Below are 144,179 nucleotides of genomic sequence, written 5' to 3' on the forward strand. Positions count from 1 at the left end.
ATGTATGTATGTATTGTACTGTAAAATTAGAAGCAGTGGGGCTGTGGCTGTGGGAGAGGGAACGACGACGACTAGAGAAAAACCTTGTTTCGGTGCCCGATCGGCTGTACCTACCTCCATTTTCTGAACACTTAAGCAAAGTCTGCCCGACTCTTGGCCAATCCCCACGAGTGGGTAAGCGCCAAACTCATCAAGGACATCATCATCATTACCTCTTGCTGCTCTATCGTTCTAGTCGCGAACGCTTACTGCCCTAAGTGCTTCGCGACATTTGGTGGAAGGTGCTGGACCTTTTCCAAACCTGGAACTCCGAAGCCGGACGATCTCTGTCACATCTCTCGTGCATGAGGAGACTAGTCCTACCGATCCACACGAGGCACCGCCTCCGGTCGTCTGTCCTGATGCGCCACGCCACGGAATCCTCCCATATTCAATTGCACTGACGATCATGACGTAGAGGACTGACTGTCGTCGTACAACCGAGTGAGTGCCCACAACAAATGGACTGAAGCTGACAAGCTTGGTTACGTACCATTCTACCTTTCCGGGGTCGCCCATTTTTGGTTCCGAAACCATGATGCTGACTTTTCCACCTGGACAGCCTAAAGTTTGCGCCCTGCCGTGCGCAAACTTTAGGCTGAACAAGAGCTTCGCTCTCGCGCCCAACAAAAGGACGAAACGTTTACCGGCTACATTGAAGATGTAGTTGACATTTGCCGGTGTATCAACCCAGATATGACCGAAGATGACAAGGTCAAGAACATCTTGAAATGCATAGAAGATGACGCTTTCCAAATGCTCTTGGCAAAGAATCCTCAGACTGTCAACGACCTCATAACGCTTTGCCAGCGCTATGAGGAGCTACGCAAACTACGGCTTTCTATAATGCCGTACCACTTGCTCATCGACCGCCTCCTACGCCTGTTCCACTTACGTATGTTGCCGCTGTCGCAAATCCAAGGCCTCCGTTTGCAGCTATTCAATCAATACTTACCAGCGCCTTTCCCTCACCTCCGCAAGCAGCTGCAACGTATGCACCTACAAGCAGCTACTGGCTGCCACAACAGCCCGTGCGCCCACCTCGCCAATATTTCCATCAGTCTCCGCCCGCTGTTCTCAATCCATAGTGCACCCATGACAATCGACCTATCTGTTATTCGTGTGGTCTACCTGGGCATGTAGCACGGCTTTGCCGCCGGCGCGGATGGTATCCTTCGGATTCTCCGAGGGTACAAAGCAACGGGTTCGACTCTCCGTCCCGTTCCGCTACTGTCGCTCAGCCCTTCGAAGCCTCGCCTCCTGCTTCCCGAACCTTCAATACCCGTCGGTCTCTGTCTCCCCGTCGGCGTTCTCTGTCGCCGCTTATCCGTCGCCCTGAAGCTATCCGAGAGGAAAACTAAGGACCGCAGTTCCGGAGGCAAGAACTGCAATCTCAACGAACTCCTCAAGACCTCATTTATTTCCTGCGAACGTCCTTGAAGTTTACGCAGAAGACATTGCCGTTCATGCGCTTGTAGGCACGGGAGCAGCAATGTCAGTGATTTCGGACCAGCTTCGTCTTAACCTTAGAAAAGTCGCGACGCCATATTCTGCCATTTCATTACGTACAGCAAGCGCTGCACTGATTGAACCTGAATAGGGAAGTTTACCGTGGGTGTTGTTATAAGCGGCACTTTATACCATGTTGAGTTCGTTGTTCTGCCTCGCTGCTCCCATGCCATTATTTTAGGATGGGACTTTCTGTCCTCTCATCATGCCGTTATAAATTGTGCTCGTGCTGAACTCGCGCTGTCGCCATTCGGCAACAACATTTTTGAAGATACCGATGACGCTTCCGGTCGTGTGTTCGTCACCGCCGACACCGAGATTCCTCCATACTGTGCCGCACTTGTACCCGTTTCCTGCGTTGGTTTTTCCGACTCCGCAGTTGTTTTCACGCCGTCTAAGCTTATTGCTCGCCGTCATCCCTTCTTGCTTCCTTTTGCCCTTCTTGTCATTCGACAAGGTTCCATTTCGACCCAAGCGCTCCAACTGAAATACACACGGATGCCAGTGGCGTCGGCCTTGGTGCCGTTCTCGCTCAGAGAAAGGCTGGCTTCGATGAGTACGTCGTCGCCTTCGCCAGTCGTGCACTCATTAAACATGAATTGAACTATTCTGTAACAGAAAAAGAATGCGTGGCTATAATTTGGGCCATAACCAAGTTCCGTCCGTATCTCTATGGCCGCCCATTTGACGTGATAATTAAATGATCACCATTCGCTGCGCTGGCTGTCGTCCTCAAAAGAACCATTGGGTCGTCTTGCTCGATGGGCCCTTCGACATTCGAGTGCTGTACCGTTCTAGCCGAAAACACTCGGATGCGGATGCTTTGTCTCGTTCCCCACTAACAGGCGAGGTTAGCTCCCCGAAGACCTCATTGTCCGAGTCTTCCCTTGCTGCCACGGACATTCTTCTGGAGCAGAAGAAAGACCCATGGATTGTGTCCATGCTGAGTTTCTTGTCAACCCCATCGATACCCACTACCAATCGCGCATTACATCGCCAAGCACATCACTTCTCCATTCGCGACGGGCTCTTGTACCATCGTAACTATACCTCTCGGACGGCCGCAAATGGTTTCAAATGGCCGCAAATGGTAGCCTCGGCATCTGCGTTCGGATATTTGTGCAGCGTACGACGACCCCCAGTGAGCGCATACAGGTGTACTGAAGACATACGTACGTCTATGCCTTCGTTACTACTGGCGGGGGATGTCATCCGCAGACAAATGGCATGACCGAACGCTTTAATCGCACTCTTGGTGACATGCCGGCCATGTACGTTGCATCCGACCAAAGCAAATGGGACCATGATCTACCATTTCTGACCTACGCTTACAATACCGCCACGGCCCAAGTACCAAGGCCCATACCGCAGGATCAACCAAACGTCTCCAGTCAACTATATCGTGCAACCACTCGAGCTACCTTTGAATCATCGCCACCGAGGACGCGAAATTGTTCATGCCCAGCATCTCAAGCCGTGCTATGATCCGCCTGTGTTGTCCTACCCGCAGGTCGCCCGGACGGCTTCCTTTTCCGCGGAGGAGATAACTGTACTGTAAAATAAGGAGCAGTGGGGCTGCGGCTATGGAAGAGAGAACGACGACGAGAGAAAAACTTTGTTTCGGTGCTCGATCGGCTGTGCTAACTTTACGAGCAGGTAGCTTCACGCTCAGGTGGCTCATGAAACAGTACGCTGTGCCAAGAATTTTAGTCGTACAAGGCTGGTGACCATCGTGTGCATTGTCTCGGGGGAAATGCATGCAGAACTACAACAATACCTTGTAACTGAGCAAACGAGCACAGGTGCAAGATGAAATCGAATGTGGAGTAAATAATGAAAGAGCCTGCGAGGAGGAAAGGAAAAACGGCCTGTGCACGTGCCGATCGTGCAAGATGAAATCGAATGTGGAGTAAATAATGAAAGAGCCTGCGAGGAGGAAAGGAAAAACGGCCTGTGCACGTGCCGAGTTCCCGCCGGCAGCCATGGCATACGAGACGGTCATTTGAGGAATCGCCCAGCGTTTGTGCACAGGTGCGAGTACAAGCGAGTGCGAGAGAGAAAATCTGGGGGCTTTTGCTCCTTAAACACCTGGCTGCATGGGTACTACAGCAGAGGACTTTCTTTGCTCGTTTTGTATGCGTTTGTTCCTAGGCTAGCTGGCATGTGCGTTTGCGTTGATGGCACCGTCCACCAATTTTCTTGTAGGATGTTGCTGGCATAGTGGAATGGTGTGAACAATTGTTGTCATTTGGTCCGTGGTGTCCGGCGGAGGCAAGTATGATAACCTGTTCCCCTGTGACACTGGTATTTTCTGCCCTCGTCAATTTTTTACAAGCGTCGACCGCTTTGAGAGCGCTCAGTTGCGCTTTATTAGCAGTTGTTTAAACTTCAAGCTGCTACTAACCCGTAGCGTGGCGTCTGTTTTTAACGTTTCTGGTGTCCTCTTCCTACCAGCTAGCCCATGAACTTGAGATCAGACAATTATTCAAAGGATTTAGCGGGTTCTGAAGGTGTTGGTCAACGTCATAGTAAGCGATGAGAAGAAATTCTTCAGGCGGATCCTTCATGTCGGCACGCCTTTTGTAGCTGTTCAATAGAATAGCTATAGGAGGCGGGGCATCTCCCAGGAAGTACACAGCTAGCTAGTATACGCCTACCTTCCAGCTTGATCTAGCCAAGACCACAGCTAGTGGCCGTCTTTTGTAAGCTGTACTGTAAACCTAGACCTCGACAGGCCAGCTGGTAGCTCAACTAATGCTCCCTCCACTTACGGTTAGCACCTTGGGAAGCACTACTGTAGCAGTGGCGTAAACATCCAACATCCAGGCTTGTTTCAGCTTCGCAGCTTCGCAGGTATACTTACTATGTTTACTCTTCCTTGCATGGCGGGCTCTGCCATGCCGTTGCTGCGCGGATAGTACAGGTTTGAGCTTGTATACGAGGGTGATTCCGAGCAGCGCAGAGAAAGGTTGGAAGCAAGCACGGTTGAACGGTGGGCAATTATCGATGCGCAGCTTTGCAGTAATTCCACGAGTCGCGTATACGATGCATGCACGCGTTGTTTACTGAGAGGCCACCGGGGTAGAAAATGTCAAGCGCGACGATTTGCCATAGCAGATTTGGTATCTCGTGGCTCAGCATTGGCAGTCTAGTGTTTCGGTGCTTGTGCTTTTCGCAAGCTGGACATGCACTTGGCTAGAGCTGAGATGTCTGCGTTCATGCCTGGCCAGAATATTACCTCTCTGGCTCACATCTTCATTTTTGCTTCTCCCTCATGTGCGGCTTGTAGTAAGCGGAGACCTTTCGGCCGCTTGGCTGGAGGGATGACGATTTTGTTGCTCCTGAATAGCAGGCCTTCCTCGGCTTGCAGCTCGTCGCGCTACTGCTAATAAGGACGCAGGGCGTGCGCCACTTGGTTCTTTGTTTCGGGCCATGCTGTGGTGGAGTATCTGCGCAGTTCAGCCATTGCAGCGTCTCTGTTGGTTTCGTGCAGAATACTCTCGGTCTGACACAGGAAGAGAAGAAATAACGTTTGCTTGAAATTCTCATGCCTCGTCGCTTAGTTCAGTAGCACTTGGAAATCGAGAAAGCGCGCCCGATAAACAGAGCTCCTTTCCTGGTTCGTACGCTACTCTGATAGGGAATCTTTCAAAACAAGCCTCATGCTCTGCAATCGTATTGGACATTCACATAGTGTTTTTTTTTTTTAAATATCAATTCGAGCGGTCTGTGATCCGACTCGACGATAACCTCGCAATGCCCAAAGATGTAATATTGAAATTTCGCGCTACCATGAGCAATTGCCAGGGTTTCTTTTCTGAACACTATTCTGAAGTTTCTTTTTCTATCTGCACGTATCGCTGCTGTGCTTCTGTTAGCGAACGCGGTGAGTAGGCTACCGGGTGCGCGTCCTGCAGAAGAACGGCTCTTGCTCGTGACAATGCGCATGGTTACCGAAGGCCTTCGTGGTACGTTATGCGTGGTTCGAAACGACCTTTGGCAAAACGACGGGCGACGCTGGACGCCGACGCCGGATTTTCTGCGACACGGGGCCCTTGACGCCATCGCGTTAAAAAAATGCTGTGTGGGTACTGTGGTTCTAACTGTAGCTAAAAAGTCGCGCTGGGTGTTAGTACCGGCGGTTGCATCACGAATGTGTGGATTAAAGTAGGTGCAGATATCGGGACTGGGACCTAGGTCGCTCCAGGTGATTACGGGACCCGGCTGTTCGTTCGGCCGCCGGAATGTGGCGAATAAGAGGAAGTTCTGTGCTTTTTTGCACATTATTTCCTCTCGCTATCCCCCGGGTATCCTAAGCTGGTGGATACCTGTTGCTTTTGGCGCCCATGGCGCTAAGCGGAGGAAGCGCCAGCAGACCGTGTTTGTGCCCGCAACCGAAGGCACAAACACAACCTTTGGTGGCTGTCGAAGATCGCAGGGAGGCCGTTCACGTACGTATACCAATGTCCTTATACGACTTTGGTACAACTACTACTTTGGTACAATGAAACGACTTTGGTACAAAATACGATGTGGAAGTAATTTTGCATCAGCAGAAAAAATATGATCAAATTCTTTATTAGCAGAATAAGAGCTGCCGGGAATCGGAATCGCTAATGCGCGGAGGTGTCGGAAACCAGAAAAAAGACACCGGACCATCTGAACACGCGACACACGTGATCGAGTAACGGCTACTCTATACGTACGCAATAGCGACACGAAAGCAAGACGCGCGGGTAGTGGGGTTGCACAGATGTGAGCGAAATTAGTTTTGCATATATGATTACTACAGCGCAAAACACGAATACGAAGGGGAGACACGAAAGACAGGACCATGTGCCGACTATCTACTGTCATTTATTTATTGGTACGTGCGTTTTAGGTAGACGCCAAGCTCCTTTTCGCGCATGTTCGCCATAAGACGCCATCGCGCTAACAAAACCTGCTGGCATTAAAATAACGTATACCTGATCCGCCAGATATGTTGATAGCCAGCGCATGTCTCCTCGTCGTCTTCGTATTTTGGGCTGTAGTAATTAAGAATCCATGCCAACCAGCCCAATTTTCCGTTCTCCTAGTGTTAGACTTATCTTTTGTTACATGTGTTTTAAAGCAAGAGACCCCATACTGACCGATATGGAAGGCGTTTCACGTGAAAATAATCTCTTGCACTTTATTCTTTCCACTATTGGCTAACCTTTTTTCTGCCAACGAAATGCATATACGGGCCGGGACAATCTAATCATTCCATCCCAAATCTATACCTTTCACACAGAGGACCGCCTGAGCCATCGCCAGTATAAGCCAGTCGTGAGCTGTGGATGATATGAAAGAAATAGAAGAGAAGGGAAGTCATTTCTTGCGTTATGTCGGCCGCGGTTATGTAAGCGTAGACAGTTTAAGCTTGTGGACCAACCAGCGCCCTAGGTTGGCGCGCTGTGTAACCTTACTCAGATAGCTGCAGATTGGTACATCGATGAGGGAAGAGTGGCGTGGCACGCAAAGCTTACTTATTAGGCGAAGACGAGAAGCTCGACGGCGACGAGAAGCGGCCAATACATTCGGAAACCATAAGTTTCGCTTTATTCTATACTCATCTTCGTCTCTGCATAATATTACTTTCGGTGTCCCTTTAATGCATTTTGCATGCATGAGAAGGAAATGGTACCACATTTTACAACAACATCTTCCTTTATTCATACAAAGGATATTTACACATGGTTTTAAAGAGAAAAAAGACGGCAAATGTGCAGTGCAACCTATATATAGTACAAGAAAGCACTCCTGAAGTTCTCTGTCACACACAAATGGTTATTGAGAGCTGTGTCACGAAGGTTAAACAATTAAGGGCTAGATGCTGTGAACGTTCCATTCTCTTTTGGCATGTAGAATATTCAGACGACCAAATATATAAATGCGTGTTTTCTGGTCTAGGCTATGCAGTGATAGCTGGAAGCTCGACATTGTGGGGGAAAGCCACATAAAACCACGTCATATTGGGTACGCGTCACTGTGGGGAGTAACCAAAACCAAAGCCACGCATGCATTCTTTATGTTGTTGAAGCTTTGCCAACAGAGTGCAGTAAACGTGGTTTGTCCTGTGTTACCAGGAAAAACGTGGAATGTTATTAGAGTTACTAGTATAAACCCTGGCATCTACTTCCAAAGTGCGCTCTAGTGAAAACGGTTGCATTTGCCTTCAGATTCTGAAACTGCACCATTCACTCCGGTGAGGCCGTGTCATCTGTTTTACTCATGGAGCCAGCGAACATCTTGAAAGAGAAAAAGAGGGTCGTTCTTAGGATTAGACATCACCAACATGCCCCTGCAAGGCTCGAGGTTCACTTGGTTTATGACATCTATACTTCCAGGCTCTTCTGCCTTCATTAAATGGGAGGTACTTTCACTGCACTGTTCTAACATTGAGCCCTTCGGCGCAAACTCGCACACGCAACTCTGTATTATAGGTGCTTTCACTCCATTCGTGGGTCACTGCACGAAAAAAAAAAAAAAAACTGCTCTGATGCATTGGAACATGCTGCACGGCGTGATGGCTTGTGGGCCTAATATCACGGTGCAGTGTGCATGTCTACGAGCGACTAAAGCGTAGTGAAAGTGTGCAAATAAACGTTGGTGCATCTAACAACTGTGCAGCTGCGACAGCTTTGAACTCATCACACGAGAGAAGACAAAGCTCGCAAGCTCTTCACACTGTGCTCTGTGGCGTTGCCCAAGAAAAGAAGAGCAAACTTCTCATGCTCGAGGGACAAGACGATGGGGGCGCAAGTGACAATGAAACAGGGGCACATCCAAGACAGAGGGAGCACGGGAAACGGGGAGTACAGAGAGAACGGTGAGTCGTCATTGGAAGACTGTAGCTGCATCCCTCGCGCTTCACGGCAGGTAAGAGCCGCGGGTCAGGTCGTCCGGCTCGGGGAGCTTGCAGACGCCCCTGGTGTTGCCCGTGGCGGCGAAGCACACGGCCGTGTCGGGGCAGGCGCAGGCCTGTACGCATCCGTGGCCCATCGACGTCTTCGACTGCTGGCACGCTGGGCTTGGGCCTACGCCGGCGGCTGCAGCAGCAGCAGGGGCAGGAGCAGCGGCCTGAGTCACCGTGGCCTGCTGGGAATCTGCAAAGGGCGGCAAACGCGAGCGAACGTTTTCAAATAGCACTGAACGACAGCGAGCTGAGCAAGTTGGTAGGAATCGGTATGAAAACGGCAGGGGTGCAAAACTTGGATAAAATAGGAACTCGGTGGACGAATTCTGCGTAAATATGGTCTCTAGAAACTAAGGTTGCGGGAAGCATCCAACGCCTATCTTTTGGGCTTCACGCGGTATGCGAAAGTATTAATCTTCGCAATTTCATTGCTTTAGCGATATGTATGCAAACGATTGTATCAGACGCAGTTAGTTAAAACGCAGCGCGACCGAGACGAAGACAAGAGACCCAAAAACACAGGACAAACACGGGTGGATCAAACGAAGGGGCCAGATTTGTAAAACGGGGTTCTTTTCTTATATTTTCGTTATCCCCCCCCCCCCCCCCCCCGTCATGCACACAGGCTGTCATGCCACCGTCATCCGAAAGAATGTAGTCAAAGGAAAGCAATCGTTTCAGAAAACTTTAGTTTATACCTTTGTTACTGACAAGTTCAAACATTTCTGGATAGTATAGATGTGCTGAACTAAAACAAATTATATTGCACATTGCGGCGGAATGTTAAAGTGAACACCAAATTAGTATTTATGGACTCATTTCAGCTCAGCTTTTTTACACGAAGGCTCCGGCAATAATTTTTTTTACCAACAGAGGGTCTACCTTATCCTAAAGTGTCACGTATTCCAGTTGCTGATCGTACGTTCAGGTTATGTTGGTTTGAATACAAATTAGGCCTTCCCTTTAGTAGTGGACTGAACCTTGCTACACTGCTGTAAGTATTCGAGTGTAGAATCTTGGACGAGTCAGTAATTCATAGCGATGACGGGTGCTGCGCGGAAGTCAAGGATGAAAAAAAAAAGAACCACTATCTATAACATGGCACTGTGCTCGCGATTCATTCTCTTGCTCTTGTATTTCGCGATGTGCCCGTGCATTACTGACGTGAGAGGATGCACAAAACGCGCGAAGCGTATGGCGACCGAGACAGCGCCACCGGTCCCCTGGTCCAGGGAGCATTTCTACTTCATTAGGCATGCAGACTGTCATAACGGATTCATCAATGTGTCGAATACGTGAGCAGCTGTCTATATAGCTTTTACGGTCGCTCGCAGAAACGCCCTCTCCCGGTAATGCGATGCAGCTGCGCGCGCACACCTCGTATATCGTGCCATATATTAACCTCGGACCGTCGCTGTGGTGCGTTTGAATTGCTTGCTATATAAAAACCCCGTCGATTAACGTCAACGGGAGGGCGTGCGAACGAAAACAGCGAGATGCACGTGTGGACCATATGTACCAAAAGGCAGGCTCACTCGATGCAACATTAACGCTCGCAAAAAAACAAAACAATGACATTCAAAATGAAGCGCAAGTGCACCAAAGCATAAACGAAAAAGACAAAAATAACACCGTTCGGGCACTCGACAGGGGCGGTGTAAATGTTGCCGAGGTGGAGCGCACGGCAAAAAGCACTTTGTAATGCGGCACCTATGAGGCATTTCCGGTCGCATGTCCTCCCTACGGTCAGAAGCACTTTGTCGAACCCCAACGTCCGGTGGAAAAGAGGAAACAAACTGGTGATGTGGCAGTGTAGATGTTAATTTAACGGAGGCCTTAGCAAAACGCGTCTATTAGAGAGCGAAATCTGGACAGGTTACCGATTTCGCTCCAATATATAAGTGAACGGCGCGAACAACACGAGTACGGGAGCATATACGGCACGCAAAGAAAACGCACCCACCGCGGCCGCCAACTGGCAACCGCTTATTCGTTCCTTCAAGACGGCAAATATATACCAGGGGGGGGGGGGGATCCACAGCAACACAAAAAAGGAGGAAATAGCTCAGTCTTGCTAGCACAGAGGTTCCGGCATACATATGACGAAGGCGGGAGGAGGAGGTGGGGGCAGTGCCCCTTTCCTGCATCCACGAATGATGTTCCCCTATTTCGATATATCCATACATGCCTAAGCCAACTAGCCGAGACCAAGGGGTATTGATCGAGATTTCTTCTGCCAGTGTTTGCTAACACTAGGTTAAGTACGACTCAGAGGTCACACGTGCCCAGCGCGTGCATTAGCTGCGCTGTTTGCTATTCTGAAGATCAAAGGCCTTCGCGCGGTGCTCAATATGCGGGCGCCGATGCACATTTCTGCGTATACACTGCGCACACAAGTGGCGAGTGCACACCGAAAATCGAGCACCGAGATCACCACCGGAAGCACGCGTATCGCAGCGGCGCGCGCCGTTCGGAAAACTGGTATTGGGAAAGGAGGCTCACTCACGCGACGGGTTTCTGGCCCAAAATCGCTTGCATGTGAAACAGTTTCTGTTCTCGTCTTTGAGAGATGATAGAGCTGTGAAAAAAAAAAAAAAAGACTCTGCCGAAGGGGTCACTGGAGCCTGCAGGTTTTTTTAGGACCAAAAAATTCACCGACGGTTACGATACTCCCTCATGCGAAATTTGAACGCAGCTGTACACCTGTTTTCATTTTGCGATATATTGGCTGGCGCGGACAATCTGTCTCGTGCGGCCCGTTGCAAGCGGAGCGAAATGTGGAACGACTGCTTCGTTTATCAGGAGATCGTGAGAGGCGGCGCCTGGGTGACACGTGGACGCCATTCGCAGCAGCCGCCGCAGACAGAACTCCGCTCTTGCAGCGCTTTGTTTCCATAGAGACGACGCGCGCTACTCTGGCGCCATCTCGTAGCCATCGTCGCCGCGAGCTCGTCTTGCGCGGCACTACGCTTTTCTTTTTCACGCTTTCGCCATACCCTCCTCCTCCGCTTTCTACCTCGCGCTCTCTTCGCTATCGCCGTCTTTCAGCTTCCGCTGCGCTCCGCGTTCTCCTTCCTCATTCGCTGTGTTCGTTCGCTCGGTTACGAGGGACAACGCCGACGCTCGCCGCAGAAACGGACACCTAGGCGCTGCGCTTTAAAATCTCGTACCCACGCACAGTTGCACTTGTACAAGTGACTAGGGATAACATTTATCCCATAAAGACAATAACAGTCAAATTTTGAAGTTCCTAAGGATCTAGAATTTCACTCCATCTCTAAATATTGCGCATAAGTTCTGAATGGGTAAGTTTAAGACGGTGTATGCTTCCTTTGCAGCGAGTATGAATAAGAACGCAGTGAAGAAGGAGACAAAAAAAAAGTGCAATGACACTGATGATAGGTCTTTGTTATGGCGCTTTGACAGGAGCGTATATCAACAAATAGATTTCCGAAAATTTTCAACCGATAAGGTTACCGCCCCGCGCCCACGCGTGGCAGTAAAGAGACGTGAGCTACGAGGAACGCCGAAATTAATTGTATCCCGAAGGCTTTGAAGCACGAGGCATATGTTAGCACCGTGAAATAATGTTATACTGGCAAAGTTGTGGACGTTCACTTCTTTTGCTTGACTGAGCTCATTCAAGGGAAACTAAACAGAAACACTAAAATGGTTTCGATTGATAAAGTATTCTTTCAAAATTCCATGTTAATTAATTTCGCTGAAGAGTAAGAGCCTCATCACTAGGAAAAAAATAGCCAAACTTCAATTTTGTTTCATTTCGCGCCAAATCCCAGTGTGACCACACGGATTTCAATGTATATTATTTTGTTTGTGTCTTTCAATTTATATGTCACAGTAAATATTCTCGAAACTTGCCATGTTCACTCTCTGACTCTTTTAGAATTCAATGTAGTCCTTCTTTACCGAGAAAAAATAAGCTCAGTCCATCAAAATTGATGACGTCACGGCGATCTGTTCCTGGAAGCGTCGCCACCTGTCTCTCATTTAGTGGCGTAGCAACGGGGGGGAGGGGGGGTCATATACGTCTGAAGACACCCCTCTTTCCACAAGCTACAGTCGAAGGGGGGGGGGGGGGGTGACAGAAGACCTATGCGCCCCGGGTGCTAGACGATTTAGCTACGCCACTGCTCTCGTTTTTTACGTCTTTTGTTTCTTACCAGTCTACCCACGGCAAGAATGGCGTTTTTGGTGTCGTAGAACGGTAATTTATAATTTATAGCTAAAATTATCTTTAATGCATCTTTAAAAGACACAAAACAGGAATACGCAGTTAAGCTGTATCAGTAAATTGCCCTCCTGCGATAGGAAAACGGCAACCCTTGTATACCATGGGAGGGGGCTTACTAAGCCAGAAAAAGAAACGCCAAGAACGAAAGGTGTACGTGGCGCCGCCGCCTCGATTTTCATGCATCAACTAGGCGTGCAGTCATAGATAGAGAGCACCTTCTGCTTAGTTGATATTTTATAAATAAAGAAGTAATACGCTGTATTCTAGATGAGCGAAAGTCTAAACCGACGAAGTTCTGATATATTGTTATGTGTCAAAGTGTGTTATGCGCCCAATTACGAGAAAAAAGTTGCATTGAAATCCGTGGCGTTGCACTGACGTATAGGCGCTGCTGCTCAGACGCAAAATTCGAAAAACCTAAGCCTTGTCATTTTCGCTGGTAATAATAAAAATTTTACCGCCGATGAAATGAAAACAATTTTTTGAAAGAACAGTAAACTAATCTAAGCTGATATATCGCATACTCTTTAATGTCCTTTTAACGTAGTTGTTGTCTGCTCCTTCTGTGCCTTTATGACGTATAGTCGCCTGCTTGTTACGTGCCGCCGCTTTAAATGCTCATTCGATTCGCCTGCACTCTCTGGACTAGTTCAGGAGGCGTTGCACTTCGCTACTCGTTTCACCAGTTCAACATGGCGGCATATGCACGTCGCCATTTGTTTCACAAAGTGCAGGCTCCGTGCAGGACGAGTTAGTGAGGATACATTGCGTCGTATGTAGCCGCCGCAGCACGACAACTTTATCTCCTTGAGTGCATGCATATGTACATACGTGTGCACGTACGTACATAGGTGCACATGTACCTACGTGTGTACATACGTGTTGGTGCTTTTTCCTCAAGCTCAACAGAAAGTATCTTGACGCGGTCGAGGAGCCTATTCTCGCACCCCAGAGCTCGCGCATAGGTCGTGCCGTGCCGGTTCTGCACGAGCAGAACTGGCACTGAGCTGGCAGCCGGGCTAGTTGAAAAAGTGCAGGGCGAACGGAATGGTTAGTTTTTGTTCCAAAACAATAATCGTCATCTATCTTGCGTGCCTTTCCTTCCTTCAACGCTGCGCGCTCGGTAATTTCGGGTCACTATAACGGCACGCGCATTATCAACGTGACATCGAGTTCTTTACAGACCCGCCGTGGTTGCTCAGTGGCTATTGTGTTGGGCTGCTGAGCACGAGGTCGCGGGATCTAATCCCGGCCTCGGCGGCCGCATTTCGGTGGGGGCGAAATGCGAAAACACCCGTGTACTTAGATTTAGGTGCACGTTAAAGAACCCCAGGTGGTAAAAATTTCCGGAGTCCTCCACTACGGCGTGCCTCATAATCAGAAAGGGGTTTTGGCACGTAAAACCCCATAATTAAAAAAAATTTAAAAAGAGTTCTTTACAGGAAAGTTGCGAGCGCAGAGCGTTCAAGCAAAGAAACGCACGCGACGTAAATGTAAAACGAGAGAGCGGTTCACAGGAAAATGTAGGCTTGGAATGATTAACAGTGGTAGAACATGAAATATGTCGACGTGGGAGCGGCCCGCATCAGTCCCAGACTGATCCCTCAGGACCTAAATAAAGTTATTCATACCATACCGAAGCCTCCGTGAATCAGGTGATATAGGTGACGGACAAGATAAACGTCAAAAGGTACGATTCCTTAAGAGCGCGTTTAAGAACACGAAGCGCGTGTCTGAAGGACTGCGGCATTAATTGCGTCACTCCGTAAACGACGACACACATGCAACGAGTCGTTGTATACCTGTTTGGCACTTGGTGGCGGAGCCCGGCTGCTGAGACCTGCTCTCGGCGCACAGGTTCTTGGCTGCTTGCTGCGGCTGCTCGGCGGTGCGCTGTTCGTCCTGCTTGTGGTACTTGGCCGGCTCAGGCTGCTGCGCCGGTTCCTTGTCGGGCTGCGCCTGCTTCTGCTGCTGCGGCTTGGGCTCCTTGTCCTGCTTCACCTTGTCGGCCTCCTTGGCGTATTTTGACCGCTTCTGCAAGGCGCGAGGTGCGGGAATTTCCTTGAGCAGGGAACGAACCGCGACCGACTATCGGAGCGACAACACAGACGTTCACATTACGTTAAACTATTACTTTAAACTCTTGCCATTGCTTAGAGTTGTTGACAAGTTCGACTTCGCCCTGCCATCTGCTAGCCACCTGGTTAGCTCGGATGGTAGAGCGGCTGCCCTGGACAGGCGGTGGTCCCGGGTTCGAGTCCCGGACCAGGACGAATTTTCCTTCAACTGCGAGGCTTATGTTTCGAGGAACCCGTATGAGTTTCCTTTGTAGCAAATGCTGCGAACGGGTGGATGTCTGATTTTCCCTTTATTAATTACAGACGTTCATAGCAGCACCGGTAGTCGAACAAGGGATCGATGTCCCGGACCACGGAGCGAACGCTTTCATAAGGGGTATTGCCTTTCCCAGCGCGTCCGGGCTGATTATGCCAATAAATGGGCAACATAACTCGGGAGTGGCAGAGATGTGGTCGCCTCTATGGCACGCGAGCGGCTTAAGACATGTTCGCAGGATGCGAAAAGGCGGGGGGAGTTTTACGTAAAGCGAAGGTTTGTTTCAATCGATTCGTGTGACATTCGCGTCCTATAGAAGCAACACCATAGGTCTGATAGCTGACCCCCCTGCGAGTCTTCGACGTGGACCTAAATTTAGGTATACGAACTTTTCTGCACTTCGCTTCCACTGAAATGCGGCCACGGCGTCCGGTAACCGAACCCGCTGCCTCGACAGCAGAGCGGCATAGCCACTAAACGACCGCGGCGAATGAAAAGAAGGTTTGACAGGTAACTCACGGCTACGCTAACATTTTGTTTTCTTTCTAGGGGCCGGGAATGAAATCGGTCTTGGAAGTCCCACGCGGCAACCTTAAAAGGTCATTTCTACGTGAAAATTTATACGGACGGACTATAGCGACAACGATGACAAATAGTTGTGCGGGAGGCAAATAATAATAATAAACATAAATACAGCTAGGAGTCGCCAGAAATGTCGCCAGAGCCTGAAATGTTAGCATAAAATATTCAGGAACTGTTCCAACCTTCCAAAACATCCTGACTCTTTTAACCGGCCAAATGACAACTGCACAGAATATCCGATAATTGAACTTTCGGTACGCGGAGCTTCATATGTGTTGACTCTCTTCATTTTGACAGAAAGAAAGAAAGAAAGAAAGGAAGGAAGAAAAAGAAAGAAAGAAAGAAAGAAAGAAAGAAAGAAAGAAAGAAAGAAAGAAAGAAAGAAATGTTATTTGGAAGTTTCTGTCTAATATACGCACCTCTTGTGCTGCCGCCTGATCTTTGCTCAACTTCTCCTTTTGCTTCTGCTGTTTGTGGCCCTTACTGTCAACTGGAGTTTCCTTGTTGCCTTGCTTGTTCTGCAAGGTGACACACGGCAGCGTAAGTTCTTTTGATCAGAGCGCTTTGAAACTAGTGAAGACTAGAAGATGCATACACGGCGTACACGGCGAAGGGACTGAAACATCGCCATTCCGTTCAGCTGCTTGCACACAGAGACCCCCGCTTTTCGTTAAAGCATGTTTTCTGCGAATCGGGTATACATCGTGTTAACACTCGGGTAAACAGCAAAAAAAAGTTATTTGGGGTCCCACTTCAAGTTCTAATATCACAGATGTGAAAAGCAGGAATGAAGCGATTTGAATGGAATTCGTTGCATTTAAAAGAAGACGCTGAATTCTTGCGACTGTCGAGAGCACGTTTTTGATTTAGGCCCAATAGTCTTAAGAAAATAGTCCGAGATCGCACAATTCCGTGGAACTGGGTCACCAAGTTAACAACTTTATAGCTGAGCAATAAAAACAGAAATCTAAGCTAACTAAACTGCAATATTTAGGACGTCTGCGGGAGCACAATTTATTGCGCACGACTCTAAATTATACCAATTATTTGTAAGTATGATTGAAAAAAACGTAAACAAGGTGGAGTTCAGGTAACCTACAATATTATTGATCAGATTCGTCTGCTTTATATAAACTCTAATTTATATGCTTTACAGAATTGCAACATATATTTTTATTGAGAAGTTACATATCTTAAACTAAAAGGTACTGCAGTCGTATTTATCGATATTTTGAAGTTTAATTGAAGAAGACGAAGACAATCGAAGCGACTGGGTGGTATATGCGCACTGCTCTGCTCAGAGTAGGGATTAATAGCACTCGCAATCATATAATGTCACCTTGAAAATAGATAACGAAATCAGATACTGCAATGCTATGACTGGCAATAAAGAAGGGAGGGAGATTAACCGAAAGAGAAGCTTCTGGTTCGGTGGAAGGGAAAGGGGAATTAAAGGCAGAAACTTCTTGCGGCGAAAGAAAGCAAACGTGCTAGAAAATACGCAGAAAAGGTGCGGAACGCCTGCGGAACGCATCAAACTCTTCAATGGCGCCTTGACCGACTTCTGCTGTGACGACCGTATATATGGCGGCATATTCCAGAATCGTCTGCTCCTTTAGCAGTCATTTAAGTCTCCGTCGTAGCTGTGGGGCTGCACACTGCATTTAAAGGGGCAAAATAATTTTCATGACGAATCTTTCTCCCCATCGCGGGTTTCCGCAAAAACAAATTTCGTTGATAACGGCACCTTGTGCTGCTTGTACTTCGTAGACTTGGCCTCGGCTTCCTGCCCCTTCTGGGTCGCCTGCTCGCCGTCCTGAGGCTGGTCCTGCTGATGACGAGGCTGCTCGCTGCGCTCGGACGCCCACGCGGAGCTCTCGTGCTGCTGCTGCTGCTTCTTGCCGTGCTTGCCCTTGCGCCTGCGCAGACAAGCGAGAGCGATGCTTGGTTAGGCGCACGTGTCCCTCGCCCGCGCGTCGGCTTTGCCGTGCGGATTCGGAGTCATCGTGAAAGTGTCTCCCCGAGCGACTCATTAGCGCGCGCGCGCGCTATTAATGAGGCGAGTCATAACTCGCCGTCCGGAATGATGAAACGAACGACGTCACGGCCTGGCGAAGACCGTGCGACTTTGGAGAACGGAAAGTAGAGGGACGAATGACAAGTGACACAAAACACAGGGTTGGACGGCTAGGCGATCACTCCGCTCTGTTTTCTTAGTTTTGTCACCCGTAAAAAAGAACAAGTAGTGCATGAACGGCTCCCGCACTTGGTGCTATTTCGCAAGTTCATGTTTGCGCTTGCCGTTCGCTAATGCTTCATTGTATCTGAGAGAGAGAGAGAGAGAGAGAAAGAGACAAGAGCGCGTGCGTTCGAGTGAGTGCTCCGCGCGTTCACTTGCCAAGAAATAGATGGTAGCGTTTACATTTAAGGCATTTCACACTGGTTAAAGACGAACCTTTCTCGTATTTAGTAACACGGGTCGTAACAGGCGTCGCAATTTCCTCGCCACACACACTCATCACATCTCTAATGGATGAGCTCGCTAATTGATTAAAGTTCGACATCGAGTTAGTAAATGACCTAGTTGTACTTAAGGATAAGAATATACTTAAGAATCGCTCCATGAATCCGTGAATAAGGTAATCTTTCATTTGGATAACATTATGCAAACCATAGGTTCGTGTGGACTAGGATTCACCTCGATTTGAAGAGAGAAAAAGTAAAATTTGTCAAGAAAAAACAGGCCAACCTAGATGCAGTAAAGGAAAAGCAGACAAATTGAGGCTGGTACTTGCAAAGAAATATGCAGCCTTAGAACAGAGAGATGAAGATGACATCGAGGTAATGAATTAAATCGTAACTAGGCTGGCTTCAGAAGCAGCGATTAAAGTGGGAGGGAAGGCACCAAGGCGCCCAGTAGGTAAGCTCTTCCAAGTAACAAAGGACCTAATAAAGAAACGACAAATAATGAAAGTGTCCTACTCAAGAAATAAAACATAATTCGTGGAACTGTCAAAACTGATCAACAAGGCGAAAATAAGTTATATTCGAAACTATAACGTGAGAAAGACTGAAGAAGCCGTAAAAGATAGACCCATCCTGAAATCAATGAGAAGGAAACTTGCCATAGGACAAACCAAGATGTATGCACTGAAAGATAAGCAGGTTAATATCATCAGCAATCTCAAAGGTATCCTAAAAGCAGCAGAAAAATTCTATAATGACCTGTGCAGTACCCAGAGGAGCCACGATACCTCCGTTCGAAGCAGTAATGAACAGGTTGCAGTGACTCCTTCTGTAACTAGCGATGAGGTTAGATGGGCCTTGCAAGACATGGAATGGGGAAAAGCGGCAGGAGAAGATGGAATAACAGTCGATTTAATCAAAGATGGAGGAGACATGATGCTTGAAAAACTGGCGGCTCTCTATACAAAGTGTCTATCGATTTCAATTATTTACTATTATATGTACTTTGGCCAGAAACCTGGAAGAATGCAAGCATTATACTAATCCACAAAAAGGGGGACGTTAAAGAATGGAAAAATGATAGGCCTATTAGCTTACTCCCAGTATTATATAAAATATTTACTAAAATAATATCCGATAAAATAAGGGCAACGCTGGACTTTAGTCAACCAAGGGAACAGGCTGGCTTCAAGAAGGAATACTCTACAATGGATCACATCCATGCCGTTAATCAGGTTATCGGAAAATATGCAGAGTACAATAAGCCTCTCTATATGGCTTTCATAGATTACGAAAAGGCATTTGATTCAGTAGAAATACCAGTGGTCATACAGGCATTATGTAATCAAGGAGTACAGGGCGCTTACGTAAATATCTTGGAAAATATCTACAGAGATTCCACAGCTACCTTAATTCTCCACAAGAAAAGTAGGAAGATACCCATAAAGAAAGGGGTCAGGCGAGGAGACACAATCTCTCCAATGCTGTTCTCTGCGTGCTTGGAAGAAGTATCCAAGCTATTAAACTGGGAAGGCATAGGAGTAAGGATCGACGGCGAATATCTCAGCAACCTTCGGTTTGCAGATGACATTGTTCTGTTCAGCAACACTGCGGACGAGTTATAACAAATGATTGAGGAGCTTGGCAGAGAGAGTATAAGAGTGGGATTGAAGATTAATATGCAGAAGACAGAGATAATGATAAATAGCCGGGCAAAGGAACAAGAGTTCAGAATCGCCAGTCGGCCTCTAGAGTCTGTGAAGGAGTTCGTTTACCTAGGTCAATTAATCACAGGGAACCCTGATCATGAGAAAGAAATTCACAGAAGAATAAAAACGGGTTGGATCGCACACGGCAGACATTGACAGCATCTGACTGGAAGCTTACAATTATCATTGAAAAGGAAGGTGCACAATCAGTGCATTTTACCGGTGATGACATATGGGGTAGAGACTTGGAGACTGACAAAGAAGCTTGGGAACAAGTTAAGGACCGCGCAAATAGCGATGGAACGAAGAACGTTAGGCATAACGTTAAGAGACAGAAAAAAGAGCTGTGTGGGATCAGAAAGCAAACAGGTATAGCCGATATTCTAAATGACATTAAGAGAAAAAAAATGGAGCTGTGCAAGCCATGTAATGCGCACGTTAGATAACCGGTAGACCATTAGGGCTACAGAATCGGTGCCAAGAGAAGGGAAGCGCAGTCGAGAATGGCAGAATCTAGGTGGGTCGATAAAATTAGGAAATTCGCGGGCGCTAGTTGGAATCGGTTGGCCTAGGACAAGGGTAATTGGAGATCGCAGGGAGAGGCCTTCGTCTTGCAGTGGACATAAAATAGGCTGATTATGATGATGCAAACGCGTATAGTTTCAGAATGAAAGGGAGTTTCAAGAGTGATCGATCAATCAATCAATCAATCAATCAATCAATCAATCAATCAATCAATCAATCAATCAATCAATCAATCAATCAATCAATCAATCAATCAATCAATCAATCAATCAATCAATCAATTTTCACGTGAACAGAGATAACCATTACACCATTTTATGCAGATGAACCCCGGAAACGATTGAAGAGTTGTGATAGGGGTTCACATAATTAATACAAGCTAGTATAAAAAGAGAAGCGAGAAGTGGGGGCATTTTTATCATCGCAGAAAAACGACACAATACTTCTGTTTATTCAATGCAAGAATTGAAGCAACATTAAATATGTGTACTAAAGTAGGCTTCTAATTATATTCCATGAGAAAGAAAAACGTACTGTTATAATTAGGTTCTAAAGGAATGAGTGATTTTTTTTCTTACTATGTTTTGAGGGAATAAATTCTACAGTTTAGAAACGCTAATGCATTCGTGCATTAAATCTCCGACATGCCGTCATGTAGTCCATCTAAAGAAGGCAAATCCTTCAGATGTGATCTCAAGAAGCTGTTGTAACGAGATTACCGCATAGATTAACATTATTTTTTTCTTGCACTTTCACCGTTGGTCTCCATGTCTCATACTGAGGCCTTTCATAATCGACCGTATTTTTCTTTCATTGCCTGTATTCCTGTCGTGCTGCTACAGACGCAAATTCAGGATTACCGACACACTCAGTGGTTCTGTATGCGACTCTCACATGCCGTCAGGCACCCCTAACTGTCGGACGTTGCACTGAATGCCTATAGCTGGACTGTTGGTACTATCAAGCGATCGTAGAGGAGTAGATGTATTCAGTGCAACTCTACATAATCATATACATAAAACATTCAGGGTCTTCGTTTCCCTCAGCAGAGCCACCGCAATTCGCTTTAGAAGCAGAAAGAGAAGCGATGTGGAAAAAAAAAAAACACACACACACACATGACACAAAAAGCGGCACATCCTCACACCCAATTTTTTTCCTTCTATGCCGTAAAGTCTTCTAAACAAGGCCTACGCGAGATACAGTAAATTTGAGGAACAAGAAAAATATGGTAACATGTTAATTTACTGCACAACACTGATGAACACGAAGATCTATAAAATCAGAGGGAAACTGTAGCGAGATGCCTGACTCTACTGAAGAACTAGGAGGTCAGCCACGACCCCTGAACAGAAAAAAAAATTATCCAGCGGCCGTGGGCCAGCCTTCAGCACCAAGCCCTGCTGAATCTACAGTACAAGAGACACAAGGGCGCGAATATTGCGAGTATACGGCCTCACGAGGAAGGCGCCGCACGCAGTGAAAGTGAGGCCGGGTGGACAGCGTAAGTAAGGGCAACGCTGAAAAGGAGCGCGGTGGCAAGAAAGCCGGAAACGAACAAAACAAAAGGAAACAAAAGCGAAGCCATAGTGCGGCCATTACAGTCACCAGTGTCGGCTTCTAATTGGCCGCCAGGGGCTGCTGTCCCGCTCGTAATTGGATTGGCGACGACCGCCTGTTGAGGCCCAGCAGCACCATATCGTGTGTACGGGCGTCTATTAGGTGTCGTTATGTCGGGGCGTCAATGTTTCAGCCCTCGCTCGCAGCTCCCTGACGGTTTGGGGAAAGGCACGTGGTCTTTCTTCCGGCTCCACAAGCGGGAAGCCCGGACAACGCGTTCGCTCCCTCTTTTTCCCGTTTGTCCGTTGCCGCCGTCGCTTGTTTGTACCGGCGTGTACGCGCAAGGAGCAATCTTGGGAGGTGAGATGGAGGGATTGAGAGAGGAGGTCAACGGAAGGGAGGCCATTTGGAAGAGAGGCGCGCGATGCTTCCCGCAGCGGCCACGTTGTTCGAGCAGCGCTGTTTGCGCGCTCGAGACGTCCAGGCGCCAGGAAGTTGGGGAGCAAAGAAAGAGGGGGAGGATGTCGCGGGGGCGAGAGGCCACCAGCGCCGCGGTCGTATACGTGCATCCTCGTCTACTAGCCGCAGGGGCTTCCTTCGTTTACGGTCGCCGCAGCCCATAAACGACCGGCGACGCTCCGGCCTAGCAAGCGCGGGCTGCACGTGCATGGTGGCACTATCGGAGCTAGGAGACAGAAGTGTGTGTGTGTGGGGGGGTTGGTGGAGGGGGGAGTAAGGGATGCTGGGACGTATACGGCCGGCAACGAAATTGCCAAGGCAACGGTAGACTGCGCACGCGGAGACCGAGAATCTCGAGCTGAAAATACAGCAGCTCGGATGGCGGAGGGAAGTGACGACGAACGGTACCGAGAGAACACGGTACACGAAAATAGAGGAAAAAGAACTGCTCGAATTCGCAGAGTGGTCGTGAATGTACCAGTGAGAGAGAGAGAGAGAGAGAAAGTCGTTAAGTATAGGAAGTAGGGGCCCTGCACGAGGAAGAGAAAAAAAAAACATGCTAGAGGTGATAAGACGCGGAGATGGCACATCTTATGCCGAGTGTGACAACGGCTCCCCACCCTCCTGTTCCCTAGTACGTTGTACACGTCGAGAACAAATGGACGAAGGACGGGACGATCCTGTGCTACGGGCTGTAGGGTGAGATATGTTGCAGTGAAATTCTGGGCATCCTTAATCTTCCTTTCCCTCAGGTCTTCCGTGTTTTTTAGTGCCCTCGACAAGCTTTCAGAGACAAACCCGCACTCCGTCTTTATTTAAGGAAACGTACATGCATGCATCTTACGAAACGGTGAAGAAAAGAAAAAAGAACAGGCGGAAATGCCCCGAGTCGGATGGAAACATCAGTCCACGCGAAAGCTTTAGAATGATAGGCGCGGTGTTTTTCTAAGCTGTTCCGGGACGCCGAGAGTGAGCAGGGGAAAAACATACGCGGACCAATATATCGTCGCGCCAAGAAAAACCCACAAACCCATAGACGGTGTTAAGAGAACAAAAATGAAAGTTTGCGCGGAGTTCACGACCGTGCAGAGGCCGGTGGAAGTGCGATCTTTTTTGCATAAATATGCGCCTCTTTTACAAGACAGCTACGGAATACGACGGAAAAAGAAAGATATAAACACTGAAGTGTAAGGAACAGCGAAAGCCGTATGCAAAAAGCTGGCTGAAACTGATCGCGTGCCCACGACGATGCGTGTCTGGGGGTGCCGTCGCATGCAGTGCCGGTCGAAAAAAAAAAAAGAACGCGTTGGGAGTAGGATAAGAAAAACCGTTTTGGGGGCCGAAGCGTGCATATGGGATGAAGCCTCGGGCCGGTCCCTGCGCACGCTAGGGTCGACTCCACCGCACAACTTGCCTTCGCGACGGAGAAGTGGGTCTCACGCGGGCGGATTGGTGCGAAGCCTTTATGAATCGCCGTTTCTCCTTTTATGACCCCTCGATGGCCGGGAAATCAGAGCAGGAGCATAGAAGGAAGGAAACAAGAAGAAAAGTGGGGTGGGTGCCTCAGATGCTTCGCTAAATTGTGACGCTCTTATCCTCAGATCTTTATATAGTTTAAACACCAGTGACTGCTGCTTTCAACTTCTTAAATTTCAATTCTTTAGCTGCTCTTTGCGGCCTCTTTACTGTATGAACTTGTGATGGTGTATTGGCCGGAAATCCGAAGTAATGTTGCGTGCGTCGGCTTCGCGAAACTTCGAAGCCAGTCGTGTGAGCAAGGCGACGAGTTTGTTATGCATGAATTCCGCGCGAAGCGTGCACTTGGGGGTGGCCGCTGAAGCGTCGCGTAAATCATTAAAAAGCTAAGCTAGGGCGAACGACTTTAAAACACACACACCCACACACGCACGCACACACATTATATATACAAGTATTTTCCCCTATGTTGTACTTTGGTGTCTTGGTTCGTTGGCTTCTTATGATATGATTATATGATTAATTTCTTCTCGTTCACATACATACATACATACATACATACATACATACATACATACATACATACATACATACATACATACATACATACATACATACATACATACATACATACATACATACATACATACATACATACATACATACATACATACATACATACATACATACATACATACATACATACATACATACATACATACATACATACATACATACCTGTGTGTGTTTGCGTGTGATTTTGGCTCGGGCACGCTCGTAACGAAGGTTCCGCGTTGACTTAAAAAGCGCGAAGGCGTTGAGTTAAGTGGTTCACCTCCGCCTTTGCTTAGATGTACTCTCAGCAAAGTTACATCAACGTTTCGCCAGTACTGGCGCGAACGCTGACGGAAGAAGTTGGACTCGAGTCTTCTTTTTCTTGATTCTTTTTGCAAGCACGGACCTTTATTGCAAGCCATTGCACGGACGACGAAAGAAGGAAACAGTAGAGAGCAAAGTAGGCTGTGAATATTATGCTGCACGCGTCGTTTCAGTGGCTCGTAAAACGTTTGCAATTCCTACGACTATAGTTCTTGTTGGGCTAATTGGTGAAACATTGCTATTAAAAAAAAGCATGCGCGCATGCTCGCGAGAAGTGCACGTGCAAATTTAGGCACATGCACTGAGAAGGACAGGCAGAACGAGGCGCGCCACTGCATACCAACAGGCGCCTCCAAGCACAAGTAGCGTGCTGCGTGTCCGTGCATGTACCTCAGTCATTTTATACCGGCACTCGTCGTATGTGTGCCGATATAACAGAGGCAGCACGGAACGAAGCGCGCAACACTTCCAGCAATAAGAGGCGCGCGCCTTTCGCGAAACACCCTGTTGGATATGGCATGCAAATGAAGTCTGGCTGCACTGCCAGCGGCCACTCTCGTTTTAGCCCGCGCATGTGTTCTGTTTTCCGTTAGCATTCGAGCGCCCGAACGCTCGTCCTTTTCGGCATCAGCGTGACAGCGCGAGAGTAAGCGCGTGTATGTGCGTGCGTGCTTGCGCGTTGGTGTGCGTGCGTATGCAAACCTGTTGAACCTGTGTTTGTCTTACGCGTCCGCTGTGTGGCGTTGCTGACGCGCATAGGCCCGGCCCTGGTAAGAACCGTGCACAATATTCTGCTGCACCTCAACAGAGTTCAGCAGTCTGTTCAAATCTATTGAAGGCAACAAAACATATCATAGAGAATTACTGCGCGAATGAAAAATAAGAAAGAGAAAAAGTAACGCCCCATAAAAATACACTGAAACCCTGCAAGCGCAGACCTCCAGAACAATAGCTATAGTATTGCCTTCTTGTGTAGGGCACCCTTATTTGCGTTTGTACAGTATTCAGCATAGCCGAATCGTTAGGAATGTAGCACAGCCGCTTCCGTTGCATTGCTTTTAGATCCCATTACATTGACGTTGCCTACTTTCTGGGATCGCTTTTCCTACGTGGCGATGCTGGATGCTGGTATGAAACACGGAATTCCGCTTTGACGTATAAAGATATTACAGGCTAAAAAGAAACGAGCTTGCACTGTAGACTTGTTTGACACCATACTGTAGTTGTGCTATACGGCTGTTGCAAGCGTGGAAGAAACGTTTTGAAAACCTCCGCATAGTTAGCAAACTCCGCTTATATAGACGCTGCGCGAGGCTGCTGGTCTTGAGTCGTGATCCATGTATATACAGGTATACAGACACGGGCATGCAGGAACTGAGAGAACCTATATGAGTAATTCCCGCTGTAAAAAATGGAACTATAGTTGGTTTTTGGAAAATCTCTACCGCGGCATCCTCCCCCCCTCTTTTTTTTTCTTTTCTTTTTTATTGACTGACGCTTCTGTATACCCGGAGGAGGGAGCGTCGCTGCTTAGCGGTCTATGGAGAATGTTACGAACATGGCAAATGAAGACTGCTTAGACGCAATCTTAGAAGGAGTATCAGAAGCATCTTTGAATACTGCTTATAATCTGACCTAGAAGCAGTCTTTAATGCAGTCTTGAAGACTGCGTAGGAGGCAGCCCGGAAACGGTTACGAAGCAATGCTTAGAAGCTTTCTGCTGTGGACACTGTTAAATTCCGCGATATTGTAAAATTCGCCACCTTGTCGTCTCTGATCGGTCCTCAGGGCTGCTGCGGCCTTTCTGATTGGCTAAAAACGCCGACGCGGTGCAATTTGTCAGTGTGCAGAACAGTTCCCTTAGAAGCAGTCTTGAAGACCGATTAGAAGCGCGCAGCACCTGCGAGCTAGCGTCTGCGGCGTGGACCAGCGATCCACCCTACATCACAATGCCACACATATATAGGTCTGCGACCAGAACGAAATTTGGCCTCGGGTTCGTGAAAACCCTTTTAGTCGAGTCGGCCGTGTATACGTGCCCTGTGTCAGTTTTGGACAGCGTGAGAGCAATGCCAACGAAGCGCCACCGGGTCAACTTAATCTCGGTACACCAGCGGCAGGCGCCGTCACGCCTCCCCCCCTCCTTCCCCCATTCCCTCCCGTGGAAACGTGGTATCCGATGAAATGCGATATCCGGGAGGTGCAGGCCTGCAGTCGACGTGCCTTGGCTGCCGTCCTCTGCGGAGCGCGTTTTTGCTGGTCCACGATCGTGTGTCACCCCCCCCCCCTTTTTTTCTTTGTGCGCCCCCTATTGTCTTCAGCTTGTCAACGCCCGATTTTTTTCAGGTTCCTTATATACGCTCCTCTGCGCGCAGATTCTTTTACAGCACATATACCGGAAGCTAGCTTCCGCTTCCGCTATAGTATTCATTAGCTCCACCGGGCGTGGGTGGGGAACGGTCCCACAACCTTCGCATTGGTTGTGGGATCGTTCCCCATCTGCGGCAAAGTTATTTTTTCATCCACTTTCATTTACATTAATTTATCGTTTCTTTATTTTCATTTATTACGTACAAGTAATTTCACCTATATGTTGTCCTTGGTGTCAGTGCTTGTTAGCTTCATATGATTATATATGTGTGTATATATATATATATATATATATATATATATATATATATATATATATATATATATATATATATATATATATATATATATATATATAAAATCAGCGGAGCATAGAACACGGACAAACAAGTGCGGCCTGCCACGTCAGGCGGGCTGCAGTGGGAGCGGATGCCTCAGTCGTAGTTGCACTCACGGCCGCTTGGCTGCGCCGAACGGGGTCGGGACGCGTCTGCTTCCACAAGCGACGGCGTCCCAAGCGCGTTCCTCACGCATCGACTATGCCGATCCTAGACAACAGACCACGTCTGGTGGTGGTGCTGCGGCGGATGACAGCGTTTTCGATGCACGCGGCAGGCCGCACCCTTTTCATTTTCTTTAAAAATCCAGCGGCCGTGCATAGAATCACAGGATCCAGCACATAAATAGTTCAAAGAATAGAAGCACGTAGGAAAAATAGCAGGACTTTACCGACGTTTCGGTCGCGGGACCGGCCTTCGTCGGAGTGATACACACATGCAGCGGTGACGATGTATAAGACAACAATGGTGTGTCATTTCACCGCACTGTTGCTGGCTTAAAAACGAATTGATAAAAACACCTATGTAAAAGGGCACGTGATGTGACAAAAATGTGCGCCTACCGAAAATGCACGCGTAAAAATAAAATGGACATGTGGCACCGGCACAATCAAATGTCGACATAAAAGAGAAAAGTAGGGAAACATGAGAGCTAGAAATGCACGTGCACCTATTTCGGCATCATACCGACCAAAATTGATAGGGATGAATGTATATTTAAAATAATTATAAGGGGTGAGGACACTCGCGAGGAGTTCGCACACTAAACGGGTAAAAAGGAAAGTTTGCCAGCACTTTCACTGATTGCACAAGTTACCGCTTTAGATTTTTTTAATTAGATACCATTCTCGAAGCTCTCTTTCACGTTGGGAACGAAAACCAGATTGAAGGATTGTTGCGGTGATTTTATTAAATCAGTGGTCCGGAATACGCACGTGCTTTGGTAGCGGAAGATTAGGGAGAGTAGCAGCACGACAATTATGGTTGTTAACGCGGTATCTGAACGGCGCTTCAGTTTGTCCAACGCACTATAATTTACAAACAGAACATTCGAGCAAATATACGCAGTTATCACTGCCGCACGTAAAATTACTTTAAATTTTCATGTGGAAATCGGAGACAGCGCTTTTGGCAATACACGATGTCGTCATGTGTGCACAAACCTCGCACCGTGTTTTCGTGCAAGGTTGGCAACCCGCAGTCTCAGGAATCCTTGCTTTAGATCAGGTTGAGATGTCATGCAGATTACTAGACCGTCTTAAGACTACCGGAGGTGGTTCTGGAAAGGTCTGCATTTTCTCGCCGGTGGCTTCCTGCTGGGACGACTGGCGTTCGGCTCCCAGCACTAGTTCGGGCAAATGTGCATGTACACGCCAGTGGTATCATACGGGATGTGCTCTTGTGCGATTTATAAGCTTTATGGCATTTCAGGTTCCCAAAAGCTGCTTTTGAAAGCGTCGTCAGAAGATAGAACTTCGCTAATGACGGCTTTTGTTCGTGTTTTCTCGGTGCTCTTTTCCTTTATCGTATTGCTACATCTTTTCAGTGCCGTAAGCAAACCAACTTTGTGGGTTTACGAGGAAATTTGCTGCCGGATGTATTTAATACGCAGGCCCTCGACGATTGGTTTATGCTTGGAAAAGCTTCCTTCGCCACGCAGATTCCTCGAAAGGCTCTTGAATGTCGCTCCCCAAGTAAGACGATGTCGCATTTCTTCAGGTGCTGGTGACGTTCCTTAATTACCCCATTTCATTTCGGCGCCCCTACTCTCGTTCGTCTACTCGGAATGCTACATTTTCATCATGCTTTTGTAACTTCACGTAGTCTCCACTTTTGTCAAGGGTTGCCGTACTATTCAGTGTTGCCGTCGATCGGCTCCGCAGGAGTTAAACGAGTAGGTTCCCCAGGTCCATCGAAAAGTTATGTTAACGACTGCAGTACACATCGGTCGATCGCTTTTCGCCGTTGATTTGAAAACTATATACGGATGAGCCTTTCATAGAAACCGCCCCAACACGATGCATTTTCCGGAAGAAATTTCTACTTGATGATTGGTGATGAAATTCTGAGTTATTTGACCACGTAATGTTATCGTGGCTGAATTCAATTCCTTGTTAGTCTTCCTGAAAGTCTCGTATTTTCGAGCTGAGAAGCACTGGAAAGATTGTAGAAAACCGAGGCCAAGCGTCAACAGTTTCACAGTGCACACCTCTTGTCACGACACGTGTAAAAGTTACTACATAAAGTTTGGCGTCTCCTTTTGTTGTATTAGCTCCCAGAGCACACGCCTTGAAATAGCTGGCCTACGTTTCAACGGTGATCTTCGTTACTGTATCGCCAGGAAGAAGTACTTCCTCTTACAACAGTCTGGAAATGTATCGTCGCCACGCAACGCACTTTCGTATTACTTATTTCACTTATTTTCATCCTCTGATTGCTCAAAATCTGGTTATTATACGAGTCGGCATGTAACGTACTCCGCCATGAAAGGTTTGTCCATATGAGTGTCTATGTCAAGAGAATCCTATCTAATGTGATCGGGTGCTGCTCATCTTGCGTATGGGCCTTACCGAAGGCGCTCTTGAAGTCTTAATAGGCCTTTTTTTGTGTGTGTCCTAAAGTATTCGGCATTTGCGTATTGTCTGCACATTTGCTCGATTGCTAAATTTCTTGAATTCTTTCGTAATATCCACATTTTTTTAGCCAGACACAAGTTACCTCAAATACCTCCGCGCTCTTTTCTTCTTTCAGTGAACTGTTAACCTTGTCTTCTAATTCACGCAACGACATTCACGCAGTTCATATCTAATACGTGATCAATCTCCTTCAATCCTTTCATAATCACCCGGCTTGTTGTAACACGGCTATTCTTTGGTCTGTAGCAACTCGGATCCCTCCCACAAAATTTTTTAACGACGAAACGTGTTCTACGATTACATTTCTGGTTATATCTCCTGGATTTTCATAACCGCCATTTTTCCACTGACTAGTCGCTTATTTCTTGCATTCGGTGTCCAAGGGACGCTTCACCGATGCAGCTCAATTGCAGCACTTGTTCACTTTTTCGTTTTAGATTATTCTTGATGTCACTCCGCATCACACATTGTCGCTCGCTAGTTCTAATTTTGTGAGACTGACGACGGCCTGCATAAGAGCTACTGTTTGCCAGGATCAGCACTGTCTCCGCTCCCGTATAACATCACCAAGAATGCTGCACTTGCGTACACCGCCGGGCTTGCATCCGAGAAAATGAGTGTCGGCGCTTACGTTCCGTTTCTTGTTCTCGATGTACTTACTCTCAAGGCATTTATTTCGATTTTATCTTCCTCGATGCATTCATCCCTCGATCATTTATCTTCGTGTGGAAGAGCGTTGCCCCAAGATATTTCGGTTTTCCCCAGTCATTGAATACCGATATTAGCTGTTGCAGTGAAGGACGTTAGAAATTCCCGCGTACCAATGAGTTTTTCCCTGGCTTGAAGTACTCTGCGTTTCGTGAGCATCTCACTCGTCATCATATTGATCGGGTAGCAGAATATCGTCGGCCGTGTCCCATTTCATTCCTAGAATCTCGCTTGATTCTGTAGGAACAGCACCGTGATGTGCATTAAAATTCTGATTTCTTCACTGTTTGATGTCAGTTTCTTAAAATTCATTGAAGCTTGGCAAATTTTATTTTTTCTATGTACACGCCTTTGCCTGGTGTTCTTCTCATGTTGCAAGCATAACTTCATCAATCCAATCTAATTACGTGTGCTGTCATCGCGACTGAGTGTCTTCGAAAATTCATTAGTATTGGTACATCTGTATTACAGTTTTCTCCTGTCTGAAGGCTATCATTCAGAACGTTCCTGATGTAGATCACGTGGCGTCAAATACGGTGCGTTTGTTGCTAGTCGGTCTTCTCGAATTGCTTCATGCTTCATATGGCATTTAAAGTGTTCATTTCTCCGACAGCGTTCGTTCTCCCGATACAGCTTTTTATTGCTCAATACGTACTACATAAACGTGTTTTTCCGAGCGTGAAAGAAGCCCGCGACTACAGGCAAAATAGTCGCGCAACTGGCCGCTCGAGGCACTCCGCGAGTATTCGCAGGCGTGAGACTACAGTTTCAAAAGGAAGCTTCCGCTGAGATACTAAACTGCACAATGAACTTCTGTTAGTTGTCATGTTCCGTAATGCACTCCTTTCCGGCAGTAACAAGTTCCGGTTGGGATATTGCAAAAAAAAAAGAAAGAAAAAAATCTTCAACATCGATTATGAACGCGTTACACTCGCCTGGGCTACTGTCCTGTAAATACATTATTACTGCTGTGGAACTGTTGTATTGGAACTATTCTCTGTGTCTTTGGCATCCACCTGCGTTTCCTGACGAGGACAGCTTTTCATTCAGAAATCTGGGGTCTGTATTGGTTCCAGAGTAGCATCCGTTCTTAGCGACATCTTTTCCTCAACAGTTGATGGCGCCATCAGTGACGACTTGGGTAGAATAGCTGTTCGCGTTTTTCGCTATGTGGGCAACCACCTGTTTTTTGTCGACAGAGGAGGGCTGGAGGACGGGGTTCTTGACACTCGGAAGGTATTTAAAAAGGCGGGCCTAGGACTTCACGGTTGAACACCCTCATGAGAACGCGCTACAGCATCTTATGTTTCTGTGACTCGATATGTTGAATCGGGTACGGAGATCAAATTTTCACCCTCGTTAAGGGCGCACAGTAAATCTGTTATTCTCGAGCAGGAAATCGTCGTTGAATTGAATCCATTCACACTGGACAGCCTAGCATCTTTTGTAGTGAGCGTAAATAAACACCGCCGTGGTTGCTCAGTGGCTATGGTGTTGGGCTGCTGAGCACGAGGTCGCGGGATCGAATCCCGGCCACGGCGGCCGCATTTCGATGGGGGCGAAATGCGAAAACACCCGTGTACATGCATTTAGGTGCACGTTAAAGAACCTCAGGTGGTCAAAAATTTCCGGAGTCCTCCACTACGGCCTGCCTCATAATCAGAAAGTGGTTTTGGCACGTAAAACCCCATAATTTAATTTTTTTAAATAAACAAGACGGTGATGGACAGTGGTCACTTCTTTGTATTTTCCCACACGGCTACATTGACACGTGTACTTGTTTATATTTCTCCGTTGACCGCTTTTCATCGACTAACAAATGTTAAACGTTATCGCTCGGTGCAGGAACGAGCCTGCATGTATCGCAAGTTTCTTGAATGTTATCGATGCTTCTACCCACTGCCTGCTGTTACCGTACCTTGTGTAATATTTTTGTGGGTGCGACGCGAATTGTGTAGTAGCTTTTGGAAGACGCACGGGCACTAGTGATTACGCTGGAAGCTCCTTCGAGTTGTGCATAAAAGTCGAAGCACTTGACCAGCAGATCAGATTTTCGACGATCGCCGACTGTGTTCACCGCTATCGTTTTGCTTTGAGTGTATAACCTGCTTCCTGGGCACAAGTTTGCCAAATAAAGAGTTAGTTTCATCGTTCACAGTTTTGCTATACTGTGTTCTTGACCGTCACTACAACGCGGCAATATTACCCGAGGAGAATAGCAACCAAGAGGTCACCTTCTCACTATTAAATTAGAAGTTCTTTTTGATAGGTAATGTGAAATGTCGTTGGCAGACGTACATCTACCGTCAAAAAGAAAATGGAAAAAAAAACGGAAGGAAAAAAAAAGAAAGCAACGACATTCTGGCAGGGGTTGCAAGGTTTCTTTCAAGTTTAGCCAGCCTATGAATTTTTTTTTTTCTCATCCACATGCACACATCTGCGAGCAGAGGACAGTGATAACGCGAAATGCTCTCACTGTACAGACGCACGGAAGCTGTAGCCATGCATAAAACAGATCGCGAATCTCCAGAATCACACGTTTTTGCCAACTTTTTCCCCTAGAAAGCACGCGAGATCGAGGAACATGGCAGGGAAAGAAGACAAGTAAAGAAACAGACAGGGACAGCGCGGTAGCAGATGGTTAAACTTCCAGACGAAGCGGGTCAAAGCCGGAACAATGAGAAATAAAACAGAGCTCTACCGTAACAACGGCGTCTCGACACGTCCTGGCGCTAAAAAGAAAAGAAGCATCGCTTCTGATCTTTAGAATAAATAAGGACGAAACCTCCATCGCCGGCGAAGCATCGTGTAGTAGGCGATTCTCCGGCGCCTCCGCTGCAGCTGGTGCCACCCTGCAGGGCCGGTTCCTTCGCACGTCCTCCGAGCACGGCAGGTAAACACCGATATTTCCCTTTTTTAGTCCCTTTTATCCCCGTTTCCACCGCTTCACTTCCGACTTCTTCTGTCGTAGCAAAGCACTCGATGTGCTCCGCGGACCACGATAAATGTTCGATAGAAGAGAAAATGGGATCTCTGCTTTTCGATTCCGATCTCTCTCTCTCTCTCTCTCTTTCTTTTCCAGCGGGCACATAGCGATGTCTTTTGTGTCGATAAAACCGTGCATCGTGTTGAAAGCTACGCAGTGTAGTTCGAACAACCAAATGCGCACTTAAAGGAGCGGCGAGCTCTGAGAATCTTTATTGTGCGTAATAGCTACGGCTGCTAGATCAAAACACACAACCCTGTGCGTTTTGATCGAGCCGCCGTGGTATTAGCTAGTGTTAATTGCTAATCGTTCAAATCGATGACTCACTCAAGCAGGTTAACTTCATTCCGTTATTCCCTCATCGTCGTCAGTTGCTTCAACTGCCTTCTGTTTGGGTGTCGTCGTATGTTAGCTGTTGTAGAATGTGGTGTCGAAGTGCACAGAATGCTGCATAGCTCAGCGAGACACGCATATATGACGCTTCTGGCTGAACCCCGTAGTTTCTCCCCGGTCCAGCTTCACATATTGATGACATTTGGCGATACGTTTTGCTTAGTATAGTAAGTTTGAATGCTGTACTGGCCTGTTCAGGCTAAACCAGAAGTCAGGAGTCTGCTGTGATATTGGACCGACACTTAACGAAGAACTATATCTCTTAAGTGCAAGCAATACTGACATCACCTGTCCTGAGATGGCAAGACGTCCACCACGTGTACGACAGCATACAGAAGCCGTTTCGTTTTAGTAGTGACAGGTGGCGCTACCATTCATTCCGCTGAGAAAAATTTGCTTATTACATCGCTTGCCGACCCTAGCTGCTCCTCTCGTGCAGCGCACCTTTCAGTTCCAACAAACTTTGTTTCTACTTTCTAATTCCTCGCATTAAGTTAAAGAACCATCCCTTCGAAAAGAAATCAATCAATCAATCAATCAATCAATCAATCAATCAATCAATCAATCAATCAATCAATCAATCAATCAATCAATCAATCAATCAATCAATCAATCAATCAATCACACGAGTGACATTGCTGTGCCGTCCTTCAGCCACCTTTTGACCGGTCTTTGATTCGCTTTGCTTCATTCATGTGCACTCATGCGCCCAACTCCGTACCCTGTTCCATTTACTGCCTTTCTTTTTTTCATTTGCGGCGTCGTCGCAGGTGACGCGTGGTTATGATTCACTCCAGCGCTGTGTTTAAACGAGCTATTAAGCGAAACACCATTAAATTCCATTTCTATTGGAAGTTAAAGATCGACCGAGACAGTGATTTGCACCAGGAGAACCTTTTCGGCGTACGGAGCCCTGCATGTCTCAACTGGCTCGTTCGGCCTAGCTTTTGCAATGCTGCACGGTATACTAAGGAAAGGTATGGGGCCATTTCACGGGGTTTGGGGTGAGGCGCAGCGACTGAGAGGGAGGTGCTCGGCTCAGCGCAATAAAAAGAAAAGAGGGGGGTGAAGTTGACTACGAGAAAATGGCTTGAGGCTCGGTAGGGGCCAGGGCGCACGCCCACTGTTGGTACACCTGGCAACAGCGACATCCCTACGTGCAGTTGCGTTTTTATCGGGCCCTCCAGCGCTGGAGAGAGCCCATGCATGCGCCATGCGGTCTTGTGCGCACAGTTCCTTGGCACTCCAGTTTCTCTCTTTCTTTTTGTATTGAACAGTGCCGAGAACAGCGCGTTCGTAGCATACGCACGCGCCATCATGAAGCTCAGACGAGTGCGTTCATTTCGGCCCGGGGCGCACAAGGCCCTTCGTTTGGAGGCTGAATTGCCTCCCCGCTACGCGAACAGAAAAGCACGGATCGCCGTCAGGCCGCTTTCTTGATTTTTTTTTGTATTATTATGTTTGCTTTGTTTCCCCCGAATCGCCAGCGGAGCAGCAGACGACGACACAGCAGCAGACGGCACACGGTCACATGGTGAAAAGCGCTTGCTGTGGTTGCGCGTCCATTGTTATTGCTGTCTTCTGCACGCCGTTACGCCTCTTGGCAGCCGAAGGAAAAAGACAGAATAAGCAATAAAGGCTTTCGGCAGGCAACCGTACACTTCGTGCAGGGCTCCATCTATACATTTTTGGTTTCCATTCAGCTCTTCCGCAGTTCCCGTCGTCAGAACTTTTCTCCAAACACCTCCCCCCCCCCCCCCTTTTCTTTTTGCGTTTAGGTTGTCCCGATCACCGTCTTCGCTACAGCAGCTCCAGTTTGGAAAGGAGAAGTCGAGCGCGGTAGCTATCAATATAACAAAAGTAGAAAGGCAAAGTGGATTGAAAACCTTTTGGTGCTCCTCTTTCTGTAACAATGAAAGAAAAAAATAAACTTCATACTTCGAGAAGCGCCCGAAGCAACAAGCTTTGCGCGTAATACCGTTATGGATGTTATCATTTCATTCGACTTCTGCGCACGCTCCACGAATAGACGTATAAAGAACCGCATCGATTGACCGCGTTCCTTAAGCGCTTAACGTCGACCGGAGCAAACATTAAGCCCGTAACTCTGAGCAATAAAGGCCGTGTCCAAATAGCAGAGCGCTTTATTCTACGCGCAATATTGCGGACGGCTTGGTAGCTGAAATTTCATTTTCTCATCGGCCGCGCTGTGCAAAGGTGGACGGGGGAAAGTCGAATAGCTGCCGAACGACCAATGGCAACATGGTAAAGGGACATTGAAGAGAAAACTGAGAAGTGTTGCCGAATTACGCTTCTGTACATTACAATAAAAAAGAATCGTTCTAAAGAAGCTTGATAAGCGGGGGAATAAAATTGGAAGGTAGGTGGCGACGCAGCCTTGAAGTTCCTGCACCATCTTGCCGTGACGTCATGGATTCTTTAAGAGTTTTTCTATGGGGCGTTGGCTCGGGCTAAGTTCATTTTTTTTTTAATCAGTAAACATGAACTACATCATATATATAGCGGAGGCTGTGGTATAATTTCGACCACTTTAGGTTCATTCACGCGCACCCAAAGCGCGGTACACGAGCCTTGTACATCACATCGACTTAAAGCAAACTCACACAACACGGACGCAGCTTGCACTTTGTGGTATCGACTCGATTCTAATGCGACTTTTTTTTTTTTGCCCGCAAAAATGTAAACATGCGCGTTAGATTCAAGTAGGAAACTAAAACTACCGTACAGTTTGATGAGCTATGGTCATCGGCATCATAAATTTCTATAATCCGATACACATTAAAATGTTTTGGAGTAAGGTATAAACGCGGCATGGGGGGTCATGTGCATATGGCATGCTCTTGACGCCAACGGAGGAACATACCTCGTAATTACTTATTTATAGAACGTTGTGTGAAGACACGAGAGTCTGAATGAATTATATTCGCTATACATATTATATATTTCAGTAGTGAAAGCTACTTTATACTGATTATAGTACAAGATGCAGTTTCTGACTTGTGTTGCACAACTAGTCGGGCTGCTCTGTGTGTAAGAATTAGTGCTTCTGTGCGCTGGTCTTGTACGTGGGTAGTAAAGGAACATTTTGAATAAATCGCAATCACGTGTCGCTGCAGCTGCGCGAGCTATGGTAGCTTTGTGTCCGTTCTGTAAGAATATACATCGGGCAGCCTTGGTCTGCAAGGCGTTTAAGAAATGCGTTATCTCAAACGCCATAGGCGGCAACGAAGATAAGATGCTCTGGGCTGTTGATAGCGATAAGGAGACATCTTCACAGGAACGCTAAGTGGAGCGGAGCCCGGTACACTGCAGATTGAATGCAATAATTTTGGAGATGCGAAGATATTCGAAAATTTCGGGTAGCGAATCGAATAGTCACTATTCGTAAATACGAATATTTGTCGAATAGTTCTCGAACATTTCAAAGCGTCAGCTGTGCGCAATTGAACACAAAACTGTTTCAGAAGTACGATAAATTTCATTCCCGCAGGCATTAGCATTGACATGAAACACGAGAACTTACGTGCAGTGGGGCAGGCTACGCCGGTGAGAGAGCCAAATTTTACCGGCTGCGCAGCAATCGTTCGCTATGTGAAGTATTCGCACAAGCTGCTTATTTCTTCCTAATACTCCATTTGGTGCTTTTAGTGAAGAACGCTTCATAACATGTAATGTAATGATAGAAACTTACTAACGTCCCGAATGTTAAGATGTGAACGTCGGTTTATATCAGTTGTGAATACAGCTGTTCATTATTCAGAGACTGTTGGAAAAGTATTCGATATTCGATTCACTACTGGCACTATTCGATTCGGTCTCAAAAATTACTATCCGCACACCGTTCATAATTTCTTTTTTGTCCAGTTGTGAACAAATCGCCGTTGCCCTCACTCTCTCCGTGAAAAAAGTGTTGCGTGAACACTCCCGATCATTGCAATTATAGTTTCCTGAAGTGCGAAAATCGGAGTGAGTATTACAATAGAGGAGGACTGTGCTGTCCGTTTCTGTCCGTGAAAATTGGGTGCCCGCTAGAAGCGAGTAAACACAGCAGTACGCAACAGTGTCGCAGTTGACAACAGTTGGGAACGCCGGCAGTGAATATGTGCACGCGGAGTTGTCGACGCCTGCCGGCTTGTTTGCATGCGCGCCAATTTCCTCTGACTGAGGGTCCCCTCGCCAGGCTCTGCTTATTTGCACGCTCTTCTCCTATCCTATCTTCTTCCCCCCCCCCCCCCTCTCCTCCCAGATGGCGCTGAGCCGTGCTCCCTCAACGGCTCTAGAAGACAGTGCTAACCTTTCCTTTCTTCATAAAGAACCACTTCCCGTGCTTTATCTTCTTTTTGGTCAAGTACGGTCCCCGTACTGCTTTGCAAACAGAAAAGGGACAATGAAGACGGCTGTTCAGCGACACATATTCCACAGGGGGGCCATCGATCATTCGAGGAAAAGGCCACGCTTTTGTTTTTCCTTTGCCACAACCTAGGTAAAGCTGGAAAAGCTTCGTCTAATCGCCTGAAGTGCTGCAGAACTCTAGTATCCTTAATTTTGCAGAAAGCTGTTGATGACTTGTGAACGAAACGAATGCCACAGTTATTTTTCTCGAATATCGCGCCGAAACAGTGGCAGCTAGCGTCGCTATATGTCAGTGCGACGTCATGAATTTCGAAGCATTTTTCTAGTGTTCCTTTTAATTAAATTATATTCTGGGGCTTTTTGTGCCATAACATTGATCGTATTATGAGGCTGCGCCGTAGTGGGGCGACTCAGAATTAATTTTGACCACTTGCGGTTCTTTAAGCTGCCCCGGTGTACGGCCCAAGGGCTTTTCTTACGTTTCGCCCCCATCGAAAAACAGCCGCCGCGGCCGGAATGTGGTGCGTAGTTAACTAGGCCCGGTTAGACACCATCACAGTTCATGACGTCGCAGTTATCCGCGTTTCCCCTGGTTTGTCAAGGCTCCTCTCATGGTAAGTTCGAGTGGCGTTTTGTTATCCTATATACAAGCGTAATTTACTAATAGAAATTGTTACCTTTTCACTCGTGTCTCTTCAGTATAATATTCGTCTTCAGTGTTCCTTTATCCCCGCGAAGCTGAACGCATGAGTGTGTGTCTGTATATATATATATGTGTGTGTGTGTGTGCCCTGAATTTTATACCTCAAAATTCTCATTTTTTCGCCGGAAACCTAACGCAAAGCCCATAGTTGAGTGCTTTGAATACGCTGTAGGGAGTTTTCAGTTTTGCATGGTTGAACAAACCAGTAACTAATTATTTACTGCACTAATTAATCTATTCAAAGAGCGTTTCATTTATTTTTGTACGAATGTGCTCTCGATCATCAGACAGAAGTATGAACGAGTCGTTCTAATTTTCTTTGATGTCGCTCGTTGTTTCGGATTTGCAGGGCTCGTGTGCTTCGACGCTATATATAGCAACTGGCCCAACAGCAGCAGCAGCTAGTTGCCCTTTTTAACGCGTGAGCTTTAAGGAGCCCGCGTCAGGCATAGGACGACGCCTCGACAAAAAAAAAATCGAATCAGATTCCGAATCACGCATACCCAACCACTTTTCTACTAGCAAATCTGCTCACACTTTGTCTTTCATTCTTTAAAAGTTATTCTTCGGAATTTTGAGAACGGCAGCTCACAAACAAACGTATCGAAAAAGAAAAAAACACCGAAAGCGCATGTCCTTTATGTTAGCTCTTCTTAGACTGAAATATTAAAACTGCGAAACAATAACAGGAGATCGACCCACGCAAGAGGCCGCGTTTCTACCAGAAAGCTTGCCTTCGTGCATAGCGTTCGCAGCCAGCGTTTCCCGGTAAACGTTACAAAAGCTGCAGTTGCCGGGAAGCATGAAAAGCAGTAAGGGTCCTTGAACGCTATCGCGTTCCACTCCTAGAGGCGAAGCCCCTTAAGCGTTCCCCCAATGTTTTTTTTTCCCACGCACCCTTTTCCTTCGTGGTGCTTGGCGTCGTGGCGGCGTTCCTTGTGGTGGTGCTTCTTTGTGCCGTGCTGCTCGACGCCGCCTTCGCCGTGCTGCGGTCGCTTGGCGCTGCTCGCGTGCACCAGCGCCACCAGCACCACGGCCACCAGGAGGAGGAGGACGCAGACGCGCATCTTGGGGGTCTCTCGCGCCGAGTGGGAGTGTGTTCACCGCAGTCACCTGCGCACGCACGGGAACGGAGCGCGCATCGCTTCGTTAGTTTGTGTGTGTGTGTGCGCATACGTACAGTGACGGGGAAGAGTCGGAAACACCACAATGATAATGAAAAGAATCGCTGCGAGGAAAGCATTACAGTATACGGCCCGTCGGGCCGTATTTCGTAAATTCGGCTTTTTCCATTTTTTTCCCCTCCTCTGCCGATCGTATATACGTTTCGGTCGGTGGAGTGACCTTCGTCAGGCGTTACAAGCAAGTGTAACCTCTGACGATGAACGTCGGTCCACCGACTGAAACTGTTGGGCAGTAAAGCGAAGATTACCGCGAAGTTGGGGAAAATATATATATATATATATATATATATATATATATATATATATATATATATATATATTTGAAAAGGCTTCTCATGCAAAACACAGCTGGCCATTTATATTCATAATTTGCAGGCTAACTTGACTCTAACGTACAGACCGATGCTATTTTTTCTAGACTATGCAAAAGCGTTTGACAAGGTTCCTCACAAACGCCTACTACTAAAAACTTTCCTATTTGAACCTTCCCTCTAATATCTTTGAATGGATAGAAGAATTCTTGACTAACCGCTCACAGTACGTCACCGTTAACAAGCACAACTCCAGTCCTATCCCAGTAACGTCAGGTGTCCCGCAAGGGTCTGTCCTCGGTCCGCTTCTGTTTCTAATCTATATTAACGATTTACCAACGCATGTCTCTAGTAATATTCGCATGTTCGCCGATGATTGTGTAATTTATCGCAAGGTTAATAACGCTTCTGCCCAAACATCTCTTCAAGACGACCTTAACCGCATTCAGGAATGGTGTGCCAATTGGTTAATGGAACTTAACCCTCAAGAATGCAATATCTTGTCCTTCACGCGTCGCCGTAACCCACTTCATTTCCCATACGTCATAGCTAACGTCCCTGTACAACCGGTTCTATCATACAAGTACTTAGGCATTACCTTTTGTGGTGACTTGTCCTGGAGTACACACGTTACGAACATCATTTCATCCGCTAATAAAACACTTGGATTTTTAAGACGTCATCTCCGCCAAGCCCCTAAACATGTGAAATTATTAGCGTACAAATCCCGTGCATTCCTCTGCATTTGGAACCCGCACCAAGCTTACCTTATAGATGCACTCGAATCAGTCCAAAACAGAGCAGCCAGATTCATCCATTCATCATATTCTTACGACATCAGTTTGTCAGCTTTGAAAGCTGAACCCGACTTATTGCCCTCATCACTTCGTCGCCGCATTGCCAGCCTTTGCTTGTTTCATAAATTTTTCCATAGTTCACTAGGTCGCGCACCCTACATCGTCCCTCCAGCCCGCATATTTCATCGCACTCGTCATCCGCTTCAAGTTTCCCGACCTCGTGCCCGAACTACCACTTTTGCCGCATCATTTTTCTCCCGTACTGCAGCAGACTGGAACGACCTACCCAACGACATCGCAGGCATCACGTGCTCATCCAACTTTGCCAATAATGTTACCAGTCATGTTTCGTTGTGTTAACACTCGCTCACCAACATATATGTACCCACCCCTTATGTAATACCCCTCGTGGGTCTTTAAGGTAATAAAATGAAATGAAATGAAATCGTGTGATTGTTGCTGTACGTTCGTAGCCACGTTTCCAACATCGTTCCCGTGTCTGAAACAATCTGGTAACGTCGCATAAACAGCTATTCGTTCTTTAAAAAAAAGTGAGGAAACAGAAGGAGAAGAAGAAGAAGACCAGAAAATTCGGTGGATGGGGCGCCAAGAAAACTGACTAAGTCAAATGCACCGTCTCGGAGGAAACTTTTGCGCACCATTCCCCATTTGCTAAAGTTTCATTCTCTCACTCGCTTCCTCTGAGCTTCTCAGCAAAAATAACGTACGCAATGGCTGTGCGACGGGGTCCCGTTCACACGTTGCCAATTGCGTGCAACACTTTTCGCGTTTTCTTTTAGGTGAGAAGCGCCGACTCCCCCTCAATTGTTCAGATTTCGCACCTCATGACAGAAGCCGACAGCGATCCACACCACGTGCATAAAAGAGGAAATGAACAAATAACACAAGGGAAGAAAATGACATTGAAGAAAACAGATGAAGTGAAAGGGGGAAAAAAAAGCGACAATGTAGACTGAAAAAGGTCAGGCGAATTCACGTCCTTCAGCACGTCCTTTCTTTTTTTTCTTTTTGGGTGAGTGCGGTGAGCTAAAATCATCTTCGTTTTGTTATTTCTTCTTTAATATATTCTCTTCCACATCCCCGAATACGCACCAGAGAAAAAAGGAGGCAACGAGGTAAAAACGGGAAGAAGTGTAAAGGAGAAGTTCGCTCTTATTATACGTTCACGGCACTTCGCACTCGCGAGTTTAGCCCAACGCCAAGCTGATCTGCTGTAGGTGTTGCCTTTTTGTGGGGGAAGAAAAATGAAATAAAATAGGGAGAGGTTTCGCGCTCCCCCTTACCGCTTTCTGGGAAACCATCCGCATATATACAGCGGCGAAATATCACGCTTCTTTGCGCGCTCCCGGGCTCTCTGCATATACGTGTTTGACCTAACGGCAGCAAGTCATTGTGACCCAGCGAAAAGAGCAATAGAAAGGAAAAAAAAAAGAGATAGCTATATAAACGAACCAACTCATGCACTCCTGGCGGCACCTATATACTTAAGAACCACACAAAGAAATAAATAAAGAAAGCTGTGCAGATCCAACGCACATCTTGGACTGCATATGCATGAAGCGAAGCTATCGTGAAGCGCGTAATTAAACACTACATGACTGCTCTCCTCCGCGCCGCGTATTGAGCGATAGAAATGACGTGAATGGATGGATGGATGTTACGAGCGTCCCCTTTGGAACGGGGCGGTGGGTTGCGCCACCAAGCTCTTGCTATTATACTGCCTAATGTCCTACCTATATATATATATATATATATATATATATATATATATATATATATATATATATATATATATATATATATATATATATATATATATATATATATATATATATATATACCCCTGGAATCGACCCACTTAATGTGATCACACAAACACCGGTATCAACCCACTTCGCAACAAAACATTTTTTTCCCGAATTCGCAAGTGCGCTTCCCTGCATTAGTCGTTCGCCCAACTAATCTTGGCGCGTCGTGTTTCCAATGAAAGCGAAGCACCGCAGCTGCACATGCTTGCCTCTGGCGCCCCGTTTCGTCATGAGAGTCAAGCCTACATTTTGGCGTGTCATGTAAGACAAGCAAACGGCCTCCTCGTATATGCGCGGATTGCAAAACAAAAATATTATTAATGACTCTGTTGCAATTAGTCGAGCAAGCTAGCCTCGCGGGAAGGCTCGCTTTACAATTATGAAATGGGTCTACTGCACTTTCACCGCTATACCGTCATGACGAAGCGTCCAAAGGGGAAGAGAAGCGTGCGCGCTGCATATTTTTAACCTTTTTTGCCCCCTCAACAGTTCCGCATCGCTTATGCGCCTAATCACGAACTGCTGAGGCGTATGTGTTTAGAACCGTGCATTGTTGTTAGAGCCGAGCCCGGAAGCACTGCAGGTGTTTTTCGAGCCCACAGGCAACTTTGTGAATGTGTCCGCTGTGTTTGTGATTATTTGTGAGTGAATGGGCTGTCTGTGTGTTTATCTGATCGCTGTTCATGCCCCGTCACCCAGCACCTGCAGTAGCATGCCAGGCGATCAGCTAGGCTAACATCCCCGGCATATCATCAAAGTTCGCACATCGCTTTTTAAGTCTCCATATGCCCCAATAAGTGGGCGGAGCACTAAATTCTACATGTTTCCGAAAGTAAACAGCGCTAAAAACAGGACAAAACTTGAAAACATTACAAGAAGACATGCACATTTTTGTTTTTCCCCGTTTTTAGTTCTGTTTGCTTCCAGAACATTTACCAACTATATAGCTCACCGAGTCGCGTTAATGGATACGTGGGCTGGATTGATGGTCATTGTCTATCATTGACGAAACACCGCTGCCACGGCAGGTGTGAATTAATGGTCTGTTAAGGCATGACTCTTTTAATTTGTTGAATCACTGTGTTTGTCGCAAGAACTACCAAGCATTGAAACCTTGCATTAGAAGTTTTGTGCACAGGCGTCGCAGAAATTCAGCCTTTTCGCAAATCGCGTCTCCTGTCACCTTTTGTGGCTGACTGCGTGGGTGTGTTTGCGTACGCACGTATTAAGTACGTGACTTGTTCGATTGCACTAAATTACTTTACTTGGGTTAACTCATTGTTGAACCATTGGGCACGTGCTACTGCGCTTGTGCCCATTCATGGATAATCCCCCCAGAACAGGCATTTGCCGCTATGACGCAGGGGATAAATCATTGTTAAATGAATTCGCTGTGTGTCGTAATTTGTGCGTACAACTCTGGTCCCCATCATTTCCTCCATAGGCGCCATACATCGTCTTTGTCCTCGCCACTCACATCGCTGCAAATGTGTCCCACACTCTGCATCCTAGCCTGATGATTTGGCGTTTACCATTTCACCATAGCTTGCGAATTACCGGCACAGTGCATGAACGGAAACATTGCATGAAATCATTGTTGCGACTTGTGCTGTGCATAACATTAAACGTTGCATAATGCTGCACGCTACGTAAGGTGAAAACTAACCCACTTTTACGCATCGCATTTGGCTGTATAGCATTTATTTATACGCTTCATTAAAGCTTCATTCCACGTAGATTCCAACTTGTGCTTTTGATTTGCATAGTCATTTTTTTTTTCTTAGCAGCTGCAACTGCGCTGCACAGAATTAACGAGGGAAGAGGGGAAACCGACGACGATCAAACGCTTCTCAGCGCGCGCGAATTTGCGGAAGTGTTCGTCGATGAGGCGATGGGAGCAATTTCATGGGCGGCCATTGATGGAATGAGGGTGAGTTGAGGAAGTAGGGGCTGTTAGTGAGCGGGGTCGACCGCCAAAAGAGAGAAACGGTAATCCTGCAAGGGTTTGAAGAACGGATAGCGCCGGGCAGTTCTTTACGCGTTTCGCTGCGACGGAGGCCGGAAGCGATTATTATACTCTCGAGTATTGGGGACTTCGTCGTGGCTCGTGGCGGCTATAGCTAGAAGTTAAGCAAGAAATGGGGCTAGAGTGTTCATATTACCTCAATGGGACAAATCGAAGATTACAACAGGAAGAACAGGGAAAGAAACTATGGTATAAAGAAGGACAGAGCGCGTCTATATATCAATTGTTTATTTTTCCACGCGTTATCGCGTTTATGATGCAGTAAAAAAGAAGAAAAGAAAAAAAAAGAGCTAGAACGGCACGTTCCCCTACAGCAAGGCAAAATGCTGGGCAAGTCGTTACATGTTCAACTGAGATGAAACCGGCGACAGAAACGCATAATCAAGAAACAAGCATAAAGGGGAAACAAGAACGACAACAAGCAGAAACAGGAAACAGGACCAACATCGTCCCATGCAGTATACTTGTTTCTTGCGTATGCTTTTCCTTCGCTGGTTTCATCTTAGTTGACCTCCCCTACGCGACAGCATGCTTATGCGCGCCTGCGATCAAATCAATGTCTACAGATGATAGCCTGACTGATGGTGCGCTGACACATTTTTCTTTCATCCACAAAGCCACAGCGAACACTTAGAAAATCATTAGGACGGGCCCCAAAGTGCTCATTTGCTGTAGTCACTTCTTGTTTATAATTAGAAAGTTAATTACCGTAACTTCGCTACTTAGGCACGTAATTGCGGAAATTGCTCTGTATCTAGGGGCTGCCTATCCGTACACTCAGATGGTAAACATAAAGCTACCGTGATTTGCATTTTTCTAATTTTAAAAACTTGCTGCAGCTAGAAAAGCACCCTATATATATTTATTTATTTATTTATTTATTTCACAATAACCCTAAAGGCCCTCTAGGGAGGGTATTACATAGGGTAAATGTTACATAGGAGAGGTGAACAGTGCGTAATGTAAATACAATGGAAAAACAAAAATGGGAAAAGATTACAGTGCATCAACGTACAAACACAAGAAATAATGATAGTTATCAGTACAGGAACTCTAAATGGTTTGTACAAAATGTGACACTGTCGTGGAAGCTTGGTTAACGGCGCATTAACAAACAAAAAAATAAAAAATAAATATGTTTACAAATCAGAGAGTCAGACGTGATATATTAGGTATTCATGGTACTGCGTAGAGCGTCTGTAAATTTTAAGGCATTTGTTTCGGTGACAATGTGCGATGGCAGATTATTCCATTCTTTCGAGGTACGAGGTATGAATGACTGACCAAATGCGAGGGAATGACACATTATGCATTGAACTTTGCAAGAATGATCCCGACGCGGAAAAATGACTGAGGGTTTACGCATGAACTCGTTATGAAGGGATACGTGATAGTAGAGCTTATGGAATAGTGTTAAACGAGATATATTACGGCGAAGTGACAAGGCTTCAAGTTCGGCGCGATTTTTTAATGCTGTTATACTTGTTTCTCGTGAATAATCTGAAAAGATGAAGCGTACAGCACGGTTCTGCAGGGCTTCTAAGTCAGTTATTAGGTATGCTTGATGGGGATCCCATATGGCTGACGCGTACTCTATTTTAGGGCGTATTAGTGTTGTGTATGCCAATTTGCGTAAGTGTACGGGAGCTTGTTTGAGGTTATGTTTAAGGAAACCAAGCGAACGGTTTGCAGAAGCAAGGATATGGTTAATGTGATTATTCCACGTCAAGTTAGGGGTTAAGTGTACGCCAAGATATTTGTAGCTGGAAACTTGTTCAACAAGGCTGTTGTTTAAGATGTAAGATGTTGATGTTCGGGGCGCCTGATTAGTAAAAGACATGAATTTAGTTTTAGTAAGATTTAGAGGCATTAGCCAAGTTGAACACCATACGTTTATTGCGTTTAGGTCAGATTGAAGAATGTCGTGATCATAGTTAGAGTGAATATTACGATATATGACGCAATCATCAGCAAATAGTCTGATATTGGATTTGATGCCGTCTGGTAGATCATTAATATAAATTAGAAAAAGTAGGGGCCCAAGCACACTTCCCTGTGGTACACCAGATGTTACGGGGACTAGAGATGAGTTGTGATTGTTAACCGATGTAAATTGCATTCTGTTAGAAAGGAAGTCTTTTATCCATGTTACAACAGTAGAGTCAATGTTCAGCTGTGTAAGTTTGTGAATAAGTCGACGATGAGGGACACGGTCGAATGCTTTTGAATAATCTAGGAATACGGCATCTACTTGAATTCCGGTGTCTATTGATATATATATATATATATATATATATATATATATATATATATATATATATATATATATATATATATATATATATATATATAGCAGGTAAAGAGGAATTCTTCAGACTACCTTGGTTGACCTGTACATGTACTTTTGTGTATTGGACCAGCTACTAGCCACATAGGCTATTGGTCCAACTATTTTTGTACACATTCTTTGACTTGTTTACATAAAGCTCACTTTTGATTTATTTATTTATTTATTTATTTATTGATTGATTATTTGTTGTTTCTTAAACTCTATTTCTGGCGCTGTTCTTCGTGTTGTGATCTTCGATTCAGCGTGCTTTCTGAGGTAGCTGTAGTCGTCAAGGAGGTTTTAAGGAAACCCGCTTGGTGACTACCTAAGAATTCAATACGAGACGCTCGCTGAAAAAAAAAGAAAAAAGAAAGAAAAAAGAACGCATTGCACCATGTGCGCTCCGCACGTGCTCTCTCCGAAGCTTCTGGTGCGCCCGAGAGAGGTGAAGCCAGCGTTTCTTCCCGGCTTCACCTCTGAAAGAGAGCAATGCCGCCTAATGCTAGGCTAATAGGAAAAACAAAATCTCGTTGTTTCTAGCTAAAATATTACTTCGGATAAGTACAATGATAACACGATCTCCCACAAAACTTGCCAAAACCTGTGACACAGCGAGCGCGGGTAAATAGCCCGCCTTAATTAAACTCTCAGGTAAACGAAAAGCGATTGACGTAACGGAAGTAAGCGAATTTGATTGGCTGGCGCATGTATACAAATTGTGTTTCAGTTCGACAGAGGTGATCACGGTACCGCATACTCAGGTTGTCGCCTACTATAGACCCACTCGAGGAGGTTTAAAATTAAACCTCCTTGGAGGCACCGGAAGTTTCTGTCTGTGTGTGTGTGTGTGTGTGTGTGTGTGAGAGAGAGAGAGAGAGAGAGAGAGAGAGAGAGAGAGAGAGAGAGAGAGAGAGAGAGAGAGAGAGAGAGAGAGAGAGAGAGAGAGAGAGAGAGCTGGAGGGTGTTCTTCGAAAAGGGTTGAAAGGGCGCCTCAACGCCATAGTCCTCTGCACCACGTTCCCTAATGGGGCGATGATCGTCGCAGGGGGAGCACATCCTTCGGCACGCGCGGAGATTAGCGCCACTGTTTTGATCGCACCGCTGGTACGATCTGTTGGGAACTCGGCGCTGACGCCCGTGGTTGTACCTGGGTCGCAAGCCCCAAGGGTAGCGTTGGCCTGGCGGCCTGGGGTACAACTGGAAGCATCCGAAGGTCCCGGCAAAGCATGAATCGACTGGTAACAACAAAACAACTTGTTTATTTTAACATCTCAGAGAGTTGGCGGTCAGGTTGACCGAAGTAGAGAGACGGGAGAGCACTTTACTCAACAGAAGAAATCGGAGCCCTCCTTTTGGCGTCCGGGGGCAGCTGTTTTTATACTCTCGCAGTTGAGGGCAAGAAGGAACCCCTCAAAAGACGAGCACGTGAATGTACAATGGGCTAATGGTGACGCACACTGTCGTAGCGCTGCCGTAGCACCATGTCGAGCACAATATCATAGCACCCTGTCGTAGCGCTGCCGGTCGGGCACAATGACTGTAATGAGAGGATGATCCCTGCTTTCGCATCGCCTGGTTCGGGCACAATGACTGGAAGGAGAGGGTGCCCCTGCTGTCGCATCGCCTGGTTCAGGCACAATGACTGGAAGGAGAGGGTGATCCTTTGCGGTCGCATCGCCGCAGTCGCGCCTGGAAACACCTGGCGATGAGCGTTGCGGCGACGACGATCGGGCCAAAATGTCTGCCGCCCCGCCGCAGTCGCGCCGGCAAAACCACGTGTCGCAGGCGAAACGCAACACCACCCATATAATATAGTATGCGATGACATTGAAGAACGAGGGGAAACGCTGGGGAATGCGGAGTACCGTATGGATAAAAACGATGTATATATATAGTGCCGTTTCACGAAGTGCCGTTTCAGGGGCCCAAAGGAATGACGAAGTAAGTTTGACGGCCCGCCGGCAACGAAGCGCTAGGCCAACGCCGCATACGGCAAGGGAGGAACGGAAGCTGCTCGCGGGCTGGACCGGCGAAAGGCGGCGAGGTGGGGGGGGGGGGGGGGGAGGAGTCGGCGACATCGACAACACAGACGCTCTTTTTCCAGCCAGTTTCGGTTTCAAGGAGCCTGCCAAGGGGAACTAATTTCTCGCGTAGCTCCCACTTGTAAACCGCTATTCGAAATTTGATCGTTGATATAGGTACTGCCGAGGACGAGCCCCAATGTGCTCATTTCCTGCAGTCACTTCTTGTTTATAATCAGAAAGTTAATTACTGTAAGTTCGCTAATTAAGCACGTCATTGCGGAAATTGCTCTGTATCTAGAGGCTGCCTATCCATATACTCAAATGGTAAACATAAAGTTATCGTGATTTATATTTGTCTCATTTAAAAAAATCTGCTGCAGCTAAAAAAGCACCCTGTATATATATATATATACAAGAGGAATTCTTCAGGCTACCTTTCAAACGCAAATAACTTGAGCGGTGCTACGAGGTAAACAGAACAAGTATGTAATTTCAACAGTTTCGATCGGTCCACCGATCGAAACTGTTGAAATTAAATACTTGTTCTGTTTACCTTGTAGCACCGCTCTCAAGTTCTGTATATATATATATATATATATATATATATATATATATATATATATATATATATATATATATATATATATATATATATATATATATATATATATATATATATGATCGTTCATCTCAAAAGATTAAACAGCGTTAAGTTGGTCAAACAATATAGTTGGTGCGAAACAAAGCCAGTGACGCTGCATTTACGCTTCCATATCGTTTATTAGCTTCCTCGAGACGCACTGTCCCGCGCAGGTTTGCTCTTGGTTGATTAATTACGCTTCCGTGAATATTCATTGTCGCTCGCGCGTGGCAAAATTCAGATGCAAACGTGGGCCGAACGAGGGCAATTTGATTGAATCAGCCTGTTTTATTTCAGCTCGTGCTCCTAGTACGCTCCTTTTCTCGCGTTCTTATGCTAGACCAGGCCTCTGCGCTGCCACCCTGCCGCCGTCGCTCTTATCTAAATTATTCAGCGGGCACTCATGAGCGGGTACCGCTCAGATACAGCTCGTTCTTTGAGACGAAAAAAGACCTGATTATTGCTCAAGTAAACTCCGACGCTATTGTGTATCTGATTTCCCACTTATTTCACTCTGTCATTCCCTTTTTCTCTTGACTCACTCGCATCTCACTCAATCAGACATGCGTTCAGCCATTTGCAGGTTCTCTCGCTCGCTCACTCGAACCGTCACGTTTGCTCCACCGCGTTCTTTCTTTTCTTTTCTTTTCTTTCTTTCTTTCTTTCGTTCGTTCTGGCACTTCCATACGCCCACACACTTATTCTTTCCCTTCGTCCACTCAACCGTTCTTGACGATTTTCCCTTTCACTCATGCACGCTCGCTTATTCCTCCATCTTTCCTATTCCAGTCACTCGTGTGATCACTGTTTCTCATTGGAACAGTCGAACTGTACGCAACGTGCTTTACCATGTAAGAGAAAAAGAGAAAGCTCTTTATTGAAAAGGCAAAGTGATTAGCCAGCGTATTTTCGTCTGCATGCTACTCTGCGGGGAATGACACCAAAGAGAAAAAAAGGCCCGCTTTCCTCCTCGCGCCCTCCTCGCTATTCGCCATCTTTCATCTCCCGCTGGGCTCCGCGTTCGCTCTTTCATCCTTCGCTGTGCTCGTCCTCTCGGTTACCAGGTACGACGCCGCAGGAACGGGCGCCCAAGAGCCGCGCTCTAAAAGTGCAGGTCTTGTGATTCTATCGGCAGCAGAATAAATGTCCGAGGCGATAAGGTAGGTAATCTTGTTAAAACTTGACAGTTAACGCAAAATAAAATAAAATCGCAGCCTTGACGAGATGACGTGCGTGGGTCATAATTTAGAGAACAAACCTATTGACTCATTATATAAAAACAACAACAAAAAAAGGTCCAGGACTTCTCGCTATTTTGATAGGCAAGGCCAGAGACCCAGCATCCGCGTCAATATCAAAGGGCCTTGGTCGAGCTTTTGCACGTTCACTTTATATAAATGTCGCTCGCCTCCGTAAGTTGGGCACTCGAGCAAGACGTGCTCTAGAGATTCCACGGGTCCGCAATTGCTACAGCTAGATTATCGTGCTAGCATTTGTTTAGCGCGCCCAGCGACGCGTTGATCTCGGGTCAGCACAGCGAAGCCCGCACTGAGTGAGCGTGTGTCTGTCCGTGAATGCATGCGAGCTCTTAACACACACACACGCACGCGCACGCACGCACACACACGCACGCACACGCACACGCACGCACGCCCCCCCCCCCCCCCCCCCACACACACACACACACACACACACACACACGCAAACACACACACACACACACACACACACACACACACACACACACACACACACACACACACACACGCACGCACGCACGCACGCACGCACGCACGCACCTGCACTGAGGCCCCGTGCGTCAAACCTGCGACGTCAAGGGCTCGGTAATGACGAGGAACGCGAGAGGCGGTGTTGTTTCGCAACCCCTTCGATCCAAGTGCACGCACGCTGGTCGTAGTTGCGCAATAAAAAGTTGGCGCCGTTCGCGATTCCTTGCTGCACGACCGACGTGAAAGCAAGACGCGCTCGCAGAGCTGTTGTATAGATCCGCGCAGGACGAGGCGAAGCGCGGCACAACCGCGAGCTGCTCGGAGCCGGCGCTGGCTTTTGTTCGCGCCAGGCGAGATGCTGGTGCGGTGTCAAAGGTAAAAGCCCTCTACGGGCACCCCCAAACTTACTTTGGCGTTCGTTAACGAAAAAACGAAATGAAAGGAGGAGGTGGCGACACGGTGTCTTTTCTTTTTTTACCCAGCTACGCGTGTTCTTTGCGTTCCCGGGAGAGAATAGAAAGGCCGCGTTACACCGCGACGGCTCAGATTTCGTAGATGGATGCTGTGAGCGTCCCCTTTGAATCGGGGCGGTGGGTTGCGCCACCAAGTTCTTGTCATTATATTGCCTAATGCCCTACTTGTATTTAAAAAAAAGAAAGAAAGAAGGAGAAAGAGAAATAAAAACACGAAGAATTTCTATCACCAACCCCTCTGAAACCTCTGTTGGGAATTCCGTTTTGCTTGCCACCGTTGTTTGTCGCTTGCCTACTTTTCATTCACCAATATTCCAATCACCTCTTACTAATCTATACTGCGGATTTTTTTACTTTTCTGCAGCTCTCGCCGAACCCAAGGGTTTCAAGGAAGTCAGATGTGCCTAAATCAACCGCTGGGCAGATTTATTCACATTCTAGGAAACTTGCTCCATCATTTGGCTAGCTTTACCGTAACACGCACATGCTTCTTCTTCCTTGTTGTATTTCGCTTTATAAGTGCGTGTTCTAAGGCACCTTGCTCTGGCTTCGAAAGGTAATGAGTTTCCCTTTGAGTTATCATAAATTGTTTCTTCCCTGATTTCGTCTTTCCTTCTTCGGTAGTTATTGAAAGCAGGTTTCTTTTTATTTTTACATCGCCACCACCCATGAGATTATATCAGCCTCTCTGACTTTCCGCTTGACATTCTTTGTTGCTCTGTTGCTCACCATACCGTTGGCATACTCGCTGGTAAGCTCCCAGTTCTCCTCCACTGTTAATCAGTGCTTTTCCTGTACGAATATCTGAACACTCTCCCAGCCCATTTATTTTCTTCCATATTACTCAGTCGTTCCTCACAGTTATAGCGACCACGCCCCTGCAAACTTTAGGAGCGAAATTCTCAGTTGGCATAAATAGTTATGCGCCATGTTGTGGAATATGCAAATGATAGCCTCGGTCAGGTCAGAAAGAAAGAAAAAGTACCAGTCGAGTGTTTTGGCCAGCTATAACGTTACACAGGGCTGGCAGAAAAGAACCGCTATGTATTAAAACCATGCAAAGTTATGTATGAGGGAGGGTATGCGTAGGGCGCCGAGGACCTCATCAGGAGTCGGCTTTCGCGTACTGCAGGTCAGAAGTTCTACAAAGTCAAACCAACCGTTATGCGGCATCAAAGAAAGAAAGAAAGAAAGAAAGAAAGAAAGAAAGAAAGAAAGAAAGAAAGAAAGACCGCACTGCTCCTTCGCTTCTCATTACTGCATGAAATTTAAAGATGTGTTGATGCATGCGTGACGAAAAGGTGCGAGTGTAAAAAGCGCGAATACAATAAGCGCAGGCTTTCAGAGGTGCCCAAATTGGAAATCGGAGCTATTGGCCAAAAGATATGACGCAAGTTTTGTTCAACCTCGACGTCACGTTGCAGACGGTACGGTTTAACGCCCTTCTCTGCCATGCTACATTCAAGAGAAATGGCGGCCGAACTTTTGTTTCTTGAGTACCACGCCTTAATAAACACAGCGGTGGTACGTAGAAGAAAAAAAATACAAAGAAAAAATCCTGGGCTTCCGCGAGCCATAACCACGATATTAATATGAGGCAGGCCGTAGTGGGGAACAATGAAATTTTTTTACTACCTGGGATTTTTTAATGTGAACCCACTTTAATGCGCACGTCGCACGGGCGTCTTTTTTTTTTTCTCTCCATCGAAATGCGACCACTTCGTTCGGGTTCTCGTAACCTCGTGCTTGGCATCGCAAGGCCATCGCCGCTAAACCACTACGGGTGGGTGGATCTCGCACGTCACAGGAACATCATGGATTTCAAAGTAGTTTTTTTCGCATTTGGGCTGTTATAGCTCAATAAAGTTTAAATTGTGGGGTTTCAAGTGCCAAAACCACGATCCGATTGTGAAGCACGCCGTAGTCGGGGACTCCGGAATAATTTGGACAGCCCCTGGGGTTCTTTAACGGGCACCTAAATCTGAGCGCAGGGTTGACGCAATAAAGTTCTCTGAAATAGCTAAGTGAGGTCGTTGGGGCCTCCAGAATAGTACGCACCACATCACTACTAATTAGCAATTAAACTAGACCCAAGTAGACACCATAAGCTTCCATGACTTCCCGGTGAGCAGGTGGTAGAAGTTCAAGGTGCCGCCGCCACCCGTATTTAGTTTCTCTCTCTTTTTTTTCTTCTTATCTGGCTTATAAAGCTTTCTGTTAAGGTAAAAGAATGTTTTGATGTTGAATTGCAGAAGCGCAATTTGCAGTTCCAGCTCAGCTCGACTTTCTCTTTAGTGAAACTCTGAAAACAGCTATCAAAGCGCACCCACCGCGACTTTTTCCATTGGCCCTACGTGCGTAAGAAAGTAGAGTAAGTTGCTGAAACCTCAGAATATACCCATTTGGTCTCGCCATCTGTCGCCAAGGGAACTCATGGTATTCACATGGTGCGCACGTGGGACATTCACATGCTCGATAGTTTCCCTGCGGCCTTGAGGGTAACTGAATGAATGAATGAATGAGATCTGCACGTTGGTAAGCTTTTAACTGCTATAGAAGCTTTATAGGTCATTTCTTCCACTTGAGTTCATATTACTTGCGCAGAAATGTGTATTGCAGGGTTGTGTAATGTGTAACGTCCAGGGTTTAGTAAATTGAAGAATGACTGCAGATTCCGATGATGCAGTGAAATTTCCATGGGGCACACAACTTCCACACGAGCCATGTGCCGTATGCTTAATTAAGTCATGCGGTTATGACGTCAATGCGGAGAACTAGGCCGGACTACGAACGTCTTCCTTCTTGCGGCCTCAACGATATAGCATTGGCCTGGCTTACATTATATTCTTTCGTGCTCGCTGCAGTTTAGCATTGAACTTTTCATTACTGCAGCAGCAACATTTAGTATCATTGTTGCGTTACCGCAATCCAGAGCTGCAGTGGACGATGTGAAAAATTGACTAAGCAGGCTTTCCCACGCATGCCCTAAGCTTGCCCTAACCAATGTGGCCGCGTTACCGCTAGTATGTACTGCTAAAGCAGACCCGTGTGTTTTGAAAGCATGGACGGAGCGTGGAACGCCAGAGCGCGCAATCGTCATCATCATAATCATCATCACCACCAGCCTACATTTATGTCCACTGCAGGACGAAGGTCCCTCACAGATCTCCCATTACCGCTGCCTTGCACTAGCTGATTCCAAATTGCGCCTGGAGATTTGCGAACTTGCATTCCGTGGACAGCCGCCGTTGAACCAGCCCGCATGCTGACGACTTTATTATTCTGATGCCCGTCATCTTGTTTAAGTGAAATGTGGTGCGTGGAGAAATGCACGAGCAGGTTTTGCACGTGGTGTGCCGGTTTCACCAATGCCAGGAGCATTGAAACGACAAAAAACGAAACGAACTTCTTTCTACGGAGGCAAAGGTTGCGTGTAGTGACCGGTGGAACGCACATGTTCGTTTATTACTTGCGTAATCAGAACTGCACAATTATCGCGCAAGAACTTTACCAAGTCCAACAATTCTTTTTCCGGTTAGTCCTTAGTGCATCACAGTTGCGTTACTTGTTTTCTATTGTCGTGATGCGATTATAGACAAAGCCGCTCTAAGTTTTGTTTCTTAGTTGTTTTTTTTCACACATCTGATATGTTTGCTGTATTGCTCACTATAGAGACAACTAGCCAATGTATAGTCTAGATAGCTTTCTACCCATTCCTCGTCATTCATAAATATGCTTGACTGATTAGTAACGAAGGGCAGAACCACATACAAAGAGGACCAATATAGTGATACGAGAACTCGAAAGGTCAGAAACTAAGGAGGCAAAAAAAGTTGAAGAATATGAGATGGAAAACATTCGGCGGCCTCGGTACAAGAATACGAAAATCGATCCGCGCAAACTTTGCTTTTGCTATGGCACGGACGTAAATTCGCGAGGGATAGCAGAGAAAAAGAGAACGCTACGCATGAAGAGAGAGCTTACATACAGGGACAGAACAGGAAAACACGGCCGAGCTAATGCACTGATGGGCGCGCTATCAAGGCTCACGCAGAAAGGCTGCAGCAGAATGCCGTTGCTGCTGTTTGTGCTCGTCCGTGGGCAGAAAAAAACACGGGGCGTAAAGCACCGACACAGAAGAAACACGGAGGACGTCGGGGCATCAGCGCGCCGCTAGAGACTCTGCGAAGGCAGGTGCCTAGCGCGGAAAATGAGGCGGAAGGGGCTCGGCGAGGCACAAAGGCAACAATCAGAGCTGCGGAAACGCTGCGCGCACAGACCGTAGAGCACTGGCTGGCTATCCGTGGCGCGCCTTCACTGTGGCGCGTTCCCGTGGGAAAAACAGATGCCATTTTATTTGGCGCGCTACATACACGCAGCGATGGATCCTGGTGAACGCCCCGCGGCGCTTGCGAAGACGCAGCAGCGACTGCCGACCGTTATTTGCAGCCGGTGATCACAGCGCGGAACGGTCTTTGATTGCCATAGCAATTATATGGACACTCCAGGCGCATTTCTGCTGTCGCTGTCGCCGTCGCCGTGAGGTTCCGTATGAGTGAAAGCGAGTGAGGGTGAGCCGGCGAACGCGGTTCAATCTTGCGTGCGCGAGCGGGGAACGCGGCCCGGATGCGTGCCCTCTCCTGTGGCGCGCGAGGCAGGGGAGTGAGGCGAGGGAGGAGGGGCGTTCTACGGCGGCTGCTATGGTGCCTCGATGTTCTCCTCGCCCGCGGCACCATATATTGGCGGCGAGGAGTTACGGAGTCGCCATCTATCGGAAGCGCCTCGCTGGCGTAGTATGAGGGATCACGCGGCGCGCTCCTCATAGGTTTTGCTGTCAGCGCTCACTGAAAACACCACGTGCGAGCTCTCCCGGACATTTCTGTAAGTGCTTTCGAAACGAGGAAGTTCTTTACTGTCTAAATAATAATCTTGGGCAAACTGAAAGCACAGAATCGTTTACAGACGTTATCTCTTTACCGAATACGTACAGTGAACGCCACTGTGCGCGGTCGCCACGATGAAGTATCCCGAACCAGCTTCTTGCGTGAAAGGTAGGTAAACGCTCAGAGCAAACTATGTGAAATATGTTCTTATAGTGTTTGTATAACTAAATGGAGCGTAATAGAATGAAGCCTCAATGCAGCGATCGCACAGATTCGCAGCGACCGACTGCGCGTCTGCATGCTTGTCCGCGCACTGTTTCGCTTTCGCCGCGTGCGTGTTTTCGCACCGTGCCATGAGCTTTAGGCCGCAGAATATCAACATTTGACAGTATACAAGCAACAATTGTTGCGTGGGCGCTATAAGAGCTGTTCAAAAATAATTTCATTGTAGAGACTTCGACGCCTACGGGGACTGTGATGTGCCGTCGCGACGATTCAATCTTTTTTTCTTCTAAATTTTTGGACGTTTCAATATTATTACTCGGGTTGCGTCACACTGTATGTTAATCGGTGTTCTCAGCGTGCGATTTCTCGCTGCTTCTTTTTTGTAATCCAGTGCATTAATTCATAACACAAACATGACCATATGCTATGCTTTCTTTAATGTGCTTCTTACCGCTCCCTTTTCACTCCAGTGAACTTGCCAATATCTATAGCATCGACAAGTTCATAGACCAAACCGTCATGACATTAGTCGGGCAGCGGACTCGGACGAGCGTCTCACTGCGCGTTTTCCGAACATTGCAGACCCGGCGCCGTAGCAGAAATCTTCCTCGCGTCTGTGCTTGCTGCATACCCGAGCTGTAGCCGATGACTGTTTGCCCGTTTTAATATTCGCGATTCACGCAGCTTCTTGTCCTGCGGCTACGTGTGCATAAGGCTGACACCGGGCTCAGTTGCGTACGTCCGGCACTGCGGCACCGAGCAGTAGCCTACCATGTTGCGCGCCTTCAAAGGCAGCCACTACCTATTGTAGTGCTTTCAAGCGTTGTAACGGAGACACTCGAAGCGGGAATATCTCGCCACTATATGAGGACCACAGCGTACGAGGGAATTTAAACTCTCGTTTTCAGCTCGCTTCGGCGCTCCCGAAGCAGCCGACGCGGCCGCTATGTCCACGTGATCCCTAATAGCACGTCACGCCGACGGTGGCGCCAGCTTTTCCAGTGGTGGAGCTCGAGGCCAATAGTGGAGACAACCGCGGCGTCTACTACGGCGTTGGACACGCGAATCGCGGACGCCGTAGTAGACGCCTTTGGAGGACGCCGTAGGAACGCGTAGCCGGTGCTCGTGTGTCTTGAAAGCGGCCTGCGACGTGGATAAAGTGCGCGCCCACGCGGGCCTCATCTTCAAAGCAATCTGCGATGTTTGCATAGTGCGCGTAGTGCCGGTAGCTGTGCTGTGCTTTCGACGTTTCGTACGCGATGAAGCGACAGATGCACGGAGGTCAATTGGCTCGCGGCTGCTGCCGCGATTCCTTTCACAGACAGTTTCCTCTGCCATCTAGCAATGTTTGTTCATGTTTACTTGTGCGCGTGTGACACAGTGCTGGTTAATTTAGTAAAAACACGTTGACGGGCTAGTCGGTTTGAATACATGATAGTGTAAGCGCGACTGAACAAGGACGTAGAAAGAAGCAAACGCGCAAATACAGCGCTGTCTCCGGGTGTCTGTTTGTTTCTACGTACCTCATTGAGTCACGCTTACGCATTCTATCATTGTTAATTTAGTTAATATAAGCGAATGTTTTGTTTCAGAGCGGCGACCTGCTTCTGAAAGCCTTTACATTTGTCTCCAATTCTTCTTCATTTATACCGAGTACGCTGTTGTTACTTAAATGCTACGAAAGACAGCGCTTCCCTCCTATCCATGTCATTTTTCCGTCCTTTCTCCTCCTTCCTCAGGCTGTTGACCGATGTTACGGTGCGGTCAGCAGGCTTTCCTCCAATCAATCAATCAATCAATCAATCAATCAATCAATCAATCAATCAATCAATCAATCAATCAATCAATCAATCAATCAATCAATCAATCAATCAAACAATCAATCAATCAATCAATCAATCAGTCAATCAATCAATCAATCAATCAGCAACGGTTCATATAGGGAAGCCCGTCGTGGTGATAGCTCAATGGCTACCAACGTTGGCGACTATATGTATACAGCGTTCTGGTGCGCAGTTCAAGGTCGTGGGTTCGATTTACCCTTGGTTTGCTCGATTGATGATGTTTAATGTCTCGAAGTAACTAAGGGGGCTAATAGAGACACTGTGGTATAGGGCTCCTGGTTATATTTTGATCACCTAAAGGGAGCACCTGCGATCTGTTCCGTAGTACTGCTGCGACGAAGCAACAAGAGAGAGAGAGAATTTATTTGAATGACGGCAGAGAGGTCGGCCTGAACTAACACGCTCTAGCCTGCTACTCTGCACAGGGGGAGGGGGAACAGGGACATAAAGGTGTGATGAGGGATGGTGATGACATAGAAAGAGGGATGCGCAAGGGTGAAAGACTACGTTGCACGTATGAGGCCCGCATATGGACTTTCTTGGAGTAATACTGAACCTTGCTCAATGCATGTGCGTTTCAAAATCATCCGAAGCTCATAACGCGTGCAGTTCTTTCTGTAATCCAATTATCTGCTTCGCGATATGTTCCCGCAAACAATATTTCATTTCCTGACCCTAAAGACCAAACTATACACGTACGCAAATTCTCCGCTTCGATATGTTCTCATAAGCAATATTAACGTGACAGCGTTGAGTGTCCGTGTCGCAGAAAATCCGGTGTCGGCGTCGGCATCGGCGACGGCGTTGGCGTCCCGTGAGCGAAAATTGTCGTATATATTTAGGTATATGTATATGCAACGCCTTTCTATATGACATGCGGTATGTGCAGGTTATATTGCCACACCATTACATCACTAAAGTTGTTCTTGCCGTGTCTTACATTCTTGACAAAGTTATTCCTTCGAATTTTTAGAATGACAGCCCACAAACAAATGTCATGAAACAAAACACCGAAAGCGCATGCCTCTTGTGTTAAATCTTCTCAGAGTGAAATATTAAAAGTGCGTGAGAATAACAGAAGATCGGCCCACGCAAGAGGCCGCGTTTATACCGGCTAGAAAGCTCGCTTTCGTGCACGGCAGTTCGCTGCCAGTGTTTCCCGGTAAACACTACGGTTTGATAAGATGCAGTTGCAGGGAAGCGTGAGAAACAATCAGGGATCTTTGAATGTTATCACGTTCCACTCTTAAAGGCGAAGCTTATAAGCGGCCCCCATTCTTTTTTTTTTTTTTACCGACCTGCATGTGCCTTGAGGACCAGCTTCGACTGCTGGACAGAGCGCGACGGGCAGCGAGGGACCAGGGCGTCTGGACTGAGGATGGTCGTCTGCTCTTCAAGTAAAGTTTATTTCTCTCTCTTTCCCAATCCTACGGGCAAAACCACACGTACACGTACACACGCACGCGAATGCCCACGCCGGCGCGCCTTGCGTTCGCCACGCCCCGCGAGGAATGGCGGTTTGCATCTACAAGAGACTTGCGCCAGAGCTGCGCCCACTTAGCTCACTGATGTACTTTTTGACAGAAATCGTCTCGTACTTCGTTATTGATAACGCTTCAAAATGCTGAAGTATTGATAAACGCATTTTCATAGCAGTTAGATCAGCGCAAAAAGTAAAGCACATTCTCGCGTGACATAAATCTGTCTCACTGATTGTTGATTGTACCACGCCGTAGCTACGTAGCCAGGCGCGTAGAAACGCGAGGTAACCAGAGCCCGATGTCTGTCTGGAGCAGATATTCGTTGTATCCGTGCTCGCGCCGCGCTTCGACGCGTACGATCTATCCTGCACGCTCTGCGCATGCGTAAGCGCGCCGGCAAGCGTACGTGTAGTTAAGCCTTAACTTCCGCTAAGAAGTTCACAGAGGATAGAAAATTACCACATCCAACGAAAAAAAAAAAACAGAAAGCAACCTTACTTTTTAACGTACGGGACCTGGCGCGGCCTTCATCAGCGATCACAATACAGGTAAATACCACTTTCATGTGCCTTTGCAATCGCACTATCAAGCTTCGTCAAATTTTTAATACAATTAAACGATTTGACAGTGCCCGTTCGTCGCTTTCACAGCGCCCATCTAGAACATCAGTTTGTCCACTGGTTCGACTCCCAGCCGTCGCGGACAAATTTCGAGGAGGAAGAAGGAGGAATGAAAAAATGTCCGTCTATCGTGTACCTGTATAGTAGACCATAATCAAGCTGGTAAGGAGAATATTCTAGTTGTTTAGCACGTACGAACCAATCCATTTCATTCACTTCCCGTGTTTTTTTACAATACACGTGCGCTGCAGTTACTGAAGGCGCGCCCAAATGATCCTTTCTTTCTCTATAGCTTCACAAAGGCAATTAAATGAAGCAACAACGGTGCACATGCGTGTGACATCTGAACAAGCTCGCTTCTTATGTTCTCAGCTTTCCGTTGGGGGCTAACTGGGAGCCAGAACGAGGGCGCAACACTACTCCGAGGCTCCTGTAAAGTGAAGGAAACGAGCTCTTTCTCCAGGTAATATGAACATCTATCCGCATTCGTTTTCCATACAAGGCGGCACACATGTAGTACACGTACCAGACGCGCATCCCCGTTATTGGATGTCCGGGACCACTGGAAATTCTATCCACTCCAACTGCCAGAATGTTTATATCTCCTCGAAAAAGAAAAAGAGAGAAAAAAAAAAAACCGCAGCGCGCGTGATCTAGCCGTCGTCATGGGAGACTGTATATGTACACAATAGTGCGTGTGTGCGTGCGTGTTCACGTATATTCATATGTAATGTTCCTTGTCCATTTCCCAGCGGAGATGCGTCTGAATGATTCACATGTGGGCGCGTTTTTCGGTGCTCCTTTCTCGAGTTTGTCAAAACTAAATTACGCCGCGCGACTGGATTCTGCTGGCAGCGACGACGATCGAATCGCGTTAGCGACGTGGATGTTCTCTGAAACACGTCTTCGCGCATGCGCACCGACGGACGCAATTTTCGAGCGCGCACGTCCCGCTACGCGCCTTTGAAAAATAGGCACGTGCGTGCGACGGAGTCGGCACACAGTAAACTCGGTTATGCGTGCCGGGACGCTTATAGACAATGCTCGCGCTTCTTCATTCCATGAAGAACTGAAAGCGACGTCGCAAAGGGAAATTGAAAAATGCTCTGCGCAGTGTGGTCACTGAACGTCGAAGGACTCTCTTCCGTTCCTCCGAAAGCTCGGTTACTGTAATAGCTTCTTTCGTTTCCTTTTTCCATAAGCTTCATGAATACTTTCGATGTACAGACATGAGCAAAAGTTTTGAGAAAATGGTGTGGCGAAACAAAAAAAAATTTTTCTTCGCAGCCTGGGCATGCTGGCCGTAGTGAAATGGTACAGACTACACGTGCGCGTGTCCAACCAATGCAACTAATCGAAGCAATTATACTTTGCGAAGCTGTGCTAGAAGAAATCCCAACTCTTTTCTGATGGCGTCGTCTCCGAAGTTCAGCGCTCAATGTACCTGCGGATGCAACACTTTTCTGCACTCTCTCCTCTGTTTCTATTTCTTGCTAAACCGTATCGGTGCGCGGGGCAGGGTGACACACTTTTGACGAAGTGACACAACGAGCGAACTAGTGGTTATGCGCTTACGGTGTACGTGAATGTAAATTAGTTTCCGCCTTCTGCTATATCATGCTTGTTATCCTTTCTCTCTGTCTCTCTCTCATTCACCGATCCCTCCCTCAGGACGTCTCGCATGAGCACGAGATCGAGGGTTCGACTCCCTGCCGCATGTCGGGGACGGTATGCAAACGCGGCCATGTACTTAGGTGCAAGTTAAAGAACCACAGGTGGTCGAAATGAACTTGGAGTCCCCACTACAACGTGTTGTTTTGGGACAGATAATTCACTCACTCACTCACTCACTCACTCACTCACTCACTCACTCACTCACTCACTCACTCACTCACTCACTCACTCACTCACTCACTCACTCACTCACTCACTCACTCACTCAATCAATCAATCAATCAATCAATCAATCAATCAATCAATCAATCAATCAATCAATCAACGAAAACACGCAGTCTCTGGGCAAAATGGTTTGCTTCCCGAAATGCCCGAGGCACTGCAAGTTGCACCACGCGCGCACACAAGCACAAACAAACGCACACACACACGCACGCACGCACACACAGGCATGGGCAACTATTAATATCACTATCCTCGTCGCAAGCATATCAGCAGCTAAAGCTTAATAGGTGTACAGCAGCTAAGGCCACTTCCAGAGACGCAAGTTATCCCTATACTGCAAATTATTTTAGTGTGCATATATAGAGCGAGCGAGCGTGCGTGCGTGCGTGCGTGCGTGCGTGCGTATGTATGTATGTATGTATGTATGTATGTATGTATGTATGTATGTATGTATGTATGTATGTATGTATGTATGTATGTATGTATGTATGTATGTATGTATGTATGTATGTATGTATGTATGTATGTATGTATGTATGTATGTATGTATGTATGTATGTATGCATGCATGCATGAACGAACGCTCTACAACAAATGCACGCGCATGAGAATCTGCGGACAGGCTCCCCGCACGGAGCTGCGACCTCTCCACAGATGCGTACTCTTCGCTCAGCTGGCGCAAACTCCTCCAGTGGCGCGGAAAAAATTTCTGAGCAGCCGTCGCGAGCTGCACAAACGCGGATCGCGAAAGGCGCGCACTCTGCCGCAGCACTCGCTCCCAAACCACGAGCGGCTGGCAGCGCCTCTAACGTTGCGTCGCCGTCGGCCGCTTAGCAATGCAGCTCGCGCGCCTCTGGGCCTGGCGTGAGGCAATTAGGCGCACTCGCCTGCCGAGCGCGATATCTGTGTCATGTAGTAGTAGTGGCGGCGGTGGTGGTGAAGGAAGCGGCATTCCCCAACCGGCATCTACGCGAGATGTCGGTGCGTCGGGCTTCCACGTCGAGCCCACCTGCCTCGCAGGCGAGCACGCCCGCACGCGCGCAGACGCGAGCGCGTTCTCGTGTGCGTTCTTCGAGCCGGCAAACTTCAACTCGAATTTCACTCAACGCGAGCGGGTTCTTCCTCGCGGCGCCGAGCGAAGTTAACTCACACGAGCGGCGTTTTTTTTTTACTTACCCGAGCTAAACGCATGACACGTTGCAGAGCTGCACTACTCAGTTCTGACGGAAAATTTGACGTAATTATTCTCTATACGCCGGTTGAATGCGAAGGGCACGAGAGGTAGCGTGCGCGCTGATTGACGGGAGAATGGATGCGTTAGCGGTGAGCCTGAAAATAGAGTGCGGTTTGTTAAAGACCGACCGACAAAGTTCTCACGCAGTGTTGCCCAACCGCCGACATAAGTGAACGACGAAGGCAAGTTGCTTGCAGAAGTTGCGACGAGACGTTTGAAAGGAATTGAGTGCCTGTCGTTGAACTTAATTTCTTGAAGTTAACTAGGACTCTTAGAGCAAATCGAATTGCATGTTTCGGCCCAGACAGCTCTTGCATCCGCAAAGGAAAGGAGGCGTTGGGGGTGCAGGGGAGAAGGAAGCTAGGGTGCATGGGCCTGCCGTTGTTACTGTTCTAGGTTTGTGCATAAATGTTTAGCTCAGCAAATGAACATCGAAGGTGAAACGCCCTGGACCAATTATTCAGCGACGTACACGACGCACTGAAACGGAAATATTGATCCAGCATTCATCGTCATTTGGGCATTAGATAAGTTAAAAGTTATGCCATTCGAGGTGAACAGATAAAAGTCGGAAGACAACCGCGTCTGTTGATTTCAAGTGTGTTATCCCTTATCTCCTAATAAGAGAATAAGTAGATAATATATATTTATCTCCCTGAAAATTACGGAGGAAAGAGTGTGTAGAGTATCAAACCCAACGCGCCCCTCGTTACCTTTCGTTTCTCTCTTTGCCTCTAGCATGAGAGCTCGAAACTTAGCTCAAAACTAGCACTCTCACAGGAGTGGTGCTCAGTATACTGCTCAGGTCCCATTGGAGATCCCCGTTTTGTTTTCTGTTTCTGTAGACTAACCAATCACAGTTCAGACCCATCTTTTCCATGCAACGAATGATCCTCAATGACACTTGCTCAAATGCGGTGTCGTCGACGGACATGCTAATACACTGAAAAAAATTTAAATAAAGACAGAAAACGAATGAGCCCGTGGCTGGTCAACATCGTTGCCATCGTGTGATTGTTTTATAGTAGACTAACGTTCGCTATGTGAATGTTCCAATTGCAAAGGACTGTCGTAATCACTGCGTGCGTGCGCGTCTGTGTGAGTGCATCGGCGAAGTTATACGGTGAGTAATTACTGAGGTGAGTGAGTAGCCACCCATTCTTCTTTGCTCTTACATCTTCTTCAAGCGGCATGTCCCCCTATATGCGCTTGCATTCACCGCCTCCGCCGCTTGCATTCACCGCACTGCCACTCCGCTCTCCACACGGCTTCGGAAGCTTTCTTGCTCAGTTGTTGCGTGCGGAAACGCGCGCTGTTTTTCAGCGAGCGCGCTATCGGTGCGTCCTTACGCGACATATCGTGCGTACGACAAGCGTCGAGCAATACGGGTCGTCCCTGTCGCCGAACGCGCTCTCGATAAGCCGCTTCAGCAGTTGTCGCGCAGTCCCAGGCCTCCACAACGTTATCTCAGCTAAACAGGGGCCTCCGTAAGTGTCTCTTCCAATCTCGGCTCCTGTGGTGTAGTATAGCCCGAAAGCCGCGCGGAAGAAAACAATGGAACCGTCCGCGGCTCGTCGCCCCTTAACGGATCAAACCTTGTCGCAGGGCGGTGCGAAGGATCTTCTTTTCTTCTTTAATTTTCTATATATTGTTTAGTATTTTTCTATGCGGAGCCTGCACACGAACGTCGAGTCAACAACTTTTTCTCCTCAAACCGATCAGCCACATTGGAGGTGCAGCTTGCTTCGGCTAATGAGGGCTGTCTCGTCCTGTTTGTTTACAGTAAATGCGATCGGATAGGAGAATAGGATACCTTATAAAATTGTCTGGCTAGCGCGAGCGACAGTGAAGTTGAAGGAACACCAAAAAGGACTACTGAGTTAAGCTCTGTTAGTCATATTAGGTCTCTGCAATAGCGAGATGGTAGCAGCTCCTACATCGTGAAAGCACCCGGCTGTCCTTTTTTTTAAATTATGGGGAGTGTATGAAAGTATGTAGTAGACAGACTGCCGTCCTCTTGCTTGGTCGCGCGGACTATTTTTTTTTTTTTTTGAAGCCTTCTCTTCTTTTCTCATCGCTCACTTTAGCCCCGCACCACGTTCCCTCCCAGACTAGCCAACAAGGCCATTACTTCTGTTAACCTCTCTGCTTTAACCTTCATAAGTTTTTATCTCTTATTATTGCGATAGGAATTATATGGACACACCAGGCGCAGTTTCGTCGCCGGCGTCGGCGTCGCTGTGACATTCCGTATAAAATTCAAGTCTGACAAATGTCGCCGCGCTCCGAATGCTGTGCGTGCCAGTGAAAGCATGTGAGAGGGCGAGCCGACGATGGTGGCTCAATCTCACGCTCGCAAGAGAGGAAAGTGGGGAGTAGCGTGCCCTCTTCCTCCCTCATCTGCAAGGCTCCGGGGAAGGCAGGGGGCACGGGGGCGTTCTGCTCCGGCGGTAACTGCTTATAAGCGTGGTCGCACGCGGCAGCGCAGGTCCTATATTGAAAGCGATATGCGATGGGGACAGAGCGCGCAGAGTTTTGATAGCTTCGTATGCGCTGTGTTCTCGCCGCTTAGTTCGCGTTGAAGCCAGAGGGAGCACGAAGGTCAGTTCTCTCGCTGCTGCTGCTGCGCTTCCTCATTTCAGCGTTTTGACAGCGAGTATGCGCGGTCATCAAGTGAGATATGCTCATGTTTGCTTGTGCGTGAGTGACACCATGCTTGTTAATTTAGTTAGTAAGCGGACGTTTACGTGTCCAGCACAGTGATATGTTGCTTGACCACATTTAAATGCGAAGCCATTTTCTATTTGCTACAAGTTTACACAGCTGATAAAGCTACTATGCTTACTTCGTATACCTGTCTACTAATTTGATATCGCAATCGACGCTTCACCTTTCAGGTGGCATTGCGAGTTTTATTTTACAGCGAAGCTGTTTATGTGGACCCTATGCCGTCATTGTCGGACTTCGCCAAAAAGGGGGCCACGTGACCTAGCAGAAAAGGAAAAGAAGAGCTCAACCTGAGGAAAGGGGTTGGAGTGACCTCTTTCCCCCTGTGAGAATGCTATCTTATACACGAATCTTATACGGTTGTCACACGGTGCATTTTCGGCGATTGAGCCGCATTGGCATCGAATTTATGAACGATTGATTCCACCCTGTCGCGAAAGAAACAAATGTTATGCTGGGGGTTTGCGGCCAACGAACAGTGCCCAGCGATTGAAACGCGCACTTCTTGCGAGCAAGAAGTGCCAGTAGCCACGTCACTCACACCAATCCAAGCAATCGTCAAAAGGATTGCAGCGCCCGCATCACCAGTGGTGGGCCCCAATAAACGAAGCTTTGGATTTAGTGGTTCCGCGCATTCCGACCCAGCCACAACTATGGGAAGACCACGAATAGAAGCTTCCTAGCGCGAGCGTCAGCGAGAGTTGGCACGTGAACGGGCTCGTCGTCGTAGAGCCTGCCTCACGTGAGCCTGCTTCCCTAAGAAAAAAGAAAGACGCCCTCCTAAAGCGTGCTCACCACGCGAAACGCGCAAAAGCGAAAATGAAGTGAAAGAATGGTGAAACAAAAGATTTACAGTGTTGCTTGTGAAGTTTGACCTGCATGGTGTAACACTCGGTGTAACTGACACAGCTTCGTTGGTCGACCATCTTCACGGACGGGAAAAAGCGGTGATTTTTTCGCTATTACGGGAAAAAAAGAATGGTGGCTTAACCAACAATACTTTATCTGGAGGGGGGTGGGGGTGGAGGGGGTCAGAAAGCTGTTGACGCACGTTTTTTTTAAGCGAGGTATTCCTGGTACACATAATTTTTATATAGGCGTGGCGGTGTACTACCCCCCCCCCCACCCCCCCTTCCTGCTATGCCTGTAGGTATGGTTAGCCTTTTAGCGGTAAATAAGGTCTACGTTAAAATCGAACAAGCTCCGAGAGCTTTCCTTGTGCCAAAATGGCCCGAAAATGAGGAAACACCTTGAAATAGCTGACGCCCAGGCTGATATGGCGGCGCTGAGGTTTCAAAAGAAGGAAACTTTAACATCAAATCGGCTTGTTTTCACCGAATGAATGAAAATAAAGCTTCGAAATAACAGAAGCCTAACGCGCTTAAGTGTTGTTCTTCAATGTCTCTCTCTAAAGGTAAAGCGTAAGTAAAGCGCACGATGCGTAAGGCGGTCTAGGCTCCGCATTATCCCGTTGGATGCGCTGAAAGCGCAATTAGGAATTCACGGCTTTAAGCCGCTTCTTGATGAAACTCCCGCCGTACTCGCTTCAGGTAGTTGAGAGAAAGCTCGATAGTTCCTGGCGGGCATTAAATAATGTACAAAGGGGGCTGTCAAACACACCGCCGGAAGCTTATCATCGGCCTTCCTTGGAAGCGTGGTTTCGTAATTGGGTCAACTTTTGCGGACATAAAGGAACACCTGACAACGGCTACGCAAAGCGCATGCGCGAACGCAATGTTTGCTGGCACGTTGCGAAGGGAACCAGACACGTAGTGCGAAAGAAGACAAAACGGGGGAAGTAAGGCTTGTTTCTTTCTTTTAGACTAGCGTAAAGCAGGGCGCGCCTTCGTTTGAGGTGTGACGCAAAAAGAGAGAAATATTGAGCGTATGAGACAAGAAGAAAGAGAGTTTGTCTTCACATTGTTCACATCAGACTGATCCTCTTGTTTGTTCTTATTCGCATTTTCCTCTTTTCGCGAGATCCACTCGCTTTTCAATGCAGCGGGGTCCCACCATATTGCTGTCTCGTTCATAATTCAAACGAGCACTTAGTCAAGCTCTATCTTGTCGCATTAGCGTGAACAACGCAGCTGAAAAAAAAAAAAAAGACTTGCTTTTCTTTTTCTTTTAATCTCTTGCTCCCACGCTGTTTTCACTCACTCGCATACTTCCGAAGAAGTCTTTCTTTCTTTCTTTCTTTCTTTCTTTCTTTCTTTCTTTCTTTCTTTCTTTCTTTCTTTCTTTCTTGGCTGGGCCACGTCTACCAGCGTTAAAATCTAGGCCAGCCTGTTTCCGGGCAGCCGAACCGCATACCGAGTGCTGAGGTTCCTCTGCGTCGAACATGCTTCTTTTATGGGCACGCGTTTGCTGAATGGCGTTCCCAGTTCTCATAATTTAGTACTCGGCTGCGGCGCAGGTTTCTCGGATTGCCAGCGCGAGTGTATTACGGTGCCGGCGCCTACTTAGCTCGACTTGGCTTTTCATCCTCTCTCTCTCTCTCTCTCTCTGCCTCTGGGAGCAGGCAGACACGTGCCATTCCTGTTCCTTTCTAAAGGCAAGATTTGACTTTGTGGAGTATATGGTCAGTTGGTTCATTTACCTATGTATAGGTGAAATGGGAAATGCGGCAACTGTCATTGCTTGTTTTCGAAGTCTTCTTCGCAAACATTGAATTGTTAAGGGAATGAAGGTTCATGACGTGAGGTAACATGAGAAAATTTCGGCTATACAGCGGTTACAATTCACAGAATGGCACCTTCCACAGCTTCTGGAATTTGCAGGCGTGCACAATTTAAGTCAATAAAGCACCAACAATAGAACTTCTCGCGTAATGTTCTGATAAGCCCTTGGAAGTCAATTTCATAAAAGACAAAACCGCTCGCACGGTTGCAAAGCAGACGCGCACGCGAGGGCAGAGGTTACTGACGATTACATGAGGATCTGTTACTGGAGGGCAGTTGCAGACGGATACACTGCAGCAACGCAAGCTACATGCGTCGTAGAAGCGTCGAGCCCGCATGCAGCCGTTCGGTTAGATGTCCACGTTGTGGACACAGTAAGGCGCATCCGAATTCCCCGACCCGACTGCTGCGAGGCACTGCGCCTGTACACAAGCATCCCGATCGAGAACGACGGCACTCTACTCACGCCGGTGCCGGGAAAGATGCCCACGGGGCATCCGCGGTGCGGCAGATGTTGCGGGCGGCATATAATGGAGCCAGGATTAGAAGCGGCGTATACCTCGCGGCGAGCGCGAGCGGGGTTCGCCCCCGTGCTCAGCGCAGAGAGCGGCTTCGTTCCCGACAGGCTTATATCGGTCTTACGCATATACGTCGTCGCGCCGGGGCATCGGTGAGAGATGTCGGGCGAGGGCTCGTGAAAGGAGGCGACGGGTTGCGACACGACGCGGGGCTGCGTACGGGGGAGGGTTCTTTTTTTACGCTCGCCGCATCGCTTGTGCGAGGGAGAGGGGAGCTGCGTAAATGAACTGCGACTCCGAGGTGGCGATGGTGGCAGCGGTGGACCTCGGCTCATTACCGACACGCCTTCGCTGGCGAGATCCGCAAGGAGGATGGGGCGGGGAAGGCGGTATACGTGATTGGAAGGGTAAGGAACGTGCTGCAGGCCCGGCGCGCCGTAGATGGGCAGCGAAAGGAGTGTCGTTATGCGCGCCGCGTGCGCCTGCCCGCGCTGCGATTGCGCGCGTGCGTTCGGGTTCGTGTGCGTTAAAGAGCGAGCCGAGCGAGTGCTGAGAAAAAGACGTGTGTGTGTCTGTGCGTACACGCACGGTGATTGAGGCGCGGCCGTTCGGGAGCGAGGCAGTGCGTCCCTAACTCCATTCCGGACCACTAGCCGCCGTCGGTGGTTCGGACTTTGCCCGGCGCCAATTACATCCAGACGCACCCCTCCGCGCCGGCTCGCGCCGTCACGTAACAAACCGCTTCGAGCGCCGCGCGATGAGACGTCCTTTTTATTTTCTTTCTTTTTTTTGTCGACCGGTTCGTATCTTTTTCTATACGCAATGAGGAGCTGGCCCGAGGTTTGTCCTGGTGAATGCATAGGGACCCCGACGGTGCTACTGCGCGTGTTTGTTGCTATATATGATTCATTCTCGCCGCCTTTTTTTACCTGGCTCCTAGAAAGTGCCGAGGCGGTTCGAGGAAGCGGCGAGCTCGGTATTCCGGGTTCCCCAGTGGCTAAGGCCCTTTGCGGTTGCCGAAATTCGGTAAGCATAGCGCGCTGTCGCTTTATCACTGCGCCTGCATACCGGAGAAGGACGGCGCGACACTGGGAAGTACAAGGTGCACGCATAGGTACAAACGGTGCATCTTAAACTGTAAATTCAAGAGGTGATGTCATCCGAATACTTCAGAATGGCACCCTCCACAGCTTCTGGAATTGCAGGCGCGCACAATTTAAGTCAATAAAGCACCAACAATGTAAATTGACGTCTAAAGCATTAGGGCTTTAGGAACGACGGTGCGTTTGCAGCTGCACGGTCTGCCGCTGGGCTTTCGCTACACAATGCTGCATGCACGATCTTGACGAGCCCGTGCAACGAGGATACGCGTGCTCAGTCGGCGAATCCTAATTTATTCTTCGCTTAACCTCGACTCTTGCAGTCACCTTCCTTGGAGACTCTTGCCTAAACGTCGTATATGCTTACTGTGCTTGACTTGGAGATCCATGGTGTCGTTGTTGTGCAATTAAACCATTTGCGCTCGAACATTTTGAACGCGCATCGCAGTAATCTGTTTAAATTCGACAAATATCGCACGGTCGTTCGCATTGACGAAGGCGTTCAAGTGAGCACTAGGGAAAAAGTGTCGATTCGCAATAGATCGCTAATGGAACATCCTTGACAGATGTCTTCTCACAGTCAGCAAAGTGCGTGATAAGCAGAGGCGTGCTGCAAGTTTCCTTCGCCGTTGTTTACTAGAGAGTAACCTTATAGACCGCCTATAAGCGACGCTGCTGTTTTGTCTTCTACATTGTGCTTCCTTTTAACGAGCTGATTTCGCAGTGATGCTGTCCTCATGCATATATGAAGAGACTCGTGTGGGTTCCTTCAATCTTCGGTAACGACCATCCTATAGTTACTGGGGTGTGGTTTCGGTGCTTGTGCCCATAGATAAGGTAATCGTTTTGCGCTTGCGTTCTTGTGTGCATCGTGCTCGTTCGATATTTTCAACTTTCTTTTCCTTCTTTTATTATCGGTTGAGTAAGGATTTCGGGATAGCCGGCCATGATGTAGCCTGCATTCGCATGCTTCTCCATCTAGAAATAAAGAATGCGGCAGACGAGTCGCTTGCCTCGTCACGCAGGAGGCTCTGAAAGGCCGATAACGATGCTGCCTTCAATTTCTACCGCACTGTGCGACCTCAAAGGTTGCGGCGGAGATTGGCCGAGGCTAGTAAACTGAATTTTCTTAAAAGAAAGAACGATGGTTAATGTGTCTTCACGAGATGATAGCGGCGGTATGATGCCCAAGGAAAAGCCAGGGAAATTTCACAAGAAACAATTGAACAAATAAACTTAGGGGTTGAGGGGAAGAAGTAAGCGCTGGAAATGGAGTTCGTTCATCAAGTGTCGGAAAAAAAAGTGTTTGCCGCTACCTTCCTAAATAAATTTCAATAAATTGCGTCGCCGGTTATTTAAAGAAGGCTTCTCTTTCGGCAAGCTAGCGGCTTGGTTTGCGGAAGCATTCCAGAGAGACCAACAAAAGCTCTCCGTGAAACGAAAAAAAAAAGATTTTCTGTCTTCTTCGATCTGACCGCTGTTGAATTCACAATGAGCGACGACACAGAACGGGCGTATACTCCAGTGAAGAAGCGGTCTATACTGTCCACCTTTGGACGCAGTCGCCGCAACTCGACCGCTTTGTTCCTTTTCGCTTCTTTTTTCTTCTTCTCGTTCTCACACTGAATTGTTTATTTGTTGTAGTTCGGTACACCGACCGTGGAGGGAGCTGCTGCCAGAAATTCGAGTGCCCAGAGCGACGACGCACAAAGCGAAGCAAGGGTTCATCGACTTCGGCAAACTGGCATATTCGTCGCGTGTACTACATATATAAATGAACAAATACTGAAGCTCTCCACTGTCTCAGCCACTCAGACGTCATCCATTCCCTCTGTTTCCTCCCTTGTCCTGAACTTTTTCACAACTTTCACTCGCTCCGCTTCATTTTTCTGCGCACGTAAGCAAACGCCTCATTCAATCCTTTTTTCACGAGTTGTTGATTTCTTCGCCCTTCCTCTTTTTTTTTTTCGTACTTCTGGCGTTCCCCGGGCGAAAAGTTCTTGTAAAGGAAAACATGTCGGATCCAGATGTTTGATCGGCCGAGTTTTCGGAAATGGATCGAGATATTGCGTATGGCGTGGTTTGTTGCATTGCGCACGCGCTAACGCCGGGCTCGAGAAACCTCCGGCACGCCCGAAGACATTTGCCCGAAGCTTGCCGAATCGTGCATATGGCGAGGAAAATGCACACGAACAAAGTGCGCGCAAGACACGGCCCGGAAAGGGTACCGTTGCATCGAACGCATTTCGAATTGGCCGCATCAGTCGTTTCGCATTGGACAGCTGTCGAGGTCATCGGCGTGTAAAGAGAACGAACCAAGCCGGTCGGTGTAAAAGTGAGCTGCACTCGCGATATTTACTCGTTCTTTATGAGGACTGCAGTGTGGCGTCCTTCGAGTTGTCGCGAGGTGTTAGTTGCGAGAGAGACAGCGAGTAATTGCGTTTTTCTGTGTTTTTATGTAGAATTAGGATACACGAAGGCAAGCTTTGCTCGGAATTCCTGTCTTTCCGAATCAAATTGCACTGTACTTAACTTTCAGCTTAGAAATACATGTTCCAGCCATGTACAAAATGCTCAAACAAAGTGCATAAGGTTAGAAGCCGAATACTAGGTAAAGAATGAACTCAGTAATTTTCTAATTCTATGGTTATTTTTTATCGTTTATATAAGTTAATTTTTAACAAAGACGCTTATTCCCCCAACTCACTTTCTCAGGTGAGTTCTAAATGTCAAAGCTTTAGAAGTGTCGACAGAGTTCAAAGAACTAAATAAGTTGCACCTGCCTAGGCAGGTGTTTCAAAGAAAAAAAAAAAACAATTCTGTCGCCAAAGAATCTGTTTGCTTCCTGTGCGCAGAAACTTCATTTACAGCGAAGACTGTGGAGAGAATGTTCGGCAAGTAGCTTTGTTCGAGAGTCCAAGAAGTCAGTCGCTTCCTCGCGAGCTAATTGGATCCGACTTTGGGTGTTTCCGGAGGAATAAAAAAGAGCAATAAACAAGAGGAGACAGGCCAAGTTGCCATGTTGAAAGTACGTGCGTCGCTCCATTTAAGCTACTGCTGCCACGGATTGTGCGCTCAATCAGATAAAGTGAACAGAATGACGTTTCGTGCGTTTCGACACAATCAGGTAACGAGATTTTTTTTTTTTTTCATCTCTATCCGATCGAGTGCCTTGGGTACGTCACAGAGTTTGTGGAAAAGGTACGTGGTGGGGCTTGAATTTTGAGATCTAATGGGAAATGCGGTTAACCGGTGTTCGCGTTTGTAATTACTACGGACAGCAAAACACAAAAACCACGTGACATGCGCAGAACCGGGTGCCTGCTGTGAATCGAAATATCGAATGACCAAACCAGTAACACATGCACGGGGACGAAAAATGGCCCTATGTGTGCAACCCATGGAAAACAATCTCAGCCCGTCGAAAACCGAGCCAAGCTGTCTGCTCTGAATGTCTAACTCGTCGTGAACCAGCAGCGCTTTCATAAGGACGAGTACGAAAAAGATTTTCCGCCTCATAGTCCACATCAAGCGCTCATCGCATTGTCACATTCGAAAATCCGTAGCACAGGACGGCTGCTCGGTAATTCGAAGTACTTTTGTTTGTCCGTGTTTCTCTGAGCTGTCAGGCTCATTTTTGTGCAGAGATCGACATATAGAATATTCACGCTATAGCGCTATCTACTGTGACACCTATGTGGGCAGGTTCACTTCGTGGCATATTAGATGTCATCACACGAGGCGACCGAACTCGTTAGCTGCCGAGATACCAACTGAAAACCCCGGAAGGTTGAAAGCGCGCACGCCTATATTCACTTATCCTCACTTAAGACGCGTCGCCGGAAGCCGGGAAAACTTAATCGCGTGCCCGCCTTCGTCCACTGAAGCTCACTTCTTAATAACCAAACACTCTTCCGGCGACTCGCCAGCTCGTTGGTCTACTCAGCGGCTTTTCAGCGCGACGTCGGCGTCATGCGGGAAAAGCGCCGGTGTCGGCGCTCCACTGCTCGGCGCGCGTGTCGTGGCTTTGGGAAGGGATTTGTCAGCGCTGGCGCCACGTTGCACGACCGTAACCAGCGACCTCCTGAATCTCCACCACTTTCCCCGCCACCTTTCCCGCTGCCTCCTTCCTTCATCGCTCGTTCTTCGTCACGAACACCGACGGCGCGCCTGTTACACGGCTGTCACACCTCGTAATGAACAGCGCGTGAGGCCGGCGAAGGGATTAAGTTTCCATTACAGGGACCGAGCGCGCGGTTACTAGGCGATGACTCGACCCTTCTTCATTTCCCGCTCCTACTGATTTCTCTTTCTCTCGAAGCGGGGCATGGCTCTAGCTTCTGGATTCGAGCTCGGCTTCTTTCCCGACTTCGGGTACATGTACCTGCCTCCTGGCTGCGAGCTTCACTGCGTATGCGAGCACGCCATATGAGCACCTCGCGCCGTCGGTAATATCACCGGGCGCGTGCGTGCCCTCCCCCCCCCTCTCTCCCAGTGGCGCGCCAGCTCCGGAGACAGGTTCGTAATTACCGCGGTCACAGGAAGAAGGCGCCCACTCTGATTCGCGTTTTCACGAGGCACGCGCTGCGGGCTGGCCTGTACTCGCGGAAGGCTTAAGAGGCGCCGCCGAATTTTATTCAAACTTCACTTTTGCTTTTGCTGGCTCACACCGTCGCCGTATTTCTTGCTCTGTCTCTCGTCGTTACCTGCAGAGTGGCGTGTGTGCGCGAGTACACGGCACTATAAAAAAGTAGAAGGTGCACGACGAGCAGACGAAAAAAAAAGAATGCAGACGACGACACCCACCTTCTATTCGCCCTTGATATGGCAGAAGGCGTAGGAGGCGCCAGTAAATTTGTTCTAGACCACTCATTGCGCTTATGCATGCATGCATGCATGCATGCATGCATGCATGCATGCATGCATGTATGTATGTATGTATGTATGTATGTATGTATGTATGTATGTATGTATGTATGTATGTATGTATGTATGTATGTATGTATGTATGTATGTATGTATGTATGTATGTATGTATGTATGTATGTATGTATGTATGTATGTATGTATGTATGTATGTATGTATGTATGTATGTATGTATGTATGTATGTATGTATGTATGTATGTATGTATGTATGTATGTATGTATGTATGTATGTATGTATGTATGTATGTATGTATGTATGTATGTATGTATGTATGTATGTATGTATGTATGTATGTATGTATGTATGTATGTATGTATGTATGTATGTATGTATGTATGTATGTATGTATGTATGTATGCGTCTTTCACCAGCATTTCTTGTGTAATCCTTCATCGGCTACTGCAAAACGAAAAGGTGGCTGTTATAAAGTAAGAAAAAGGGGCGTTGAGGCGTTTATCTTCCTATACTTTCATTAGTTTCTCTTGTCCGGCGGATTACATTTCCATCCGCAAAGTATGCTAGCTTGTGTGCTTATACTGCAAACAAAACAACACTTCGTGCCTTAAATGAGAAAAAAAAAGTTCCAATTGAAAGTGGGGCCGAAGGCACAGTCGCAGTCTCTTTGGCGCGGAAATAGAAGTTTCAGCCAATCCCTATACACGTGGAAGTAAATCCGCGTCCTCCGTCTTCGTTGCCTGATACCCATTACTTCCGCACTTCCCCCTTCCCCCCTCTTAGCCGTTTTCGTCACGCGCGCGGTTCATTTCCGGGCGAAATTCCGGAGAAGATTCTAATCTGCTCTCTCCACTCCCCCCCCCCCCACACACACACGCACGCACGCACGCGCACACACGCACAGGCACACAGACACAAACACGCACGCACGCACAGCGTATAACCCTGCAATGCAGAAAGAAGCACACTAGAACTTGCTTGCATAGAAGCGGAAATATTGTTAAAATGCCAACAAAGGTCGACATTTCTGTTCCTGAAACATCTGAGACATGAGAAGTTATGTTCACAAGTAGTTATAGCTTCGTCTCGTCACTTCTATATACGGTGCCGGAAATGGTGCACTGGACGGGCGCTGTTGTTGACATCTGAATAGAAACAATACCGAGCAAAAGCCTAATTTTCTTTCCATTGATTTCTCTCTCTCTCTCTCTCGCTTTTGTGCACACTAAACAGAACACCAGAGTATGCGAATACGTATGTTCACGTACTGTCAACCGCATCAAGATCCCGGAGAAGTTCACTAAAGAAAAAGGTCGCAGTTTCGCCCGAAAGGCGAAGCATCGATTGCGATATAGCAAATTAGTGGACATCCATGCGAAATAAGGATAGTAGTTTTATCGGCCGTATAAACTTGTAACACAGGCGCACTAACTAAATTAACAAGCATGGTGTCATGCGCGCCCGCCGTGGTTGTTCAGTGGCTATGGTGTTGGGCTGCTGAGCACGAGGTCGCGGGATCGAATCCCGGCCACGGCGGGGGCATTTCGATGGGGGCGAAATGCGAAAACGCCCGTGTACTTAGATTTAGGTGCACGTTAAAGAACCCCAGGTGGTCGAAATTTCCGGAGTCCCCCACTACGGCGTGCCTCATAATCAGAAAGTGGTTTTGGCACGTAAAACCCCATGATTTAATTTAATTTAATGGTGTCATGCGCGCACAAGCAAACACGAACACATCTCACTCGATGACCGCGGAAACTCGCTGTCAAAACGCTGCAGTGAGGAAACTTGGCAGCAGCAGCAGCGAGCGAATTTACCTTCGTGCTGCCGCTCTCATCAACGCGATATAAGTCGCGAAAAAACAGCGCAGCGCGGACTCTGCACCAGTCGGAGATGGCTTTCAAGATACAGCGGCCAGGCCGAGCGCGCACGGCCGTCCGTAGTAGAACACACCCCCAGCCCTCTACCTACCCTACGAGCCCTATCCCTACCCTCACCCCGAAGGCTTGCGTGCGACAGAAGGCGGCGCGCTTCCTCCCCGCTTTCCTCCGTTGCGAGCGCAAGATTGAGCCGCGATCGCCGGCTAACCCTCGCACACATACAGCATATGGCGCGCGGCAACAATGTTATCGCCCTTGGACGTTATATGGAACCTCACGGCAACGGCGACGCCGACGGCAGAAATGCTCCTGGGGTGTACATATGTAGTTGCTATCCCTACGGAGATTTGTCCTGGACACTACGTAATGAGACAGTGCTCCTATGACAAGGCATTCATCCTCATAAAACTCCGCTGTCCAATGTATCGGACACCTGCTGGCATCATCTATGCCGCATTGATGAAAATACATCGTTCAAGTTCCCGCTGAAACGGTTGCAGAATGGCGGCATTCAGCAGGGCGGCGTTTAGTGGCACCTGCCGGAGACGTCAGTACTGTTTCTCGTATTTCTACCTACTTTCAGGGCATATCTTTTAGTGTTTCAAGTTTTTGTAAAGTTTAAAGTTTAATCTGTTCATGGCACTTACTTTTATCTGCGCTCCCTTTGATTTTGACCGCGATTTTGCGATCGACTTGTGATGAACAGCAGACAAGTACTGTTGGTACTTAGCATTGTGGACGAAACCGCTTCTTCTTTTTTTTTTTTGTACAAGACCGGTCTCGCGTGTCTGGTGAGAAGGCTTTTCGCGATATTGTGAAGAACTGCCGAAAGGAACACGTCGGACATCGAGCTTTCCGATAGTGACGACGACGAAGAAAAGAATACTGGCCGCTTCTCAAGGCTGGCTGACACTGCCAACGCTGCCCGTTGCAGACTACGGGGCTGCAACATGAAAACAAAGTTCTTTTGCACCAAATGTCCGCTATCTTTCTGCATAAAAAAAAAAGGACAGAGCATTTTTTGAAGTCTAGCAACGAACACGAGAGCGAAACTCTTTCTCGAGCAGAGGAAGGCTCTTTTTATGTCCTTTATAATCACTACTTTACCTTTCCAGTTACTAAAACATGTTGGCAGACGAGTTTGAGCGCAATATGTGCGGAACGTCATTACGTGCGCGCTGAGTGAAAAAAGAACGGGTAGAATCCGAGTGTCCAATATTTTGGACATTGCGCTAAGCTGAAACTAATCAGGGCTACTGAAAAATATTTAACACTTTTCACCTTTACAGCCCTACTGACTTATTCTGCAGGTTTAAGAAAAACTTTTGCACCTAAATGCGTCCCGAGCCTCAGGAGTATAAAAGAAAAAAGAAGTTATGCTGCAAAAATAAAAAAAAATGAAAGAAGAAGAATGCAAGCTCTACAAAGCATGGACCACGATATAAGATTTTTGCCTGCGCACAGCTCATCCATATATTGTTCTTTATAGTGTGGTGCTTTCACGCTATTAGTGTTTTGAGTATAAAGAAAATAATAATATACTTCGGTACTTACGCAAGGCCGCTGTTTATTAACCATCATTTATCATCATGCTCTAACAGCGTACGTGTTCAACGAGACAGCAAGGCATGCAGGGTTTTCAACACGCCGTAGTGTTTTTCTTTATTTCTCTCTCTCTCTCTCTTTGTTATTTAGAGGACATGCACGAATTTGTGCTTTTCTACGGCTGCACCCGCCTCGGTTTTATGTGGTGCACGCAATCTTAGCATCCCCCGTCGGTCTTATTAGCGAATAAATTAACAAACCCATGAAAGCAGATTTCGGAGTGTTTCGGTGGCTGCGACTGCACACCGCCAAACTTTTGCAAACATACGACTGCACACGGCTGCTCAGAGTCAAAGACGACTGCACACAGTAATCGAAGTCGAAAAATAAAAGCGAAATAAGAACAGAGGGAAAATAAGATCGAATACCAGCTAACATTTATACATACTTTACACGCACACCCACATAATTTCGGAACGGCGGTGTTAAACGGCTTCTTTAGGTAAATAAATCACATTGGCGAGAACTGGTTGACCTTGACGAAACAAAGGGCAAAATAACGATAATAATAATAGTAACAATGGCACTGGAGGCCTCTAGTATATGAAAAAAGTTTTGCCATTCTAACGGAACGTCTATAAGTCTATGGCGAAAGTCTATTAAGCGAAAACGGCTCCGGAGTCTAAAAGAGCACAGGGCCGCTGTGAAATACACACCCGAAGAAAGTGAACGTCACGAGATGCTGTAGCCACAGGCATGGTTGACGCTATATGAGTTTTCTTCAACCTACAGATTGTTTACGATGCTAATTCCATGAAAAAAATATTTTCCGTTACTATATTATTTTTATGCCATAACTGTATAGTGTGAGCCAGCAAATCACTATTTTTTCTTTCTTTAAGTCTACTTTAATTTGGCAATAATCAGGCGTGATTATCAAATTGCGCACCATTCTTTTCTTTTGCAGCTCTCCCCCCGCGCGTTCCCCTTCCCCCAGTTTTTTTTATTTGCCTCTTAATATCTTTATTCTTTCTTTATTGCGTTCCTTGACCCGTCCACCGTTTTAGATACAACGCCAAGTTGAATATCATCACCATAAACAAAAACAATGGCGCTTTCACTGTAATCGCTTCGAACTTTGAACGAAACTATTCAGAGCTTCTTACCCCTTACTTTCTACGAATTAATCCCAGATACATTGACTTTAAACACATCAGAGTTTGAATGCATCCAGGTTATTTAATTACGCCTTCCTAAAGATCTGCATCTTCTGTGCACCCAGAAGCGGGAAGGCGTATCAAGAGACACGAGAGTGAGTTTGAAGGAGTGCAGACGAAGCAGGTGTACAACACGGACGCGAATTGCTACATGCAGTGAGTGCTCAATAAGAAAGCGCGGCTCACAAACTGACATATTCTCCGAAAAGCGACAGGATTCTGGTGCAACGACAGGATCCCCAATCGATACGCTAGTCGACTCGACTAAATTCTTACCATTTAAATTTAAAGGGATGACATCACCGTTGTGCCATACCTGCAACGTGCGGGAAGACGTAGCCCACTTAATCTGCTCTGGCAGGCTATCGACATAAAAAAAAGAAGAACCGCCCTAATGTCAGCATTGACTATTCATTAAAAGACTGTCATGCCTTGAGCTACGACATGTACTCGGCCCATGGACGTGTGCGCCTCGCGCAACGAACGCACGTTTGAACTTCCGTAGAGGCACTGGTCTCAATTAGATACTCTAGTGCGTGTGTGTGTTTTCCCCCCATTTTCCCCCCATTATTTTTCTTGCTCTCGCCTATCGCATCCCTTTGCCCCTGCCCCGGTACAGAGTAGCCAACCTGAGATGATCTTTGGTTAAGCTCCCTGTCTTTCCTTTGCCGTTCTCTCTCTCTCTCTCTCTCTCTCTCTCTCTCTCTCTCTAGTTGGCTGAATGTTGTGATGTGTCTTGTGTGTGTTGCGCACCTGTGATGTGCACAGTGCATATAATTTAATTTCTCTTTTATATCCACCTGCAGCAGTAGGCGCGCCGGTAGGCAAACTTCTGCAGCAATTATTCAAAAGCTCTCTCTCTCTCTCTCTCTCTCTCTCTCTCTCTCATTTCGATTTCTCCGTACAATGCGCCCATCGACAGGGCTCCTTCAAAAGCTACGCCAAGAATCGTCGTCGCCGGTGCTGCAGAGACACAGCACAGTGCTGCTGTCACCTCTGCCATCCTAAGCTAGCCGTCCTTTAACGCCATCACTTCCTTCCATTTTTGTTGTTCTTGTTGGCGTTGCTTAGGGTGGCGCTTTGTTCGCCACTTACTGTCTCGGGCAAGTTCTTACGAACTGGTTGTGGCCAGGAAGTTGGGGGGAGGCAAGACGCACGAACAGGGTTGGAAACGTACGAACACGGTCTGACGCTCCGGTGCACGCTGACGCAGCGGGGTGGGCAAGGAGGAAGAGGTGGAGGCAGCGGGGTGCTACAGCTTGGCGCGACGGTGTTGGTTCGTCTTCTCCTTCCTTCAAGTCGCGCCCCGACGTCGTCGCTCTCGGGCACGACTGCCGCTGACGCCTGGCGCGAAATTGATTTATTGATCAGATTCGGGCACCCGCCCCCCCTCCATCCTCGCCCCACCCGTCCGTCCGTCGGTCGGTCCCCGTAGCCGTCCTTGCCTTCTTCGACGCGGCAGCTAGAAGTGTTGCGAGCAAGAAACGGAGCGGCCGATGTTTGGTCAGATTACATCCTCCGACGGCGTAGTACACGTCTCGCCGGCGCGGCTGCGACGACGACGAAGGGGCGGCCACGGCGGGTGTGCGTGCCGCCTGTTGCGCGGGCTGCGACTGCGTGCGTTGGTCAACACGCCCGCTTGCTTGCTTGTTTGTTTGCTTGCTTGGATACGCGCGCAAGCATGGAGGTATACGGGGACGAGGAGCCGGCGCGTCAACGCGTGGATGTTTGCTTGCCTCGCATCGCGAACTGCAAAGCGAGCGAGCCGATGGGTGCCGCGACATGCCGAGACAGGCTTTTGCATCGTCGACTGGAGGCGCTAACGCAGCCGCGAGCTAGGCCTCTGGCGCATCGTGTGTGTCTATGCGAGAGTGGTTCAGGCGGCGTTACGTAGGCGTTGACTTTCCTTGGAATTCGACTCAAACTTCCTCTTGTTAAATTGTTGCGAAATGGTGTGACTGATGAGCCTATCATGTCACGCATTTAATACGTTTATACTACACTGTACGATTCGTAAACTATTCGTGCGCGATTCACACATGCATTTATACACAACATTGTCGAACATCCTCGTTTGCTGATTGATGAACTGATATAACCGTTTATACATTGATTGATTGATTGATTGATTGATTGATTGATTGATTGATTGATTGATTGATTGATTGATTGATTGATTGATTGATTGATTGATTGATTGATTGATTGATTGAGCAACGACTACTTGGTGCCGGGCTACTAATTGAGTCATCCGGGTTCCCCAAAATACCTTTGTACTACATTTTTTTCCAGTGCTCCCAGCAACTTGAGACAAAACGGACAGAAGTCGAGGCGCACACAAGCACTTCTGTCCGTTTCGTATCAAGTTTCCGTGCTAAGCACTCGCAGAAATGTCGTACCAACGAGGCCGAAGCTCAACCTCTGTACGACGCTTCGTAAGAGCTGACCGACACTGAACTGTGACAGCGTACTACAAGTTACGCTAAGATCTTAGACAACAGGCGACATTCTTTACACAGGAGCTGCTCGCGCAATCAAGTCGGCAGGCAGCTGCAGCTTCTTGTTTCGGCACCCCGAGTAAACAAACAGGCTCTCAAGACAGCTAGGCCAGGGCTATAGAGTGCGACGGGCCAGCATATCGCGAAGTCGACGGCGCGGAAGAGAGCCGAGCGTACACGAAACGAAGTACACGTTGCATTGCGCCACTTCGACGAGCGCTCCAGCGGAGCCCACCGGGCGTATTCGACAACCCGTCCCCCCGCGACCAACCGCGACCTTCTGGCTCTTCGCGCTTGTGTTGGCTCTCGTTGTGACAGCGCCGCCGATACAGTGGTTCGGCTCGTCGTCGTTGGCGCTTTTATATACAGCGGGGGGCGTTCGCTCGAAGAGGCACCACCGCCGGAGACGCGCCACGGTGAAGCCCACCTATCCTGTATAGTGTTGAGAACCCTGCGGGAAATGCACCTCTCCAGGTGCATAAACAGGTAGCGTAAATATATACAACGCGCACGGAGCGAACGCGGATCTTTTCGGACGCCTGCGCAGCTTCCCCCGAACCTTGGTTCTCTGTTTGTTACGTGCGTGTTTAAAAAGTCGTGCACCTTGCTGTTCGCATCTGTTCGCTGTCTACTTGAGCGAGACCTCATATGGCAGGTGGATTCTGTTGTTATATTTAGTTTAGCTTTATTTTTTTTTCGAGAGAGAGCGAGATGGTATTTTTCTTTAACGCAGATAGGTTTGCCGACGTAAAACTATTCGCTTGCATACTACTCTGCAAGGGAGAAGGGGAAGTGTTTTTTTTTTCAGGAAGTTACAAAAACTTCCTATGGGAAATACAGCTAGAATTGGGTGGTGTAGGACGTAAAGAAAAAAAAATACGGCAAGCTTCGCAGAAACAGGTTACAGGCAAGAAAATGAAGAAGAATAAACCAGAAGAAGCCCAGCTAGCAAGAGCGGAACAGCAAAGCCTAGAAAAAAATATAAGGTGTCGGAAAAAGAAATACTTCCTAAATTTTTATATGGATGCAGATTTTGGCATTGTGCAATATCCCCGTTGATCTGCGTCTTCTTCTTCCGCTTCTTTTATTGTTGTTATTTATTTACTTACGCTTTTATTTAGGTCCATTGAGTGCGGACTGTCTCCTTCACCATGCGTTAGTTCGCATTCGCATGAGCGTTAATTTCTTTTTACCTTTTGCGAAGTTTTTCATTCACTTGATCTTCTTCGCACAGTATATAAACCTCGGACCTCGTCATCAGATATTTGGTGGCTGCACTTCCGCTGCACTTGAAGCTGGCGGAAGGAAACGGTTGGCTGCAAAAGCGGAGGCAATTCTCGTCTGCGCATAGAGCACGAAGTCGATCGGCAAGCGAAAAGTAAAATTTTCCGATTAACGCGCTCCGTTGGTTGCAGTGCCGATTAAACGGCTACTGCTCTTTCTTATAAACAGAGGGCGCTTGGCTTCAAGCGCGAAATACACAGTAGCGGGAGCGAGCAAGCCACGTATATGTCGTCAACGCCGGAAAGGAGGAGAGAACGAGTGTAGTAACGGCAAGGAGCGCTTTATTAACGCAACAAAAGTTGGAAGCGAACGCCAATATGCAAATGTAAATAGTCAAATTCCGAGAGGGAAGTCATTGCGGCAACATTTCCTGCACGGAAGAACGAATGCACTTGGCATTGAGGACGCGACGGAGAGAAGAGAACGAGAAAAAATAAATAAAAGAAAGGACGGGTGGGCGGGAAGATTATGCGGCAGAAAAGGAACGCCTAAGTAGTGTAAACAGAAAGAAACAAACAAAAACGCATGCGGCAAGTGAGCGAGTCATTTTCCTGCGGCCTTATTCCCTCGCTGTGGTATTAACTTGTGATGCGCACGGAGCTCCTGTTTGGCACGAAAAAATAAAAAATAAAAACAAAAAACTGCCTTTTCTCTCTCTTATTTTTTTTTTGTTGTTGTTGTGCCTGCTTGCTTGTCGTGGTCTTTTTTAACTAGGCAAGGCTTCCCGTGTGCCTCAAATTCGTCTTTCACGTCGTTTCTTCTATCTATCTTGTGGTCGGTAATACTTTGTATAACACTGGATAAGCCAGGGTGTCTATATACATTGTACAGCCGTGATGACTCGTTTACTTTCTGTAGTTCCTGTCCGTTTTCTTAATGCGAAGCATTATTTGCGTTATTGGTAGGTACGTATACGTTCCTGTCTCTCTTCATCTCGGCCTTCTTCAGTAATAATAACAGTAAAAATTCGCAGTTCCGCCGGAAAGGCGAAGCACCTATTCCGATATCAAATGAGTAGATAGCTGTACGAAGTAAGGATAGCAGATTTATCGGCCGTATAAACTTGTAAACATTATCTTACTAACTAAATTAACAACGATGGAATGTGTAAGCGTGACTCAACGAGGACGTAGAAAGAAACAAACATATGGAGACAGCGCTGTCTTTGTGTGTCTGCTTCTTTCTACGTCCTTGTGCAGTCGCGCTTACACATTCTATCATAGATTGAAACCAACTAGCCCGCCAACGTGTTTTGACTAAATTAACAAGCACGGTGTCAAGCGCACTCAGGGAAACATGAACGCATCTCGCTCAATGACAGCGGAAACTGTCGGTGAAAACGATGCAGTTAGGAATCGCGGCAGCAGCCGCGAGCCAATTGACATCTGTGCATCTGTAGTTTCAACGCGTACGAAACGTCAAAAGCAGAGCGCATACGAAGCTACCAGCACTACGCGCACTGTGGAAACATCGCAGATTGCTTTTGAAAATGAGGCCCGCGCGGGCACGAACTTTAGCCACGTCGCAGACCACTTTCAAGGCAGACGAACGCCGGCAACGTGTCCCTACGGCGTCCGCCAAGGGCGTCTACTATGGCGTCCACGATTCGCGTGGCCAACGCCGCAGTAGACGCCGCGGTTGTGTCCAGTATGTACGGAGCGGCGCGCGAGGCGGACATCCAGGCGCCGTAGCAGCCGCCGGAGAAAAACGCCCTTCTTCCCTCGCTTCACCCCTCTGCCTCTCGCGCCGCAGGAGAGGGCACGCATCCGGGCCTCGTTTCTCGCTCGTGCTCGCGAAATCGAACCGCGTTCGCTGGCTCAGCCCCACACGCTTTCACTCATACGGAACCTGACGGCAGAGGTGCGCCTGTAGTGTCCATATAATTGCTATCTCAATAATAATAACGATAATAAAGAATTGTGCAGGTCCCATGCATTTCGGGAGTCGGCGTTATGCGAAGCGTTTTGCATGTATCTGGCTATCCGCCATCGTCGGGAGCTCCGCAGAGTGTTACTAAATGGACCAACGCGCACGTGTAAAGCGAGGAGCTGTGCGTGCGTGTGACGGCAGCAGCGAGGACGGTGACGACGATCGTGCGACGGCATGATTTCTGCTCCGGCCGTTCGACGCGAATTCACGATCAAGCCCGTTGTTGGGTATATAGGTATTGGACGGGTGTAAGCGAGAAAAACTCGGATTGTGACGTCTTCTGCGACTAAGTGTTATGCAGTCGTACGTACTTACGCATACGCCGTGCGGTCTATTTTACAAGGACGATGCCATTCGTATTTCGGCGATGAAACGTTGACATCTGTTCGACCTGGGCTAACCATGAAGTTGGCGCAATGTCACGCAGCTTCCGTACAGCGTTACCTCACACGAGAGAAGAATGAGAGATACTTGCCCAGGATGCGCGTGCGCAATGTCTAAAAAAAAAAAAAGACTACGTGCATAAAGCTTTGGGACGAGCGAAGTATGCGTGCGATTTTAGCCTAATGATTTTGGACTAATGTGCTGGAGGACAGGTATTTAAACCCACTGTTGGTCCCACACTTCTTTTTAGCGCGAAGCGTTGTTTGGCTCATACGTGGCACTTTGTGGTATATGTAGGTTCCTGTCTCGCCTCGTTTCGGGCCTCCTCAATAATAATAATAAAAAAAAAATTACCGACGATTACGTTACTTCCTAATGCGAAATTTGAGCGCAGCAAATAAGCTGTTTCACCTTTTCGATAGATTGAGGCAAAGAAATCGAGCAACACATGTATGCGCTATCACAGAATTTTTTTTTTATATTTCCCGTACTCCTAGATCATCTCGACGGCGGCGACGGTAAGCTTCTGCTTCGGCGGCACGCACCTCTGGATTCTGACGGCGACGGCGCTGGGCCTCTGCTCTGGCAGCTCGTTTAGCAGCAGCAGCAGCAGCAGCAGCAGCAGACGGAGGACTTCCATCGGTCGTCTCGCTCATGGCTCAGAAAGAACTGGCAGATAATTTCGCAGTGGCGAACGGCAGCGGCAATTTCGGCTCGGGCGGTGCACATATACAGATCCGCCGCCACCGATCTGGCTCTCTGATTGCCACCGCACAGGGCGAACGGCAGCGGCAATTTCGGCTCGGGCGGTGCACATATACAGATCCGCCGCCACCGATCTGGCTCTCTGATTGCCACCGCACAGGGGTTGCATTGGAGGAGGAGCGAAGAAAGGAATTAAGTTCGAGCCGGCGCTTTGACAACCGGAGACTCGCAGGAAGAGGGGGGAGGGGGGCGGCGTGTACACCCAGCGGCAAACGATGGGGGCAGAAGCGCGCGCAGCAAGCGGACAACACGATAAAGGGAGGAGGGAAGAGATAGCAGCGACTGACTGATGCCGCTGACGCCGATAGTGAGTCAACCCCAGCTGCGGAGTTGGTTTCAGGGACAACGCCGCCGATGCCGACACGTTATCTTGACTCTCTAGCGGCGTCAGCGGCATCCAGCGGTATCAGTCGGTCGCTGCTAGCGCTGGGGGGATGAAAGGGGGGCGGAGCTGGTTACGAGGCCGACGACGACGCGAAACCCAGGAACGGACGCCAAAGAGCTGCGCTCTAAAATAATTTTATGTGTCCAGTAGTGGAATGAAACCTCTGTCTCCCAGCGCACCAGGCCGATGCCCTAGCTATTCACTCGATCACACTACGTCGTCCTATGGTGTCTACCGTGCTGAAGGGACAAGTAGTGGAGAAAGAGCCCTCCCATCGGTTACATTCGCGTTTAAAAAAAAAGAAATATTCGCTTCCATTAAAATAGATTACCCCATTTGTGTACACACACGCACACGTAACGAATGAATTCTTCCCATGTAGTAGCCAGTCTCGCTCATACATATGCTGTCTCCGCTAAAGCGGTCGGTCGACAGCCTCCGGCGCAATTGGCTCACGCGTACTGCTTATGGACGTTACAAAGTGTTGCCGCATTCGTGCTAGATAACGAGCAGGAACTAGCACTATAGCTACACTAGCAGAAACTTAACGAGTAACACCAAGATAAATACACATCCACTCAACAACCGGGTCAGGCATTTAGAGCGTTTACTTCGTTTACAGCATGTTTGAGAGCAGCCCTGCCGTGGTGCACAATTAAGCGTAGGCAACGACTCTTTTTTCTGAAATATCGCGTTTTCTTTAACGACCGAAAAAAAATACCACTTATGATAACGCGCCGGAAACAACTTAAACATATTTTTTTCATATGTGTAAGAGATCGTATTGACAAGCTTGCCATAAATTAACTTATCGGTAAAGTTCATTACCTTATCATAGTACTCAGGTAATAAAGGAGTACAGAAATACTTGACGCCACTTCCAGGTGGCTTCTAACAATATGCATTTAGTTCCATGCGTATAAGAGGCTTAGCTCTCATTTTTTTTTCTGGGGTTAACTTCAGAAAGCCCGACGTATCATTTTTTATTCGGCCAATTTGATAGCTCAAAATTCTGAACACAGCGCGGAATATTTAACACAAATTCCATAGGAGCGTTTTTTGATACGTGGGAACTAAACTTCAGCAGTGGATAGTTCAGAAAACGAATAATTTTTTTCCTACGTAATTTATAGCGCAATATACAATTTTAGTGTATTTTCTTTTTGTTTCGTACGAATGTAATCTTGATGGCCACAAATAAAGATGAAGAGGTTGTTTTAACTTTCATGAATGTGGAATGCTGTTCAGGCTTTGTGGAGTTAATAATCAAATAGTGTTACCTGTGACGTCCAGCGTAAGGTGCAAGGCTATCAATGAGACAGTTTTCACGTGACGTCCCGAACGCAGCTTGTCACCGTGCTAGTACCCAAGCATGACGGCGTCATTGAGGTCAATGCACCATATTATTACGCATACATCGTTTCGCTTTTATTTTTTTTTTTTGACGGCGGCCGTTTCTCCCCGGATTGTCACACTGTTATCGATTTGTGGCTCCGCGCAAGACGCGACTGTTGCGCTGTCACGTTTCTTGATTACGCAGCTTCCCGACGCGGTAGTGCGCTAAAGATAGCTGCCGGGATGACCCCAACGCAAACCATTGGCACGAGGGACAACAGCTGTAGTTCCCATTATACATTTACGTAAGCCACGTAGGCTATTATTCATAGGTCACGCGGTTATGGCAAAAAAAAAAAAAATAGTATTTGTGCCACTGCCATGGCCTCGAAACGAGTCTACATAAATCAAAACGCCACGAGCCAAGAACACTGCAGTACATCGCTGTAACGTTGCAGTTTGCTAATCTCTACCCATGTATCTCTCTCTCTCTCTCTCTCTCTCTCTACTTTTGACGAGACTGTCGCGAATCTGACATGCCGACAACGCTTATCTCGGTCGGAAGACACCACCTGCGCGGCTTCGTCTGGAACAATGCATGTCCACACGCTTTCGATCCACGGCTGTCCGTGTAATAACGCCGACTGGCAACCAAATATATATACTAGTGCGTCGTAGATCGTCCTACAAAAAATCACTATAGAGGAAACTCTGGCGCTAGCGCCGATGAGAGCTGGAAGTTTGGCGTTTAGGCCAGCATGGGAATGGTGGACAGTACTGCACGATTCTGCCTAAACTTCGTACTTCTGGCTTCAAACGACTCTCCGACTCCCCGGATTCGCCATTTTCGACAGAACACTGCGTTATAAATGCAACTATTTGCGACGATTACGGAGGTGCGAAGAGACTAACTGCCTCACTGTGTTTGGAAAAACTGTGACCATTCGGAAGCTTGGAAAGTTAAAGAGTAAAAGAAAAAAAATGCAGATTAAACGCACAAGTTGGAATCTATGCGAAGCGGAGCTGAAGTAAAGCGGTTAATTAAATTGACCACAGTTAGTGCGTATATTAAAGTGTGACACATGTCAAGCAACATTTAGGAATTCTGTGGCACTTCTGTCAAGGGGCATTTCCCATTCTGAAGGATTGACCAAGAACGGGTATACCCCCAGTGGTACACACCGAACGAATAAACTCGCCGTGGTGACAAGGTGTCGTGGTTTCGTAGTGGCTTCTGCGTCGCGCTGGCAAGCCCGAGGACGCGGTATCGAATCCCGGCCGCGGCGGTCACATTTTGATGAGGGCGAAGCGCAAAAAAAGACCGGTGTACTGTGCATTGGGTGTACGCTAAGAAACCCCACGGGGTCAAGATTAATCCGGATTTCCCCACTACGGCGTGCCTCGTAATCATATCGTGGTTTTGGCACGTAAAACCCCGTAATTGAATTCATTTAAGTGATAAATAAAAAATGCTGCATTACATGCTCATGTTTTACTTAGGAATCGTATAGCGGGACATGCGCATTTTATAGAGGATCGACCGAGAACGGGCTCACACCTAGTGGCGCATAGTGAGTGGCTAAATAAAAGAAATTAAGGAACTCGTTAAATAAGAGTCACCCTTACATTGGCAGATAGAAGTGCTTTAGAGTTGCCTGTGAGCCCACATTGTACGTGCAGGTTCTTTTTCTTTCTTTTTTTATCAGAACTATATTACGTCTTTGTTACGCAGAACAGCGGTTGGCATACAAGGGTCGCATAAGTCACTTCGCGGGTATACTTTTATATTACCTTTGCGTGTATATGTGTGCGCGAGTAGTACGTATCCGCCGAGACATCGACCAATCAAGGCAGCCTTGCGTGTATGTGTGTCCAAATCCGAGCAAGTAGGCAAAGGAAGCTTCGCTGCAATAAGTAACGTCAAAAAATCATTTTGGAGCGACCTGCCACGTGCACGACGCGATTAGACGAATTCACGTACTACCCATCATTCCCATGGTGGCTGACCGATGATGATGACGACGGTGATTCACCGGCGTTCCCTTTAGAACGGGGCGGTGGCAAATAGTCATTTAGGCTGCTATGCGACACATCAAGGTGAACTGTCACAGAACGAACGATCGTAGCTCCAGAGTTCCCCCTATACTGTCCGTTATAGGGAACTATGGAGTGTGAGCGCGATAGAAGAAAGCAAGCAAGAAAAGAGGCATCCTGAGACGAGTAGAGCGCATACACGAGGGACAATGGCTGTGCCATTGTTTCGGACCGATATCTCTGTTGGTCCTGCCCGGGCGTCAACGCGAGCTGGTTTTGACGTATGTCGAGATAAGCGCGGAGTAGCACGCGCGCTTTTGTCGAGATGTCGGATACGGACGCAGCACGGAAACGCGTGGAAGCGTGTGATACGGAGTCGGCTGCATGTGCTGGGAATCTGTAGGGTGGTAGCGAGGTCATCGCTTACGTACGCTGACCAACAACTCGTTTCTCAACGTCTCTGTGAAGTGCGAACTCCATGCATGCGACATGCACGTCAATGGTAGCGGTTTTGTCACGCGGGGAGGGCTCGACGTGGTTCGCGCCGGCGTATCGAGCGGATATATTTAGCGCGGAAAAAACTGCGTACCGCAAATACGGACGAGTGAGAGTGACTTGCGTTTGGTTCCCGCTAGTTGTCGTGACGGCGCAAGTTGGGGAGCCCGTTTCACACGCACACAAAAGCTCTATAGCATGAACTGTTGGGCGCATAGGCGCGCGTATGAACGCTCCCTAGCGCGAGTTTCAGCCCGGCGACAAATGGCGTTGCAGAGGTGCATAAATAGCGGCCTCGCGAACCGATGATTTGAGAACCGATTTGAGAAAAAAAATAAATCGACTGTAAGATAATACTTTTTTGACAAACGTCCGCACTTGCCTCTCCAGATTATACCTTCCCGCGCGCAAATGGGTTCGATGCCTTGTCGAACGCTAGTAAATTATGGGGAGGGGGGGGGGGCGTACCCTCACCCCTACGAGAACTTTCCACGACACCTAACTCTGTACCACCCGCCTAGAACGAGGGTTGCGTCCATCTACAAGGACACTCCACACGAGCGGTCGGAAATGCTCAGAAAATGCACTTGTGCTGTAGTGGACCTGAAAAGGCTGATGATAATGAACGTGGCGATATAGCAGAGGCGTAAAGGGCCCTGGACAGCTCAGTCTGAATCGGTTATATGCCTGACGCCGACGAGCATGCTCCATTTTTACAAAGATGCAGCGTGTCAGCTCTTTTGCTCAGTGCATGTTGCGGATTCGATGACGAGACGGAAAACGGATTATCTTCTCAACCACCATTGCTGTGCAGCCGAAAGTTCCGTACAACTGTCGCGTCATTAGAATTAATTCGTAAGTATGCACGTGGCAATGTTCCTGTAAAATGCAATAAAAAGCTACCAAGTCTGCAGACATCTACATCAGAAGGCTGTAGAAGAGCGGTGGCAATGCGAAATGCAATATATGTCTACAAAGTCAGCAGACATATAGATCAGAAGCCTGTAGCACATGATGGGCAAATGTTCGAATTATATAAAAAAATAATTTTGTTGGTAAGGTGGCGTTATTGGTTTGCAGTGCAGCAGGCGAAATAAAGCGAGATGTAAATGCAGGCACTTTTTTCAGAGTCAATTAGAACTAGCTCTTAGTAATAAAAAAGAGAGTGTGGAAACCCTGATGACCCTCAATGAAGCAAATAGCCCGAACGAACGAAAGCGTTCCTTGAGGAGCGCTTCGCAAAGCTCACGCGTGACACACTCTCCCCTACCATCCCCTACCAAGTTGTACGCGAGGACGCGCCCGCTTTTTCGGCGCCTTTGTATCGCAAATCCGAGCACGGACCGCCAACCGCCAACCAGCAACCACTGACAGTCGCCAATCACGGAAACAGACAAAATAAGCAGATGATGAAGCTACTCGCTTTAAAACTACAGTGCTGCATGACTCTTTAGGCTCGTGCAAGTTCCCGGTTGAACTATCAACATTCATAGTTTCCTGCTGCAGTTAGTCAATGCAGTTTGTTTCAGTGGTCAAAAAAATCCAATAACACGCACGTTCACATGCCTTTCCGATGTCATTGCACGCTTTATTTGTTGGCGCCAGGGAAACATGACTTTGAGAACATATGTTTACTTGGTTTTATGACGTAATTTCTAGATTTGTTGCGGACGGTATTTACCGGTCGCTCAAGAGAGTTTTATCTCTATTCGTCGACAGATAAGTGTGAGGCATACCATTGTCCTCAACTCTGATTGAGAGATAGGACCCCAGCGCATAACGTCATACCGTTCGGAGATGAAAGAAAGAAAAGGAGAAAGAGAAAGTCATCGCACGATGACTGTCGACGACAACGTGAATAACATTTGCGCAATGTAGCGACAACAGTCTGTATTCGTGAAGTTTATTTAACACGTGCAATGGTAATTCTGACACTTTGTTGCGCCTACATTCCACATAGTTCTATATCCTCCAACTTTGCTATGGCACAATGGAATAACAAAGATGGAATGAGATCGATAGGACGGCAAAGATGGTATAACGAAGAAGGCATGACGACAATAAAATGTCAGTTCCTAAATTATGACGATAGTCTAACGAAACCAGCGTGACGACGACGAGTACATAATGACAATGCTATAACGATGACTGCATCGCGAAATTTGTATGACGACGCTGGCACGACAACGACTGCATGACAAGAGTCGAGTGCCAAAGCTGGTGCGACAACGATGGCGTGATCGCGACGGGTCCGATAAATGACACGTGATAGCGAATGTCTGACAGCGACGGCATGACAAGGGCGTGACGACAATGGTATGACGCTGCAGAATTTATGACAATGATAAAAACGACAGCGTGACCACGACGGCACGACGACGTCTGTGTGACGACGATGGCAAGATGACGACGGTGTGACGATAGTCAGATTACGAAGCTGGAATGACGCCGATTGAACGACTACGACGGCAACGTGGCCGCGATGTGACAAGGAATGAATGACTTGTGCGGCGGTGACAGCGTGACGACGGTGGCACGACGAGAGCCTGATGAAAAAGATGTAACAATGCAACAACCACGACGGCATCACGAACACGAGCCCGTACCTAGTGACCCAAGCTATTAGACAGCTTGGGTCACTGGTCGCGGAGAAGGAGTGACGGACAGTGGCATGACGAGAGTCAGATGCTGAAGCTGGAATGACTACGACTGAACGACCCTGATGGCATCACGACCAGGAGCACATGGCCCCAAGCAAGTAGAGAACTTGGGTCACTCGGTCGGACAGACAGACAGACAGACAGACAGACAGACAGACAGACAGACAGACAGACAGACAGACAGATAGATAGATAGATAGATAGATAGATAGATAGATAGATAGATAGATAGATAGATAGATAGATAGATAGATAGATAGATTCAAAATGGCTGAAGTTGGCAAATAATGCTATTCGCATTAAAATTGCTGACAGTATAAAAATAGTTGCAGAGCATTACACTACTGAACTAAAAGAAAACCGGTACCAATGATTACGGCAGTACAGCTCTCTAACGGTTTTATTTCAACTGTATAAAGCTCCGGATATTGGTTCGCGCTGTATACAGTGCTGCACAATCACCAATACCACAAGCCAGCTGCGTTGACTCGAGAACAGCGAGAGCCCAGTTTGTACTATTGTATGAGGTCAGCGCAAATCAAACGAAAAAGGAAGATCTTGGGTACCGTCTCAGCGTGACGAACACACACACCATATGAACAGCATAAACATACACACTATATGCCACACTCCTGCGTGCCCGCCGTACGTGACTTGAACCTACAGGCAGGGCGGCGTTACAGAATAAAGTGCAAGCAGCGTAGATAACCATAATCGTTAGGAGACAAGATAAGCCTAGAAAGTTGCGAACTTTTCAGGCAGTCTACAGTATACCGTGCTTAATTTTAGAGCGCAGCTCTTTGGCAGCTGTTCCTGGGTGAAACGTCGGCGTAGTTGTTGTTGTTGTTTGTTGTCCTGAGTGGCCGTTGCACATACCCACAGTGGGGGATTGGCCATGAATCGGGTGGTTAAATCGGGTGCAAAAAATAATAATAACGGAGTTCACAATTTGAACATTGTAGTTTAAAAGGAAACGTTTTGTGTTTGGAGCGAAAAAAATAATCACAAGAAAGCCAGGTATAAGAATAATAATAAGAAGAAGAACAAAAAGAAAGCTATGGTGGGGAGGGAGAACGATCAGTCTAACATGGAAGTCGATTGATTTCAATGAGGTAATTTTGGATTGCCAAGCAAACGTTTCTGTGACTGAACCCAACAATGGAGGCTCCAAAAGATAGTATCACAGGCACTGATAAATTTAACCACGCCAACGCGCTCGTACCACTGCTCGCGCGTTCGTCGTCATCTTCTTCCGCAGCTGACTCCGATGCCTCTCATCATGCCAGCGTTTTCTTATGTTACACTCTGCGAAGGCACTGACGGCAGTGACCCACTGCCAGTCGGTGCGGTGATTTCAGTCTCAATTTCTTTGTCTCAATATATCGCGAAATGAAAACACGTATCGAGCTGGGCTCAAATTTCGCATTAGGCAGTATCATAATCGTCGGACGCTTTTGCTATAACAAAGGATGCCTGGAACATGCCGGCGTTTGCGCCCTATATCGTGCGAGTTGGTATAAGATACGGTACGATAGATGGCGCAATAATCGACACAGCACAAAAGAAAAGGCACATACACACTAGACAGTAATGCACAAACAGATCTCGTTGTGTATGTGCCTCTTTGGTATTGTGTGGGTTATTGCGCTATCTATCGGCAAGTATGCGCCCTGCACTATCTTGACGTGGGGACTCAGCTTATCCCAAATAAATTACCCTCTTTCCCCTAAAATTTCCACGCCTATTTTTCATGCTCTATAGCAACCTTCAAGAGACGTCTTCATTTCGATCTGCTTGGAGAGCACCTTTCACAGACCCTTGGCAAAAGAAAGAAAGCAAAGAAAAAAGAAACAACGAGGGCCGTTGCTTAGCCGCGACATCGGCCAAAATTGGTAAACGCATATTTGGTCTTACGAGGCTTTTGAAACTACACGAACGCAAGTACTCGCTTATAGAATGCAAGGTCTAAAAACAAAGTTTGGTGACGTCGGTAATATAGTTCTTTTTAAGGTGTTATATTTTTGCCTTGCGCATGGCAAAAGCATCGAGGCAGCATGCGCAAAAAAAAAAAAAAAACGTCAACGAAATCTAGGATGACGACAACGCGACTCAGCAACTCATGCCTCGTTATGCTTGCAGGCCGTACAGTTGTACGGGTTCTACGGCTTCCCAGAACCGGATCCCTGCGTCACTTATCGCCCAGGAGATACACATTCGACGCCGGAGTGCTCGAAGGGTGGCCGGCCGTAGCAAGCAATCATCTCCGGCGCGTGTCAGGCGCCTGCGGAAAGATACGCGGCCATCTTGGCCATTGTTTTCCTGCTCTTCGGTGGGAGGACGCGACGCTTCTAAATCGAGCTGACGGTGCGTAGCTGGGCGGGCGCCCTTCAGAGAAGCTCGTGCGTGCGATGCACGTCATACTCTGAACCAACATGCGCAGCAGCGAGATAAAGCCCCGCTTCATTTCTGGGACACCCATAAAAGCACGGCCTCCGCAAATGTTGCGATCGACGCAGTGTAATATGCGCAATGTCTGCGATGTCCTACGTCCTGTATTTGTGCGTCTGAACACGCTTTGCTGCCCACAAGAGCAACCCTCAAATCTAGGTTGGGGGGGGGGGAGGGGGGGAGGGGGGAGGGCGGGTATTATTTAATTGTCCACCTAGTAGACATGTTAATGGTCTACCAATGGTCCATTTCGCGCAAGGCGTGTACGTCACATACGCATGCGCTTCTCGCTAAAGTGGCACGTTAGTTGCAACTCCATTCGTACGCGACCTCAGCACAAATTTATGTTAACCATGTGTTTAAGTATATTAATGTGTTACACGCTTTATCATTGTCATAGTGAGACAAACAGCTATGTCCACTAAAATATTGTTTTGATATTTTCTACGTGCCGTTTTAACTTTTATTTTGTTTCTCTCTCTCTGGTCTTATGTGCAAATATGCTATATCTACCCTGTTACAGCCAAGACTGACTACACTTCCCGCAGGCAAATAAATAAACTTAATGTGACTTGTTCTTCCATTTATGACGTCGGCGCAGGGAAGTTTATTATTATAAATGTGTATTTGGTTACCCGATGACCTTCGTTTTCTTAGTTACGGTATATAACTTGGATACGTTGGAAAAACAATTGCAAGAGCTGGGACGGCGTCTGCTAAAGTGCCGAAGAAGAAATTGAGGGCGATATCTTCCAGAGGCTTGCAACTTCCACTAACTGCGGTCAACAGAAAAGTTGTGCAGAACCGCAGCTTTCGACGTCTGATCCGCAATAATGCTTCTGAAAGCAGATGCTACAGTGCATGAAGAATAATCAGATAAAAAAATTGGGGTTGTTGGGGGGGGGAGGGGGAGGGAAGATACGGCCTTTGTGCGTGTGTGTGTGTGTGTGTGTGTGTGTGTGTGTGTGTTGTACTACCAACAATGGAAAGCAGACGATGCATTCTGAAGGCGAATAACTTATCAACTCGACGGACACTATAGCAAAAACAAGCTTCTCAAATAACCCAAACGGCCGCTCCCTTAGACTGAACCAGATTCGCGAAATAGCATAGTCCGGTTGAATTGCCAATGTGATTTCCCCTCCCCCTTTCCTCAATCAGTTCTCATTTGGATTATCGCTTTACCCGCATCGCGGTAATAGTTTGCGAAACGCCCGAACCCAGCCATCCGCGTGGTTTCTATACAGCCGCAAATTAAGCCGGACTCGCCAGTGTTTCGTTCTTAAGCGGCAACAAACGCTGCTCCCTCGACGGTGACAGCCCCGCAGCGCATCTTCTTTTCTCCGAGTCCTTTCAGAGAGGCGATGTACCGCGGGTGGCCGGAGGCACGGCCATGCGCGGCTCGATAATGTTCGTCCGCTCTAATCGTGCGGTCCTGCCGAGATAGTCGTCGCCGGCCGTCGTGTTGCAAACTCGGCCGGACTCCTGCGCGGCGCCGGCTTACAAAGGGCGCCTCGGTCCGGTCGGTCGATCGTGCGGTGTGCGTTTATGCACGCACGCAGTCAAGTCGCCGTTCGAGCGCATGTTTGCATACAAGCGCGCGTCACGCTCGTGGCCGAGAAAACGACCCCGATGGCATTGTACTCCGCCCCCGCATTGAAGACCCAGCTCGACCGCCGCCCCCCCGGCCTACCCCCGAATCCTGCTTCATCGCGGGCACACAGAACAGGACGCGCACGGTTGTCCCAGTGTTACGCTATACCGCATCGGTGTTCCGTTGCGTTGCGGCGAGAACGGACTCCCGTCTCACAAATTCCGCGCAGTTCAGGAGAAGCTACACGGCCGGTCGCGTCGGTCACACAGAACAGGGAACCATGGGTCCGAATTCGCGAATCTTTTGGTTTTGTAAGCGCTCTTTTGCCATTGACCGACTACCTTCGCTAATAATACGTCCAGCAATAAAGTTTTTCTACCCACCCATCCATCCATACATCAGGATTGGTTGACATTTTCCCATTACAAACAGTTCTAGCGTAAGAGATCTTGGTGAATACGAGATAAGAAGAATGGTGGCTCCTCCATTATCGGCATCAGCCCCTACTATCGCCCTCACCCTAGGACGACTGGTGGGTAAGAGAGGCAAGGCTATGACGAGAAGCACAAAGCAGAACACTACGTTTCCTTACTAACGCCGTGTACTGTGTTTTTCTATTTGTCTTGGTCTTGCGTCTCTTTCGCGCTTTTCTTTTTGAGAATTCTCAATCACGGAGATGTCTCAATCTAAGATATGTCTCAACCCTGGACTGGTGGCTTACGCACCAGCTTCGCTGTACACCCACTTTCGCAGAGCGGATTGGGGGCGGAATTTCGTTTAGTTTTTTTTTTTTTCTCGCGCGCGGCGTTATAGGGCAAACGAAGCTCGTTACCCACTGGCTTACTCGTACCCTAGCATTCACTGTGCTGCACGGAGTCGGCGCGACAAAGTGTAACACGGAGAGGGCGACTGGCTGGCTATCGAGCGAAGGCGGTTTGAAGGCAGCGGGAGAGAAGGAGCTGGGGAAGCGGAGGGAAGGGATAGTAGCCGCAGAGCGCGCTTTACGAATTCACCGAGGCGCAAGAATCGACGGCGACATGCGAGGCGGGCCCGCGAGTTTGCGGACGGGCCAGAGCGCGCCAACGCATTCATTGTATTGTAACGCCGGAGCCAAGCGCGCCTCTCTGTATTCGATCCGAACTCAATCTCTCCCGACTGCATTGTGCGAGTGTCGGGCGGCGCGAGGAATATGCGCGCGGATTTGGCCCCCGACGTGTTCGTGAGGTGCGACGACGGCCTGCCTGTTGTTGTTCTTTTCTCGCTGGCACGTTTTTGTCTCAGGAATAGCGCGTTCCTTTGCCTTTTTTTTTTAAATCTTCGAAGTGGAAAAACAGGTTCCGAATCGAAAGGTCACGAGCGCTTATTCCTTTGTGTACCCTTCTGCACGCATATTTAGATATTGCTGCGTTCCCTGCTGGCCTCAGTACGAGAGGAGAAATTTCATTGTGAACTGGGAACTTTAAAGAGCAACTTCTTATGGCGGTGTCGCTTACATGCAGCAAATGTCACGCCTGCCTAACACGGTGACCTTTGTAAAAATGAGTGTCTTCAGAATCAGATGCGGCTAGTTCTGCAGCGTCAAGTCCCGCAGCGTCGACATTCCAAAAAACAGCGCTGGCCACTCAACCACAAGAAAAGGTAGACAACACGGGTGTTGTCGTTGTCTGTCTTCCTGCTATCCTGTAGCCAGCACCGTTTTTATTAAATTTTTTTTCTTCCCGAAGTGTCGACACGCAATGAACTATAGCCCAATTCGCACTCTTGCATCGCGCAGCGTTCTGCTTTTGAAAATTTGATTTATTTTTGTAAACGAGTTTAAGAAAGTTACACTAACACATGTAAAAGCTGTCATGCATAAGCATTATTTTGTAACATCCACCTTTAACATTAGTCACCTAGGCAAGAAGGCGCAACGGGTAATGAATCACTAACCATGCCTGTCTTTACCATCGCTTACAGATGAGGAGCTAATGCTTCGAGAATGTGCGCTGCGCTGCGAAGACTGTTTATTTGCCTTTCTGTACATTCTCGCAGCGCTGTAGTGCGAAACCTCGCAGCACCACAGACCAGCGCGGTACGGCCGCCCATCAATGGCTCGAGATGAGAAGTCGGTCGAAAGCAGTTATATTTTTCTCTCACCATTCGGTCGATCCCAAGGTGAAAAGCGTATAGAGGGATAAATAAGCACACGTTCCCATCCCACCTTAAGAGAAAACGACGAAAGAAAACTACCTGTATTTCACTTGTGCACTGTAACTACATCGCGCAAAGCGGCCGCGACATGAACTGTTACCGTACGGGAGAACTGAAGTCATGGCAAGTCGACGCTCCGATGTGCTCTCATTCAACTAACCAACGCACTATATGCCGCTCAGCTTCGGTGATCTGCCGAGAAACGGCGTATCCAGCATGTGGTGGCCCGTGACCTGTCGCATTGATTTTCGATAGGCATTTTTCAACGCCTTCAAACCATATAAGTCCGCCCAATAAAGTTCTTTCTCTCTCTCTTCTGTCGAAGCCCATCGCACAAAACTCTTCTTTCTTGACTCGATCAAACAAATTCAGCTTGCTTCGCCACCTTTAAAGAAGACGCACATGCGCGAGTTGCTCGCCATGCGTATACAGAAGCTGGATGAGATGCAGCTGCGATCTGACGTGGCGCATGCGTAAAGCCCACGCCTGGGCGCATGGAGCTGGCATTTGCTGAATCAGCTGTCCGTCAGCGCTAGTAAGCTTTACGTGCGTGTTGCCTGTGTCGTTCTTCGTTCACGCTGTGTTGGGCAACTTAATACAGAAGGGGCCGCACAGTCCAGTGGCTTTCGACGATAGCCAGCAGCGCCTAGGTTAGCTAATTTCGCTCTGCGTCATGACATCACAATAGTGTCGATGACGCCAGATCGGCATTTCGAAACCAACTTGAGTGTCAAATTAAAATATTTATCACAACTTCACAATTGTTATATCTTTGGGCAGACTTGGTGCACATTAAAGAACGCCGCTTGCTACCGCTGTATAATAGCGCACCCGGTTTACTTAGCTCGGTGCTCCTTTGTTTGCTTCTCCCCTTACGCTTTCTTTCTCTCCTTATCCCAGTCTCCCCTTTCGCTCGTGCAGGGTAGCAAACCAGAAGCATACCTCTGATTAACCTCCCGATATATTTATAGATCCCTTCTCTAACAAACGCACACACATACGCACATTTTTGTTTATGTTTGTCTTTGTTCAAGTAGATGTTGGTGAATGATAGACGGCGCAGGCTACTCTCGCTCTTATAATTTTACACGCGGGAAGCGCACGGCATATTTTCTGCAACTTGGAAATTGTTGTGTCAATGCTCCAATCTCTCTCTCTCTCTCTCTCGTTGCATGACGCGACGATTTGTCTCCTTCCGCGCTATACGAAGTCTGCGCGATGGCCTCTTGCCCGGCCCGTTCGAGGAACGTCGTGCCGCTTTTCGAGCAAACAAAGAAAGGGAGAAAGAAGAGGCAACAGAAGAAGAAGGAGGAATGTAAGAGGAGGAGGAGGAGGAGGAGGCCGCTTTTCTTCCGACTCGGCACACAAACCGGCGATGGGACGTTCGGCTGGTAAATGCGCCACTTCCGCCGTACTCGTCCGCTTATGAAGAATGAGCGTCGTCGCCGGGCACGCCTTTGCCGGCACAGCCGAGCCCTACGGGCACCTATACGTGCTCAACCAACCTCAGCGGCGGCGGAGGCGGCGATGGGAGATTAACGACGTCGAGGTTTCGACGCCGGACGCCGCGGGTCCAACCTCAAAGGGTGGTGGTCGCGCCGGGCCTGTGCGAGGAGGCCGGGAAGGCGCGGATGAAAACGATGTCATCAAAGGAGGTTCCGGCCTCCGGTAATGGAGCCCGGGGGCACCGCGGTGTGCCGAGTTTTCGCACGTATAGTTTGTACCCGGCCGCCTCTACACTTTCTCTCCTCGTCGCCACACATGTGTTCTCAATAAATACCCTGGAAAATTGGCGAGTTGCTTAGACTAAGCACTCTGTCTCGGGCGTAGCAGTTTTAGTTAGCAGGTGATACAGTGGAGGCTTGGGGAAGGACACAGTGCCATTCGACGACAACGCAGGTTCCTTTGCAACAAGCAGTAGGTGAAAACGACACCCACCGCGCTAGCTGAGTGGCTACAAGGGCGCATTCCGCTGCTGAGAGCCAGGTCGCGTGTTGGTTTGAAGGCTGCGGCGACCGCATTGCCACGGGGGCAAAATGCAAGAACGTGCGTGTATTTTGTGCCTTGGGTGCACAATGAAGAACTTCGGCAATTAAATTTAATTCGGACCCCCCCCCCCCCCCCCCCCCCCCCGCGCGCCTCTTTCTCCAACTTCTCCAACTGACACATGTAGCTTTAGGACATTAAAATAAATAAATAAATAAATAAATAAAAAAATCGAGTGACGCTTTAACGACATGAGAAATGTAACTGTCACCGTCAACTGCTCTTTGACGACGCTTACGTGCAAAAACGTTCTCGCATGTATTCGCGTCGTTATTTGCGCGACTAAGTCGCCCTCGCTTCAGAGTTGCCACAAGAGGTTTTAGGTCTCACGCAAAGGTGGCCTATAAGCGGCGAAATGCGGCATATAAACAGACACACATGCACAGAGAAAGACTCGCCGATAACTTTGAGCGCCGGTCTTTTCTCGCGCTCGGCTCTTCGCTCGGCGCGCTCGCCAACGGCGTCCGGTTACCATCGGCGTTCTTACTTATATCCCGTGTTTTCTTTTTCGGGCCGGCCAGGTGTGCCTGCCACCGGCGGCTCGGAAATGGAAGCGCCGTCTGCGCCGGCCATTAGCGATGGCGGTTGCTTTCACGTACGGGGCACCAAGCGCCCAGGTCAGCCAGCACGGGAGAACCCAGAAGGGAACGACGACGCGCATGCGCACTTCTTCTCGTGCGAAGCCGGCTGGCCGGTGCGAGGCCGGACACGGAGCACTGAACGCTGTCATTTCGCTGATGCCATTTCGCGGAATGAAACATTGAGAGCGAGGCGTATGGGCTCCTTACGCTAAAGTCGCGCTTCTTGAGTTTTTCTCCCTTATATAGTTGTTTTGTTTTGGCTAAAAGGGGGTAGCGTTAACGGTAAGACCCGCGTCTGATTAGTCTTGTGTGCGTGTGTGTTCCCGGAGCGCGGAATCGAAGGAAGAAAAATCGAAGTACTTGCAGCTGCACTGACGAAAAGCAAGTGCGCCTAGACACCCACTCTAGAACGGAAAAAAAAAATGTGGATGGGGAGGTAGTTTTGCCAGAAGGCAAAGCATTGAAAACAATAGCGAGGTTTAGCGTTGCGCTCGAGCTCCCCATTCTGTATTCTAAGAATACGCGGAGGCGACGCATGTCGCAACGCAGCACGCTATAGACGAGTGATGATGCGCGATTGAAACAGCACCCTGTCAGATACCAGGCGCGTCAGAACGCTGGCGCAATGGGAAACGCTGGCGGTGGCGTGACAGGCGTCGCATATCGATGGTGCACGGGACCGCGGCCAAGACCGACAGAAAACTGTTCGCATTTGTCAGCGCCCGATGAAAGGACTAGATAGATTCAGCTTGAAGTTTGCCACCCATTCCTCTCAGACCAGCGTCCTCACAACGATGTGGTATATGCGCACAACTTTTGAATAGGAAAGCTACATGTATGCATGCGCAACGTTCGTACCAGACGCGGAAGCCAGAACAACGCTGCCCCAGCTCTGACAGCTAGAGCCCGATTGAGCAGAGAACTTACGAACTCGCGCTGTAACGTCCCCTGTGCCTCCAGTCTTCTATAGGTTCTATAGGTTCGGCGCTGCCGTCCTTCTATAGGTTATAAAAAAGGACGACAGCACCGAAAGATATCCGCCATGGCGTCCCGGAAATGAACGAACGTAATTGGCCCACGCATTCGTGCAAATTCTCTTTGAGTTGGACAGCGGCGTATTTGTCGCCGCATTCACGGGTGATCGCCGTCTTGGAGTTCGCGCCACGGCCTACAGCGCACGCCGCAATTTTCGCGCACGAAGTTTTGGAGCGGTGCCGCTGCGCATCGAGATCATTTTGCAAACCCGAGCGTTCAAAAGCGAGCGCACGCCATGTTCGCGCAAGCTCATTAGGCTGGCACTGGGCCATATCTGTATTTTTGGGGGGTCGTGCCAAATACAGAAAAAAAATTCAATTACAAATATTTCTCTAGTCGTTCGATGCTAGACACAGAGTAGGAGAATGAGGAGCAGAGTAGAGAGACAAAGGATGCATAGAGAGGCAGGGAGGTTAACCAGAGGTTGTTTCGGCTGGCTACCTTGCGCGGGGCGAAGGAGTAGGGAGATAAAAAGAGAAAGACATGGAAGGGGGAGAGGAAGAGAAATAGAGACGAGCACAAACAAACCGCGTACACTGTAGAGCAGTAAGGGTGGGGGTGCCCTTAAAGTCTCTCATGAAGGCTTGTAGACCGCAGGAATATCATACCGGTGTCACACGTACACGATCGCGATCGGGACCGATCCGGATGGAAATTCTCGACTACGATTGGCTCTCCCGCGCATTTTGTGCAAAGGAGCCAATCACGACCCAGAGATCTGATCCCGATTGGGCTTGATCGGGATCAAAAGTGCACCGTGTGACACCCGTATTAGTAGCGCGATTAAGGCCTTCTGCGCGGACGTTTTTTGGGAGCACTAACCTATAGCTTTTAGTTCTGATAGCGGACGATTGTCCAAATGGTCCATCACTCTGCACATCACTTGCCTCTCGGCACTATAGCGCTCGCAGCTACAGATAATGTGTGCGAGCGTCTTATCACAGTTGCATGTGTCGTAGGTGGGCTTTCGGTCATTCCAATAAGGAAGGCATAAGTGATTGTAAATGTTACGCCTATAGTCACAGACGGTACAGCGTGGTCTGTTCACGTCGTGGTAACCCAGGCGGTAAATGCACTTGTATATCCGCAAGCAACGAACGCAAACAACAAATTGTGAAAACATTCCAGTCCCACAGGGGCAAAGTACATCAATCGCAGCCCAGCCACGTCGTCTGTTCGCGAAAGCGGAAGACAAACACATTGACCGCTTTCATGTGCAGGTCTGGCTGTTTCGTAAGCGTGATCATTCCCCGCTGATGTTGCAATGTCCTGGAAGCCATTGAAATGCTATGCGGTGTCCGTTGTGATGGCTGCGATGATATGTGATATAAAGGAAGAGGAGAAGGATACTGGAAAGGTAAGGAGGTCAACCAAACCGGTTTGCGGCCTTGCGCATGGGCAAGAGGCGTTTAAGGGATAAAAAGCAAGTAATGAGAGTGCGAGAGGTACTAGCATTGTAAAATATGAGCTCTGAGAGCATGCTGCAGAAATTTATATCCATGGCCGCTTATTGCGACCACATACATAGCATCGCAAGGGACTCAGAGAGTCACAGAAAGCTCTCCCACAACTTTGGAAAGTATCAGCACTGAGAACACGATCTCGCGCGCAGAAGAAAAGAGAGAGAAAAGACGAGAAAGATTGAAAGGTACCATTTCCACATGAACATAACGGGAGGGCGTTTCAAGAAGTCACGTGCATACACTTTACTCTCACAGTCTTAATATTGGTTGGTTGGTTGTTCCTCAGTGAACTCGCACAACCCGCCCTTGGAGTCGGGCATGAATCGGGCGTGGTGCACGGGTTCAAAAACTAATACCGGTTTTTAGGAATATAAATTCAATCAAAACTGATTAGTGAAACTTGAAATATTGAAAGTTACCTGATATAAATATTAACCCTACAGTATCTACATGTTTATAAAATAAACATGTTAATTACAAAAGAAAAACAACACAAAAAATTTAGCCCTGAATTCCTTTTGTCTCGCACAGAGCGCATCACAAACGTTCTTGTGCCTAAAACCCAGTTTGGTAGCGCCAAAGGAAAGGACCACAGGGAGAGGCAAAGTCAAGCGAACAGGAGTTTCTGTTTCAGGTTGTGTTGTTGGTTTCTTTCTTTCTTTCTTTCTTTCTTTCTTTCTTTCTTTCTTTCTTTCTTTCTTTCTTTCTTCCTTTCTTTCTTTCTTTCTTTCTTTCTTTCTTTCTTTCTTTTGTTTAAAATGCTGGAATGTCGGCGGTAGAAACGGACCCACTTCAACGGCGTGGAGTTGTGCTGGCTCATAGGTTCTGGCTATGCGCAACTGGTAATGAGGTCATGCGTTCGATGCCCGCCAGTATGCTAGCTGAGACAGAGTGCCTAAAGTCCGGTGTATTTGATATTTCAGTACTTATTAATAATTGGGAATGGCAGAACATGAAACCCCGTACAACGGCGTTTTCTTGCAGTCAGAGTACGTCTTTGAGGCTAAAAGCTCTACTTCTTATTAGTTGTGCAAATATGGACATTACGATCTCGAAAGAAAAATAACGTGAACTATTCCACGACAGTAAAACCATGCAGCCAATGAGCACGGAAGCGCAGGGCCTGATTACGTTCTTATGAAGAAAAAGAAAAGTCTATTTATTTGAAAAAAAATAGCAAATGTTCGTCTATATTCAGTCATATAACAATTGTAGCACAATTTTACAGCACCAGTCGTAACCATTTGTGGGACTTTTCGTAACAGTTCACGTGACTGTTCGCTAAACGCGAATGTAGCGGCCGGTTGACAAAACCTTGACATATTGTTAATCCATGAACACTCCGCTTGCATGCCTTCTTCACCACTAAATTGACTGCCTTAATTTTTCGTACTATATTCTTTTTTTCGTTACTTACTTTCCCCTATTGAGGTCGCGTCTTCCCGACTATACTCATGCCCCCTCTTCGCCTTCCTCCCCCATTTCCTATAACCACAGCTTATACCTTGCGAGAACTGCGCAGCAAACGTGCGTAAAAAGTGTGCAGAAGTTAGGGAGTTGTGTCTTCAGACTCATGGGCTTGTGTAAAATAGCAAAGGACAGAAATAATCCCAACAGTCAAACCTTTCATGCTTCATGCGAGGTAAACAGAAGCCGAAGCCAATAGGAGCGCATGTCAGTATTCTTCGCACAACCCTCCATATCTTCTTTAATTATTAGTACAATGAAATGGAGCAAGATACGAAGCTAGGAGCCCTTCGGGTAGGCTATCTCTCGATCTCCAACCAAAATACTGAAGCAAGATAAGAAAATTGGAGTAAGTTACATGAAAAATATTAACTAAAACCACCGACACCGATACAAGTCGGAAGCACGCAAGTATTTGCCTGGGACCATCACGATACCATTCTCGCGTTGTGCACAACACACACGAACACGAGCGCGCCCGTACCCTACACAGAGCTGCAATAATTACGCCCACGCGCGTGCTGCGCACTCGCAGCAATGTCGACGAAGGAAGGTCAATGACAAACGAACTATCGCACCAAACGATCCTGGTCTCAACGAAAGAGGCATCGTCATTTCCGCAGACACAAGGATCCCCATTTAGAGCTCGCCTCGGCGCAGGTCGAGGTCATCTCGAGTTTATTGGAGAAAGGGGGGAGGGTTAGGTCACCGTACCACGGGATCGAAACACAGCACCGGGTATGGGACGTCGCTTGGCAATGTCAGGGCGCGGCAGCCCCGCACCTGTATAATAAGGAAGGAACAAACAAATGAAAAGGACGAGGAGCCAGCGGACGTTTTGCTCTTCAACGGCGTACTATCGGCACTCGCTCTGATGGCAGTAAGACACGAACTGCCGCACGCGGGACCCTTGCGGTGTGAGCGGATCGATGAGGCAGGCAGTACGTCGAGCTCAGCCGTAAAGGGTCACGTGTCAGCGTGTCATAGGGTCAGCTGTGTGCTCACCTGACGTACGTTTATCGTTTGTTTCTTTATCGAAATTTATCAAACTAAATTCTGGGGTTTTACGGGCCCGAACTACGATATGATTATGAGGCACGCCGCCGTGGCGGGACTTCGGATTAATTTGGCCCACCCGGGGTTCTCTAACGAGCACCCAATGAACGGCACGCGAAGCCTTTTTACCTTTGTTGAAATCTGTTGACGTCGCTGTTGAGGCGGTGACTAAATATCATCTTCGAATACGTACAACACGTGCGGTATACGGAATGAGAGGACTAGATCGCACTATCTCGATTAACGAATAACAGGATAATTCTTAGCTGTTGCCTTCAACACCCATGCACGCACATCCACACACACGCACGCTGCTCAAAGAAAGAAATGCCACCATTCGTGAGACCTAAGAAAAAGTGTCAGGACCCGATATTGATGAAGAGAGCACCTGTAAGGTTGCACATCAGCAAAAAAAAAAGTTGATTCAGTTACACAGGCTAAATAACAGACGCCTCCTTAGAAAGTAAACAAGCACCGCATGGACTGCACGCAGACAAACTAGCACAGAATAAGATTGTCTTATCATGTTTAAACGCGTTCATGGTAAAGGCATAGGTGTAAATGGTAATGAGCCCTTATGTATGCAACTGAATAATATAAGAAGCCGAGTTGTCATAACATCGTGCTTACACAGCGTAACCAGTAGTTACACAGTTACACAGCGTCGAGCTGACTCTTCTTCATAAATTACTTGTTTTATTGATTTCTGATTTTTGCTGTGGGGCATAAATGCGGAATGGGCTGTTCGTTCATTTGCGTTGTTTTTCTTGTCCCCGTTTTATATCCATTATTATTTTTCTGCGGTGGAGATTCGCTATGCAGCGTAATGCACGAGCGGCACATTGGGTTTCAGGTACCAACGGAAAAGCAGATGCGGATCGAGTTGTTTTTTGGGGACGTCAAATCGACGCAGGCGGGAGCGAGCGCGCGTGTACGAGCCACCCGGCGACGTTCGAACGGATCACGCGATTCGAGTGCCGGTCGGGGCAATCAATCGGAGCGCATAATGTTCCACGCACGCGGCTTATCAGATGACCGCGTGGTCTATATCACTGCGCGCCGATGAAGGTCAAGGCATGTCAAGGCCCCTGCGGTGACGAACGAACGGTGTATATACACGCTCCAAACTGCACGCCGACGTTGCAGAGGGCTCTTATCGCTTCCTTCCGGACACGGGAACGCGCATTAGACGAGCCTTTCTTATCGATTCCCGAGTAAGTACAGATGGGTTGATTTACTTTTATCAGGGTCCTTCAAGGGTTCGTGGTGCTAATTGCTGGTGCAATTAGAGACTGTATTGTTGAACTGATTGTTTCATTGTCTGGTGGTGTTTTTCGGGGTGATGTAGGCAGTTTTGTTTCTTTGTGATTTAGTAAGCCCAAGATAGATAGATAGATAGATAGATAGATAGATAGATAGATAGATAGATAGATAGATAGATTCTGTTCTACTAGGTGGTGGACCCGACGTTGTTATTGTGTATTTCAACTTCCCAAGAAAGATTATCTAATTCCTAAATATCATTACGAATTAATTACTCATTCCGTATTAAAGCACTCAGCGAATTCCACTCAAGGGCCTCGAAACATATATTGCGCTGTTTCTTTTCTATTCCGAGTTTCCTCTTACACGTAGCCCAAGCACGTGAAACAATATTTTCTTTAAGAACGAAGTCTTAGGAAGAGAAATAAGGAAACATCATATCGCGTAAAGCTTTTGCAATAGTGCACAAATTCATTGCTAAGGAAAGGAAAGCCAAACAGAAAATCAACCTAAGCAGAAACAAAAATATGCAATGCACAAAGATGAGTAAAAGTAAGATTACATGCAGCAGGGCACTGCGGCATTTTTCTTGATTCTATAGTATCCGTCGTGCCTACTGGGCACAATCACATATGGGGTACCCGGGCATTATTAGTTAACGATGGCGAAACGAGAACGCCAGAAATTGAATATTCATTTATTTATTCAAACTACCCCCAAAGGTACTCCTCATTACGAGGGTATTACATGGGCTGGTGGCGCGCGGGGGGGGGGGGGGGGGGGAGGGGAGTGTACATTCATTGGCCCCAAATGATACATTGATACAAATGATACTAACAAATAAACGAAAAGAAAGCACAAAGTAATTTAGAGTGAAAATATAGGTAATATACAAAATGAGTCGCACACAAAGATTGCAGAGAACACATTAGGACATATTAGGAGAAACATAAGGCCACCGCAATGAAAAGCAATCAGCACATACGTCGTCGAAAAAGAACTGTAAAGTCTAAAAAGATCAATACGATAATAATAATAATAATAATAATAATAATAATAATAATAATAATAATAATAATAATAATAATAATAATAATAATAATAATAATAATAGGGGGAAAGTCGTGAGCGAATTATATCTTGAAACTTAGTTAAGTCGGGTCCTGCGGCAATGTCTGATGGTAAGGCGTTCCATTCAGTTATTGTGCGTGTTACGAACGAATATGCATAATGGAATGACTGGCAGTTAATGCGTTTGACTTTATATGGATGGTCACGACGTGGAAAGATAACTGGCGGTGACTGAAAGAATTCATCATGAAGTGAAGGATGTTGATAAGGCTTATGGAAAAGTGATGGGCAGGAAATTTTGCGGCGAAATGCTAAGTTTTTAAAATCATGCAGCTTCATTCTTTAACGAGGTGACGGTGGTGCCCCGCGAATAATTAAAAAAAAGAAACGAATCACGCAGCACGGTTTTGCCAGACTTTGATGTTACTGATGATGTAAGTTTGTTCGGGATCCCAAATGGCGGACGCGTATTCTAGCTTAGGGCGGATTAACGTAGTGTATGCCAGTTTTTAATATGCGTGGGGGCTTCTTTTAAATTATGTTAAAGAAGTCCGAGAGTAAGGTTAGCAGAGGCAAGCGTAAGATTAATATGATTATTCCATGAAACGTTTGACTGAAGGTTGATGCCAAGGCACTTGTAAGTTGTGGTGAGTTCGACAGCGCTGTCATCAAGGAAGTGGGTGGTTGGAACTCGTGGCTTATTGGTGAAACACATGGGTTTAGTTTTGGAAATGTTTCATGGCATTAACCAATTTGAACGCCATGCACATATCGCTTCGAGGCCAGTTTTTTGTAATTGGCGATCAGTGTTATATATTACAGATCGATAAATTAGGCAATCATCTGCAAACAGTCCGATTTTGGGCGTCACGCAACTGGGTAAACTACTACTACTACTACTACTACTACTACTACTACTACTACTACTACTACTACTACTACTACTACTAATAATAATAATAATAATAATAATAATAATAATAATAAGCCTATCTTATGTCCACTGCAGGACGAAGGCTCTCCCTGCGATCTCCAATTACCCCTGTCCTGCGCCAACCGGTTCCAGCTAGCACCTGCGAATTTCTTAATTTCCCCACCCCACTTAGTCTTCTGCCGTCCTCCACTGCGCTTCCCTTCTCTTGGCACTCATTCTGCAACCCAAATGGTCCACCATTTTCTAATCGTTAATATAGATTAGAAAATGTAAGTGTCCAAGTACGCTGCCCTAGTGAAACTCCAGACGTAACATCAGCATAACATGAGTTAGAATTGTTAAACGAAGTAAGTTATTTCTAGATGAGAGAAAATCGGTGATTCATGCAATTACATTTGGGTGAATGTTAAGTTGTGAAGTAACAACCTATGCTGTGGAACATGATCAAATACCATAGAAGAAGTCTAAAAACACTACATCAACTTAAAACACAGCGTCTATCAGCGCCTGTATGTCGTTATTAAATCCGGCAAGTTGGGTGTCGCATGAGTAGCCCTTGCGAAAACCGTGTTGATGCTTGAGAATAATTTTATGGCCTGCGAGGTAGTTGACGTCTTGAGTGTGCACAATGTGCTCGAGTAACTTACAAATAGTGCTGCTTGAGGAGATGCGACGATACTTAAGCGGCAGAAGCACGATCACTTGATCTGAAAATGGGCATTATTTATCTATGCGCAAGTCATTAGGAATGCAGCCAGTTAATAATGACTGGGAAAATAGAGCGGTTAACATGGAACAAATACTACGCGATATTTTCCTTGAAGTTTGATCCCTGAAGTCTAGATGATCGGCACTAGGTGACGCTTTAAGATTGGTCAGTAGCGATTAAACACCAGGCTAACTTATGACCACCTGGTGCATAGTTATTTCCACTAATGGCCTTAGTGTAGGCAATGAGTTATCATTTTCATGAGGAAAAATTGTTACAAACGTTTCATCAAGATGTCGAACGCAATCTGAATCTGAGATTGGAAGAGCGAACCAATGTGACCAGAATTTCTTTCATTATTTTGTTCCTTCAGAGCTACGCTGTTTATTTCACCGCGCAGGTTGTTTATTCAACCGCCGTGTGTAATATCGTCTGCTTTTGCGCTTTTCTTAAACCGTCCGTGTAGTCTGCTGTTTTCTTGAGCCGCGAATGTTACTTTCTATTGTCCTGGCTTTAGGAGTGCGTGTCGTATGATGTTGGCCTGTCCGTTAGAGGCACCCTTTTGCGGACTAGCTGGTTCATACTGAACGGACAACGTACTTCGCAAAAGGCAACACGAAAGGCAGCAGGAAAGCTGGAACAGAATGCAATCGTCCTTTCCAGGGGCGTTTTCTTGCATTTTGCTCACTACGTTACTTGCGCGGTTCTTCAGACATTGTTTGCCTTCTATATGACCCCGGAATGCGTTAGGTGCAGCGCCTTTGGTCACTACTTGAAGCGCTTGCGCTCAACTTCACAACCCATGCAGGAGCGATGGGGACACGGTGCTTACAGCAGGCTGCTTTCACTTCCAGAGACAAACAAGGTGCAAAGGACGTAACACTGTGTCACATGCGCGTATACAGAAAACGTTGGGAACCACGGGACCTGCGAACGCGGGCGGGGCATCAGGAAGGGGAGAAAGGAACACGAACTTCAACTTCCCTGTCGCAAACCGTGACCGAGGCCTCGACAGTTCCTTATATCTCTACCTCAGCAACCTATTAAGTCACCCTTTTTTTCCCCTCCGTGAGCAAATCTGGAAACGTTAAAAGCGATCGTAACAATAACAGCGCCAGCCGGTTTACTGATTACGTTGGCATGCGGCTGAAAAAAGAAATATAGAAGTGGACTAAAGAACACAGTGCTTGCACTTTTGGTCCAGTAAATGTAAACCACGGTTAAAAAGAAAAAAAAAGAAGAGAAAAGGAGAATAACGAGGTGCAAAAATTTCGCCTGGACTAATCGGAGGTTCCAGACGGCGTGCCAGGAGACGACAGACGAAGAAAAGCAGTTCCCTCCGTGAACCTTACGAGAAGGGACAGTTTGTGACCACTTATCCCCTTCCTATAGACGAGTTTCAATAAACGCGAAGTCTTGCGCGACAATATCGGGCTTCTAGTTGCGACTGCCACGAGGTATTACTGACATTTCTACGAGAAACTGCATCGAGGGACTCGCGGCGACACGTATCTACGACATATGCAGAGACGCTCAGGCGGAGCCTGCCAGGCCAACCCCACCTGTAGCTGCACCAGCACCACTACCTTACACGTTTCGTCGACGAACCGACAGACGGACGTGTTGGCACGTGATTCGCGTAACGTGGGCACATGCATAACGTACCAGACGAGCGAACGTACGCGACAGCGGGTGCGCTTACCTGTTGCTTCGGTCCCGCTGCTGCTGTTGCCGGTTGGTCGGGGGCGTCGTCGTCGTCGTTGCCGCGTGAGAGCGCGCGTCGCCTTCAATCAGCACCTGGTCCGGCTCTGAGGGGCGCCGGGCTCTGACGAGCCTATTTGAGCGGCCGACAGACGAGCCCGCGCGGACGACAGCCGGCGATCGATAAGAAGCCGTGTGCCGGCAGAGGGGGCCGACGCCGCACGGCGCGCCGCCGCCGCCGCCGCCTTCCGACGCCCTCGGGACCCCCTCCCCCTTCTCCCCCGCCCCACGCGGCGTCGAGACTTTGTTTTCCGACAGCCCTAGCTGTACGGCGCATGCGCGACACGCGAGCGGTTACGGGATTCCTCAGCTCAAACACCTGCGAAGAGAATTCAAGGAAGGCACCGCGACAATTAAGTACACACACTCTGAACAGTGCCGACAGTATCCTTATTGAACAACGCACTTAAGTTATTTATATAACCATGGTATGCTGGTTGTGGTGATGATGATGATGATGATGATGACGACGATGATGATGATGATGATGAGGAGGAGGAGGAGGAGGAGGAGGAGGAGGTTGTGATTATGGTGGTGGTGCTGGCGATGATGACTGTGACAATCGTGATGATGATAGCGATGACGATAACGACGCCGACGATGATCTGCGATGCTTTGTGCACAAGAACATTGCGGACCATTGGCTGACCCCTCAGAAAAACAGTTCGAAGTGGATTCGGTGTCTAGCTGAAGTAGAAGAAAGACTGGGCGAGTTGGGGGGGTCAGAATGGGGTGTATGAACTGTGTAATTTATTGCGAGAGCCGCGCTGGAGCGGCAGCGTTTGATCGACGCCAACTAGCGGTTGAATCGCCTTCAAAACTTTTTCATCAGTTATCTCCATTATAATAATAATCACCATTATCACCATCATCACCATCGCAGTCATCACATATCCTGTAATCTCAGACACACACACCAATTGGCTCATTCACTGTACCCCCCCACACCCAGTGGCCCCATCGGCACTTATATTTAGAATGTACTATCTTTGGGATCGGCCCTCGAAGAAGGATAGAAACAGATTAGAAAAAGACACACCCGATATGGAAAAGTGGCGGTAACTAGTTCATGAAGACATTTGTCTTCAAGTAATTGAGCAGAAACCGTCGACGGTGAGAGTCAAGAAGAACGGCAGATTGGGCGAGTTGGTGGTTTTCTACAGTGTTTAAAAACAGCCCTAACGACACAGGACGCAGAAAGAGGATGGGCCACACACGGCGCCGTGGGTGTTACCATCCTCTTTTCTGCGTCCCTTGTCGTTTGCGCTATTTTTAAACACTATGGAGATAGTCAGTGTAAGCGAATGGGCGGGCGTTTAAGGAAGCTGTTCGCTTTATTAAATGAATAACGCGCTTGAAGGCGTAAATGTGCTGCAGGGAGGATATTTAGGTAGCGTTTGTTGTTTCATTGCGCAATTGCGTAAGAACACAGAAACGTTAAACAGCGATTCTGTAGCGGTAGTCCAGGTTAGGTATACGTTAGAGGCTTATCCGTCAGGTTCTTGGTCGCCAACGGCGCGATCAGCAGTGTGAAAGGCTACCGCTGTCCTCCTCTCCCGCAGCCACCACAGGGGGAGAGGGTGGCGTGAGGAAAAGCAGGGTACATACAATACGTACAAGAAAAAGAAAAGAGGAAGCGAAAGGCAGTTGAACAATGCGTGAAACTATGACACAACAAGGCAAGGCTCGGAAAAGAACGATGGCAGTGAGTTATGACAAAAAAAAAATGGAACATCAAGATCATGAAAATAAGCGTTATAAAGACTTAGTATTCTGTGGGTGGCTGAGTGTTGGTGATTACAGGCAAAAACATGGAAGAGTCCGTGTTCTCTGGTCCTCCTCCTTTCTTTATTTATTTGTTTCCATTGCGAAAATCAAACAATGGCGGGGGCTAGGATCAAAGCTGCAATGAGGCAGCTTAAGGTGCCCTTAGCCCCCGTGATACATGGTGGCAGTGAGTCGCGCAATGAACATTATACAGAAACATGATTATATATAATCATGATTATATATGACATGATTATATATATAACATGATTATATATATATATATATAATCATAAAATAATTATTCAATGCAGAAGAGAGTTTTCAATAGTGCAACAACGAAATGTAACAAAGGCTAGCAAAAAAAAAAAATTGTTTCAGACTTCACACACCATCACATTACATACATTTGGCAATATACATTATTAAAGGTGAAAAAGAAGTTGTGCTAGATTAATATTGCAATAATTATGCGAAAGAATCGGATGAGCCAAAATTAATTACGAGCACTTACCAATACGTTTATGCGAATACTGATGAAAAAGAAACCATGTTTCATTAATTAATTAAGAGAAGGTTCGGATAAGTGAAAACAGTTCTTACAGTGTTATGTTGATGTATAAATGCCGGCATCATGAAATGAATTAAGCAGTCTGACTAAATTATTTCTTGGCCATTCACAAGCCACAGTTGGTTCTTGAAGAAGGCACAGTCAAAAATTCTCTATGACGGGTAGCAATTTCATTAATTACGCTGTTTTCAGAGCTTAGGCTTGAGTGCCATATACGGAGAGAGCGGTTGTGTGATCTTGCGTGGAATACAAAAGATGGTACAACTGAGGAGTTCAGGGCAGGTGAGTAATACCGTCAAGGAGTTTGAACAGAAACAGAAGGTCAGCGCTAACTAATAATAATAATAATAATAATAATAATAATAATAATAATAATAATAATAATAATAATAATAATAATAATAATAATAATAATAATAATAATAATAATAATAATAATAATAATAATAATAATAATAATAATAATAATAATACCGTTAGCATTAGGGCTAAGCCAATAAGGGCTTGTGGCACATGGCCTGCAGATTTGGCAAGGCAACAGAGAGATACAGAGATGGCGAGAACGCCTAACTCGGGAAAGCCGGCAAAGAATGCTTCGCTTTAAAGCCATCTATGGCGCTCTATCCACTTCTCAGCTTTCACGGCGTCGGTGGACCTGGCGCAGCTCTAATGAGGAGACTATAGGGGATCGGCTAAGCGATGGCCGCTCACCAAGCCCCACCACCGCGACGGGTAACCGCAGCCCCGAACGAGCCAAGCGACGAGAACGTGACGAGACTCGTGAACGAGGGAGCGAAGGGGTCAGCGCACCTTCCTCCGGCGTTGATTCCTTCGTTCCTTCAACACGCGCACCGACCGAGACGATTTCCTATAGAAATAAATAATAGAAAAGAAACAAGCGGAGCCACGCAAGGCAAGAAACACGGAAGCAATGACAAATGGCACGGGTTATAGCGGGGTCATTATTACCGCAACAATGTTTTTGTTTTTGTTTCCCAACAATGGGCCTCACGCACTATATGAGGGTGGACTGGCCAAGAAGCAGGCGGTCTTACAAACGTTTTTAATGCGATTAATAGCCAAAATAAAGCTTAGGATATCAGCACGCGGATGTGAGAAAAAAATGCAGAAATGACAACAAAGCTATAATGAATTCCGAGCGCAGCTCTCACGCATTACGAAAAACGCCCTTCGTGTGCTTTATCGATGTTCTTGTTTTTTTTTTTTTGTCTCCCTTCTACGCGTACTTCCTGTCTCTGATCTGTTTCCGTTCATAAGGTTATTGCAAGCAGGTGCGAAGCGTCAAGAATCTCATTAGGCGGTCAATTAATTTTTTATCGCCGAACGCGCCACGCTGTTTCAATATTATGACGGCAGTCCGCTTTGGAGAGAACGAAGAAGGCGCATGCCAGGGAACAACCGAAGCACAAAGCACTTTTTGTTTGTTTTACGTTAAGAATGTATTTTCGGACGGACATGCGAGGTGCGGCTTCGCTGCAACCCACGTGTGCAGCAGATGAACCGCGGGCTAGTGCCGTAGCGCGTAGCATGCATTTATTGCAGCTGTTGCGAATGAGTGTGAGTGTATGCAAAATGTGTTGAGGTTTCGCTCCTGAAGACCGAAGCTTCGTATTTTGATCTTGTTTCGAATAAGTTTAATACCGTACTGCGCGATGCAACGCTCGACAATAACACAAGATTTATAGGCTTCTCCAGCCAGCTTATTAATAGAGCGCACGACGAAACGGGCCAGTGCCTCGTAAAGTGCTAAAAAAAAGCAGGGGGAGGGAAGCATTTGAGGATCCTACGCGCGGTGGAACGCAGTTTAAGCAAAAATTTCATTTCTTTTATTATGGGGTTTTACGTGCCAAAACCACTTTATGATTATGAGGCACCTCGTAGTGGGGGACTCCGGGAATTTCCACCACCTTGGGTTCATTAACGTGCACCTAAATCTAAGTACATGGGTGTTTTCGCATTTCACCCCCATCGAAATGTGGCAGCCGTGGCCGGGATTCAATCCCGCGACATCGCGCTTAGCAGCCACTAAGCAAGCACGGAGAGTCAAAATTTCATTGGAGTTTGCGAATAACGCTATTCTCTGTTGCGCGGTTTAAATCACCGAGTGAAGAATGCTGCATTCTGGTGTTTAGGGCGACGATGGAGCGGCTGTGTCCCCGTCAACTTTGTTGGGTATTTGTGGATGCGAACAAGATATAGTCATTGGAAAGTTATAACCAACGTCACTCACGCTCATATAGCTAGTTGCGCTTCTGTCGCCTTCGAGCCTTTTCTTCACCTATATTTTTTTGTGTTTTTAAAAAATATAATATTACGGTAAATGTAGCGCATCAGTGGAAGAGTAAGTGTGGGCAGAGAACACGAGAAAAGAGGAGAACGATGTTTTGCCCCGTCTCAAGCTCGCCTTGATTTTTTTTAACTAAATCCCGATTCTTTCGTGACGTAGCAATTTTAGTAGGTTGCGGGGTAATTGAAGTAACGACGGACCCAGGGCCACCTATTCTTCGCTGGTTTTTAAATAAACCGACATGCCATCCAAATGTACAACACTTGGGCTGTTTACATTGAGCCCAAAAAACACTAAGGGCGCACCAAACACAATGAGTAACGCCGCATTTCCGTCCTACAGCACTAAGTAATTTAGTTATTGCATAGAATAACGGAGTAAGTTTGCTTCCTCGTTGACAACTCAATTGGCAGAGCGTCGCACACGTTATGCAGCGGTATTTAAGGTTCCCGCTCCCACCGGTGTCCGGTGTTGTCTTTCGTTACGCTTTCATTTATTTGTTATTTATTATTTCTACAGTTGTATAAAATTTTGCAGTTCGCATTTCGATGAGGGCAAAAGAAAAAAAATAGAAGGAAAAAAAAACGAAAAAGCGCCCGTGTATTGAATATGAAGGCACGGGAAAGAACCCCAGTTGGTGAAAAGCAATCCGCAGACGTCCCCCACTACGGTATGCTTGATTATCTGATCGCGTTTTTGGCAAGTAAAACTTCGTAATTTAGAGTAAAACTTGAAGCAGCGCGTATAGAACGAGGACAGGAATAAAAATGAACACAGCAAGACGAGCGCTGTACCACCAACTGAAAATGTTATTAAAAGAACAACGAGCTTTTATAACGTGTCACAAAAAAAGAAGCACCAACAATAGCCAAAAAGGTTGAAAGGCATACGCACTGCATAAAATTAGAGGTGCTTATCTAGAAAATTCATCTCAAGTTTTGTCAGGCTGGGTGACGCTGCGCTGACACATTCATCTCTTGCTATAGTAAAGCAACAAACTTCCACAATCTCTCTCTCTCTCTCTCTCTCTCTCTCTCTTATTTCTTTTTTTTTTTCTCTTTGCGTGCTTCAGAAACCTAGTGTCACTGAACGTAGGGGTACAGGCACATTCGTTGCAATGCGCGGCTAAGTAATAGCTATCGTAGCTGCTCTTTACATTGTTTTTCTATGCTGCCTAGCTATATATATCAATAAAACATTACCCGGTTTGTCTGATGCACACTTCTCCGCAATCTAAAGATATATCTCGTAAACGATGTCAGAGGTGTACTTGGTTAATTTTTTTTCTCATGATTCGTGGTGCATTGCTGGTGTTTGCAACTTTTTTCATAGAATTGCGTAATTTGGAAAGTGTACAGGGAGAGGAAAACACTAGGTCCATTTGGTACCTATTGACCACTTTCTTTAGATTGTGGGATAACTTGTGAACGTGTGGTATTACATGAAAAGGTCTCTGTTCTGTTCCCTGCTTTCCGATTTTTCTTCCAGAGTGTTTTGTTTCTTTGCAGGAGTGTTTCGCAAACGGCTGTCATGACAGAATATGGGTAACCGGCTCTTTTAAGGCGTTCTGTCTGCTGTGAGAGGCTATTTTTCATTTGGTGCCCACGCGATTTGTTCATTGCAGCTTGAATACAGGAGATGGCGTAATTCACTCTTTTAATTTTTGTTGTTGTTATATGCTAACACAAATCCAGCCCGTCGGGCTTTTGTCGCTAAATATGTCAGTGACAGGAGAATAATGCAGAGGCAAATGTCTGGCAAAGAGAACGTATCTATTTATGACAGCAAATCGCCTGGTCTGAGTTTCTATTCACTTTTTCTTCACCCACCGTGGTTGCTCAGTGGCTATGGTGTTGGGCTGCTGAGCATGAGGTCGCGGGATCGAATCCCGGCCGTGGCGGCCGCATTTCGATGGGGGCGAAAACACCCGTGTACTTAGATTTAGGTGCACGTTACAGAACCCCAGGAGGTCGAAATTTCCGGAGTCCTCTACTTACGGCGTGCCTCATAATCAGAAAGTGGTCTTTGCACGTTAAATCCCATAATCTAATTTTGATTTTTTCCCTTTTTCTTCCTATCCATCTCCCAGATTCTGCAGCGGCACTTCCTCTGTGTCTGAAATCGAGGCCGCCAGGAGTGACGTCATAGCAAATGGAGACAGCGTCCGCTGTGCTCTAGGGCATTGGCTCGGGCCGGTCTCGAAGCTGGCGTGAGCGTTGACGCCGCATCCTGAGAACGTCGAGAAGGCGCCCGTTACGGCCGCGCATCATCCGAGTCTTAAAAGCGGTGTAAGTGGCGGGTCCCAATGTACTTGCTATGCTGATGAACTAGATACAAAAAATTAAATTATGGGGTTTAACGTGCCAAAAGCACTTTCTGATTATGAGGCACGCCGTAGTGGAGGACTCCGGTAATTTCGACCACCTGGGGTTCTTTAACGTGCACCTAAATCTAAGTACACGGGTGTTTTCGCATTTCGCCCCCATCTAAATGCGGCCGCCGCGGCCGGGATTCGATCCCGCGACCTCGTGCTCAGCAGCCCAACGCCATAGCCACTGAGCAACCACGGCAGGTGCTAGATACAAGGACGCAACGCAACGCTGAATCCACGCGTCAGCGCGGAGTCGGCGAAACCGAAGTAGCGCGGAATGAGAGGCGTGAAAAAATACGCGAGCTTGAGTGCCGAATAATATTGGCCAGAAACAATAGGGGGATGGTTGCCGAATCGAGCGATGGTTTTCTGGTGAAAGCCTAGATATCCACCTAAGTACCGTGGGACTCCGGAACAGAAACAATGGATATCTCGGCAGGCTTACGCCTGTAGAAGCTATCACTCGACTTAGATAATCATCTCCCGATGGTTCCAGCCCTATTCTTTTCTTTAAAAAATCATTTCCTTTGCTTAAATATCGAGAGAGAGACGTTGGTATTGTACCTTCGGTGAGCCCGCATGGCACTGAGGTCCCTCGGAGTTCTGTCTCCATATACAATGAAACGTCGGCTTGCAGAGTCAGGAAGCGGTCCGGTCATTCACGGATAATTCATAGTTATTAGTTCACTTGAGCTGCAATAATTACGATCTGTTACCAGCTTTCACAGTGCAAGACAATAGCAAAATGCCACTAATAAACATAAAAAGCGCTGCAAAGACGGGAATATTAATTAAATGGGGAGAGACACTGGTACGTTGTGTGGCCGAATGCATGTCTTATCGCCCGTAAGTGATGCTCGCCATTGGCCGACCACTTTCGTTAATTGTATGTGCAGCATCGGGATTGTCTGGCATTTGTTCTTCCGAATAATTCGAGCATAATACTTTTAAAATATCTTAGTAAAAAGTGAGTAACTGCAAGAAAAAAGCTAGTAACGGTTGCACTTGCTACCTCCAACAGGCAGTTACTAACTCGTTACTATTTTCTAACGGTAGAGCCTTACTGGTGCAGATAAAGTAAGTTAGCAATGGTACTACCTCACTTACCTGTAATGTATTGTGGTGTATGATGGTAATCTCGGCGCAATGCTTAGAAGCGCCGTAGTTTTTATGATTAGTTTAGAGTAACGGTTATGTGCCATCTTGTGGCGTACGTATGTACACACATTAGGTCATAAAAATATTTATCCACAACTTTGTTTATTTATTTATCCTAATGCATAAGTACCCACCACCAAAACATGCGGTCCTCAATACCACTGCCATATAGTTGCCTAACTGCGGCAACCACAAAGACATGTTCGCGTAGCAGCCTCTTCGTCGTGTTGTGTGATGCCTTGTTTTCTTTCACCGTGTGTTCATTCCCGATCAGCGTATATGCTCAGTCACGCAGAGCTTAATGTCCCTTGTATGACATTGTGCACCGTTAATTAATGGTGTAATAAGGAATAAGAACGTCCGCACGCGGTCCAGTTGCTGCGTTTTAACTGTATGTGATTTCTTTAAAATATAGAAACGACTTAAGTATGTCTCATAATTTCCGGTAGTGCACAGGAAAGACACCAGTGAACTTCTCATTATGAAAATTCAGATGCGTTCATAATAGTTACTACGTTTTGAAGCCATTGTACTAGATCAATTAGTAACCGTTACTATTTTCTATTTAGTAACTGTTACTAACGCTACCGTGACTAACTGCAGTCACTAACACGTTAATAGCACAAGTGATAGCCAGTTAGTAACCTATAATTAGTAACTACTGCGACCGTTTTTCATTCAAGGTAGAGACGCTTTGTGAATACGGGCTTTGGTCTGCTATAGTGCACTGGGCCAGGGGAGATGGAAGAATTCGAGGCTTAGAGTACGATGACGACAGGGAGAAAGAGAGAGAGAGCACAAAGGGAGCAGTGTCGCGTCTATACGGTTACGGGAATGAGCACATAGGTATTCAAATTACCGCTATAACTTAGGCACTTCCTTAACAGAAAAAAATAATTCCTGATACGATGGTAACGCAGACATCAATTATCAGAAAATTAATATTTGGATTTCTATTTAAATTTAAGCGGCCATGAACATCTACACAATAACAAAGTGTTTCTCCCAACAGTGTAAGAGTCTGTACAGACTTCATAGCTGCTAATAACAACATGCTCTTGAATCCTCAGCAATTATGAGCACTTTTCGATTATGCGTTCCATGCTGTGCCATTGGGACGCACCCTAGACGAAGCATTGCCCATGATACAGAAAGTAGACCTCAAAAAGCACAGCAGGGAACTCAGAACAGTAAATAATTACTACAAAGTTCTTACTGTCACTTATTGTATCGATTATATCGTACGACTATCGTTGCGATAATGAATTTCTGTTTATTAAGAGCTAACATCGCTTACTACTTATAATCTAGTAATTCACGCATAACTAGCTGCTCATATAATATTTACTGAATATATGTTAATAATAATTATTGAGTGATAATCTTCCATTATCAGTTCTGCACGCGACACGTTACAAGAAGCTACACACTCAAAGGAACATAGCGCTTTGAATATACTTTCGCAACTGTGTCCTAGTTCGCGACGTCTATTATCAATATAAATTACTGAAATGAAAATGTGAAAGAGTGGCGCCGGCAACTTCTTTGCGTGCCATTCTTAGTTTGTTTAGCACCTGTGAACCAATTAACCCGAAACAGGATCTCCCTGAAGTACCTGTCAAAATTTGGCACTATGCCCTCTCAATTTTGCACGCTTATCCGTCGCCTGACCGCGCGCACTTTTCCCAACACTGGCCGAATGAATGCAAAATAGACGCATTCCCCAAATCAGGAAAATGCACGGCAAGAACACGGGCGTGTCGCGCGTCCTCAAAACAGAGCAGCAGGCCCTTCTATTAGCGACGAAATATCGCTCAAAACGCGAGAGAAAGGCGCCAAAAGAGCGGGTGGAGTACGCGGGCGTGGAGGGGGAAGCAACAGCGTTCGTCGAAACGTGTGAAGGCAGATTAAAATTAATTATCCCCCGCGCGGAAGCCCTCTGGCTGGCGTCAAAGAGGCAGGAAACAACGCGCAGGCTTTTTTGCGTTGCTTGCAGTTCTCCATAGTAAAAGCGTAATCTGAAAACTTGTACACTGTGTTTGAGAGTGCACGCGCGTGTTGCTGACTAAGCGAGAGGCTTCACTTCTTCTCCTTTGGTCGTTTTCTTCTTCGTTTTGATTTTGCAACGCTACAACGGCTAAGATTCCGGAGGTCGCGTTAAAACTGCACGCGAAACTGTGAGCGTAGATGCTAGAGTAGGCGTCGACTGTGTTGGAAGTTGAAAACTGCTGTGCGAAGAGGAAATGAACGCTTAAAGGTGGTGCGGGATGCAGGGGGGGGGGGGGGGATTAAAAAAGTTACACGACGCCCAGATACATGTAGGTACCTTCCTTCTTTGATTGGCACTGGCGCCCAGGTACATGTAGGTACCTTCCTTCTTTGATTGACACTTTATTATTATTTTTAGTCGAAATGTGTAACATTTCCTAATTAGTCGAGCAAAGAAACGGGAAGAAAGCGAGTTTGCCTGCTTAATGATAGCAGGTGAAGTGCTGCAACGTGCTGCAACGTGCTGCTCCAGGTCACGGCAACGAAACACAAGGAAGTAACAACAACGGCGCAGCGAGTTTTTTTTTTTTTTTGAGATGGGGGGGGGGGAGCATTTTGCCAGGGACGGAGAGGGTGAGGGGGGCTGGGCAGGCCGCATACAAACCAGAAATTTAGGGACACGCCTGTGTATCGACACTACCTGTATGCTTGTGACTTGTATTCATGTGTATAGTGTGCGTTGATATCTATTCTTGTTCGTTTTCTTTTTCCTCATTATTGTCTGAGTAGGCTATTTTGGATCTTGGTACAGCCGATCCGAAAGAGGGTTACGTTCCTATTTATTTACATTAAAACAAACAAAGAAACAAAAATTACAGATCGTATGCGCTGTGCGAAGCGATAGATAGATAGATAGATAGATAGATAGATAGATAGATAGATAGATAGATAGATAGATAGATAGATAGATAGATAGATAGATAGATAGATAGATAGATAGATAGATAATGCAGAGGAAGGCAGGGAGGTTAACCAGAGGTAGTTCCGGTTGGCTACCCTTCACGGGCGAAGGGTTACGGGGGATAAAGAGAGAGAGAGAGTGGAAGGGGAAGGTAGAGAGAAAGAGAGACCAGCACGAACAAAGCGCGTGCGCTATAGAGCGGTAGGGGGCGGCATTCTTAAAGTCTATCGTAAAGCCCCGTAGACCGCAGGAACCTTAATAACGCGAGTAAGGCCTTCAACGCGGATGTTCTTTCGGAGCACTGACCTAAAGAGTTCTGATAATGGACGATTGCCCAACTGCTCCAGTACTCTGCACACCACTTGTCTCTGGGCTCTATATCACTGGCAGACACAGATAATATGTGCGAGCGTCTCATCGATGCTGCATATGACGCACGTGGGGCTGTTGGCCATTCCAATGAGGAAAGCATACGAGTTCGTAAAGGCAACGCCTAGCCACAGACGGTATAGCATGGTCTGTTCACGTCATGGTAACCCAGACGGGAGGCGAATCCGTATGTCCGGAGACAACGAACGCAAACGACACATGGTGCAAACATTCGAGTCCTACAGGGGCAAAGTACAATCACTGGACATCAATCGGAGCCCAGCCGCATCGTTTGTTCGCGAAAGCGGAAGGAAGACTCGTTGACCGCTTTAATGTGCAGATCGGGCGGCTTTGTCGGCGTGGTCATTCCCGCTGATGTTACAATGTCCTGGAAGCCATTGAAAGATCATCTTGTGTCCTTTGTCGTGGTTTTGCTGATATATGTGTCAAATTTCCGAGGCCAGTTGTTCATCGGGTCCGTGGCGCATAGGCCTTCGTATGCACTGAAGGGCTGCCTTGGAGTCACTAAAGACTGTCCATTGTTGCGGTGGCTCCTGCTTAATGAAATCAAGTGCAGCACGGAGTGCCGCGAGTTCTGCACCCGTCGATATGGTCACACATGAAGTTCTTAATTTGATTTCTTCAGATTCGTCAACTTCTCGGCGTCCTTGATGCAGGGCTAGAGATTTAAATGGACGGCGCCGTTGAGGAGCTGTTCGAAGTCCGCGCATTGTTCTCCAGACAACCGACAGAGGTTTACGCCGATCGAGAGACTCACAAAAGGATTTCCAGCGTTGATTTTGCAGTACAGCAAGGCGACGCTGAATTTTCTTTTGAATGCGTCTCACCTCTCTAAGGTCGTAGACCGATTTAGTCCATCTGTACTGTCGCTCCGTTCGCCGGCGGATTGCACGGAGGCTCTGTATTTCCGCTCCAAAATCTGTGTATTTCTCTAGTGGCCGAAATGAACGCATAGCGTCTTGCATAGCCTTGGCGATCTCAAATTCTAGTGGGGACGAAATGCCTTCGTGACATGCGTCTTCCATAAGTGATTTAAACACGGGCCAATCTATTGTTTGTTTAAAATTTGATGGATCGGATTTGGTTAGGCCTTTTATCTTCAGGTAGGCAGGAATGTGGTCGCGTCCGTGGGTTTCTATATCTGCGAACCAATGAACGCAGCGAGTGAGGCATCGCGAAACAAAAGCTAAGTCTAAACAACTACTGTGCGTCAGGCCGCGCAGAAACGTGGGGATGCCATCAATTAAACAGCAAAGTTCATGGTCGCAAGCAAAGGACACGAGGTTTCTTCCTTTGGAATTTACCTTGTTGCTTCCCCAAAGTGAATGATGTTGTTTGAAGTCCCCAACAACAATCCATGGACCAGGAGTCGCATCTATAATGTCACTGAGTGTCTGTCTATCGAAACGACTTTATGGAGAAAGGTAAGCGCACATTAAATAAACGCAAGTCTCTCTTTTTTCACGGCCAAACAGACATACTGATTACTGTCATGTGGCCGCACTGGATGAACAACGTAAGTCAGTTCACACCGTATGTAGATGATCACTTTGCTAAAGTCATTACAAGTTGATGACACATGAGGTTCATAGCCTGAGATCTGGACGGGTTTCTGTAGGTTCTGTACACAGACGACAATATGGGGAATCGATTGGTGAGAACGTAATGGCGAAAATCAGAAATACGGGCTTTCAGTCCGCGGGCATTACATTGCGTAACAGATGCTTCCTTGACTTGTTTGAAGAACGGCTGACGCGGTAGAGCCATTGTGCTAGCTACTCGAGGCTCGCAAGAACCGGATACAGGCCGTCCAGCACTTGTAGTGCACCTTGAGCAGATGGCGTTTACAAGTCATTTATCAACACGCGAATGACTTTCATTAGAGATTTGATTATGGCGATTACTTGCTTGTCTTGGACCACGCACGTGATCTGTGCCGTCATTGGTGCGTCGGTGGTCCACCGTTGATCTTTTTTGTGCTGGAGGACTTAATGTCGAAAGTGCAGGCCAGTCGTTTGCAGTAGACGTATTCAGTGCGTCAACAGACACCGTGTTGTTAGTGTGGGTGAGCGCCTTGGGAGCACCAGCTGCAGGAAGTAGCGTCTGTCTTACGACGGTATCAGTATTTCTAGTAGACGAAGATCATCTGCGGTGACGGCGGGCACGACGCCGTCACACTTTGGCGGCGGCCTCTCTGTGAGTTGAGTTGTCTCTCACCATTTGTTTTGGGACTTTCAGCTCTGTCTTGGGTCTCGGGCAGTCTTTCGACATTGCTTCATGGGGACAAGAGCAATTGGCGCACTTAAAATCAGTCGCACGCCAAGTATCAGCGCTGTGCTGCTCAGAAAATTTTGGGCACATGGTCGAATTTTCGCATATGCCGCTGACATGCCCGATATTCAAACAATTACGGCACTGAAGAGGTCTTGGAACGAACGGTTGCACTGGATGACGAAAGAATCAACTTTCACGTGTGACGGAAAGTTACCTCCCTTGAAGGTTATCCTCACACAACGTGATTCTCCTATGCGACGGATTTCACTAATAGTTGTATCTGCTGTGGCGGGTTTGACCAAAATAGGCAGATCGTTGTCGTTGATTGACTCATCGACATCATAAATCACACTTGATGTAGTATCGCTATACTGTGGTATTATGGTGCGAACATTTATCTTGCCCAGCATTCTGACTGTACTCAAGATATCCAATGCTGATCTGTTCTTGATATCAACCGCGAGAATGTTCTTACGGGTGTTAATTCTCATATCCGTAATCTCATTTGGAACAAGAGCCTCCAGTGTGACAGATATCGCCTGCCTGTTTAGTCGATTCAGGTCGTCGGTCGGCGTCTCGGGCAAGAAGAGGATGGTATGAGCCGTGTCATTGGCCTTTGCAGCCGCCATCGTCCTTGTTGAAGACGAGGAAGCATTGACGATCCTCCTCTTTCCTTTTTGCCTCACAACTCTCAAGTAGTCGCCGTCATCCGACAGATCTTCTGAAGCAGAGTAGTACAGCAGGGTGTCCTCGCTGCCTGTGTCGCTCATCAGGTGATTGCGCTTCCTCGGAGCGCTTGACGCTGTGACGTCGATCTCCTCCGGACGTCTAGCTGAATCCGCTTCAATCGCCGAAGGACTCGGGAGCGGCGCCTCCCGAAAGCGCGCAAGAATACTTGTAAAATAAGAGAACATCACCAAGTTGAACCCCTTTTAACCGGGAAAGGCCTAGTTCAATGTTGCGGCGCTCGTACATGTGGATCCCACGCATGACGACGAAGGAATGACGACGCTGGAATGCCGACACCAGAATGACTTAACATATTGACAGCGATTGAACGGCCATGACGGCATGACGAAGATGAAACGACGATGATAGTACGACAACAACGGCATGACGTCAATGAGATGGCGACTCTGTAATGATAACGATGTTATGACGAAGACAGCGTGACGACGATAGAATGACGGCAATGGCATGGCAACTGTATGACGACGATGGCTTGACGGCAATCGGATTGTTGCGTCTCGAGGTGATGTTTGGGCCAGGAAGCCACTAAGCCCATCGACGAGTACGTCCGGTAGTAGGAATGAAGGAAAAAAGTAAACCCAGTTCCACGCAGTGAAAGCTGTGAGAACAAGATCGTTTTCTCAAGTTCGAATTCGTATTTAGCGCGATTTTCATGAAAGCCTTTTGTATCGCTGTCGTCGTTTTGCTAGATTCGAGCTTCGGTTCCGGATTGCGCGCACTGTTCAGCTGCATGAGGTTGTGATAAACGCACAGTCTATCACATACCTTGCAGCTGTGGTCGTACTCACGGTCGAGGAATTATCTCTTGAACCGTACATCGGTACCCTCCGCAGGAGGAATCTCTCTCATATTCTCGAAGTTTGGGGTTCGCGTGTCTCTGCGGGCGCCTGGCTTGGGTTGCCTTCTCATGAAAGTGGGGGTTGGCTCGCCTTCACCGGCGAGCGCTTTGCTTGCGCTTCTCGCTCTCGAAGCTCGGGATTAGCACGACGTAGGCGCTGACGCTCGCGCCGAGCGGAATGCATGGGCTGAAAGGGCGAGCACCGTTGAAGCACCTGCTCCTATACCCCTCTCCTCCCCCTCCCACGCTGCGCCCTCTGATTTGTCCGCTCCCATCCCAGGGAGGGGGGGGGCGGCCCTCCTTTATCGCTGCTTACCGCTCCTTAAACCGGATGGATGATTGGATGTTATGAGCGTCCCCTTTGAAACGGGGCGGTGCGTTGCGCCACCAAGCTCTTGCTATTATACTGCCTAATGTCCTACCTAGGTTAAACAATAAAAAAGAAAAAAACATGTCACCGCTCCTTAAAGCCCCTTAAACTTCGTCAAGTACTGCCACGCTTTGAAGAATGCCGCCTCCTCCTCGCGCGCTCTGGCCGAGGCCGACGCCGCGTCGCTATTGGCCTAATGGCATCACGTGGGCCCTCGCGTCGTGCATCAGCGCCATTTTTGCTCGAGAAGCGTCTACGGAGTAGCGAGGAGCGCATGTTGGCTCCGTTGCTACGCTCGAACAGTGTAGGCGGCGCCACGGTCGAGGAGGGAGCGAGAAAGAGAGGAGAAACGAGGAGGAGTGAAGGCAGAGAAGAAGAGTGTCACAACTTTACGAAGTTTAAGGGGTTTTACCGCTCCTACCCTTGGCACGCCCTCTGGTGGTGAGCTCCGGAACCTACCCCCTGCGTGACTCCAGAAGCAGTAGGCGAAGGCTCGACTTAGAACATCTACACTCTTAAAAGGGCTTATTTACATTATGTGCACTGGTTCAAGGTATGGAAGCCCACTCCATGTAGGAACATATTAAACGTCTCGAGTTCACGCAGTCACGTCAGGACACATCAGCCTCCCTCTGCAAGGAAGATCTAAGCTTTTAATACCGTCGTCTTCCTTAGGTGCCTATACTAGGCAAATCTGATGACTGCGTCCCGGCCAACCAAAATCGCATCATTCCACCGCACTCCACCTGCGATGGCGCTCCACCTCCGATACGCGCAGCAATCCGGGAATCCAAGGTCAGAGCCGTTCTTCGGTAGCCGTCGACTTGGGCCCCTTTCATGCAGTAGTTCAGCTTGTCAATTCCGGGTAGAAAAGCCTTTTGTGGACCCGTCAGCAGTCGGTGTCAACGCTGCGTTTACTTCTGGATAGGCGCTGATGGATGGGTGGAGTTGACTCGTGGCAAACGTCTAATTAATGCCCTTGGTCGTGTTGAGACGTAAGAGGATGATGAAGCTGGAATGACGTTGATGGAATGAAGACAACGGTATCACGACGACGATATATTCACGAATGCATGAAGATGACTGTATGCCGACGACGTAATGAGGACAATGGAACAACGAAGGCGGTTATGACACGATGACAGTACGACGACGACGGAATGACGACAATGGAACGATGAAGTCGGTATGACGACGACGGCATGAAGACTATGGGATGACAGTTCCGAAATAGCGGCTATGATATGGCGACGATTGCGTGACGAAGACGGCACGGCGACGGTGGAACGATGAGGACTATATGACGAAAACGGCATGGCAACGGCGGCATGATCACCACGGACTAACGACAGCACGATTGCGGCTGCGTGGTGACGACATTATAATGACGACGTAATGATGATGACAGTGGGACGACGTCATGACAATGAAGGAATGATCAGAACGGAATGAAGGCAATGAAATAAAGATGACGGAGGGACAACGACTGCATGACTATGACGGTGTGTTTGTGTTTGAGCTCATGTCCGCGCTTACGTAATCACCTGCCATCCCGGGCGACCTGGGCTCGCACTAGATCATGCCCCGATTTCCACTATGCCCAGTTCCGGACAATCATGCAAGAAAGTACCTTTGGATATATATCCTTAAGTATATCCACCAAGATACCGACCGACCCAGCAGCGCCCTGCAGACAGCAGCTACGCATAAACCCTGGAACGTAGGCATAGTGAGTGAGAGAGAGAGAGAGAGAACAAAGAGAGAAAAGGCAGAGAGGTCAACCAGACGAGCGTCCGGTTTGGTACCCTGTACTGGTAGTAAGGGAAAGCCGGAACAGAAGGAAAGGAAAAGAGTGAGAGAAAGAGAATGGCCCCTGCGCGCACCCAGCATAAAACACAGCAGTACTACAGTCGGTCATTGAGGCCGGTGTTCCTCAAAAACTGCAGTAGCGCCCGTGTACCTTTCTGCGCCATCGACAGATGTGGCCAGGTTGAAATAATTTTTGTTTAAAAAGTTCTGCTGCAGTCCAGTCGGCTCTATAGTACGGTCTGTAGAGATATGAGCTGGACGTCGTATTGCAGTCAAGTGCAGAAAAGGTCCGTCTCTTCAGACCCACAAGGATGGCCTCTTCAGAAACACAAGTGTCGTATATTGATGTATCGGAAATCTTAGGACGGAAAAAATACGCTTTCGTAAATGCCACGCCAAGTCATAGGTAGTAGAGCAGTGTTGCATTCCCTCGGAAGAGACTAGTTGGCGCTCAGAACCGTAATTAGGGGCCGGAGTAAGTAGGCCTCAATAAGATGCGCTCGGAGAGCTCCAGATAGCTTGTGTCGTAGTGCGAACACACAAACGGAGTTCTCTCCGAGGAGGCTCACGTTGAAGCTCGGCCTCCTCGTTCTGAAATTTGTCGAGGGATCAAATACATTAATAATAACTGCATTGCCACCGCCAAATATGCTGCAAACGAATTTGAACAATACGCACTGTGAAGAGAAGGAAAATATGTATTTTTTAATGAAAGAATATGCTCGTACGTCCCGAAAATTGTACCTGAAATAACTGATATCAATGCTTCCATCTTTTTTGTCTATATAATAAGTAAAGAAAATATCACACGTACTTTAGAACTATATCAGTTCGAAACCAGCAAAGCAGTGCATGCCACTCATATGAAAATGTAAAAGCCGTGAAATGAACACGTTGAGGACAAACATTTTAATGAAACTTTGTCATTCAAGAACCTTGTTTACATTGTTTGTACAAATGCAACTGCCAGGGAAAAGTCTCAATGACGCTGTTCTTTGTGCCAATGTATAGCGCAGGAGCAGCTGTCACCGGTCGTTTATCGTGAGTAATTGCACTGAAATTATAGTCGAAACAGAGAGCACGTATAAAAAGTAGGAGTTCTGCAAAACATACGAGGGTGAGTCAAATGAAAGTGAGCCAATGCGAAATATATGACAAACGGGGTACTTTTTTAAAAAGTTGTCTCCATGAGCATTTAGACATTGGTCCCATTGACTAACGAGTCGCGTGATTCCCGTCTCATAAAACTCCTTAGGTTGCTGCTTCAAAAGTCTGCAACTGACTCTTTCACGTCATCGTCCGACACGAATCTAGTTCCCTTGAGCTGTTTATTCAGTTGCCCGAAAATGCAGAAGTCGCAAGGCGACAGGTCTGAGCTGTATGGCGGATGTTGCAGCGTTTCCCATTTGAACTTTGCAAGTTTTGTTTTAACCACATCAGTGACGTGGTGACGGATATGGTCGTGGAGCAAGATGACCCTATTCGTAAAATTTCCGACTTCGTTTGTTCTTGATTGCGACACGCAGCCGATCCGGCGTTTCACAATATCGGAAACGATTGATAGTGTCTCCAGGTTTAGCAAATTCGATCAGTAATGGCCCCTGACGGTCGAAAAAGAAAAAAGTCAACAACACATTGCCGGCGGTAATAACCGCCTTTGCTTTCTTTAGAGTGGTGAATTCGAATGTTTCCACTGTAAGCTTTTCCCTCGTGTTTCACGCTCGTAGTAGTGGCACAATCATTCCTCCTCGGTCACAATTGTAGACAAGAAGTCGTCACCCTCATTGTAATACCGGATGAGATGGGTCAACGCAGCGCCAAACCTCTACCGTCTTCTGGCGGTGGTTCAAAATCTTGGGCATCCATTGCGCACACAAGATCTGGTGATCGAGATGTTCATAAATTATGGTGTGAACCGAACCATTTCTGATGTGCAAATGATCTGCCAATTCATCGATGCTTATACTCCGTTCTTGTCTAATCAGTTCATCAACCTATGCAATGTGTGGGGGGTGACTGCACGGTGGCTTTGGCCAGGTCTTGGATCGTCTTTGCAGCTTTCACGTCCTTCTTTGAACAGTTTGCTCCAACGCTTCACAGTGACCAATGAAATACAAGGTCCAAAGTACACGGCATCCATACGGCGAATAATTTCTTTTGGGGAAACGCCTTCAGCTGTCAAGAACCTCACGACAGCACGCTGTTCAACTGTTAGAGCGTCCATTATGTCACTCAACCATGTTCAACTCAGAGTATGAGAGCATTAACGAACATTTATCGTCACGCCTGCGTGTCACTTTTGGAAATTAGATGTCTGTGTGCTACGCGCATGCCTCGCAGATAATGAACCGCACCATTATTGCACGGGGTGGGTTGGCTCACTTTCATTTGACTCTCCGTCGTATATTATAAATGCGAAGATACAATGGAATACACAAATGCGAAGATACAGCTTGTGAAAGGGTGAAAGAGTGTCACTGGAAACAAATTCCACTGACCGTATACACAAAACCTCGAAACATGAGATTTAAATACACGTATGCACGTCTAATAAATCACACGTCTCCAATAAATCTACGTATCTAAGAAAAAGTCACCGTATATAATGCGTCAAACAAAGCAAATAAACATGTTGCACAATCACAGATTCACAGATCACATAATCCTAAGATCCGCCTCCCTTCCATCCACTCCCCCTGATGTATCGCGCGCGACACAAGGCGGCGCACTTCCTCCCCGCTTTTCTCGCTTGCGCACACAAGACAAAGCCACCATCGGCGGCTCACCCATACTACCACCAGCCTCCTACGCTTTCACTCGCACATACAGCATGCGGCGCGCGGTTACGATGTTATCGCATGGGACTTTATGCGGAACATACGGGCGACGGCGACGGCAGGAATGCGCCTGAGTGTCCATGTAATTGCTATCGCAGTAATATAGTAAGAGTATCCGGCAACTAAAGCGTCCTGCGGCACATCACTTTCCGCAAAAGAAGACGTAACAAAATCAAACTTTCACCATGCGAAAATTCGCGGCGCCGCAACAATGTCTTATTCTCTTCTTTTTTTTTTTTTTTTGTGAGGCGGGGGCACCGAAATTAAAGAACCCGGAGGAAAGCACGTTGGCCACACTCGAATGCCTACTTCGGGTACCTAATCTGGCTACCGAAGGAATATTGAAGAAAACGTGAGACGCTTGGCCCACAGAGAACCATACGCATACTGCTCGCTATCCTACACCGGCGAGACAAGTCCTTTCAGAGAAGTTGCGCTCAAGTGAGCGCGTTGCAATCCGCCGAGTCCCCACAGTGATGGCGGCGAGCGACCATTGTTTCTTTTTCTCGTATGCTAGCCAGAAAGCGTCCAAAACTCTGCCAGGCGAAAATCCACCCACCAGAGAAAAACCAACGCGCACCAAAGTGGCAGCGCGGTGGTCGACGCAACATAAGAAAAACGCATGCGCTCTGGCTGGCTCTGGCAGTCCGCGGGTAGCGAGAACTAGAAAATTGAAGAGGCTCGATGAGTCCTCGCACATCAAAGTCAAACTACAAAAAAAGGAAATAAGAACGTAGTTAGCTTTGCTAGCTTTACTTTCTTGACATGGATGCTTTGGCGCAGGTGAAAAAAATGTTGATATTCTTTTCTGTGACACGACGGCACAAATGAAACACCACAACGCTTTGTCTCATCGGACCTCGCCGCGTGCTTAGTCAACTTGTTCGATAGCGCTTTGATTCGGCTTGACTAATTGTATGATCCCATCTACGACTTTAAAAATGCACCTATGGCGTGAAATGTTTATGACAACATTAAACGCGCGAAGTTCTGGAATTGAAAATCTAATGCAGGACTTTGGAACTGTCACTGCACATTTCACATCAAAAGTTTATGAGAACTTTATACCCATTAAGTTTCGGAATTGAAATCTACGTGCTCCGTAGATTCCGCGGCGTCCGCGATATGCCGCGACGAGCCCGCTCGCCATCAAAACGCCCTTGAAACTTGGTGCTTGGATGGAGCTCCTCGCGTTATGTGACTCCAGGTGCATGGCCGTTGCCAAGAAATCCAGCCCGAGTTTGCAATGCTCGCGCTGAAATGTCTGTCTTTTCGAGCGTGAAAAAGACATTCTAGACAAAATCTAGAATGATTTCCGGCGCATGGGATTGTTTTGGTCGGCGGTTCAGGACAGCACGAGAAAATTTCGGGGGGCGGGGTCTGAACCCCCATAAGCACCCCCCCCCCCCCCTGGTTACGCCTCTGGCTTGGTGGTGCGTACGTCTAATTTTACATCACATTTGCTCATGAGTGACATGACGCAAGGCGAACTGTAGCGTTTGTAAGGCGGCCTGGGAATCACAAAATATTGCCCATCGATCAGGCGGTTGTTGAAGCTTTGCTTTAAAGACATGCAAGATAGCGCTCAGTATATACAAACGGTACTATCTTTTAGGGCAACAAAAACAACGACGACTCATGTTTTACCGGCTAGGGTGAATTATCCTTCATAATTGGTTTTTAGCGAACAGCACGACTGTGGCGTTGGTTTTCGGCTGCGTCACAGATGCCCAGCGTTGCGGCAGAAGGGATGCCTCGAACGGAATTTCAATTTCGCTCAGTTTCTTACTAAAAAGCTCGCCACCTCTGCGACGTCAATGAGTCAGCGCTATTCTTTCAGGTGCCATTCACTCGCTTACAGGAGCGTTAAGGCGCTTAGGCAAAGCGTTTATTCAAGAATCTTGGCGCCACGTTTGACTGCTCGTCATTCTGACTCTCTCGTTCTTGCTCAAGTTTTGACTTGAAGTAAGTTAAATGAGGGAGAGGGACTAGGGCAAACAAGAAATGAGAAAGTGAATCCGCTGTTCTCAGCGGAAACGGCTTTTATCGGTTTTGCACGACGTCGAAATCATTCTCGTTCAAACCTCCCAATTCTCCCTTGAAATTCTCAAGACGACAAGGTAGAAAATAACAGAACACGACAAAAATTCAAGACTCACCAAGACATGCGATGCGGTACGGCAAGATATAGTAAGGTTTCATTTTACGACGAACTTTTCTGTTTTGCATGAACGTCGAAATAAAGAAAAATACTGCTGAGTAATATGAATACGACGAAACAGCGCACAAATGCAACTGAGAATACGGGAGGCCTGTGTTTGTGCGATAACAAACCGAATAAATGGTGAAAAAAAAAGAGGACCGATGCAGTTGTAAAGTAGAGCTGACGGTTGGGCGAGTTGGTAAGGGTTGATTTCTTCGAAACAGCGCCACGGAAAGACACGAACACGAAATGACACTAAAAACCTGAGCGCAGTAAAATCAGTCGTAAAATCAGACTGCATTTTTTTATAGGGCTGTCACACAGAGAGCTGGCTTCCGATAACCTTACCCCGTCAGCTGGTATGTCCCATTTCTGTACCGGGTCGGGTATCTCGATGAATATATACTACTTCGACTTCATCAGTCACCGTTTATTTTCTTGGCTCATTGCTGTTGGAACATTTTCTGTATTAGCTTGCAACATCTAAGGCCAGCTCCGTCTCTTTTTGCGAGGAAAGTTGATCAAAGCTCCTCATTGTTCCCTCTTAAGCACTGCTTCCAAGTCCTACAGTTTCACCATTCATAAAGGAGGCAATCGTAATGAGCTGGTGCCTTTCCATAATCCTATGTTTTTGTCTGCATTAAATGATAACAAACTAATGACCATGCAGTCATGATTAATGTTTAGAGTTAGGTTAAAACTAAAGTAGAGCATAGAAGACAATCATAGAGTAAAGCTAAGTGGAGCATAGCAATGAACAGCAGTTAAATAGAGTAAAATACAGCAGAATTAGGTAGAATATGGCAGAGTAGAGTAGCCAGGTAGAATGAAGCATAGCAAATACATAGCAAGCTTAGCAAAACAAGGTAGAGTAGAGCATACCGAACTACAGTAGCTAGGGGAAGTAGAGCAGATCTAATTGAATAGAGTGGAGCAGAGCAGAGAAGTCGATAATAGAATAGCGTAGCTAGGTGCTGTAAAGCTGAATAGAGTAAATCATTGCAATGTATAGTAGCTAGGTAAAGTACAACAGAGTCGGATAAAACAGGGCAGAGTAGAGGACACCCGAGTAGAGTAGCTAGGCAAAGGAGAGCAAAGAAAATCAAGTCTAGCAAGGTAGGACAGAGTAGAGCATAGCAAACTACGGTAGCTAGGTACAGTAAAGTAGAACAGATTAGAGTAGAGTGCGGACTAGGGTAGAAAAGCACAGCAAAGCATGGTAGCTATGTAAATAAGACAGAGCAGAGCACAACAGAGTAGAATAGCTAGGTAGAGTAGGTTAGAGTAGAGCAGCCATAGCAAATCTGTGGTAGAGTATAGCAATGTAGAATAGCTACTGGCTAGGTGGATAAAAGTAGAGCAGATTGAGTGGGTTAGAGTTGGGTATAGTAGCTAGAGCATAACAGAGTAGAGTAGCTGGGTAGGATAAATTATTAGAAAGTGCAGTAGCTAGGTAGATTAAGGTAGAGCGGAGTTGGGCACATAAAAGAGTAGAGCAGCTGAGTAGAGTAGAGAAGAGTAGATGCTTCACTTGTCCCCTTCATTCTTTAGTGAAGACAAAAGGCTAGATGGAGGGGGGAGCATTTTCGAAGACTCCATCAAACATCAGCGCAATAAAATACAACGTACAAGAAACTCGAAATTTAGAGTCTAACTTCGACTAGCGCGTAAATGCAGTGTGATCAGTAAACGCCAGACGAAGTAAAAGTCCTGGCATGTGATTTCCTTTTTTGCCCGTTGTGTCCTTCTTTCTTTTCTTTTTGTGCTTAAGTCTGTCTTAGGACTTCTTTCGTCTCCTTCCTGCCTTTGCAACACGCAGTGGAGCTACCATAAGCGCGACTGGCTGTATTCGTCACGCTTTTTTCAAGACTTACTTGCAATGTTATGGAATTATGGGGACGAGTGTCTACCCGTATAAGCGCAACTGGCGTTACTTCAAAGAGTGTTCCCTCTTCGTACGGCAAACGTCTGCGACTCGTATTACCAAAGGTACGAACGCAAACTAACTTCACTTGAACGAACTCTTAGAATTATCAAACTTTCGCAATATCCCCCACCGAAACATTATTGTGGCTTCGAAGTGTCGCTTTCTGAGCCTGTCGCCACACAGCAAGCATGAAAACAGACACATGAATGAGCTACGATTTGGGATTTAACGACAGTCTGATGAAAAACATTCTGTTGCTGCGGTGATGTGGTATAATTGCTCAAGTTATCATGAAAACCCGAAATTTATTGTTTTTTTATTAATAATTTTGCCGTCGCAAAATTTTCATCAACAAATGCTTCTATTTTTATTCCCCGAAAACGGAGAGCATTTATAGCTATAAGAAATGTACATACTTGCTTTATCTACATATCTTGGTCGGTGTTAAATTTTTCCTAAATATTGTAGTTCGTTTCGTTTTCTTCTTTTTGTCGGTTGTTAAAGTGTACTTTTGTGTCTGTGCGTGCATTTGGGTTTGATGACGCCTCACATTCTTTGTTCCGGATTGCAAAACTTTGTTCTTTCCGGAACAATTCTTTGTTCCGGATTGCCCTAGATTCAGTTAACTCGTATAAATTAAATTAAATTTCGTTCCCCTCTCCTTATGGCTATATAATCAGCCACCTGGCACTTCAATAAACAGTTGCAAGTAGCGCCTTGTCCTGTCTGTATTCCTTCTTGTGTGTCGTCGCTATTGGCACTTCACCTATTGAAATCGTATAAATACCTTGGTATACATATTAAGAATACCCTTTTATGGAAAATGAGCATTGAGTGCGTCATCAGTAATGCTAATCGTAGCCTCGGTTTCATCCACCGTAACTTCTCCTCTGCTACGAGCTCTTTAAAACTAGCTGTCTACAAAACTCTCGCCAGGTCAAAACTCGAATATGGCTCGTATATTTGGGATCCATGTTCTGCCCCATCATTTTCCCTTGAATCAATTCAAAATCGATGTTCCCGCTTTATCGTGCGACTACGCCCGCAAAGCAAGCGTGTCAGCAATCAATCATTCTCTCGAACTACCCGACTATAAGCAATTAGACGGAAAGGTGCTCCACTCTGTCTCTTTCCTAAAATTTTCTATCATATTCCATAGCTAAACGTGAGCTTGTCACTGCCCTTTCATAAATTTTCTCCCTCAACAATAACAGTCTGAAAGTCCATGTGTCCAGCTGCCGCACAAACCAGTGTGCGAATTCCTTCATACCGAAGACTGCCCCTATCTGGGACCACCTCGCGGCTTCTATCACCAGCATTCCCGACGAGTCTTCACTCAGGACAGCCCTTTCTGCGTTGTTCAAGTGCTACCCACTCCTCTCTGTAACGCATAAGAGGCCCTGAGAGTACTTAAATAAATAAATAAATAAATAAATAAATAAATAAATATGCAGGGAACGATGGCTCATCGATCGAAAACAATGATTGCCCGACGCTGCCACTGGTATCAGTATTGCGTCAACACCGGCGCACGATCGTGTATTCGTCACTGAATCTTTATCAAAACCGCATTCGGTAATCTTGGGGAGACTAATGGCCTCGCCGAGGCGTCCGTATCAGAAAACAAAAAAACAAAAGAGCGCATGAGTCGTCATGAACCTTACACGAGATAATCGCATTCGAACGTGTGGGTTTTTATACAAGGATTTATGTTTCCAAATATCGTACGGGTAATAGTAGAGATGACCTATTTCTTTTTCTCAGATAGGGTTGCATTCAGTTCGTTATCTTTTTGGGTATTGCTTGCGAAATATAACTCGTTTGATAACTCTTTGTTCCGCGCCCTGCGATGTGCGTCATTGGAACAGTGCGGCGCTCGACAGAACGTGTCGGCTCGGATGACAAGAAGAAACAACTAACGCAATCACGAATGGAATCTACTCAAGTTGTGTCTTCATTGTTAGGCTACTTATGTGCAACAACGCGTAGTCGATCAAAGTTTCGACGAAGGTTAAATTTGGTGCAGAGTAAAAGAAAACCCAGCTGGTTGCGTGTCCCCAGCATTAAGTTCCCTGGTTGCGGAAAATATCAGAATACACGTGCGTTATGCAGTGAACGATGTCGATGTCCGAAAAGGTTCTGGCCGGTCTGCACCGAATGCGAAGCGTCTCTTCTGTGACGGTTGTGGCTTGGAGTTGCCTTCACGAATGCCTACTCAGCGCTAATTAGAATGACTGATAGTCCTACGTGTGATGTTTGCGGATGCGAGGAGAACATCGACCACTTATTGTGCCATCGTCCTCAATTTCAAACACAGAGACAATCTTTGTCCAACGCATTCAGGAAATTCGACGATCATCCTCTCAGTGAACAGACATTACTAGAGCACCGTCCCCACCGATCATCGGCTCAGAAGGCAGTGAAAACACTTTTGTGCTTTCTCAGAGTGTCTGGTTTGCGAGAGCGGCTTTAACTCAACTGTCCGTGCACGTATCTACACCTTCTCTCTCCCTTCTCTCTCTTCCCCTTCTCCCTTCCCCCAGCGTAAGGTAGCCAACCAGACCCTTGACTGGTTAACATCCCTGCCTTCCTATATGCCCCCCCCCCTCTCTCTCTCTCTGCAAAGGTTGATTCGTTTCTTCGTGCTCATTAAGACGGTGGAAACAGAAGAAATGGTACGGTCTCCGTGTTTTGTCAAAATTACACTTGGCGACCGGAATCAGTAAAGGAACGGCGCATTATTTCACGGTTACGTTCACTTGCAATACCAAATGCCTTGTGCAAAAAATAGTACAAAATATAATGGGCAATCGATTTCGCTATTAGACGAAGATTGCGACAACGAGCACGTATTTCACAAATATTTGTATTCAATCCGAAGAACTCTTGTTATTTTCAAATATTAAATATTTTGTCTTTTAAATATTAAAGGGGTCCAGAACCGCCCCTCGGCCTTGGTAAAAAAACACACTCTGCGGATGGCATACGCTGCTGCTAACATGTCAGCCAAGTTTTGCAGTTGTGCATGGCGTGGAGCTCGCAATTGGAACGCGGTCACATTTTTCTCAAACGCTCTCTTTTCAACGGAAGCGTGTTTCCCACTATTTTCTGGGCGCTTTAATTCGGAATACAGCAGATTCCCATACGTGTCTGCTATCGGTCAATAGCTGACATCAATACACAAGGGTGTTTGGAGCAGTGCGCTTCGTCTTATTGTGTATATTTATTGACGCAGTTTAATAAACAGGCTGAAGTAAGTGAAAATATGCTTTCGAATTCAGGTAAGAATTACGTACTTCCGGCAGAAGTCGACTATCGTCTGCTCAAGTTCGGTTGTGACCGCCCGCGTAGCAATTGAACTCCGGTCACTCTGCTTACCGGCGTCGTAGCCGTCGGGTCTTGCTAATTTCGGATAGTTTTAAGCACTGCAGCTAGCTTCGAACCACGCGAAAGACCACACGCACGCTTGCCAGCGCGCGCTCACCCCTGGGGACGCTCCCGGTCAGAGCCTTGGCAGACTTCGCTTCGTACTGAGCTATTGACGGCGCCTCAAAATGCGCAAGTTGGATGCTATGCTTCCGTCAAGATGGTGCAGGACAAAGCCGCCACCTACTTGCAGCACGGCCGACTGGAGCATATGAGCGCGTGCGGGCACGCAAGCCCTGTCGTGCACATAGCAAGCGCTGCGCACACGCACTTCGGTTTCATGTATACCTGCGGTCAGCTACGTAGCGTAGGTGCCGAGGCCGCCGCGGGGTGCCGCCACGAGTCCACTGCATGGCTGAGCTCACCGCAGCTCGCTGTGGACGACGGCGTTTTTTCCTTCCGCCATACGTTTGATTACGTTTGATGCGTCGTAGACGCTGAAATTCGAAGTAGTGGCGTCTGTTTGAACATACAAAATCAAACTAGCACTGTGTGCCACAGTGACTTTCAGAAGGCGAGCGTTGTGAGCAAGCCCCGTTCCGCCGCACAAAGAGGTAGCCGCCGTAGCCTTCGCAGTGCAAGGCATTTTAACGGGAGCACAGCGAACGGAATCATACGCAACCTCTAATTGCCAATAACACCGCTTCCACCGGACGCTCTGAAGTACTTTTTGCGACGAAGTATTTCTGAAATATTCTATTTTTGCTTCAAATGCATTTCTCAATTTAGTTAAAAAGTGGTTCAGGGCCCTTTTAGCGTTTGAAAGCATCCCTGTAATTAACCGGCACAATCAGAGCTTACACAATGAGCTTAATTTACTTATTTCTTTGTTTTAAGAACATCGTTTCATTTCGTTTGAGGTGAAGGTGTTCGTACTAGAATAAGCAATTCATAACTCAATTAGAATTGCTTAGAATTGCGCTTTATGTTGGTTGTTTGGTACATAATATGCAGAAGGCGTAACCCACTGGTTGCCTCGCTAATGTTCCTTTCAAGCCCCGTAAATTTGGATGCATGCAAAGCTTAAACGTACATTGCTACATTGTCCCTCAGTGTGCAGTGCCCGTTCAGTACACTTAGTATCTTAGCTGCTATTCCAACAACGTATAGTTTTAGCCTCTTTTCTTGAACTAGTGCACCGACGCAAATAATTTAGAGCGGTGAGACTCCGGCGGACATGTCTTCAGATGTGCAGACCTGCTGCCTCGACCACGTGACGTGCGAACCACGTGGCCACACCAAGTGACGTTCGTGCCCAAGAAGACAGCTAGAAAGCGTACGGGTATGTGTTTGCTCGATGAATAAATTCTGCCGCATTTCTGATGTGTTCACAGCTACGAGAAAAAAAAAAAAAAGACGTTCGTATGTACCAAGCTGATAAAGGAAAACTATGAGAAGATAGGGCGCCTCGATAATACCATGACGATTATTATGATGAATAATTTCTATAGGGATACCGTTCGAAACGGGGCGGCGACTAAATTCAGCTAGCATGCTTGAGCTAATCATGTATATTATGCA

General features: G+C 47.3%; 1 protein-coding gene across 2 annotated transcripts; it reads right to left on the reverse strand.

The window, feature by feature from the left end:
* Positions 1 to 7,220: 7,220 nt before the first annotated feature.
* LOC142575346 (uncharacterized) lies at positions 7,221 to 114,833 on the reverse strand. Of its 2 annotated transcripts, XM_075684628.1 has the most exons (6): positions 114,651 to 114,830; positions 40,136 to 40,351; positions 17,404 to 17,575; positions 16,076 to 16,174; positions 14,543 to 14,774; positions 7,221 to 8,678 (listed from the first exon to the last, which is right to left on the reverse strand). In XM_075684628.1, exons 2-6 carry the CDS (start codon positions 40,303 to 40,305, stop codon positions 8,443 to 8,445), a joined length of 909 nt encoding a protein of 302 aa, XP_075540743.1. In that variant the 5' UTR covers positions 40,306 to 40,351; positions 114,651 to 114,830; the 3' UTR covers positions 7,221 to 8,442. The 2 variants fall into 2 exon arrangements, with proteins under 2 accessions (XP_075540743.1, XP_075540744.1); XM_075684629.1 differs by lacking the exon at positions 16,076 to 16,174 and having other exon boundaries at positions 114,651 to 114,833.
* Between the last annotated feature and the right edge of the window lie 29,346 nt (positions 114,834 to 144,179).

This window comes from Dermacentor variabilis, chromosome 3 (assembly GCF_050947875.1).
Source record: "Dermacentor variabilis isolate Ectoservices chromosome 3, ASM5094787v1, whole genome shotgun sequence".
Classification (NCBI taxonomy): Eukaryota; Metazoa; Arthropoda; class Arachnida; order Ixodida; family Ixodidae; genus Dermacentor; species Dermacentor variabilis.

Bases quoted from the DNA above. Each gene is read 5' to 3' on its own strand.
- LOC142575346 (XM_075684628.1), bottom strand. From the start codon at position 40,305: ATGCGCGTCTGCGTCCTCCTCCTCCTGGTGGCCGTGGTGCTGGTGGCG. The intron at 17,576-40,135 runs GTGCGTGGGAAA...TTGTCTGCGCAG, and splicing joins AAGCACCACGAAGGAAAAGG to GCGCAAGGGCAAGCACGGCA. The intron at 16,175-17,403 runs GTGCCGTTATCA...GTCACCTTGCAG, and splicing joins CGAAGTACAAGCAGCACAAG to AACAAGCAAGGCAACAAGGA.